This window comes from Cupressus sempervirens, chromosome 5 (genome assembly GCF_028749045.1).
Source record: "Cupressus sempervirens isolate cs-2001-9-10 chromosome 5, ASM2874904v1, whole genome shotgun sequence".
Classification (NCBI taxonomy): Eukaryota; Viridiplantae; Streptophyta; class Pinopsida; order Cupressales; family Cupressaceae; genus Cupressus; species Cupressus sempervirens.
In genome coordinates this window covers 924578126-924722304 of record NC_143122.1, presented here as the reverse complement: position 1 = coordinate 924722304, position 144179 = coordinate 924578126, and the positions used below count along the sequence as shown (strand labels likewise).

The 144179-nt window shown below is 34.1% G+C and overlaps 1 protein-coding gene and 1 long non-coding RNA gene across 3 annotated transcripts; both read right to left on the bottom strand.

The window, feature by feature from the left end:
• Window positions 1-46613: 46613 nt before the first annotated feature.
• LOC149558985 (uncharacterized) lies at window positions 46614-48716 on the bottom strand. Its single transcript, XR_016364321.1, has 2 exons — window positions 48431-48716; window positions 46614-48318 (listed from the first exon to the last, which is right to left on the bottom strand). It is a non-coding gene; the product is annotated as an uncharacterized LOC149558985 (long non-coding RNA).
• A 986-nt stretch (window positions 48717-49702) lies between these two features.
• Window positions 49703-100222, bottom strand: LOC149558984 (translocase of chloroplast 34-like). Of its 2 annotated transcripts, none has more exons than XM_089832931.1 (9): window positions 100137-100222; window positions 99784-99914; window positions 99590-99697; window positions 99304-99428; window positions 98868-99132; window positions 77304-77492; window positions 50581-50640; window positions 50280-50441; window positions 49703-50160 (listed from the first exon to the last, which is right to left on the bottom strand). In XM_089832931.1, the coding sequence occupies exons 3-9, from the start codon at window positions 99668-99670 to the stop codon at window positions 50071-50073; spliced, it is 972 nt and encodes a 323-aa protein (XP_089689057.1). In that variant the 5' UTR covers window positions 99671-99697; window positions 99784-99914; window positions 100137-100222; the 3' UTR covers window positions 49703-50070. The 2 variants fall into 2 exon arrangements, with proteins under 2 accessions (XP_089689057.1, XP_089689056.1); XM_089832930.1 differs by having other exon boundaries at window positions 99792-99914.
• Between the last annotated feature and the right edge of the window lie 43957 nt (window positions 100223-144179).

Here is a 144179-nt window from a genome sequence, read left to right as displayed (position 1 = left end):
TTTTCAAATGGAGATTTCAAAGAGTTTGATGTAGCAATAGTAGACCTAATGGAGAAGAATAGATCTCAAGTAGAATAAATTAGAATACTCAAGCTTGAATAGGAATCACAAGCCATAATGCTTTGTGAAGTGACCCAACAAAAGAAAAGAGTTGTTGAAGACAAGGCTATGCTAGAAGATGACAAGAGAAATCTTACCAATAGAATAGAGGAAAAGACAATTGAATTTGAAAGAATCTCAAACATGCAGCTGGACACCTTAAGTAAGATGATGAATGCACATCATGAACTAAATGTCAAGGATATTGAGATCTCTACACTGAAGATACAGAATGAGAAATTGCAAAATCACCTGAAAAGAGAAAAGGAGATTGTAGAGAGCTTCAACAAACCTAATGAGGTCATCAAGTACTTTAATTAGCTACTAAAATCACCTAGGGTTGGCAATGATACTTTAGGACTTGGTTACACTAGCACTAAACAAGGAGAGTCCTCCAAAACTGCAAAAGAAAGGAGTAACAAAGGTAAGAACACTAAATCTACTTGTCATTTTTGTGGTAAAAAGGGACATGCTTCTAATGTATGCAGGAGCAAGAATGCCCATCAACATGATATGCTGAAGAATGCAAGCTACTATCACAAGTGTAAAAATCAAGGACATCAAGCACATGAATGCAAGATTAGGACTATCAGAACACCAAAATTTGAAGGTCACTACTACAATTGCAAGAAATATGGACATAGAGCATTTGAGTGCAGATCAAAGCCTATGTGGACATCAAATCAGGCAAAAAGAGAAGGTAGCCATGGTCATCACTACAATTGGGACTATAACACCAGGTATAATTGTCATTATTGTCAAGAATATGGACACATTCCTAAAAATTACATAAGGATACATTTCAAAGGGAACTACGGCAGATGGTTAAGTCAAACCACATGTTTCAGTTGCTTGAAGACTACTCATATCAGCGAGAATTGCCCAACAAATTCAAAGGCACCCAAGTTAGAAGTCAACAAAGGAAAAGAGAAGGTAGATGTTGAACACATCAGAGGACAAATGAATAAGACTTGGAAGAAGAAAAATGAGTGCAACTCATCAAATGAAGGGATCACTTCACCTAATAGGTCAAGTGGTCATACTTCATCTAACTAAGAAAAAGAAGGCATGAGGGACTAATTTACAAAGCTTTATCATATATCAATTCCTAAATAAGATAGTACTAAAAAGAAGAGATTAGCATGATTAGAGATGCAAAGTTGAAATTCAAAGTTTTCACCAGTATTACCGAGCTATCCTTGGATGCCGAGAAAATGTCAGTATATGTAGTAGGAGCCAAGTGACTGGTCACAGCCAAGTGGGAAATGGAAGCCAAGTGAAGAATAAATCTAGCTAGAGCTGAGTGATGGAAACTCAATGGAAGCCTAGTTAAACTGAAATCCTTAAGGAGCTGAGCGTACAGCTGTATACGCACTAAGCATTTACTGTTATGTTTTGAAGGGTATAAGGTTGCTTTTTCAATCATTTCTTGTCATTTCAAACACAGAGCAAGAATGAAAAGAGCATAGAAGTGATTGACAAACAACAATTAAAGCTTTTGTATAGATTTCAACAAAGATCAAACATCATTTTCATCGATCAAAGGTATTCTTCAAGTGCTGAGCTGTGCAGTTATAAAATTTGATATCTTTTGAAACCCTAGATTTGCAAAATGGCTTCAAGTTCTAAAAACCCTAAGGAAAAGGAATGTTTTGAGGTTTAATTAGTTAGAAATGAGGTCAAACAACTAGATTTTAGACCAATTCTAGAAGTTGCTTATAAAAATGACCCTATCAACGCATTATCCATGATTCCACCCAAAGTCGTAATGGTGCAAGATGTCAAGAAGTGTTACAATTGTAAGATAGGAGCAATAGGAAACTTGAAGATTTTTCAAGCATATGATAAACTATGTGAAAATTGAGTGCTTAAGGAAGAATTTCAAATAGTTGAGAAGAAGGGCTTGACCCGTGCCCTAGTTTTCCCCACAGTTTCCAAAAAAAATGGGTAAGAATTGTTTTAAGTAGGATACATAATGGTTTTTTATGGCTAGAGAGAGGACCTATCAAGATAACAAAGAGAATCATGCATAGGGTTACAGGTTTTCCAACCCTAGATCGGCACAAGACCTTGCAAAGTGATTCAAAAGAAGCTATTGAAAAGAACACCGAGGCAAAATGGAATAAAAGGGGCATGACTATTGATACAATCACAAATCCCCTTCTAGACTTTGCAATAAGAATCATATCTCACAAGTTCTATCAATCAATCTGATTAAATAGTGTTCCATGCATTGTTGTGGATGTGGCCTATAAAATTGTTAAGAAAGATCATTCATATGATCTAGCAGAACTGTTATTACAATAGATCATGGAGAATCTGGGAGCAATTAGAAGGTCAAAAGGTGCTTAGTGTAAGTTTGGATCAGTCCTGATTTGTATAATTTTCTATGTTCTAGAAGAATTTCCCTCTTTTGGCAAGGTAAATTGCAAATCAGATAGGTCAGCTATTACTCAAATCAATGAGTACATTAACAAAATGGGAGACAACTTTGACTCTCTAATGACCAATTACCTCAAAGATTTCAAGAAATCCATGAAGAAAAGACTGAGGAAACTAGTTTCCCTAGTAGAACAGCACATCAATGATATTTTCTTCTTAGTTGATATTGATTATACTTATATCCAAGTAGCAATTGCAAGGACTAGGTGGCTAAGACCTCTAGGATACGAGTTGAACATTGATGAAGCATCAACAACAATCATAGAATTGCTTGCAAAGGAGATTGATAAGGAGGCACCACACTTTGGAACATATGATGTGGTATGATCCAAGGTAGATATGGAGCTGAAAATTGCTTCCACCTTAAAGAAGAAAGATAAGCTTGTGAAAAGCTTAAGGAAAAGTTTGGAGAAGGCACTGCAGGTGAAGTAGAAGGTGAAGGTGTTGAAGTTGAGGAAGAGGAAGATGATGATGATGAGGAACATCAACCTCTTGAATTGGCACAAGGCTTAGGTGAGGATGAAGAAAGCAAAGAAGGTGCCAAGGAAGAAGAAGTCGAGGAAGCACCAGCTCAAGCTGAGCCCAAGAAGAGAAAGGCCAAAGCTCAGCCTATAGCCCAGCCCAAAGCAAAGAAGGGTGCAAAACCAAGCCAAGCCAAGCCAACAACACCAGTGACAAGAGCCACCATAAGAGCCTCAACTCAAAAGGCAAAGGAACAAGTCAAAGAGAAGAAGAAGGCTATTGAGAAAACTAGTGTAATGTAGAAGAAACCAAGGAGAAAATATGTTGCACAACCAAAATCTAATGATGAGGAAAGAACACAATTAGAAGACATCAGCCAATTTAGAGTGGTAAGTCATGTTCCTAAGTCTAATATTGATAAAATATGTGATAATGTTAGGAAGAATGCAAATTTTTCTAGTTTGAAAAACATTGATTTCAAGAAATTAAGTAGAGAAGATCAAAATAAAGTAGAAGAATCAGTATATGCCATGATGGAAGAATTCAAGAACACCCCTCTTGAATTGGAAAATAAAATGCCCAAGGAATTATATGAGATTGTTGAAAATAAGTGGCATTATTATTTAAAGATGGAAAAGGAAATAAGAGAATCCACATTGGCACAAGTGATGCCAAAATTAAGTAAAGGACAAATCACTAAGGTAAACAAGAAACATGGGAGCAAGTTTGCACCAAAGTATAGAGCCTTTAGCAACTTGTAGAATAAAGTTAAAGAAGTTGTCCAAAAATCAACTAGAATGTGGAAGTTGATATATGGCTTGACTACTATCAAGGATGGAGAAGAAGATCCCTTTAAGGGACAAAGCACTAAAAAAGAAAAAGATGTAAATAAGGTTGACGCCAGTAAAGAAGAAGAAGAGAGAGAACAAGAAAAAGTTGAAGGAGAAAAAGAGGCAGAAAAAGAAATAGTGGAGGAGGTAATAGAAAAAGAAAATGAAATGGTAACAGCTGAAGAGGAGCAGCAAACTGAACAAGATGTACAAGATACACAATTACCACCTCCTAGCCCTCCACACACAGCACCTACAATTACAGTCACTATAAAGGATGTTCCTGACACTTTTGCTTAGAACATCAACCCTTTAACTATAGAGGATCTCAAGAAGATCCTTCACCAATCAACACTACAAGCACAACTATGCACAAATCCAGTATTGGTGAGTGTTGATGAGCTGCAAAAAGTTGTAGCAGCAATAACAAGGGAGAAGGAAACTACTCAAGAACAATTAACACAACCTCCCATAGATCAATCTAAAGAGCAATAAGTACAAGAAAAAATTGCTAAGGTTGACTCTACAACAAGGATGACAACTACTGTCGAGGAGCCTACAAAAGAACCAATAGGGAAACATGTTCCTGCAGCACAAACTCTAGGTGCACCTCCTCAAATTTTCATAATTGACCAAAGTGGCAGACAAGAGGAGAAAGAAGCAGATAAAACCCCTAAGGAACAAGAGGCAATAAAAACATTAATAAACTTACCTACCTCAGGGACTCCTCAAAAATAGCTGATCACTAATGCAATGCCATTACCAATTTCTAAACTAGGCTCGAGCACTACCAAGATTGCAAGGGTACTTCATTATGGAGACCCTGCTCTTGATGAAGAAATAGTCACACCGAGCTATGACTCAAAAACAATGAACCTACAACAGATATATGAAGTGCAAAAGGCACTAAAAAAGAGGAAAAGACAAGAGATACTCATAAATGAGTATAAGAAAAAGCAAGCATTGGTAGAAATAAAAGAAATATGTCTTGATGCATTCAACTTGCAGACACCTAATAAAACCAAGCCAATATTGGAACAATTGACAGATATTGTAGAACAGGTGACAAATGAAGACCAAGAAACTAATGTAAAACTCATGGAATGATCTGAGAAGAAATTTCAAGGAAAAGTAAATGAGAAAATGTCTAGTGAAATAGCACTATCACAGGTTGAATTGGCAAAGAAAATTGACAAAGTGAAAAAGGTACTTGAGAATGTATTCTCATTGTACAAAAAGTTGTGTGAGTTTTCATACTTCACATAGGAGACAAGCCAAAGAATAATGAGCTTGGAGAGAAATCTAAAGACATCTAGTACTCAATTACCAAATGATCCAGTTTAGAGTGTAGAAGCATTTTTCTCAAACACTTCACACTCGGAAAGAATTAGATGTGTTGACAACAGAGGAGGCCAACATCAAGGCCAAACTGATGCAAATACAATCTTCCATAACCCCACACCTAGAAGTACTCCATAAAGAACAAGCATATGCTGAGAATGTACTAAAGAAATATCCTAATCTTTCTACTTTGGAAGGACTTGTTCATCTTGCAGCACAGACAGCTATCCAACATAAATCATTGGAAATTGCTTTGGAAAATTGGGATACTTCTCTCAAGATGATTATGGAAGTTAATAAAACATTTTGGGCAAAATATGATTTTACTCCTTAGAACCCTTTGACATAAGTATCAAAAAAGGGCAAATACAGTTAAGGGGGGGATATAGTAAAGGGGGAGATATAATTTTTTGAGGGAGTTGTAAATAAGAATGGAAGAAAACATAGATACAAAGTATAGGGGTAGCACAAGAATTTTGGTTACAGTTACACAAATACATCAGCTCAGGGGGAGTTATTTTTGAGGTATATATATATATATCTATATATATATATATATATATATATATATATATATATATATATATATATATATATATATATATATATATATATATATATATATATATATATATATATATATATATATATATATATATATATATATATATATAGTTTTTACAAAATTTTGAGAAGTTTTGAAGTTTTGTATATATGCCAAACAGTATGCATATTTTACTCAAGGAGATTAGACTTTGATATATTGTTAAGTGTTTTTGACACTCATGTCAAAGGGGGAGATTTTTGAAACTAAGACTAGGTTTTGACTATTTCATGTCAACACACTTAAGATGTTTACTAAGTTCATGTCGAGCCATTAATAGATGTCGAGTAAAATATGTATAGATTCCATGTAAATAGTTGATGTCGAGCTACAATGTATGCCGAGCCAGACAGAACTACAACAGGTGCCAAGTGATCTTCATGTACCGAGCAATCTTCAAGTGCCAAGTGAAGATCAAGTGCTAAGAAAAGTATAGGTGTCGAGTCACTATAGATGCCTAGTGGAACAAAATTGCTATAGATGTCGAGTGATCCAATTTTTCTATATGAGCCAAGCATCAGAGGTAACAAGTGCCGAGTAACATAGATTGGACATAGTTGTTTATAATTGCACAAACACCTATGTAAACCATTTTCTGAGTTGACGTAGAAGAATCTTGAAGGATATTAAGGATAAGAATGAATCTTTTACATTTTCTATGCAATCAACATGCAACCAATAAGAAAAATGGAGACAGCATGCAACCAATAAGAAAAGTGCAAGGAATGAGTGGGAAACAAAGATTTAATATGGATCGTAGATTCATACCTAACTCTAAGTTTTTGAAATTCTTAAAATGAGGATGAAACCCCATTGTATGTGTGGGTGAGAGTAGTTTATGGGTAAACTATAGCAAAATTCAAAGAGAAGTGTGAAAAAATTTAGTGAATGGATCAGCATTACATATTCAGTTGATCAAGACAGAACAAGGGCATCAAACAAATATTAGATCTCAGAGGATCAAGATTAGAGAGAGCAGATCAAGTGCCTAAATTCAGCAATCAAGGATTGTAAGCTATCAGGTTTATTAATCTAATACTCTCTAGCAATTGTATTAGAAAGAAAATCCTATGTTGGTAGGTTAGCTTAACAGCTAGGTTGTAGAGCCTTTGACAAGGTGATAAAATCCTTTAATAGGGTGACACTTCATGTAAAGTGTTTGTAAAATAATTTAAACAGATCACTATTGATACAGTGTAAAGCCTTTAATAGGGTAGGCCTTTAACAGGGTAGACTATCAGAAGTGGTCAAACATTATTGCTGCAGTGATATTTTGTGGGTATCATCCCCACCCTAGTTTTACCTTCTCATTTTGGAGGGTTTCTAGGTTAACAAATTTGGTGTTATGTGTTTTGATGCATGTGTTTACTTTATGCTTAACTGATATGTTTACATGCATGCAATTTATTTTCAATTAAAATTTTTTAAGGTTAAAGTGTGATACTTCTGATTCACCCCCCACCCCCCCTCTCAGAAGTATTCTTCCCATTTGATTATTCCAACAAGTCATCACCTCTTCTATATGTTGCAAAATATGATTCTTTATAAATTCTTACCCTTTCTTTAGTGTTAGAGTTGTTTTCCTCATTCCAAAGATTTCTTTCCCTCTTCCTTGAAGGGGGGCTGATGATTGAATCTTTGTTCCTATTTTATTTTAAAGATGATATTTTATCTAAAAGCACTCCTCTATGGTGGGGGTCTTATTGATAAGATCTCTTTCTTTGAGGATTCTTTTTCCATAAGTGATGTATCCTTTTCATGATTATTTAAGTTCTTTGATGTAGGGGTCAAAAACCTTCATTAAGAACATTGTGTACATTGTTGTTAATAGAATATCTCCTTACATTGTGAAGTAGGTATCATCTTCCTCTTCCTTATCATGTCTAGTAGATAGCCACAATAAGGAGGGGACATATATGGGGTCTCCCTTGTACTATAGTTTTTTTTTTTTTTTTAATATGCTAAATCTTGGAAGGTAATGCACATAAGTTGCTAAATCCTAAAGAAACACACAGTTTTCTAATTTTGTATATATACTAAATCCTCTAAAGGTAATGCACATAAGTAGATAAATCCTGAAGGGACATGCATTACTAAATCCTCTAAGGGTAATGCACATAAGTTGCTAAATCCTAAAGAGATATGCACCTTTTCAAATTTTCAATATGTTAAATATTTCAAAGGTAATATAGATAAGTTACTAAATCTTGAGAAGACATGCATTTTCATATCCATAGTGATACAAGAAGGTGGATCTATCAATATTCCAAAAACCATTAGAAGACACATTTACAATTGCAAGCACATTATATGGATGAACTATCAGGTTTGGCCACCTATTTGGCTCTCCCTCTCCTTTGGTGATTCATGGTAAGGTGGGCATCTTACTGGGTGAGGTAATCACTTCTTCCTTTCTATCTTTTTTTCTTTCATGCTAGTAGGATTAGATCATGAAGCTATGTTATTTATAGTGTTTCTCTCGTATTTCTTATGTAATCACTTATGTTTTTATGATAGCTTTCCAAATATGATATTAGTGTGAGAAATATTTATTAGCAAGGTTTCTTGCACTAGTTGATTTGGGTTTGTTTGTAATAACCCTTTTACATTGTTGTTTTGTTTGTTTCTGAATTTTTGTGCATGTATGCTGAGTTAGAATCCTTAGCCTGGGGGCTTATGTCCTTAATTAAGTGTTATTTTATCTCATTATGAATCCATGTGGATATTTTCTTTCTTCTCTTCCTTTACCAAGAGTTTGCATAGAGTCCATACTCTTGCTAAAGTGGGGACTTAATGTATCATCTTAAAATAGAAGCACTTCCATGTTAAGAGCATTTAACCCTTTGAGTAAGTGGTATGGGGTCATGTCAAGCATGTTGAATGGGTTTTTGCATGGATCTAGATTTTTTCCCCTATTCTACTTCTCTCTCTCTATTTCCATCCTATTTCTAACAAACTGATCTATGAAACTAGGCACTTTGGCCTCTAGATCAAGGATGGCCTTCTGGGTCAAGGTCGACCTTGAACCTAACTTAGGTCAAGGACAACCTCAACCCTAACCTAGGGTAGGGTTGACCTCATCCCTAACCCCAGGTCCCATTTTTAATTTCTAGGAGTTTCGAGATCTTGAGCTTCTTAATGTTTCTTTTGCCACTTCCAGGTTGTTTGTTTTGGGTTTCAAAATGTAGAATCTTAAATTACATTTAATCTAGGTCTATTCCTAGGAGTTAAGGTTAATGGTATTTAATGCTTTGATATCAGCCTTCTCTAGGATTATGTGCCTTAGATCTCTATATAAAGAAGCCTTTTTCCCTTATTTTGATATCTATCTACAATCTATCTATTACCCACACATATCTACAAGTCATCCACATATTTCATAAGAGCACCCATGATCTATGAGAGACTGCCTACTATTCATAAGGAGATATTATCAAGCATTCTATCAAGCATTCAAGTTTTTCATTGAAGATCAAGGATTGAAGCATTCAAGCCTTTGAAGGGATTTGGTTCAAGAATTCAAGATTCATCATTCAAAACCCTAGATCTAGCCATCATGGTGGTGTGATCTTAATTCAAGATCCTTTGTTCATCTTCAAGATATATTCATACTTCTTTCAATGTGGATTCTATTCATACAATCATAGAGGTTTTGATTGATATTTTCAATGTTTTAGATTAAGGTAAAAATAGGTTTTGAAGGGTACTCGAAACCCTTAACAGAAAAGCAAAAGATAAACCAAAAAACACAACTAGGTTTTATAAGGACCTCAAACTTGCAATTTAAAAGATACAAAATCAAGTTTTACAAGGACCTGAAACCAAAAAATAAGACCTATAACAAAACCAAGTTTTACAAGGACTTGGAACCTATTTTTTAAAATAAAAGAACAAAAACCAGTTAAAAAACCTAGACCAGTGACCAATTACCGAGACCACTACCAAAATAGAGACCAGATACTAGGAACACTACTAGCTCCTACTACAGCTCTTTGATCATTTTCACTACCTCTTTCCTGCCTCCGTAGTGCTTTGAATGGTATTAGTAGTAGATCCCCCAATTACCTTGGCTACCTTTTTTCTTGAGCTCTGCCTAGTTCTTTTACTTGGACCACCTAGAGACATGATTTCTTCATTAATTCTCTTCCCTAAGCTTGTAGCATCTACACAAATGTTGGAGGCAACCTACTCCATCTTATTACCACTCTCTTTGATCAATAGATGAAGTTTTTGTTCATATTCCTTTATATTATGAACTTGAACTTCCATCTGAATGATCTTTGCACAGTCAACTGCCTAGTCCTACTACATCTTACCCACTTTTCTTTACAAATTCATTAACTCATTATACATCCAGCAGTCAACTTGAAGATAGGAATCGGCCTTAAGCTTTGCAGTATGCAAGAAAGAAAGCATAGTGTCCTTACCAATAGATTCATTCTTCTCCTTCCCCATTTCTTCCTTACCAGTAGGCTTGTCCTTCTCTTTCCTTGTGTTATGTTCAAGCTTTCATATCAATATACTTGTTTACATTTCAAATACAATTGTATATCTATTAAATATCATAGCTTTGTTGTTAGATTTACTTCTACTACTTGTTAGCATTCTCTATTTTAATTCAATTATTAAGGTTGATTCCAAATTGGGGTTTGACCAAGGCAAACCCCTCATCAAAACAAAAAAACTATTTTTCTTGCAGCTACAGATGTGGAATAGCAAATTGGAGAGAAGATGCAGATACCCTTTTTGTTGAACTTGCGAGATCCGTGAACAAAAAATTTGTCAGAGCAATGTAGGTCAAGGTCGACTTTCTCAGGTACAATTGTGCCACAAGGTAAAATTACGCCCCGCCAATAGGGTCCAAGTCAGCCTCCCTTCAAAAAGACAAAAGATTTTTGGGTTTTCTCAATCTCGACATTTCCAATCTAGAACAAGTTGCAAATTTTCTAGAGACTACATAAAAACATCAAATGATAAAATTTTACATATTTAAGTCAAGTATTTGACTTTTATCTATTTTAGAATTTTTGGCACATACTCCCCCATAATAGAAAGATCATATAACCCCCTTTCTCCCTTGTTTCCATCACTTGATCCATTTTTGCATTGATCATTCTCTTGTGCTTAATCAATTTGGATCATTCCTTTTGGAAATTAGGGTTGGAAGAGGATTTACATTTTCTTCCTATTTAGTTATCAATATGTTCTTTAGTATTCACATATTCTAGCTTCACTTCTTTTTCTTGAACTAATCCCCTCAAGTAGTGATACTTGATAGCAATGTGCTTTGTCGTAGTGTGCATCACTAGATTCTTTGAAATGTTGATAGCACTTGTGTTATCACAGTAGATAACCATTGGATCTATAATTTCTTCTTTCATACCTTTCAGCAATCTTTCGATCCATATAATAATTTAGCATTTTACTACAGCTACCACATACTCAGCTTTAGCTATTGATTGGGAAATACAATTTTACTTCTTATTTGTCCATGACACCAATCTCTTTCCTAGAAAGAATGCACCTCCACTAGTGTTTTTTTGTCAACAATATTTCCTGCCCAATCTGAGTTAGTAAACACTTTTAGTTCATGCTTATCATTTCTTTTGTAATATAATCCATAGTTTTTTGTACCTTTCAGATATCTCATGATCATTTTCACTGCCATCATGTGATTTTCATTAGGATTTGCTAAAAATCTATCAACTATCCCAACTACTAAAAAGAATATCTGGTCTACTGTAAAAAACATATTGTAGTTTTCCAATCATGGATCTATATAGGGTATGGTTCACATTAGTAGAATCACCAGTCTTAGATAGCTTATGTCCTGTAGACATAGGTATACTTACTTGCCTAGAATCTTCCATACTAAAAGTCTTTAGTATCTCTTTGATATACTTGGATTGTGTAATGAAAATGCCAAACTTCATTTGACATACTTGTAATCCAACAAAGAGTTTTATTTCACCAAACATAGAAATTTCAAATTCCTTCTTCATTTCATCAGTAAATGATTTGCATAATGCTTCTCTTCCTCCAAATATGATATCATCAACAAGTATTTTAGATAACAATACTTCATTTTTTTTTACCATTCTTCAAATATAAATTATTGTTATCATTTGTCGTTTCAAAACCAATCTTCACCAAATAGTTATGTAATATTTCATACCATGCTCTTGGGGCTTGCTTCAATCCATAAAGGCCTCTATTCAATTTACATACCCCGTCCTTCTTGTTTGGATCTACAAATCCTTCATGTTGTTAAATGTATACTTCTTCCTCCAGTATACCATTTAAAATGCAAATTTGACATCCATTTGATGTACCTTGAAATTCTTGTAGGTTCAATATGCAAGCAGAGTTCTGACTCCTTCAAGTCTTTCCATAGGAGAAAAAGTTTCTCCATAATCAACTCCTTCTTATTGAGAATAACCCTTGCATACTAATCTTTCCTTGTTTCTTGTTAGTTCTTCATTCTCATTGAATTTGTTCTTAAAACCCCACTTTGTCCCAATGACATTTTTGCCTTTAGGTCTTGGCACTAAGGTCCAAGTATTGTTCTTCTCAATCTAGTCAATTTCTTCATTCATTTCTTGAATCCAATCTTCATTGTCTAAAGAATTCTTTATTTTTTTGGGCTCAAATTTATGAAGTAAGCATGTATCATGTTTTATCATTTGTCTATTCATAACACTTGATTTAGCATCACTAATGATTTGTTTAGGTTTATGATGTCTTCTCACATATTATACTAGCACACGTGGTTTCCTTTTCTATTCTTCTACGGGTTCATCTTGAAAATTAATGTCAAGCTCATTTTATCTTTCTTGTTTAGGTTCTGGTTCATGTTTTACATGCTTGACATTTTCTATTTGATGGTCAACATTTCCTGTCTATGACTCAGCATCTTCATTTTGTTTCTCGGCACCCACTCTCTGCTACCCAAAAATTTAAATTTGTGTTTCATCATTTCTTATCTGTTGAAAGTCAATAGCTTGATTTTCAAGATTATTGGAGCATCATCATCCACATAGATGAATGTACTATAGTATTCAGGTTCTTCTTTACATGCAGTGTCACTTCTTTCTACAAACTCATCAACTTTCATATTTGCACTTTCCACAATTTTGTTGGTGTTAGAATTTAAACAATTATAGCCTTTGCTCTTGGTGGAATAACCTTGATATATACCTTCATCACTTTTTGCATCAAGTTTTCCATTCCTATTATCTTTAAGTATACAGAATTTACTTCCAAAGATTTTGAAATACTTCACATTAGGAGCATAATCATACCATAGTTCAAAATATGTAGTATTTGTACCTTTCTTGGCTTTTACTCTATTGAAGGTATAAAGAGCATTACTAACTACTTCTCTCTAATACTTCTTTGATACACTCTTCTCCATCATTAATGCTCTTGCATAGTCCATTATTGATTTGTTTCTTCTTTCACATATCCCCTTCTAAGGATTGGTCCTTGATGCTGACATCTATCTTTTAATTCCTCTATCATTGCATAATATATTGAACTCATTTGAAATGAATTCCCCACCTCTATCATATCTCAAGCACTTCAGACTCTTCCCTATTTCTTTCCCAACTCTAGCTAAATACCACTTGAATAACTGAAAAGCATCATATTTAGCTTTAAAAAACATCACAATCATCATCCTCGAGTAGTCATCAATAAATAGAATGAAATACTTATCTCCACATTATCTTTGAACATCAATGGGTCCACATAAGTTATTATGAACCAATTCCAAAATATTACTAGAAGTGTATGTTTTTCTCTTGAAACTAGACTTGGTCATCTTTCCCAATTGACATTGTTTACGTAGCATTGTGAGGCTTCATTAGTCTAGGAAACCCTCTTACTTTCCTCATCTAACTAATATTCACCAAATTTTCAAAGTTCACATGACACAATATCTTATGTCTTAACCAAACATCTTCTTGTTGTGCAAACAAATAAGTCTCACTTGATAGATCTAGATATAACAAATTAACTCTTGTTTGATCACCATTTCCAACTAGCTTACCATAAACATCATGTATCTTGGCCTTCCTATTGTGAAATTCAGCTCTGTAACCTGATTTTTTTAGTTGTGAAACACTTAATAGATTATAGTTGTTCAGTTGCAAAACACTTAATAGATTATAGTTAAGTCCTTCAACCCAATAAACATTGTCACATGTTATATTGTCAATCAGTTGAATAGTTCATTTTCCTTTCACAACACATGGAATATTATTACCAAATTTAACACATCCACGTTTGTATGGACCAATATCTTCAAATTCCTCTTTATCACTAGTCATATGATTGGAGCATCCACTATCAATCATCCATCTGTCACTTTTTTTTACATATGAAATTAATGCAGTTTGCTCATCTTCATTAGAATTTTATTTTATAGCAACATAAACAACTTCATCATCATTACTCTCAGATTCATTTTCAATTTCTTCTTCAGAATATAATGAGATTACTTACCTTTATCATCATTGCTTCTCTTGTAGTCTTTGTCATCTCTTCGTTTGTACTTGTGTTCCTTCCTTTCATCCTTGTCCTCTCTATTTGGACACCAAGCAACAATATGACCAAATTTGTTGCATGATAAATAAATGATAGGTAATTTACCTTTTTATTTACCTCTTCCTCTTCCCAATATTTTTGCAATAATGACTTCAATTTCATCAATGTCAACATTAGAACTATCACTATCACTCTTCACATGTTTATTTTTTCTTTTGTTGAGAACTAGTTATGACTTGAAAGCAGATTCAATAGTGGCAGGTGTGTAGTTATCAAAGTTAGACATCTCAAAAGTAGTAAGTCTACCAATTACACCTTCTAAGGTCAAAGTTTTACCTAGTGTGCATCTTAGTTCTTGGATTGTAGAGACTCTAATGGCATAGAAAGGGAGTAGAGTACTCAATACCTAACTTAACATTGTTTCATCTTTGATTTCTCCATTTGCACCACAAATAGAATTAACAACCTCTTAAATGTTGTGTAGTATTATACTATGTTCTCATCTTCCATCAATCTCATGTCATCAAATTTTCCTATCAGACTTTCTGATTTAGCTCTTAGGGCATTGTCATGACCTCCATATATGGTCTTCAATTTGTCCCACAGTGTCTTTGCACTGTCACTTTCTTTTAGTTCATCAAACTTGGCATAACTTAGGGGTGACACAATCTCTAAAATTGTTTGATTGTGTTCTTGTTTCTTCTTCAATCGTTCAACTATCAAAGGAGCAGTGGTCATTTTTACATATTCATTGTCCACAAAATTAATAGTAGTGTCCCTGATATTGGATATGTGCAACCTTATCAAGGTCTGCCATGGAGGAAACTTCTCCTTGTTTAGCTTGGGTACATCACTCTTATGATTTTTCATTTTAAGTACCTTCAAACTTTTCTCTGTAAGCACTAAGCTCTGATACCAATTGTTAGAAATGTTTAGAATAACTAAGAGGGGGCTGAATTAGTTACTCATGGTCCTAATGTACCATTTGAACAACAAAACAAGCACTCACTATTCTATTTATCCTATTGTTTCTCAGTCTCTACTGAAAAGTAATGTCTTAAACATAAATTGATTTACATAATGAAAACATTATCAAATGTAAAAAATATAAAGCATTCATCACAGATTTTATGCTAGAATTTTTATGTGGAAACCCAATTTGGGAAAAACCACCAGCAATATGTCACTCTTTTTCACTCTTTCAAAGTGAGCTCTGTTAAGATCTAACCTAAAGGTTAAAAAACACATTGTTAAATGTGACCTTGTTAAAGGATTTAATCACCATATTTGAAGTGGTCTTGTCATAGGACTTTGATCATTCCATTTAGAATGTCACCTAGTTAAAGGATTTCCATAGACTATTAAGTATTCCAAATGATTATTAGGTCAACCTCTGTTAAAAGGATTTTAATACAAATTGTCTACAATGACTAGAAAGAAAATAGTATGTTTTGATATGTGTGATTACAACTCACTTTTGCAGGCTTAGATATATGTTCAATTCTTGTGTTGACTAACAAATAAGCCTTCCATTGTCATCTCTAATCTTGATTCACTTGGAAACTCTTCAAGCAATCAGTCCACTCTTCTTAAGAACACTTAAGCCTTATGTTTAGATTTACTTATCAACATCATCTCTGCAAGCTTTCTCCTTTAGCTTCAAATTCACTCACACTTGTGTGTTTATGATCCACCTTGCTTTGTATGCTTATCTTTAAATACACACTTGGACATACACACATAGCACCATTTGTTTGACTCTCTATCTCTTTAAATAGGCAATTCTTGCTTTGTTGTTTCCTATAACCACTGTAGACCTTAGGGTTTACAATCATGTTCAAATCGATTCATTGTATCTATCCATCTTCTTGATCTTCTTCTAGAAACTTCTCTAGAATTTGTTCGTTAAGTCTTCTCCTAATCCATTCCTTGACTTTAATGATCCAACTCATCAATCTTATCTTTAATGTGGTTTACATCTCCCAAGATATCAACTGTATTGGCTTGATCTTATGATTTCCTTGAATTCATTCTCATACTATCACTCAACAATCTCTAAATTCTAACACTTTGTCATCACTAAATTACTCACTTGCTATAAAGCTTTCTGGTTCAGCATCAACTATCTCAATCAGTCAATGCTAATGCTCGGTCAACACTAGATTTTATCGGCACTAACTGTAACTCTGTTGGCATTAGCATTATTTGGGATCCTTTATCATTTTACTCTATTTCTTGGCTTGGCTTATCTTTCTTGGCATAAACAATAACTTTGTTTTATCAAAGTCTATCTAATCAAATGTCCATTGTAGCTCCCTTTTCATAACTCAACCTTTCCTCTAGGTTCTATTGTTATGAGAAACTTCTCAAATCCTCTTCATCAATGAAATAGATATGACATTTAGATAAGGTAGAAATATGTCTTATCAATAGATTTGACATCAATGACAAAATAGCAATTGTTTCAATTGTAAGTTTCTCAATATTGAAACTTAGGCTTTGATACTAGATGTAACGCCCCACTAGGGAACCCAAAAGAAATTAACCTATTATGTCACTAAGTTTACTAAATATTTTTTTTAAATATTAAACAACAAGAGATAACATAGCAAAAGCAACAACTCACAAACATACATATGTAATACAATAACACTTACATCTCTCAAGGGTTCCATGACATTGGATCACATACATAAATTTTATTAAGATTAAATCTGATACATAACAAAGTCCACATCATAGGATAACCATAAGTACAAAATCAAATGAAATAATATATAAATGCATAAGGTGCCACATGGAATAATCCAACATGCATAATCATCCTTTGTACAAGTCATGGGGTATGAAATGCTAAAAGAATATACATCAAGATAAGATACAACATCTCACAGGATCTCAAGATCAAAGTACACTAGATCAACATATAACCATAGTACAAAATCACAAGACCAGGAGAATGAAATAGATGCATAAGTATATCCAACAATGACATCTGGCTATCAAATCTCAATGGTATAAGAAACACTACCACTTAACCTCTTAGAACTTAAATAGCCCACTCCTACCATGTTGAAGAGATAATCTCAAGTCACAAATGGATAACAATCAAAAAGTCGAACAAGATTCTAGGTCAAGGAATCCTAATAGCAATCTACCTCAAAGGTACCAAGTACACAAGTAACATCTAATCCTAGAAGCAACAAAGATACGTAGGAAACCTAGTATACATATGGGCAAGTGTCATGACATGAGCCAACTCTAAGGTTACCCTAGTAACCTCTTTGGACTCTGGCCCCCTAGTGACAAGGCATAAATATCATTAAAAAAAGGGGTTTTTTTTTTTACTTTTTTTTTTTATTAATAAATAAATCTGAAAACTATTTTATATTTTACAAAATAAAAATAAATATACAATTAGGATTTTGCATGCATTTGATCTCTCAAATCATGCAATCGTAATATACTTAGTTTTCTATATTTAGTATATTTGTTTTCACATGCATGTATAAGTTTAGCTACAACATATTTTTCTCTTAATTAATTATTTGCTTTTCCAATAAATTTTGCAGTTAAATTATTTTAGATATATAAAGAATATTTATCTTTATGTAAAAAATTCATGATAATTACATGACAAATTTAAAGTTCAAATCCTAGCTATTCAATTTGTTGTTTTCTTCCAATTTTCAATAATCAAATTAGAAAGGGTTTTAAAAGAATATAGTCATAATAATTTTTAATATTTTTCTATAGTTTTCCTCAGTCGCATTTTTTATTAATAAGTTTTCCTTTTCAAAATCTACAACATAATTCTTTATTCAAAGATTAATACAATAAATTAATAAGCATTATGAAAACACCCATGAAGACATGAAGTAGATAGATCTTTCAATAAAATTCTACAATGAGTTTTCAAACCCTACCTCAAAACAACAGCTAAAATCTGAGACATGTGAATGCATGCAAATTTAAATCCTCTAAAACTTTCAACAATTCTTTTGTTCAAATTCTAAATTTTGCACTCCTATTAGGGTTTCAGTTTTATGAACATGTAAAAGCCTTTATTTTTATTATGTTAATTAATTTAATTCTTTGCGCATAATTTTTTCTTTTTAATTAGAATAAAAAAAAATTAGATTATTCTCACTTTATTTTTATTAAATAATAAGACGTAATTAGAAAGTAGATTTATTAATTTGACTAATAATAATATTTAGAGTTTATTTTTAAAATAAAACTTCTAAATCAATTATTATTAAATTAAATAAAAATAATTATGTCAAATTTGGACTTTTAAATAAATCTTTAAAAATTTTCCCTCTAGTAAATAAATTTCTCAATTAATTTTATTTTATTTTATTTTTATTTTTGTTTATACATTTTTTTCGTTAAATTAAATCATTTAATAATATCTTTATTTGATTTAATTATAACTGAAAATCACTGCAAACCCACAAACTAAATAAGAAAACTCATCTAAAAGACAATGTACGAAATCAAACTCAAAGGGTCAAAATCTCAAATTTATATCACTTGACGAATTTGGAAGGGTGCATAACTTAGAAACCTTTCTTATATTCTAGGATAATTAGCTCAGGGTTAGGATTTGGACTTAAGAACTATCTCCCCTCTTTATAATTGAGATACTACAATAGGCAATGCTCATCCTGGCAATTCAGGCAAGTCAATGCTCGATACGTATAATTTACATAAAAATCAAACTTGTACATATGCATATAAATCTAAAATAAATAGGCAATGGCAGGGAGTGGTACATCGTGTAGATCCTGACTAGCAAGTGACTACGAATACCTCCCTCAACCACATCAAAAATATCAAAAATAAAGTAAAACATATATGTACACCATACACATGAAAGTATGGGGTAAGTAACCATAAAGCCACATATACATCATCCATATAATTGTCATCATGAAAGTAATTGAAACCACGATAGAAGTATTCATCATCAAAAAATAACCATGAACACTTAAATATCCAAGTATAAAGTATCTCATCGAATATATAATCCAAACATGTACATAGTATCAACAAAATTAGGTAACCAAGTACCACTAAATCGTAACACATAACCATAAAAGCTGGCCTAAAAGAATTCAATAGTATTACAAAAGAGAAAAAACTAGGGGTGGGCAGTTCAAAGTAAAACTAATTGAAGTAACAAAATTGTGTAATAAAAAATACACTTTTATGCAATTTAAGATTCAAAACATTCCTTTTCTAGTAGTATGGAACATCACAAGTTCTCAACTTCAAATTGATAATATCAATAAATCATAAAGTGTCATGAGTGCATATGTCCTTTAAATAACTTGTAAATAAAATATGAAAGAAAACATTTCCTAAGTAGGAATATTCATTACTTAACAAGAAATTCATCAATTTACATCATTTATAGATGTGTTGACAATAGAGTTGGGTCCATGCATTCTCTTGAATAATCAAAACATAATATTTGCATATAGGTTGGGTAACATTCCTCAATTATAAGTAAAAAGTATATCACAAAACACACATAAACAATACAAGCATCCAACTATGTAATATAACCTCCTTATGAAATACCGTTATGTTTACCAAAAGGGATTTAATTATAGAATTTCCATGAATTACTCAATCTTTCATTATATGAGTTTGTTCCAAGAATGTTACCACTAATCTAGTGGAGTAATTAGAATAACTACAATATTTAAATGTTAATACATTCTCAGTATTAAACACATAACTAGATATTATAAGATATTGTTCATTTTCATCATGAATATCAAAATATCTATTAAGAAACATGATTGAAGTTTTAAAGACATGACTAAGAAATATATTATATCTCACTATAAATTTGGTGTAATCATCTAGTATTCAAGTTCAGCAATAAGTTACCAAGTAGATTAAACACCTCGGTGTTGCATAACATATCAAATGTTGCAGTTAAAATGGTCACCTATAAAACTACCAAATAGAGATATGGAAGCTTTATCAACATATATAATTCTAGAAGTTTAATATATCTGACCAAGATATTTCAATTGCAAGTCGACCAATTCCATGCCATGTTACTCAATGTCTATTATTTGATAGATAATTTCTCAACAATATTTAAACAATAGCTAACACATTCATAAGTTTTACAAAATTCTTTTTGTAGTACACAATCCATTCTACAACAAATTAGCATTGTTATTTTTCTTTCCTAGCTATCAGGTATAGTACACCGAGAATCTATGGACCAATAAAAACAAAATAGCTTTGTTTTCCTTTTCTTCTATGTTAAACAAGAGTTGTAGGGCAGCCAAGTTTCTACCAAAATTGGAAGAACTATTTTGATTTTGGACCAAAAAGATAATGAACCAATTTGAGCACAAAGAGAATTTGGATAGGGAAGGTACACTATTTTATTTCACCATAAGTTAAGGCAATCATCCAAATTTTTTGATGAGTGGAAGATCAGTAAGTCAGTTCATAGTATTGAAGTGGCAGTTTTAGGAGGGAAGCCTTGGAAGTGTATACTAAACTGAATGGAAAGACCTTCTATCTTGCCAGATGTCATGCCAACTATCTATACCCAAAAGACGATTGATAGACCCATTAGAATTGGGACTCACACAAAATCTGTGAGAGGTTACACTTTTCTTGGATCTATGATAATCAAATAAATAGGCAAAAATAATTGACAACCATAACTTATTATCTTAATTAGACCAACTGGCTTTCAAATCAAAACAAAGAAACTCTATAAAAGAGACTCTTTGTCCCTAGTTTTAGACAATTTGATTTCAACAAGATATATGTTTATACTATTATCAAAACTGAAGGCACAATGTTTATAATATTGGCTTGGTCACGGCCTCTCCTTCTCCCACTTATGTTCATGTATAGAGTTTTTTCTTTTAACCCCCGTCATTTATTCATTCTTATAATCCTCATCATCCTTTCCTCATGTCACTGGTTATGCCTTTATATCATATTTCTACTATATTATATGTTTATATAAATTATTAAAAAAATCATTTGTATCAAATTATATGTTTATATTAATACAAAAATATATAACTCACTATATCTGGGTTCACTGTGATTAATTTTTTATCAAAGTTTTAGATCATGCTCAATGTTGTCCTAGAAATTATCATAGATCATGGACCTTTGATCTTAAACATTGGTAAAAAAATTACATTCAAATCCAAAAACCATAGATATATGTGTCTATCAAGCTCTCAATTTAGCGTTGTCAAGCCATAATCAAGTATTTTCCTTTGGATACTTGCAATCAATGCTCCTTTTTAGTTTCATTCTTATATTCATTGATGCATGATAATGGTCATATTGGAGGTTTTATATCTATCCTTACAGTTATACCTTTGACTTGGGATATTCTATAAGCTCACCCTACCTATCTATCCATTTTATGGTGTATGGTAAGGTTGGTGAAATGTTATGAGGGTAGGGGGTATGATTGTCAAAGATGCTTGGGCATTCTTACCAGAATTCAAAAAGATCAAAAACCTGATATGTGAATTAAATGTTTAATATTACGTTATGTAAATGATCTGATTTAGGGTTTATTCAAAAGAACAATTGAAAATCAATGTACTGAGAACAAGCAACTCATGAACTAAAGAAAAAATTGTTTTTCCTCAACAACATCAAGTGCTCTCCTGTTAAGACATGTCTTAAGATGAATTTTATCTTACTATAAACTTTTTTTTACTTTGGATATCTAAAGTTCACTATAGATATAGCAATGAATGAATAATTAAATTTTCCTTATTTGACTTTTCCTTGTGCAAATTGCCAGCATTAACGAAGTTTGAATTGCATTAAGTTTATTTCTTATATAATTCTCTTATGTACCTTTTTTATTTTTACCTCTAAATTTAGTCTAAGATTTAAGATTTCAGACTTGAGACATTTGGACCAAACTTACACTTTTCATAGAATTAAAATTGAGTCCTTGATATATGTTGAACTTCATTTATCTATGGAAGTAGACAAAACCTAGGCTTTGATATATATTGGGACTAATTTGAGCTTTTGATATATACTAGACTTTATGTCAATGAACAAACAAGGATGCTATTGATTAGTGTTATTTTTGTTCACCTGAAGCAAGGAGAAATTTTAGAATATACTAGAAATATGATTCTAGCAAGTTGAGCAATTTTATTATCTGGCTCTACATGTGAGTAATGTTAATACTTTAGCAATTTGTGTGGGTGGAAGCTTTATTGCTAAATAATTTTTGTGAACCATCTTGTTTTTTGGTGTAGTATTTGTTCATTAAACGAGTGTTTGAATACTTAGTTTTTGTTTATTTATTTTTTGATGAATAGTCCTTTTCTATTAATAAATAATATACTAATTACAATTCACAAAAAAGGGTTGGGTGATACAAGATCACCCCACAAGAGTTCACACGACCGAAACCAGAATCAAGAACTATTCATTAATAAAAAACATCGAGTCATCCCACGGGCTACCAAAGTAGTGCCAATTGAGGGGGGTGGTTCATCGCGATCATGGAAACCCCACTCATCCTTGGGATTAGTAGGCAGGCTGGGAATAGTCCAGCCATCAGTAGCATCATTAAGGGCTTAATCTTCATCATTTGTATCGACTTACAAGGGTGAAATAGCCAAGTTCGGGAAAACAAGCTATTTGCTAGAAACCACATGAGGAGCAGCAGGAGGGGGAGCCACTAGACCTAGGGACAAACCTGAGTCATGGCAAGGTAGAGAAGTCGAGCGGCAATGCTAACCACCACCACTAGGAGAGCAGTGGTGGGAAGCCTATAAGCATGGCATGTGAGAGTAGGGGACAAAAGAGTTGCACCCTCGATGGCGGCCCTTGGGCAGAGCATGATCTATCGAGGCATTAGGAGGCACTCTAAAAACTATACATAGAGCATTACCCCAATGATTGAGTAGCTCCTGAAGGTTGGTAGAGCCACCATATTGGCTTGGACTTGAATCTGCATTATTACATTGTTACTTCTTTAGTGTACATAGCAACATTTATGTCAAGAAAATTGTGAGTGAAAAGAAAGCATTCCTATCTTTCCACAAAGTAAATAAAATCTCCATCCTAAAGCTATGCTAGATCTAGATAAATTACCTAGGGAACCTGGGGAAGTCACCCAATAGAACCACATGCTAGGAAAAAGGTTTTGGCAAAAATGACTTAAAGAAATCATGAATCCAATGACAATAGTTTTGGGCATGTCTACAAAACCAAAAAGTATGCAAAAAAGACTCTGGCTGCCCATAAAATGAACACCGAGGATTCGAAACCCCAATATGCTTGAGCCAAGGTGTAGTGTACACTCATAGTTTATTTTTCTATTATATTTATTAAACTCTTTTATACCTATTTCATGGATGTGTTAGTTTCAAGGGTATTGGATTTATAATTATGACATTATTTCATGACTTGGATTACATGTATAGCAACAAAGAATTACTTAGTTTATTATATTTCACATGTTAATTGTTGATTACGATTACTAGTGCATTAGTAATGCTTTAATGGTTCTTAGTTGATAAATGTGGTTGCTTTCAGGATTATGTCAAATGATAATTTTTCAGTTTGAATATGTGATGATTTATACCCAATATTTATTATAGTACTTACCCCATATTTGTATATGTATGGTGTACGTGTTTGTTTTACTTTTCTATTTGTCATGTTTGATGTCGTTTAAGGGAGGGAGTCGTAGTCACCTACTACTTGGGACTTACACGATGTACCACTCCTTGTCATTGCTTGTTTAGTTTAGATATATTTATATACATGTATGTGCTCGTCTTTTACGTAGAATGTAGGTACCGAGCATCAACTTCCCTAAATTGCTCGAATGAACATGCCCTATGACTATAACTCAATGGTAAGAATGGGAAGATAATGTTAAGGTCCAATCCCAGCCATAGCCTGCTTACTTGCCCTGAGAAAGAGGACATGTATTTGACTTTCCACCCTTTTTAAACCCATGAGTTTATCTTTGTCTGTGTTGTTTGATTTTGAGTTTTTGTCTATTTTGGGAATGATGCTTTTATGTGGATTTCACTATGTGATTTATTTGGTAAATGATTTAATTATAATATTTGGGTTAATCATATAATTAAATATTATTTGATTAAAAAGAAAATATTAAAGTATGAGATTATTTAATTAATTAAAAAACTAACTAAATATGTGTTTTAATTTAATAGTCTTAATTTAGAAGTCTAAATTTAGAAAATTGGTTAAAGAGAAATTAGAATATGATGATATTTAATTAATTAAATATGTACATAAATTTAAAAGATTTAATTTAAAAGTCTAATTTAAGAAGTTGGACAAAAAGAGAATTAAAATATTAAAATATTAAAGATTTAATATTATTTTATTATAATTATTATGTATTTAATAATAATTAAACTAGAGTTGCATTTAAACAATGAGCTTTGATCATTATTATTAATTTAAATAATAAACTATGCTTTAATTAGTGCTTGCACTAATTAATAAATTGTAGGACAATAAAATATAAAAGAATGAAATTTAAAAATAAAGTTATATTTCTAATTGTAGTGTAGTTATATTTATTTAATTTAATGATAATTATTCAGAGTTTTATTTTAATAATAAACTCTAAATAATGTTATCAATTAAATTAATAAATATATTATTAAAAACACTTCAAAAATTAATTAAAGAGAGAAAGTTAATTATATAAATTAAGATATTTTGTAATTAAATATCTAAAAGAGTTGTGCATGAAAAGGTAAAAGGTAATAAAGTAATAAACAATAATTGATCAATGAGTTACCTCTCGTGATTGCATAATCAGAGCCCCAATTTAGGGGAGAACTCTTTATCAGAGATCTAGAGCTCATTTTGTAATTACACAGCTTTTTGGGGATCAAAAGAATTGTTGAAAGTTTCAAAGGGTTTGGATTTGCATGCATTCACAGATTGTCTCAGATTTTAGCTGTGGTTTTGAGGTAGGGTTTGAAAATCTATTGTAAAAATTTATTGAAAAATCTATCTACTTCATGTCTTCCTCGATGTTTTCATATTGCTTATTAATTTATTGTATTGATTGTTGAATAATGAATTATTTTGTAGATTTTGGAAAGGAAAACTTATTAATCAAAATAACTTGACTGCGAAAAAACTATAGAAAATTATTATGACTGAATTCTTTTTAAACCCATTTTTAATATAGAGAAAATTCAATTTTAGAAAATTGGAAGAAAATAATAAATTGAACAGTTAGTTTTTCAACTTTAAATTTGTCATTAAGATCTTGTGATTACCATAAATTTTCTAAATATAGATAATTACTATTCTTATATCTAAAATAATTTAATTAGAAAAATTATTGGAAAAAGGAAAAAGATTAATTGAGAGGAAAGCATGATTTAACTAAACTTATGTATGCATGTGAAAACAAATATGCTAAAAAAATAGAACGTTAAGTATAGTGTGGTTACATGCATGTGAAAACAAATATGCTAAAAATAGAAAGCTAAATATAGTAAGGTTACATGCATGTGAAAACAAATTGGTAAAAATAGAAAGCTAAGTATAGTATGGTTACATGCATGTGAAAACAAATATGTTAAAAATAGAAAACTAAGTATATTGTGCTTGTATGATTTGAGAGATCAAAGATATGCGAAAATACCAATTGCATGTTTATTTTTATTTTATAAAAATATAATTTAATTTTTATTTAAAAATACTAATAATAATAATTTATTAATTTATAAATGAAATAAATATTATTCATTTAGTTATAAAGCGAAGGTTAGTATTAGTGATTATTTAAGTTTAATTAAATTCTTAGTTGCATATAAATGATTTTATAAATATTAATGCAAGAGAGAAGTTAATAAACAAATATTTAGAATTTTATTATATTTTAAAAGAAGTTGTGGTAGAGTCTTGTAATCATTTAGTTAATAACTATTTGACTTTATGAGAGAAATTATAAATAATTAAATTAAATTTATAATTTTATCTCTAGTTGCATTATGAATTAAAGGAAAAGTAAATATTAATATTAGACTTTAATAGAAGTCAAATTAGTATTTTAGAAATAAAATTGATATTAGTATTTAATCTAATAATATACATTTATTTTATTAATTAAATCATTTATGATTTAAGATTATTTAAATTAATAATATCATAATACTGCATGATATTTTATATGCACAAAAAGATTGGATAATAAAATACTTATTATTTTTAATAAGTATATTAGCATATCAATTTATATTAACATGTATATTCTTACTTTATTTCTAAACACATCCTTATGGCCCAAATTAAACAAGAAAATTTGGTGAATTTAAATCATGTGGCTAAAAATTATGCTTTTTCTAATATTCTATTTGTAATCTTTCGATGTTTATTTTCTTGATAGTTTTTCTTTGTGGGTTGTTTAATTGGCCAATTTAGGATGTGCACTAGAGGTGTTGTTTTTGAGATTTCTTTTATGATTATTTGACTAGATGTCATGATGAACTTTATGATTTGAATTGAAATTTATGTTTTATGAGCTTTATGATATTGAGCATTTATGAGAACTTGAGTTTTGAAAACCAATATTATTTTTGGGTTGGCTGTTAAGAAACCAAATTCGATCAATATTACTTTTTGTGTTATGGGGCACTATTGTGGTTTGCAATTTTTGAGAAGGTGGTTTAGGTGCATGACTATGGGAGTGGCCTGCAATGGAGGTCAGGGTCCAAAATGGTTGCTAGGGTAACACATTGTAAGTTGTGTAACAAGTGATAACATAGTAATTAAAATATCTTACCTAGCCATTTTTCCTTGAGATATATTAAAAAAATAAGTTAGAGATTTTTCCTCGTCCATGCCGTGAGTGCTTGTATAGACTAAGGATGAGATGGAGCTGATACCTTGAGAGGTATGACTAGTTTTCTCATCTTCATGAGAGGGTATTATGATTAGCATAGAGTCACTAGGGGGTTGGGGTCCTGAGAGACTGCTAGAGTAACCTTAGAGTTGACTCGTGTGATGACACCCCATAGTATGTAGCCTGAGTCTCCTTCATAGTTTTCTTTTTATATTTACCTCTAGTTGTGTACTTGTTGGATATTACTTTTGATGGTGCATTTATTGTGAGTTGTTACTCATTGATTGGATCATATTTATTGTTGACAATTGACTTTTATTAATGAATGATCAGTTATTCATTGGTAGTGTTTTTATTGTTGAAGTTAGTGATTGCTAGTTTACTTTTATTGATGACAGTTGTTATTTGTTGGTCATTGTGTTTGTGACACTTGACATTGATTTCAAGGTGGTTGTATATTTTTGGTCTTGGTATTTTTATGTTGACTTGGTATGAGATGTTAGTATTGGAATGAGTTTCCTTTTGATTTTGATTATCTCTTCTTCTTGAGTAGTTTGTGTTACCCTTGAGGTAGTTTTGACTATCAGGATTCCTTGCCTAAGATTATTTTATGATTTGATTATCCATGTGTGGATCGTACATTATCTCTCTTGCACGGTGGGAGTGGGAGCCTGATTAGGTGACCATACGATCGGGAGGTAGTGTATTCTTACCATTTGGATCCACTTAGATTGACAGATGTTGGATGCCCCTTGATACAATGGTACCATTATCATTATTCCTCTTATCTTGAAGACTTCTATTCATTTGATATATCTATGTATCATGTGTTTTGAGATCCTGCAGGATATTGTATTGTATATTGATGTACTTGTATCTATTTTCACATACCCTATGACATGTGTAGTGGATGTTATTCATTAGATGTGCTTTCATATTATTAGTTATACTTATGCGTTTGCTTATATGATTATGTATGTGTTTATTCATTTAATGATTATGGACATTGTAATTGAGACTTAAACTTATTAATAAATTTTTCTTAAATGTGACTCAATGTGAAGGAACTCTTGAGGACTTGAAACTATATTTGTAATTACTTATGTGTATTTGATGTGTATGTATATATTGCTTCCGCATTATTGTTACTTTGATGTTGTTTAAATTTTTTTTTTAAATAGTTCAGTAAACTTTGTAGCATATTAGATTTATTTCTTTTGGGTTCCCAAGGGTGTTACACAAGGCCCAAGGGGAAGACCTTGAAACACCAGGCACCAAGAAAAATAGACAATCTTGGACTCGGTAATGGCACTCCATATAGTGTCAAAACGTTTTCTCCACTGAGAAAGGGAAGACTGTAGATGCCAGCATTGGTTGAGGGTATCCACCATCAGCAAATGGGGAGAAAGCCATTGATACCCCAAACTTGATTTGTAACTAGTGAAGGGAGTGGCAGGATACCACTTCCAGTCTGTCAATGAAGGTTGAACAAATTGAATACCCACCTTGTGAACTAAGTGATCTAGAATTGTAGAAAGCAATAGATCAAAATTTTGCCGATCTGAACAGGCAAGATGGAACTGGACTTGCATATCTTCCCAAGATCTAAGACTCATATAGACCCTGGAAAAGAATTCCTTAGGTGTCTTGATGCCACGTTTGAAAAATTGCAGAGCACTGGCACCTTGAGTCTTGGCCAAAGGAACACCTTGGGTGGAAAATAGAGGAAACTACCAAATGTTCTATTGATTCAAAGAGATCCCATCACAGAACCCATCACCAAACCAGTGAAGCCAAGGCTTAATAGCTTCCCTAGATTTCCATATACTTTTGATAATAAAATAGCCTTATATGTGTGCACAAGTTCCTGCATGATGAGAAGGGTTTGAAAGTCAATCCCCTTCCATGTAGGCCTATTAACAGGAAACCCAGAAGAAATGCAATGTTGAACCAAAACTTTCCAAGTTTCATCTCCAATAATGGCATGTATAATCCACTAGGCACAAAGCGTGACTCCTTGCCTCTATGTGGAAAGAAGGCCAAGGCCTCCAGACTCTTTGGGGAGACAACAAAAATTCCAAGTCACTCTGTGAAAACCATGATGGTCAGACGTAGAAGCCCAAAGAAAGTCATGAAGCAAAGGCTCTAATTTCAGATAAGAGGCTTTGGAAGGAGCCCAACAGGAAGAATAATAAACATGCATAGCCACCATGACCTTTGAACAAATCTGAAATTTCCCCACAAGAGAAAGGGATTTAGTAAGCCAATAGTCAAGCTTCTTTTCAATTTTAACAAGCATAGCATTACATAAATCAACTAGCGAAGGTTGAAAGGCAAAGGAAATGCCCAAAACGAAAAAGATCTCCCCATGAATGACCCATTTCCATTCGAACTGGTCAAGCCATGGCAGAGCTGGAAGAAAAGATTGCCTATAGAAGAGCATTTTGTGCCATTGAATAGCATAACCAAAGGCTTGAAAAAAGGTGTTCAGGCATTGCAAGGCATTAGTGATGTTCTCCTCATCCTCCAAAAGAGTGAGAATGAAATCATTAGCAAAGTGCCCATTGACCAACTGAGCAGAGGAATCTGGCAAGGAGATGCCACAAACCAAACCAGAAGAAATGGAGTGGGCTAACAAGTAACCAAAACCTTCAGCTACAAAAATATATAAAATTGGAGCTAGAGGAAAACCCTGTCGGATGGAGCGAAAGAGCCCAAAGGCTTTTGATTAAGAGCTATTGATAGAAGTACAAGCATTAGCATCTCCACTAAGCATCAGATTGTGCTTAGTTCTTTTCGAACTTATCAACTTGTATAATCATTTTTTCTACAATAACCCTCTCGTTTGGTTTCTGATGCTCAGTTCTTTTCGAACTTATCAACTTGTATAATCAATTTTTTTACAATAACCCTCTCGTTTGGTTAATTGCCTTAGCAAACCATATGATAATTTAGGATAGATCTTTAGTGTTTCTAGCCTCCCTAATGCAATGAAATTGCAAATGACTAGTTATCCAAATAATTAAATGAGAATAATGTGTGTCCTTAAAACTACAATGTACGTATAAGACATAATTCACAGTAGCATTCCTTCTGAAATACAAGGGAGATGATCAACCTTAAATAGGAATGATAAATTTTTAAACAATAAACAAATAAAGACCTCAATTATAGAAGGCCACAACAGGTCACTCCCAAAAGATCACACCAGACTACTAGCAATTGCAAAAATTGACAAAACAATGAACCCATAAATTTATTGTTTAACTAATACTACAACTTACTAGGCACAGTAGGTTATTTGTCTACATGGATGTGTCCTCTAATTTAGCCGAGAGGGCATAAAAAACAACACCTCCAGCACCATTTTCAGCTTCCTTCAAAGTTGTAAGTGTCCAAGACTATGGAAGGTGAGCCAACAGAAACTAAATGACGCAAGGAGTTGAGGTACCATAGAAATGGAAATTAATCATTTCAAGAACAACAAAATTCCCTACTATGTAAAATAAATACATTGAACATTAATTGAAACTATCTACATGATTCCCAAGGGAAAATGTGACCGAGGCCTTAAAATCTTCAAGTTGAATTAGCTGCGAAGATTTCACCATTGAAATAGTATTTTTTTAGCGGTCGTTTCAGTCCAGTTACTAAACTTCGGTAGTTCCTAAAAAATTCCAAATGAGAGCCCTAGATTAACAGAGATTCTCAGATAGCAAACCATTTTATGAACATAACATATCATCGTCTAATTTTGTTTTGAATCAGCGTGGAGTTTAAGAAGGCATTTGTTTCCATACCTGGCAGATGCGTAGAGGATACCCTAATTCTTTTGAGGTGCAGTCTCAATAACCTACTCAGCTTCCTGTTTTTTAAAACATTGAAACTGTGACCTCTGTAATCTGTCGAACACATTCCTAAGGGAGAAAATCAATCATTATAATATTTCAGCCCAATATATTATTTTATTTTGGTTGAACGCCTTACCATCTAAATCAATGAGCAGCGCCTATAGAGCTTAGCACATGGCTCACCTGCAGGGAAAACATGCAAGAAGCCACCTGCTAATACCAGTATACTAGGTGCGATAAGGAGAGCCTAGCCATTCTCAGGGGAAAGTATGTTTAAAAACTAGATGTTATCTCATCAGCCAATTGGGTACTCCCAATGTAGCCATTTTGACAATCTCATCAGCTAAATTGGTATTCCCAATGCAGCCATTTTGACATTCGTATCTTTTTGTGCATAGAAATCTACACAAGCGTACAAAGCTTGCTATGGAAATCTGCCATAGATGAAAGTAGTCAGGGAGCCGGTAAAAGTTGAGCAACATCTCATTTGGGAGATTGTTTAATTAAATAGTTGTGACAATAATAAGAAAATATTATTGGTTGTTTAGAGAAGTTTAATAATTGTTTATGTGGTCGCCTTGGCAATAGTTTTGACATGCATGGCAAGAACTAATAATGGGATAATCCAATATGATGGTAGAAACTAATACATGCGAGCCAAAATACTAAAATAAGAGAGAGAAATGTATACCATCATTTGGAAAACACTAATGGTCCCATAAAGAAGTTGGAAGAGACATGATAGAGAAAGATATTAATATCTTGAAAAGAAAGTGGCAACACTATATTAGAAAACACCCAAAAAAATGACTATTATTAGCATGAAAATAAGTAATTCTAGTAAAATGAAAGTCATAGATACCTTTAGTGGTGTCTGGAATAGGAAAATGAATGATAGCCAAAAAAATATTGAATGATGAGGAAAGTCGTAAATATGACAACACCACCTCGAGAAGCCACATGAGAAAGTGGGTATGCCTATCATGAAAAATGTACTCCAAAATGCTCGAGGAAAACTTAAACACTAAAACTAATGTAGAAGGGATGGCTAGGACAAAGTCACTTTTAGTTATATTGGAATGTCGCTATGCAGGGTTTATATCAGTTCATCTCTAATGGTGTACCTTTAAATGGAAACAAACGAATTGGAAAAGTTGCAACTGCATTCTCTCAAACTTATGCAACTCAAAAATCCCTATCCATTTAGATCATAAATAATATTTTAGGAAGAATTATTGAAATTTGACATCTATTATTATAGCATATGAGGTTGTATTGTCTTAATATAGAAGCACTCGTCATTAAGATATTTTATCTACCACTCTACGATGATCTTATAGACCATAGGTGGATTCATTCTCAATCATCTCTTTCTCCTATTTTATCTTGCTTCTTGCAATTTCATCTACACAATTTTTGAGACCTCGAGGTTGGCTCCTTTTGGGCTAACCCTAGAATAGGTTGACGGATTCTAGAATAGTTGATCCAAGTCAACCTATTCTAGAATAAGGCAACCCAGGTCAATCTATTCCCTGGGGAATTTAGGTCTCGTGGTCAATTCAATTTTGGGGTTGTAAATTTGAAATTTTGATGACCCCATTGGATTGCTTTATTCTCGCACCAAAAAACTAGTATAAAAAGAAGTCTGGGTACTTCATTTTTGCAACCAAGGAAATTCACTAGACATCTAATCATATCAAGGCGTTCACAAAGCTAGTAGATTTCCTAAGGCATTTCAAACATTCATCAAGCATTCAGCACATTCAAGATTCAAGGATCCTTTATGAGAATTTCTTCTTCAAGATCTAGTATTTTGCTGGCCATAAAGGGAGAAGATATATATCATGGAATTCATCATCTTGATTGATTCACATTTAAATATGTGGATCCATAATATTTTTTATTAGATCCATTGCATTTGTGGATATTTCTTACCTCTTTCATTGCAAATTCAACATTAACAACACAAAAGCATTGCAAAATCCTTATTGCTAAGGGTTTCATCAATAGAGGTAAATATTTACATTTTTCTTGCTTTATTTCATGTTTAACATCTTAATTACGAGGTTGATTTCTTAATATAGGTCTTGACGAAGGAAAGCCCTCATCAAATCAAAACAAAAACCAAGTTTTACTTTGTGTAGGAGCAAGATATCTAAATTATGATTACATATTTAAAAAACTACTTATTGAGGCATTTATGGAGAAGTTGGGTCAAAATTGTTATAGTATTCTAGGAATAAGTCCATCTTTCTATGAAGTTTCTAAATACTTTACCACCAATTTAACCTATTTATGGGGGTTAGAGAAAATAGGGTTTTCTAACACTCATTGGATCTGGGTGATTCTCATAGAGTGCAAAGTGTTCCATTTATTCTCATGAGAGATGGGTTCAATGAGCCACTACTCAGGAAACATGAGTCAATGAGTTTGACTCAAAAAACTACATAGTTGATTCATGATAGAAATATCACAATTTGACTGGTGTGGAAAATATCTTCTACTTATCGATATGTGCATAATTTGAACTTTAAAAGTAGTATATTAAAATATACGTGAATACATTGAGTGATTTTATGTCAAAACTTAAATTGAAATATGCAAGACAAGACTTAGATATACAAGGGAATGATTATAAAGTATTAATAATAGATTACACATTTAAAACCTAAAAAATGATAGTTGAAATGTTAAAAAGTGATATAGCTTAAATGTTAAAAAATGAGATAATAATAAAATAAAATTAATTAGAGTGAATGTTTCCTAAGACATAAGTTAATGTAAATCTGGATACATTAATATGAAAATGAAAGAAAACTTTAAATGTATTTTTATTTTAAATGATGTAAAAAATAAAATTTTCAAATAAATTTATCAAGGTGTGCATGAAAATGGATTGAAATAGTAGCACATTTTCACAATCAATTCAAAAAATGAAGATTTGCACATGCATTGTTAAGTAAGTAAATGAAAGGAGAATTAGATGGAATAAAATTTCAACATTAAATAGAGATAAGCCATGTAGAAATATAGACATCTCAAATGAATAAGTTGGATAAGAAATATCAAAAGCGTAATTTTGAATATAGACCTTTTATGTGACAAAAATAATGCTAGTGATTGCACCTTAATGAAGTGCAATGGTTATGTTGATAGGAAAATATATCTAGGTAATATATTGAAGGGTAAGGAGAAACTTTTGAGTAATTTTAGTCGAATGTAAGATGAAAATTAACTTAAATCTTATGAGACACATTTATCATTAGTGATACACTAGTGAGCCCCCTCAAGGATAATCATAAGTTTGGCCCCGAAGCTAAATAAGAGGTCAAGTTTGGAAAAACCTCTGATGAGGAGAAAATCCCCACTATTGTTTCCTTTGAATAAAATTTGTTGGATGCTACCTCGGAAAAATAGAAATCCCCTACTAAAAAATTTGGCTCTACTAAAGTTAGGAAAATAAATCACCGAGTGAAGACTTTTATTGAGATTAATAAGGAAGACTTTGGGGAAGAGACTCAATATGATGATGGTAAGAGATTTGAAACCTCTAGTGAAAAGGAATAGGAAATTGGTTTGGGAGAAAAGAGATATGCTAGACTAAGAAACAAACGAAAAAACAAAGAAAAAATCTATAGAAGAAAGTTTGTTGGAAACAAACCAGGAATTTGTTCTTGAAGATAGTGGGGAGATTGAGAATACTAAGGATGGGAACTATGAAAAAGAGGAGGTTGAAGACATAGACGAGGAGAAGTCTACTGATATTATGGTGAACCTCAGTAATATTCAAGATATGACGAACTCCAACCACACCTCTCTTGTTTCTAAGGAGGAAGTCATTAAGAAAGAGAGCCCGAGTGCATGAAAAGGATAAGGAAGGAAACTTAATGGGCTATACTCAATCTCTTCAAAATGAGGTTATTGCGTTGGAAAGTGTTATTCCTCAAATGTGATGCTAGAAGATTTCAACACGAGTTTTACCTCTCTTCATAGGTTACATTATGATCTTATGCAAAAAGTGGTTTTGGGAGTGGTTTCTAGGAAAAGAAGGTATAGGTATAATTTGAAAAAGCACAGACAAGGTGATTGTGACAAGGTTGAACCTGCGGATGAAGAAGTACATGAGTGGACAAAAGATCTCAAGCACCACTCTTGGAAAAGAGAGGCTATAAATAGCTCCAAACGATTTTACATTATGCTCAGTTCTATTGATTTTTGTTCTTGCTCCTATGTTAAACTCTATGTTTTTATTGTCATTATGTTAAAGATAGTTATGGACATCAATTGTACTATCAACAGAAAAAATATTTTACCTATTAATTTCATTAGTTTACTTCTACTAATAAATAGTAGTATCATTAATTTCTATAGTGATAGAATTATTAAGTGTCTTAGTTTTAAAAACTTTGACAAAAGTTTTTGATAATTTTGCTTAGTGGTTGTGGTTTCTGCTTCAAGTTCTAATGGCCTGAAGTTGTGCTATGGTTTGATGTTGTAATGTGATCTCTTGTCTTTGGGTTCAAGGTCTTCTAATCAAAAGCATTGTTGATGTTTTGAAAGACTTCATGAACGTTTGAAAGAGCCCAACATAATGCCTTTTATTAGTGTGAGAAAGGTTTATTCGCCATTCAAACTTATCACCAACCTTTACCCGTAAACAAACTCTTCCCAAAATATCAAAGGTTTTTCACAAATTCAACAACTTTGTCCTATCACCAATGGCTTATTTGTATTCCTTCTAGATTTTTAGTCATTTGTTACATGTCATTTTATACATATTGATCTGCCTTTAAAAGAAACTTTTTGAAAACTTTATTGAATGATCATCTTAAATGGAATCATTTTAAAGTTTCTAAAGCTTTTCCAATCAACGTCTTTCAGGTCGAAATTGTAACCATTGAGTTCATTCCTTGAGATGTCATCTCTCTGATGTTCTTAATGTCCACCAATTCAGATGCCTTATATATGATGTCTCGTAGTTTTCTTACAAATTTTAAAAGTTGTTTAACGAGTTTCACTTTTTGCAATATGAGAAAGTTGTATTTAGTGAGGCATCATCTTCATGGAGGTTTCTAAAGTTTTTAAACCAATCCATTTTCTAAAAATATTAGAATTACTGCATTTCATGAGATGACTTTTCTGTGAGTCACCCTTAAACATTACATACTAAAGGGAAAAAGTAAGTCAACTTTGACTATCTAACAATTTTAGCCTTCAAATCAAGCCTTTGTGTGTGATGCTTAAGTCATCCCCTCTATAAGACTGTCTTTCAATTGATTCTCATATTTCCTCATTTTGCATGAATGTTTGTAATGTTGGTAAATGTTGTAAAAAACTACTTTGCACATTGTCTTGTGTTTCTACAATTCTTTTGTTACACTCCAATCCTCAAGATGCCATCTCTTTGAGGTGTTCAATCAAACAAACTTGTTTTATCATCTTTCATATACAATTTTCTCAACGCCATGTTTTGAATATATATCTATGATATCATTTCCACTTATAAAATTTGACAAACACTCTCAATATGAATGCTTAGATGGATGTCCACAAACTTTTTTGAAGTTCTCCTAGTTTTTTGCTTCACATAATTGCAAGTTCAATTGGTCCCTCAAATTATAATTGGAGCTTTGGAAAACTTAGATAACTTTAACAAATCTCCAAAACCACTTATAAAAATAAAAAAATTACTTTATAATTAATTACATTCATATCTCGCAATTGTTGAATTTCTTGAAATGTCATTTCCATGAGATGATCTAGCAAATGGATCTCGCACATTGCTTGCACTGCCACCTTTTCATGTATTTATGCCATAGCATTTCTGTGAGGATGTGCTTTAAGGCATTTTGATAATGATTAGGTTACCTTGTTCATGTACTTTGAGCTTGGTGCTAGCTTGTGACTTGTATTAGCTTTATTAAGATATTCTCACAATTTTTCAACAAACTCACACTATGCATATGAAGTCTGTGAAAATCACATAGATGAATGTGATCTACATGCAAATTGGAAGCATCAATCTTGGTGCTATAGTGTGGATATGCATCAAAGCATATGGATAGAGAAGCTCTTATAAGTATAGAAGTCATCTTTCCACACCCTTGTTTTTGCACCAAAATGAGAAACTTGGAACAAGTCACAAGATTCATTTATAAAATGTTGTGCTAAATATGTGTATGTCTTAAGCATCACACACTAAGACTTCATTCCTAGGTAAAAGTATTAAATAGTCAAAAGTGTAGAGAGATTAATTGCTGAACATAATGAACACATCTAAGTTCATTGTTTATTATTGTTAGAATTTGTTTAGGTTGCAAGTTTCCCTTTTAAATGCACTTCATGTTGAACCTGTCATAACGTATCATGTAAATTATGTCAATTCCCTTTGTATTTTGGAACATGAGTAAATAATTATATATTACTTTTTTATTTCCAAGGTATTAGGTAGGGTTACTTTTATGGCCAATTGATTTTTTACTCTATGGAAAAATAGTAGAAATCACAAAGGATATGTAAAAGAGAAATACTCTTATCAATAGTCCACAACTAGAATTTGCACCCCTTATTAGTATTTGGCACCCTCACTATTGTATGAAAGAAAATACCTAGTCTTCATTATGCACGTGAATTATCCTCTACTTAGCATGCAAATGTGTAATTATTGTTAGAGTATGCAACTTATGCAATGTGCCACAACTGAATCTAAGGATGTTTTGTACATACACAAAAAATGTCGTTGACTTTCAATAAGCAGATGCCATTTGGTATTACACATGCATGTGTATGTCTTTACATATATATACACACTATACATCACATCTATATACACATGCATTTGTGTTTTTATCAGTGAAAGCCAAGTAACCCAAATAAAATAAAATAATCAAAGTACCATCCTGAGATATTTTGTATTAAGTACTTCGAAGTACCTAAGTAGCCCCACCTCTTCCACTTTGCAACCACGCCACTACGAAGATGAGTATTTGAATTTTGACTTTCAAATGTTACCATTGATTATGTATTATGTTACTATATTGGATGTTCATTGAATCTAATCCAGTTGCAGTTTTAGTAGGATCAAGTTTTTCAATTTGATATATTAACCTATACATCATTTCATAACTAGCATTTCAAATTCTATGTTAACGGTATACACGACCCCCACCTGCCCCAAAAAAATTGTCCCAAAATACCCCAACATAATGTTACACTAATTTTCTTTTGTAGCTCTATGCAAATCCCAAAAATAAATTACTACAGATAAAGTAACTGCAACTCTAGTACTCTTTGGCACCTCAACAAATTAAAAAATTAAAAATGATGTGATTAAATTATTCAGTGAATTGAAAATAAAAGTAAAACTCAGGTGTTGATTAAAATAGAAAACTCCACTATTCCACCCCAAATCGGCTCTCAAACTTCCAAATATATATTTCTAATTAAGTCATAACCCGCAAATGACCTAAAGAGATAGGTTTGCATGATGTAACAACTCCAACAATTATGAATTATTTGACCCCAAAAAACACAAAAAGTCAAATCTTACGAAAATAACTAAAATCAAACCTTATATTCCTTCCAACTCAAATACTTGAATCGATTTCAGAAGTGACAACTTAAGAACACATCGCAACAATACTCATACCCTTTGCCTCTCAGACTCTCTTTAACAAATGATTATACTAACACTAGCACCAATAGGAGGTGCAAGGATGCGTTGATAGGAATGTAATTAAATAGTGTATTGCAAACTTTAAAAAAGAAAGGTAGGTTAAGAAATGTAGATAGGAACACAAAGCAATGAAGGAAATTTTTCTTTTTTTAGCTAAATAGAATTTTCAATATAACTGTAAAATGTCATTACAAGCATGCATAATGTTTTATAGAAGCAATGTAAGTAAAAATAAGTGTGTCAAATTGATAGTACAATGTTGTTGTATGGGTAAAACTTGTAGGATTTCCTATAAAATTTGTGCAATGCAATTATTTGGAGTTCTTTAATTGACGAAAGTAGAATACTTATTTCAAAAATATTACTCGATAATCTATGATCTGGTCGTGAAGCGGATGATGTGCCATGACCTAAAAAATAGTTGAAATGTTAAATATACAATGTAATACGAACTGTACATTATTTTGGGTTTATGGAGTGTAGTGGACATTACAAAAATCCCATCCCCAAGCCATAAGTGGGACAAAATTTATAAGAATGAAGGTCATTTTTAAATAGCCTTGGCCCAAGAGTCTAGCTAGCAGACTTGAGTATAGAGACATAAAAAGGAATTCAATAAAAATACAATTTCATAGTAATAAAGTTTGTTTTAAAAAAAAATAGCAATATAAAAAAATAATCAAGAGCACTAAATGCTACACATTTAGGTCGTCCAACAAATGACACAATACTATTCTGAAATGGTAAGACCATGAAAATGAAGAGCACAATAATGACTAATTTTAAACAAATTTAGTAGAATTGCTCCCAATTACAAACTTTTATGTCCAAGGAGGAAACAAATCAAAATGTTCTCTATTAACACAAAGGATAAACCTCAAAGGTTTCACATCAACAGAAATCACAACTCCTAGCGAGTGCATCTTACAAATGAAGTCACAGGTACACTCTTAACTCTAGACTTTACACTTGAGATGTTTACAATCAATTTTAAAAAACACCCAATTTCACGAGTTTTCACCAAAAAAGAACAAAACATATGAAATCCTAACAATGTAACAAACAAAAAAATTGATATTACTGCTAAAGACAAGCAGAAACGTTCGGACTACAGAAATCATGGAAGATAAAATATACGTTATTAAAAGGATTTCTTTAGCCACTATCCATTGTCGACGGAATTAGAATCAATTAGACAAAATGAAATGAGAGAAAAGTTCTGCATAGAGCAATCAAAGGTAGCTCAACAGAATTTTACTAATGTTAAAAATAAAAAAATTACTTTGAATACAAAAATGATTCCAGTATATCAACTGCCTAACAAAGGCCCCAATGTCATATCAGTAAAACAACTTCCTATTGCAAACAAAAGTTAAATCGTTACACGACAGGAGATTTTTAACATAGCAAAACGTTTTTAAATCAATTGAATCCCTAGATAAGAATATTGCAACTTAGCACAGTGTGAACTGTCCTCAGTCCTACTTGTAAGATGTCAAATATCAATAAAATCTTGATAGCATGCATATTAAAAGTTCCCTTCAAAAGAGCCTCCCAAAGTCTAAATTTTTCCCAACTTTACATCCCTGCAATCTAAATTGAAATTCCCTACTAAAGTCTTGATCCCCTAATAGCATTCAAATAGCCCTGGGGTATTCAAAATTCCAATTGAAACCCCCTAAAATTGTAACAAAATATATTCAACATGCAAGATTATAAATGGTGAAAGAAAACTTAAAGTGCAAGAGTACAAAAAACAAATAAGCTGAAAAGAAATTAAATTGTGAAAAAGTTGGAGGAAATAAAGCAATGAATATAGATATGAATTGAATACCCGGGAAGGTAGAGGTATTGGGAGTTGTCTTTGAACTTCTATTCAAGTAGCCTGATATACAAAAACCTACATCTCTGGCCCTTTTATTCTGTTGCTTCACAGACTTACCTTGTTGACAAATCAAATGTCCTTTAATATTTGAATGCAAACTGCAGTAGAATGAGATTTGCAGCGTACAGTGATGACACACAAAAACAAATCGAAGTTTTAATAGCAAAATTTAGATGGTGGGTTACTATACATTAAAATAGAATTTGGATTGTGAATACAAAGGACAACTGAAATCTGGCAAAGATATTTACGATTGAGATGTTAACAATAAAACACTGCCAATGTGGAGAATTAAAAAAAGCAACAAACTGTCCAGGGGACCTCAATTGGTATTTAATTTCAAAAAAATGAAACATCTGCCATTATTTGCAATCATACAAGGCAGCAATATAGCTGCAGCAACCACTTAGGCCATTATAGAACTTACTATCTATTCTTGAACTTTCATCTAACTAATGTTCAAGCTTTACTTCATGGATTCCGTCTGGTGTTCCACCATCAGATCTCTACTTACGGATTGATTCAATGTCTAAAAAATAAATATGATAGTTGACTTCTTCCACCACAGGTCATCCAAATGCAATGATTTCTCGCAGACTTAAACAACTATTTGTAAATGGTAGGGGAATGCGATGGTGAGGGGAAATGTGGTGACATAAACAAACACATCCTAATTTTTGCATGAGACAGCTGACTGTGCATTGAGGCAATAAATGCATCTAATTTGGAGCGTTTGCTCCATACGAGAGGCCTATCAACTTAATTATAAACTCAAATGCCCACTACTTTACAGAATTCCAGGCCTTGCAAGGATGAAAGATTGGGCATATACATGAACAATTAGAGATTGCAAAGAAACTGTATGTATATCCTTGTTAAAACTTGAAATCTCTGTTGCTTCAATGGCTAGAACAAAAATGAATTTCCTGCAAAAAAAACTATATATATATACTCGTAAAAACTTGAAAGCTCTATTGCTTTGATGGCTTAACAGTAATCAATTTCTTGCAAAGAAACTGTATATATATATATCCTTGTTAAACCTTCGACTGTTATGAATTTCGCCAGGTGCACTTGCCTTTATTTATCAATTGTCAATTCTTCCCGCATTTCTTGGCACATAGGTTGTAAAGTTCTGCAGATTCTGATAACAGGATCAGACTTCAAATGCAAAGACTAGATAGGCATAGGAATAACCTTGGCAATAAAACTTATATTCAAGTTTTAATATGCAAATGAGATAACTTTAGATCCTGATATATGTATGAACTGGAGTACTGAAATATTGCAAATAACCCGTGAGGCTATGAAGACTTGGAGATCAAACTGTAGGTGCGTTGTGTGTCTCCATATTGTCTTCACAACCCGCCTATATATCCATTTCAGAGGGTATGTCCCTTAAGGGACATAACCCTCAGCATTTAACTAGTAATTAGTTTACCCTAAGTCGGCGACTACATAACGGTTATTAGTTTGTTCCAACTTAAGTTAGTTAAGACACAAAACTAAAAGCTATTACACCCATATCACCTACACCCATAGGGCTAGTATAAATAATTACAAAATGTCATTTCTCAATGGAGTATATAGCAAGGAGAGTAAAGCACGATCTGCACCCATAGACCTGTGGATTATCCAAGTTAATTTCTTAACACTCCCTCTTAACCTGATAATCCTACAGAGAAATATTATATCTAACAACATCAATATAGATGTTAAACAAGAATTAATACTCTATATTTGTCTATCTCTTCTTAATACATAGTATCATAAAACATATGATACAAAGTTATATTACTAACCCTGTGATATGACAAATCACTGCTACTAGTGATAAAGCACATGTTGTGACTCATAGAAGCTGGTACCTCTAAATCACAACTAGATCCTGAATTTAAGATCTACCAAAATACAAGATAAACCTGAAGAATTTCTAGAATTCTTTCTTTATCCAATTTGTGACCCATGAACATGTCAATGTCACAAGATGATCTAAAATTCACCTGGATCTTACAGTAAAATCTACTATTAGGACATTATCTAAGAGATCATCACCTCTCATAATGTCTATTGCACAAATATTCATTATTTCAGATATTGTCACCTCTTAAATAATGATTACATATGGTGGAGCCCAGAACAGTGAATAGCCTGACAAAATAAAATTTATCATTTTATTAATAAGCAAATAGTACAAAAATGAATTACAACTCAACCATACTAAGTCTCTTTCTGAAATGTTCTATCTTTACTCTAGATAGAGGTTTGGTGAGTATATATGTTGCCTGATCTGCAGTACAAATGTATTCCAATTTCACAGAATTCATGTCTACCATATCTCTTACATAATGGTAAGAAATTTCAATATGCTTGGATCTATCATGGAAAATTGGATTCACTAAGAGCTTGATGGAACTCTGATTATCACAATGAATGATCGTAGGATTCATGGCTTGCCCAAATGATCCCACAAGCAACTTCCTCAACCATACTGCTTCTCAAAAGGCCATTGTTGTAGCAATGTATTCAGCTTTTGTGGAGCTCTGAGCTACTGAAGACTGTTTTCTGCATATCAATGAAATCATAGTTGATCCTAAACTGAAACAGCATCCTAAAGTATTTTTCCTATCATTAACACTTCCACCCCAATCTGAATCGATGAATCCATGTAAATCTAAAGCAACTCTCTCATATTTGAGTCCATAATTAAGAGTACCTTGTAGGTATCTCATAATGTGTTTAACAGCAACTAAGTGAATCTCCTTAGGTTCACACATAAACTGACTTAAAGCATGAACTACATAGCGAATATCAGGTCTTGTATTTACTAGGTACATCAGAGACCCAATTATCTGCCTGTAGAGAGTACAATCTATTGGAGGTGATTATGCAACTGCTTCTTTAAGTTTATTGGAGAAGACATGGACTTGCAGTTCCACATTTCGAATTTCTTCAAGATATTTGAAGTGTACTTCATTTGATTCAATATGATACTATCAGCATTCTATCGCACTTCCAATCCTAAGAAGTAATGGAGAAGACCCAAGTCTTTCATTTTGAATTTTTTGATAAGATCTTTCTTGCATTGATCTATAAGATGATCATCACCTATGATTAATAAATCATCAACATACAATATCAATATTACCATACCATCTTTATCTCTTTTACAATACAAGTTCAAATCGACTTCATACTTAGAAAATCCTAAGCTAGTGAGATATTTATCAATCCTTTCATACCAAGTCCTGGGAGCTTGTTTAAGCCTATAAAGAGCTTTCTTGAGTCAGCAAACAAAGACATTTGGATCATGGGTTTCGAATCCTTCTGGCTGCTCTATATAGACTTTTTCAGAAATCTTCCAATTGAGAAATGTTGTCTTTACTCCGTCTAATGTACCTTCCATCCCTTAGAGGCGGCAATTGTTAAGACAACTCTACGATAGTATATCTAATGGAAGAGTTCTAAAGAAATAGTATACCAATTACTTTAGCTTTCTCGATGGAAGAGTTCTTAGCCCAAGTTAATACTTTGCCATCCATGAATGCAACATTGTGTCCATCATCTTCTAACGTTGTAATTGATATTAGGTTCCTTTTTATCCCTGGTACATATAGTACATCTTTCAGAAGAAGAGTGTTTCCTATTTTTAGCTTCAAAGTACAACTACCAATTCCTTTAACTAAATGTGTTGAGTTATCACCAATAGTAACTTCACCATTAACTTTCTCGGGCAAGAAATCTAAAGTTTCTCGTATCTCGTTATATGCCTAGAGGATCCACTATCTATTACCCATGCCTTATTTGAGATTTCATTTGATAAGGAGGAATACAAAACATGATTCTCTGGATCATAAGTTTCTTCTTCTCTAACAACATTTGTGCACTTGCTTGTTGTTTGGAGTTTCCTGGATAATTAGATCTAAAGTGTCCAAATTTTTTACATTTGAAACATTTTATTTTTGATAGGTCTTTCTTGGACTTTCCATTCTTCTGATTTCCTTTATTTTTCTTGAAATGCTTTTTTTTTTCCTTTATAAGAGTTGGCATTAAGAACGTGAAGTTCTTAATCTTCCACTTTAGGTTTTCCTCCTTTCTTTAGTTTTTTTTATTCTTCCTGAAGACCATCATTCTTTAGTCTGTTAAAATTTGAAAGCTGATCTCTAGCACTTATTCCTTGTGCAAATGTTTCTCATGATTCTGGCAGTCCATCCAAGGCCATAAGCGTTAGTTCGGTGTCATTTATGATGGTTCCTATGCTTGCCAATTCATCTCTAATACCAGCAACTCTTAGATAATAAGAGTTTATTGATTCTCCTTTCTTTATTTGGATGTGATTTAGTTGTCTCTTTAGTGCAAGGATCCTTGTTGCATTATTTACTTCAAATGCATTTCGTAATGCATTCATCATATCATAGGCAGTTAGGTGTTTTGTAAGCATAGGTATGATGTCATTCTTAACTCGATCCAAGATGATTTGAATGGCTTTCCTATTTCCATTGGACCATATGGATTTGTGAGGTTCAACAAGTGGCTGTTTGGATGCTCCATCAACAAAATGTCTAACATTATTTTCTTCGAGAATCATCAGGATTCTGAATTTCCATGCTTTAAAATGTTCCTTTCCATCGAATCTGTCCTCAAACCTGATTGTATATGCCATTGGAAATGAAGGATAACTACTGGATATAAACAGGTTTGATAATTAAAAATCTACAGAGCCCTAGATCTGATAACAGGGCTCTGATACCATGTAAAGTTCTGCAGATTCTTCAACTGCAAAGACTAGATAGGCACAGGAATAACTTTGGCAATAAAACTTATATTCAGGTTTTAATATGCAGATGAGATAACTTTAGATCCTGATATATGTACAAACTGGAGTACTGAAATATTACAGATAACCCATGAGGCTATGAAGACTTGAAGATCAGACTGTAGGTGTGTTGTGTGTCTCCATACTGTCTTCACAGCCTGCCTATATATCCATTTCAGAGGGTATGTCCCTTAAGGGACATAACCCTCAGCATTTAACTAGTAATTAGTTTACCCTAAGTCGGCGACTACATAACAGTTATTAGTCTACTCTAACTAAAGTCAGTTAAGACACAAAACTAAAAGCTATTATACCCAGATCGCCGGCACCCAAAGGGCTAGTATAAATAATTACAAAATGCCATTTCTCAATGGAGTATATAGCAAGGAGAGTAAGGCACAATCTGCACCCATAGACCTGTGGATTATCCAGGATAATTTCTTAACATAGGTTGGGAACATGTTCATAGAAATCCCAAGTTGCGGGTCAATCTTTCAGTCTTGGTGCACAGGAGCTTGAAATATTTGGGGTAAAATGATAAAAAGCTACAGAGAAATCTGAGATTGAAGCTTCTTTCCAGCAACATAAAAATGTCTTTCTATGTCAGAGTGGATATTACTTTGTTCAGTTTTCTTGTCCAATCAGTTAATCAAACCAAACAAGAAAGGCCCTAAGTTATTATCATTCAATTCAACCGCATCCCCCTTTAAATAAACAGCTGCCTCTCCTCAAATAACTCGACAAGAAAAGTACAACAAAAATAGTCATAAGTGAGGTTTGCAACATGTAGAGAACCATAAACCAGCCGATCAAGGGTGACTCTACTGATATGATTCCAAAAGAGAGCCACAGTCTTGTCACATCTCATATCACAATCTCATGTGATGCTACCGATTATCACGTCATTATATATCACATGCATCATTAAATCTTCTCCCTTAACACACACTTAGATACACATAACTAATTCCCTATACTGGGATCTAAATCTGGTCAGGAAGCATTCTATAATATTATGTGACACGTGCATAAACTGTACATTACAAACCTGTGACAGCTTTATTGGTGGAGTCTGAAACCAAAGGAAAAAATTAGCAGTCAAATAACAAATGCATACATGGTACTCCATGTAATTGATGGAGTATGAGATCATGGAAAATTTGAAAGTAATATGACAGTAAATCAGATGTTGGTAAAGATGCATTGCTGTTGTTTGATCGGATACATTGCCTTACATTTTGAGGATATAAAATATGCATATAGATACATTCCTAGGATCAGATTCTGCTGTCTACCAAGTCAGGGATAAGCAATACAAAGATCATCATTGGTAAGCAAAAAATCTTATTGAACCGAGGAAGAAGATGGGATTGTAGTTGGATTGAGAATTACTAACAAACAGAACTTGGTGTAGGATGGTCACTATGAAACAATATCTTCACCGGCAGTGTACTTTGGTTTCTTAATTGATGGAAAATAGCATTGTTCAACTGGACAACATTAAAATCAAACAAAATTGAAAGGCCTCAGAATTCTACAAAATGAACTAATTTGGAGTATTCCATTCATGTGGCATGAAACACAGCTTCTCCAGTATAGTACTTCAACCCAAGACATTTTTCAACCTGTTAAGTAAGATCTTTTTGGGGCATTGTTGGAATGCTCCAGCCCAAGATATTGGTCCCAAGCTCCACAACAATCACCCAGACTTTGAAAACAACTCCAAACAATATTTGTTTCCCAAAGATAATCAGGCTGCCCCAAGGAAAGGAATGAAAATTTCCACTAGGCAAATTCATCATCGAACACCTGCATCTTCTTTGGATCCCATGCTTAACCTCTGCTAGAGTCGCACCTTCATGGATAAGCAGAAAGGAAGGATTTCCAAAATTTTGGACCACGTGATTCTGGGATACATCTTTTGTGAAATGACAAAAATTATTAAAGAGCTACTAGGACCCAGGTTCTTCTCTTCTGGAACCTCCTCCGCCCGTAAAATTCAAGACTGACCATTTCAACTTTTAATATTTTTCATTAAGCAAAAAATCTGTCAAATTTTGTGGTTGAAAGCCTCAAAGCAGTCAAATCTCTACATCAGGATTAATAAATCCGGAGACCTTTGTCCTGAGGTCATTACTGACATCTACAAATTTTGTCATTGAAAGCCTCAAAGCAGTCAAATCTCTACATCAGGATTAATAAAGCCGGAGACCTTTGTCGTGAGGTCATTACTGACATCTACAAAAGTACTTTGTTTTGTCAATCTTATAGTCTGAACAAAAACTTCATCTTTTGTTGAATGATGAAAAAACACTTTCTAAGGCTATTAGCCCTTGCAACTCTGAGTGGAATATATCCAGAAATTCTTAGTATATGATATCACAAACCTTGTTGTGATGAATCAGCATATCAGATAAGTGATCCCTGCGAGATACTTGAAAGGTTGGAGCTTTGGTTGCTGAGAATAACAATTATGCCCCATGAGTCTGATTTAGTCATCTTCCTTTGGCTTATCCATGCTTCGAAAATAAACAATCAGATGTCCAGCTTTAAACTGATCCCACGTCCTCACAAACTTCTGCTTGCTGACATGCCTGAGGAATTCATGCCATTTCTCCACTCAATTCACACTGGGGAGCCCTTTTCTTTTTCACTTGGCAATGCACAAATTCTTGGTTGTTTTCTTACTTCTTGCAAGATCTAACAAATAATTGATAGAAAGGCTAACAATTACCTATATTAGATTAGACTCGATAATGATTGCATGTCATCATCCTGAGCAAGCTTAGAAACTAAGCCGTCCCAACAGGGTTTGTCTCTTGGAGTACAACTAATGGCAAAACTCAATTATATCCAAATCTTTTTCTACTCCCTTTTCTGCCATATTACCATACAACAGTGGAAATAAGTAGTATTTAGAGTGTGTTTCAAAAGGAGGATATTGTTCTTTCTGCCTCTTAAAAACAAGAGAAAGGAGAAGAATCTGAACCAGAATATTAGTTGCTCGATATTTGTGTGATCAATGGAAGTTTAGGGGTCAGGCTGATGATTTATGTGATACTGCTGACTAGCTCAATCATTCAAAAAAAAATCCTCCAGACGGAAAGCATAGAATATTTTAGTAATAGGATGTCACCGCCTGCAATTTTTGACACCCACATTATACGTTTACATAAAAAACTATATCATAATTTTCCAATACACAAACATAAATTGAAAAAACATCAGGAGCAAAAGTATATCAGCTAAGGAATAAGAAAACACAGATATGGCAACACAATAGATAATTTCTATCAACTATGCAAATATGTTTTTAAACAAAAACTCACAATCTGTCCTACCTATTTTCTCCAACTTCTCACGAATCTCCAATTTAATATCTTTCTTTGCTCACAAAGTCACTACCGATAGAATACTCACTCTATTTTTAGTAATGATGTAACAATGTTTTCCAACTATTTGGGCCATTATTGAAAGTTTCTAAACATGTAAAATACTGTTAAATTCATTTCCTAAATCTGGGGGTCAGTTTGATAGGGCCTCCTGAATCACAGCAGTCAGTTTGCATCATGTAATAGGTGGACCACAAAAAACAATTCTGGTCAGAGAGTTACATAATCACAATTGGTTAACAGTCGAAATGTTTAACTTCATTATTCTCTGGAGTTTCTGGCAGTTGAGCAAATTTTGGGATGATCTAAAATTGTTTAATGTAACTTAAAACCTTGACTGAGGTAGGGGGGAAACTGTTTGAGGGCATGAATGATGAGACAGGTTTTCCATTCAATTGTGGAACTGGAAAGGCAAGTCCATAATAAAAGCCTATCCGCTAATTATCTCTACACTAACCATCACCACTACCAAACGTAGGAAAACCAGTTTAATTCCATTAGAGAAATTTGAAACTCTCTCAAGGGAAAAAGAACTGTTGATTCTAAAAGGTAAAATTAAATTAAAATTGTTCTATCATTTTCTTTGTTGTAATCATCCAACATATTAAAAATTGTCCTCTAATTGAACAATAAACATACAGCCAAGATCATAAATTAAGGTATGTATTATAAGATTATGCTCCAACCAGTAACCATTTGAATTGCATATAAAAACCTACCCATGTCAAATCACAATATATTGCTACTACATTCAACTAGGCTAAAATTGGCAGCAACCATAAAACTGATCTTTAAAAAACTGAAAGATGAGCATTTTCATAATTTGAACCACTGACAGGGCTTGTAAATTGTACAACAGACAAACAGAATTCCAAAAGAGTGAAATTTTGAGTAGTCATTGTCAAAATACAAACATGACACCAAGTATTCTGTATGGCTTGCATAACGACCTATGAGTTGAATGTTAACCCTTAACCCTTCCAATAAAAATTAACCAAATCTCAAAATTTCTCACCACTTCGTACAGCTAGCCGCACAGCTTCAGCTGACTGACTTCAGAAAAAGCATAATATATTACATTGACAATGACAACCTAAGAATTTAAAGGAAAAATGTCTTTTAACTGCCCACATAAACCTATGCATTCAATAAGAAGACATCAAATGTGGCTCCATTGTTCAGAAACTCCAGCTAATGTTTACATCATCAACTGTATCTCCAATCCCTTTTCATGGCATTAATATTGAATCACATAATCATTTCCCCTATATTCAGTAAATTTATCATCCTCTATGGCAAGTAGCATATGCTTCCTCACAAAAAAGTACTGCACACAATACTCATGAATTAGATAATTTAATTAGGGAAGAACAAACAACCATTGACTCTCATACAGAGGAAACATTCATGAAACGCTGGTACAAACATGTAACCAAAGAACCATACCTGGAACAACAACATAAGAGGAATCCAACGTTTGCCTCGTTGATTAGCATCAGGACCATCAATCAGTTTTTTGTCAATCACAATTGACTTGGCGTCATTTGTTGCCACCTCAACAATATTCTTTACCAAATTAGGAAGCCAAACAGTATTATCTGGAAGAATCTGTTAATGACAGACGAGCTGAGAATAAGGAAAGGGAAAAGAAGAAAATTGGAAAATTTTGAAAACAGAAGGTCAACCGATTATACCAACAAACAAAGACTACAAAAGATATACAAATGTCAAGTAAAGTTTAGAATACCTTTTCCCCACCATCATTTGTGTTGCACCGTCCACTGTTCTCCACCAATACTACTGGAATCTGCAAAATCAATAGTAATACAACAATTAGCAACATGCGGATTAACTCCAGAGCTGCATCAGGAAATGTCTGTCATCCTCATTTGATTCTTTTATCCTCATAAATTACAGGCAACAAAATCTTTTCAAATAATCCCATAGAATAGCGAGTAAACAGGAAGAAGTTCATATCTAGAAAACTAAACCTATTTGATTGGATCTATTGGATGCCTTCAACAGTGACAAAATTTGACCTTGAACTTGGATCGGGATCTTCATCTTCAACAGTGACATCAAGTTTGACCTTCAACAGTGACAAACAGGGGTAACAAAAAGCCACCACCGGGACAAAATGGCAAGCCAGATCAGGGGCTTTCTACAACAACACTCAATATGAAAGTGGTCAGCCTTCCACAACAAAGATTTGGTGATGGCCATCAAAGGAATCTGAGCCCACCACTCTGTCCAAAAAATGATCAATCCTGCTTTGTACACAGCTTGTTTGACCATTGGGCTTGCAAATGTCCAAAGAGAACGCACTTATAGTTGGCAGTATTACCAGCTATAAGTGCCAATAACCACAAGATTGAAACAAAGCAGTTGATGAAAAGGTATCTTTGTTAATCAGACTCACCATATGGGGCCTAAATGTTGTTTCAACAGAAAAATGGATCATTCACTTCAGCTTTGAGTGGACTATTGAGCACTCAATAAGGCAACCATCAAGCACAAATCCTTGCCACTGATAACAGATTATTTTGATTGACTACCACAGGCAAGGTGTTTCTTCAGGTTTGATTGCAAGTCTGTTACAAAGAGGGTAATTGTTGGGGGTGATGAGAAAATGGAGTGCAAGAAGATAAGGATAGAATCGTGTATGAGTTAATGACTTCTTTGGTCTATATGATATAACACTAATATTTTGCACCCTATAAATGTATTCTGACTGTTGCTGGACACATCAATTATATATTTGGATGACATCTTGGTTCATAGTACAAACATGAAAGAACACTGTGTTCACCTAGCAAAGGTCTTTGATTTGCTCTCTGTTGCACCAAGTTCGAAACTTGCTGATTTTTTAGATTTCAAAAATACCTCATTTATTAAAAGCTAACCCGTGAATCCTAAATTCCTATGTTAACTCAGGTTATTGGACATTCTCGAAAGTCCAGAAATGTGAAAATCTTTGATCCTGTTCCATGGTTCCTATGTTAGGCGACCCCCAAATCCAACACACCATCGAACATTTTATGACTCCAAAGTTTTGAACTGAGTTCCAAATTTCTAGTCTCCCACAATCAACCAACACTGAAGGTGCTGTATTGGGATGTCAGGTGTAAAATATGAATTTTCATATCATATTTTAATCTCAGATATATCTAATTTTACATATAACTGATTCCATTTCACATGACAATGATTTATACTAACTGATTATAACTGAAAGAAACTCTAACTATATTTCATATTCAACTGATTTCACGAGAACAAAAAGAAGGATTTATGCATTGCTACAGTTTATCTACTTCTAACTTATTCAACTGAAAATAAAGTAACAGCTAATTATATCCACTGAAATGCTTATTCAACATAAAGTAAATGTTTTCTCCATCTAGAAATTAAAATATCTATTTATTCATCTAAGGATTAAGGTAAAAGAAACATACAGAAAATATGAAAGAGTCCATTCATTTCGTTGTCCAAGCCTCGGCATTGGTGAGAGGAGAAGCATTGACATAGGCTTATCCTCCCAACCGCGGGCCATTACTTATCCCCACTCATCCTAAATTAATAGAATGGCCCTCCCTACCTCAAGGTCGGGCTTGGGATGTTCATAAGCCTAGCCATCTAAGTGATCAAGTGGGTTGAGTGTCCCAACAGTTATTCTCCAAAATAATTGAAGCGTCTAAACAAACAACAAAAATCACATGTTCAGCACATCTGCCTAATTTTTACCCTGGCCAAAGATTTCAAGTTGGGTCTACAAACCCAATCTCCACCACTCGACTTGAGAACATATTACATAATTGGCACATGCATGAGCTATTATAGTTTTTAGCATATTATTTATTGATCTAATTCCATTCTTATTTGTGCAAACTCTCTACACCTCCTCACCATATCAGGCTACCATGTCGGTGATTCCTAGGTGCTCGCGAGTTTATATCCATTGCTTTTGCTTGACATCTCTTCACCATATAATGGCAACATTGCCGGTGAATTCCTCAATGTTCAAATTACATGATATTGTTTTCATCTCTATGTGATATAAATGGGTGTATGAAATTCTGAGCTGAGATAATTGTTTACACATGATTGTTACACTATCATGATTAAGTAACATCAATGACATAAATTGACAAATTTCATTTTCTAAAATCTATATGATATCCCCTTGAATTCGGCCTGAAATAAATAGACATCAGCATTATGGATTCTATGCAACAAGGACACAAAGGATACACGACCAGTGCGATAATATGGAAAGAATACAGACAAGTTTCAGCTGTAAATGAATTTGATTTTCGTGTTCTACATGAAACCTGACAAACTTAGCATTATGAAGGAATACGAAAGGAAAAACATGGTTCGACAGTATTCTTACTTGACACTTTCGTTATATTTTGGAATGCTCTGAGGTCAGAAGAATGGACTCCTCTACTTGTTCTGATTTCTACAGACAAGGAACATGAAGGAGAAGAGCGGAAGAGAAATTTCAGTCGGAATTAATCTCAGTCACTTAGAGAGCCACCATTAGCAAAGAGGAATAATGAAGAGAGTGTGTCGTGATACGATTATGAGACTATAAAAACAAGAAAAGCTTGACTCTACGGCTTCCTTCAGTTACAAGAATCTATTTGAATGCTATTCAAAACGATTAAAGAGAAGGAGAGAAAGAAAAGAAAGAAAATAAGAATTTAAAGAGTTATTATTATTATTTTGTTATTATTACGCATCCTTATCTACGTTCATGTGTATATATTGATAAGGTGGCATCATTAGATTATAATTTATAATGTATTGGTGTCACCTTATTTTTATATAATTTTTATATACATATGTTCGTATTTGAGAGTGTATAATAATGATTAAATAATAAATTTATTGATAATTCTTTAAAGATATGAATTATGTTTAATTTATATTATTTATTATAATGTTCCTTTTATAGCCCATGTGGTTCCACCATGTATCATGTTGTCAAATTCTAATAACCTTGCCAGGGTAGTTTTAAGTCAAACCTGTCGAATCTGACGACTAGACCATTCGACCATCCCCTTCCGATGACCCCATTTAGCAATAATTCCCCTCTCTTTAGTCTTCTTCCTGCAATCACTCAACAACATTCTTGCCAAAACATTAATTCAAGATATGTTAATTGTTAATTCAAAACCATTGTTGATCATCTAGTGACCGATAGAGATTTCATCGACATCTAAATAACTAACTCATTTTACATGGTCATGAAAATATCTCATTATCAGTTGATACAACATATATAATTCACTAACTCATTTCACATGATTTGGAAGAAATAAATTGATACAATGGTTATAATTAACTAACTCATTTCACATGATCAGGAAGAAATAAATTGATACAACGGCTATAATTAACTAACTCACTTCACATGATCAGGAAGAAATAAATTGATAAAACCGCTATAATTAACTAACTCACTTCACATGATCAGGAAGAAATAAATTGATACAACGGCTATAATTTACTCTCTTCACATGATAATAGTTCGTTAATCCAACGGCTATGATCAAAATAAAAATTTAGGGCAAAAATTTGGGATGTAACATACGCACCCCCTTAGATTTTTCATCATCCTCGATGAAAATAATAGCAAATTTTATTACTTATTCAGTTATATGAAAAGAAAAGAAATATTCAGTTTTCAATCTCAAAGAAAAGGTAGGGATATCTTTGAGAAATATCATGATAATCCTCCCAGGTGGCATTATCTTTAGCATACTGGTCCCACTGGACCTTGCATTGTGTTACTTCTTGATTTCGTAAGCGTAGCTTACATACTTTGAGTATTCTGAGCGGTCTTACTTCTAGCTCTTGCACTTGCAATAATTTCCAATCAATCATAGCTCATGGTGGGTAATATATTTTTTAAGATATGACACATGGAAGACATCATGCATCCTGGCATGGGCTGGTGGTAAAGCAATCCCGTAAGCCACTAGGTTTACAACTTCTAGAACTTTAAAGAGTCTTATGTATCTCAGGGCTAACTTAGCATTCTAGCCAAACTTGATGGTGCTTTTCTGAAGTTTAACCCTTAGTAACACCTTGTCCCCTACTAAGAATTCTTTGGGTGTTCTTTTGGCATCAACATAACTCTTTTGCCTATTGTTTGCTACCTTTAACCTCTGACGTATCTAGAGAACCTGTTCCTCCATTTCATAAAGCATTTCAGGCCTGATAATGATTCTATCTTCCAATCGATTCCAACTCACTGGAATTCTGCACTTACGACCATACAAAGCCTCAAAGGGAGCCATTCTTATGGCGGACTGATAAGAGTTATTATATGCAAATTCTACCAAGGGTAAGTATGTTTCCCATTGGTACTGTCGGTCCATACAGTATAATCTTAGGAGATCTTCTAATACTTGATTTACTCATTTTGTTTGACCATCAGTCTCAAGATGATAGGCTGAACTAATATTCAATTTGGTACCCAATGCTGTAAATAATGTTTGCCAGAATCTGGAAGTTATCCTAGCATCCCTATCTAAAATAATTTTCTCCGGAATTTCGTGCAACCTGAAGATCTCTTTTATGAACTTATGGGCAATTTCGGGTGCTCCATCAGATAAATTCCCTAGTATGAAATGAGCAACCTTAGTCAATTTGTCAACCACGACCAAAATGGTGTTGTGTCGATTTTGGGTCATAGATATTACCTACCATTTCCACTCGGGTACTTCATTTGGGTGTAACAGACCTGCTAGGTACCGATGTTCTGCCTTTACTCTCTCGCATTCCAAACACCCTGCTACAAACTCGATTATCTCCCTTTTCATCCCCTTCCAAAAATATAAAGGTTTTATATCAGATAACATTTTTGTTATTCCCAGATGTCCTGAATATGGAGCTGAGTGAAATTCTTCTAAAATTTGTCTTCGGAGTTCAGGGTCGTTGGGTACATAGATTCTGTGGTGGTATCTTAATAATCCATCCTATAGGCTAAACTTTGAATACTGAGGATCTTGCAGATCTCTAATAAGAGCCAAGCTGATTTCCATATAAAACTCATCATGCTTCTAATGTCATAAGATTTGGTCCCTCAACTTGAAGGTTATAGTAGTCATCACCGAGATGTGTCTTCTCCGGCTTAGGGCATAATTTTGTTCATAATTTTTCAACTTTCTAGACTCATAAGCAATGACTTGTTCATCCTGCATTAACACACCCCCTAATCCTTCTCTGGATGCATATGTTATAACTACTAACTGTTTTTGTGGATCATGTACCCTCAGAATAGGCGCAGTAGTCAATTTTTTTTTCAGAAACTCTAAGGCTGACTGACACTTCTGTCCAAATGAATTTCTTTCCCTTTCTCTGAAGTGAAGTGATTGGATAGGCTATCCTTGAAAAATTACTGACAAACTTTCTATAGAACCCAGCTAATCCCATAAAGCTCCTAACTTCGGATACATTTCTAGGTATGGGCCATTCCTTAGTCGCTTTAATCTTAGATGGATCCACTGCTATACCCTAACCTGATATAATGTGCCCTAGATACTAAATTTTCTTTTGGTAAAAAGTACACTTAGTTTCCCATATAGCTTGTGTTCTCTTAGTCTTTGCAGAACTATTTTTAAGTGCCTCTAATGTTCTTCTTCATTCTTAGAGTATATTAAAATGTCATCTATAAACACTAATACAAACTTGTCCAGACAATCTTGAAATATATTGTTCATTAAATTCATGAAAGTTGTTGGGGCATTGGTTAACCCAAACGAAGTATTGTAAACTCATAATGTCCATACTTGGTTCTAAATGTAGTTTTAAGTATATCCTCATCTTTAATTCATAGTTGATGATATCCTGACCTTTATTCAATTTTTGAAAATACAGTCGCACCCTTCATTTGGTCAAAAAGATCATCTATCCTCGGCAATGGGTACCGATTTTTGATGGTGACTTTATTGAGCATTCTATAATCTATACACAATCTCATGGTTCCATCCTTCTTCCTTACAAAAAGCACTGGGGCTCCCCATGGTAAGACACTAGGCCGAATGATCTTCTTATCTAGCATATCCTGCAATTGGATCTGTAACTCCATTAACTCTGCAGTTGTCATTCTATATGGAGCTTGGGATATGGGTTGTGCTCCTGGTATCAAGTCTATGGTAAAATCAAATGCTCGAGAAGGGGGTAATCAAGGAAGTTCCTCAGGAAACACATCTTGGTAATTTTTCAAATAGGAGTATTTTTCTTCAAAGGATTCTTTTAACTTTTGCCTGATTTCCCCATCTTCATAAATGTAGTCATCCCCATATGTGGTTGTTTTAGATTCCCTTGTATCCTCAATCTTAACTGCAAAAATCTCATAGCCTTTCCTCCCATATCTTATAAGTTGCATTGCAGAAATCTATTTTGATCTAATTTTGTGTTTAATCCCTGAAATGCTTGTGGGTCTACCTTGATCATGAACACAATTTACAGTTTTTGCAAGACAATCTACTTTGGCCTTATGTTCACTCAGCCAATTAATTCTTATGATAATGTCGTATGACCCCAGCAATGCTATATATAAGTTCAATTCCGTTGAGAAATTTGAAAAGTCAACCTGAGCTTCAAACAAGCATTGCTCCACCTTAGCCCTTGACTAGTTAGCATACTCGACTGTCCATGGTTTTGCCATAAAACTAGATCTTTTCGAGAATCTACCTAATAGCCTAGGTGATATAAAACATTCAAATGCTCCAGTATCAATTAATATGGACACAGGGTTCCCGTAAATCTTACCCAGAGTTTCAATGGGGCCTATTTGCTACTCTGCTTGCCTATTATCCAGGGTTTCATGAATCCTTTGCTAAAAGGCTTGTTGTTGCTGCGACAAAGGCAGTCACTGTGGCTGACTGATGTTGGGTTTAATGGGGCACTGTTTCATAAAATGATCCCCTCCAAAGTTAAAACATCCTCTTGATGGTCCCTTCTTCTCATTATTCCTATTGTTCTTATTCGTATAAAAATTGATTTTGACATCCCTTGCTCCACCACTTTTTCATTTAGGTTTATTATTCTTATAATCCTTAAACAGCCTTTTCTAGGGTCCAAAGTCAACACCATCCAAATTCCAGGTAGTTTTCCTTTTGTTGTCTCAAATGGAGTCATCCTTTTTTATCTTGTGTTCTTGCTTAACAGCCTTCTCTACGGCCTCTTCTATGGTTCAAGGAGCAAGAACATCAATAGCTCATCCTATCCTATTGTTCAACCCCATGATAAATTTTCCCACCTTCAGGTTAGTGTCTTGCTGATAAGGGGGTACGTATTTAAGCCATCGTGTGAACCTCTCCCAGTACTTATGTACTGACATGTCTCCTTGCTTTAAGTTCTAGAAATCTAGAAGCTTCTGATCATAAAAGGTTTGAGGCAGCCAACATTTCTGGAATATGTTCACAAATTTTTCCTAGGTGATTTCAATGGTTCTAATGTTTAACTCAACCTTGGTATTTCCCCACCAAGTTGCAGCTTCTGCGGTGAAATGATATATTCTCCAAACTGCCTTTGAGGTCTCAAAGAAATTCCTAATCTGAAAGATATTGTTCCATCTCAATTAACCATGTTTCTGCTTCCTCCCCGCACTCGAAACCGGAAAACTTAGGTGGTTTTATTTTCTTTATGTCTGCTGATAAATCAGCCACTATCTCTTTCTTCTTTTGTTTTTCTAATTGCTTGGGGGAGGGGGTTTTGTCACGTTCTGAAACTTTTGTCTCTACTCTAAAAGTGGGTGTGGTTTGCACTTCCTCACGATTCTACCCTATTTAGGCTATCATTTCACTCATCATTTTTTCCATGGTTTCTAACTTTAATTGAGTTTCTTGCAAGATTTGGAGTAGCAATTCATTAGATGATTGAGGGTTCTCGCGGATTATTTCTTGATTTACCATGTTCTCATTGCTGTTCATTTTTATGTTAAAGATTCCCACCTGCTAATTTGCAATTGTGTTAATTATGCGAAAAGAAGGAATCTAATAGAGAAAAAGTCTTACAACACATGTTTTCAAATAACTTAATTTTAATTTCATTGCTCCACTAAGCAATCTTATTTACAAAAATTTCCTCTATTAAAGAAGTCTACATTCACATAGCATTTAATCTTGCTTTGCAACATTACATTTTGGTTCAAACTGGTACATATCTCATACCATCCAAGATCTATGAAACTATAAAAGAGGGTTTCTCTGCTCAACATTCTAGCTTTGTATCAGCTTATTTCTATATGTTGCTTTGTTAGCAGGAGTCCACCTGACTCTTCTCTTCTTCATCTGCTGAATTCCCTGATTCAGAGTTTCATTATCTCAGAGTACATAACAAGTGTAGACATATTTAGTCATGTTTCTAATGAGACAGAGAAAGATGGGATGCCAAGTTTTCTTGCAGGGTGTTTTACGTACTAACATCCTGTAGTCAATTCAAATTTCTATCAGGTTTCAAGAAGGTAGGGTGCCCTAGGTTTAGTGTCGAACCCAGCGCTCTAATAACCATATGTAACATACAAATTTTCATATCATATTTTAATCTCAGATATATCTAATTTTACATATCACTGATTCCATTTCACATGACAATGATTTATACTAACTGATTATAACTGAAAGAAACTCTAACTATATTTCATATTCAACTGATTTCGCGAGAACAAAAAGAAGTACTTATGCATTGCTACAGTTTATCTACTTCTAACATATTCAACTAAAAATAAAGTAACGGCTAATTATATCCACTAAAATGCTTATTCAACATAAAGTAAATGTTTTTTCCCTCTAGAAATTAAAATATCTATTTATTCATCTAACGATTAAGGTAAAAGAAACATACAACAAATCTGAAAGAGTCCATTCATTTTGTTGTCCAAGCCTCGGCATTGGTAAGAGGAGAAGCATTGACATAGGCTTAACCTCCCAACTACGGACCATTACTTATCCCACTCATCCTAAATTAATAGAATGGCCCTCCCTACCTTGGGGTCAGGCTTGGAATGTTTATAAGCTTGGCTATCTGAGTAATCAGGTGGGTTGAGTGTCCCAATAGTTATTCTCCAAAATAACTGAAGCGTCTAGACAAACAACAAAGATCACATGTTCGACACATCTGCCTAATTTCTACCCTGGCCAAGGATTTCAAGTTGGGTCTGCAAACCCGATCTCCACCACTCGACTTGACAACATATTACATAACTGGAACATGCATGAGCTATTATAGTTTTTAGCATATTATTTATTGATCTAATTCCATTCTTTTTTGTGCAGACTCTCTACACCTCCTCACCATATCAAGCTACCATGTAGGTGATTCCTAGGTGCTCGCGAGTTTATATCCATTGCTTTTTCTTTACACCTCTTCACCATATAATGGCAACATTGCCAGTGAATTCCTTGGTGTTCGGATTACATGATATCATTTTCAACTCTGTGTGATATACACATGATATCATTTTCAACTCTGTGTGATATAAATGGGTGTATGAAATTCTGAGCTAAGATAATTGTTTACACGACTGTTACACTATCATGATTAAGTAACATCAATGATATAAATTGACAGATTCCATATTCTAAAAATCTATATGATATCCCCTTGAATTCGGCCTGAAATAAATGGACATCAGCATTATGGATTCTATGCAACAAGGACACAAAGGATACAAGACTAGTGCGATAATATGGAAAGAATACAGACAAGTTTTGGCGGTAAAAGAATTTGATTTTTGTGTTCTACATGAAACCCAACAGACTCAGCATTATGAAGGAATACGAAAGGAAAAGCGTGGTTTGGCAGTATTCTTACTTTACACTTATGTTATTTTGGAATGCTCTGAGGTCGGAAGAATGGACTCCACTACTTGTTCTGATTTCCGCGAACAAGGAATGTGAAGGAGAAGAATGGAAGAGCAGTAATTTTAGTTGGAATTAATCTCAGTAACTTAGAGAGCCACCATTAGCAAAGAGGAAGAATGAAGAGAGTGTGTCATGGTACGATTATGAGACTATAAAAACAAGAAAAGCTTGACTCTACAGTTTCCTTCAGTTACAAGAATCCATTCGAATGCTATTCAAAATGATTAAAGAGAAGGAGAGAAGGAAAAGAAAGAAAATAAGAAGTTAAAATAGTTATTATTATTATTTTATTATTATTATCATCCTTATCTACGTTCATGTGTATGTATTGATAAGGTGGCATCATTAGATTATAATTCATATTGTATTGGTTTCACCTTATTTTTATATACAAATGTTCGTATTTGAGTGTATAAATGATTAAATAATAAATTTATTGATAATTCTTTAAAGGTATGAATTATGTTTAATTTATATTATTTATTATAATGTTCCTTTTATAGCTCATGCGGTTTCACCATGTATCATGTTGTCAAATCCTAATAACCTTGCCAGGGTAGTTTTAGGTCAAACCTGTTGAATCTGATGACTGGACCATTTGACCATCCCCTTCTGATGACCCCATTTAGCAATGCTTCCCCTCTCTTTACTCTTCTTCCTACAATCACTCAACAACATTCTTGCCAAGACATTAATTCAAGATATGTTAATTGTTAATTCAAAACCATTGCCGATCATCTAGTGACCATTAGAGATTTCATCATCTAAATAACTAACTCATTTCACATGGTCATGAAAATATCTCATTATCAGTTGATACAACATATATAATTTAATAACTCATTTCACATGATTTGGAAGAAATAAATTGATACAACGGTTATAATTAACTAACTCATTTCACATGATCAGAAAGAAATAAATTGATACAATGGCTGTAATTAACTAACTCACTTCACATGATCAAGAAGAAATAAATTGATACAACGGTTATAATTAACTAACTCACTTCACATGATCAAGAAGAAATAAATTGATACAACGGTTATAATTAACTAACTCTCTTCACATGATAATTGTTAGAAAGGTTAATCTTTCCTTGGATGTATTAATTGGGATATTCCAAAGGTCCCTAAATGTAGTTTGTCCTCTTGTACACATGTGAAGAACATGTCATTGTTTGTCCTTTATTCCACATGTAAGGACAACTCTTGTTTATTTCTTTATTTAGTTTATCCTCCTTAAGAGGATTGTGACACTTTGCACACACCTATTATGAATGTGGCATTCATAGAAATGGGAGTTACAAATGCAACTCCTTTCTCATCTCTATATAAGAGATGCTCCTCCTTCTTTCTTCTTCACTCTTATCACTTTGATGTTATTGTATTGAGCTATTTTGCTCCAACACTCTCTCTCTCTTCTCTAGGCATTTGCCTTCATTCATAATACTCACAAGGGGTTTTCTTTGCTTTCCCCTTATAAATCCTTGTCTCCATTGTTGAACCATCTTGGTGTATGCTCTTGGATTTTGCTTATCTTATGGTAACAAGTTTCACACTTAACTTACTTGGATTGTTTCTCGTTCCTTGCTCAATATTATCATTTCTTACATGGTATCAGAGCTTGGCTATTTAATCCTTGTTTTAAGTTTTGTGTTGAAGGTTGCCATTCATTGGAGCACACCTTATTTGGAAACGTTATTGAGAGAAGAAGTTTGTGTTGTGGTTTTAGCTCATTTTAACATATCTTGTGTATGCAGGTTTCATATTAATTTTTTTTACTAACCCTCTTTGGAAGGCTTGCCGCCAAAGGGTTTTCTTATAAAATTTCAAATTTTTTTTCTTGTTTTGGAAGGCATGCCGCCAAAACAAGAAGTATTACATGGGTTAAGTTTTCAATAAGTATATAATTTTCTTACTCTTTTAAAAAAAAAAAAAAAAAATTTTACTATATTGCTTTTTTTTCATACTACAATCTATATTGGTATGTTCAATTTTTTTTTTTTTAAATATTTTTTATCCATATATAAAAACTTAAAATCATTTAACTCTATAATCATTTAAATGTCTTAATCGCGCGTAGCGCGAGTCTTTTAATTCAATTTTTTTTTGGGCGGACGCGCCACCCGCGTGCCTTCTCGACCCGCGCGCCATCAGCACCACCCGCGCCCAGCCCCTGCACCCACTGCCGCGCACGAGAAACTCAAGTCCGCTTTTTTGAAAAACTTGCAACTGATTTCGAGCTATTCACTACCACCGCGCAGACCCACCGCTCCCGCCGCTTCAAACATCTGAAAACCCATTCAAACTAACCCTACCACCCGTCACTTCGAACCTCGGGTCGTTAGCAGCCTGCACGGCCCGACCTAATCCCTTCGGCGCGGCCTGCGTTCAGGCCACGCGTCACCCGCCTGCGCAGCCACGCCATCCGCTCCGCTCCCCCCTTATCCTTATCCTCTTAGACAGCACGTCTGTTTCAAAAATTTTCGCGCTGTCTGTCTGCCCGCCCTTCCACCGACGTCTTCTTTTAAACTCTTGTTTCATTTTTTTTTAGAAGTTTCTTTAAAGGAACTTTAAAAAGATTATTTAAAATACATGGTATTTAAAAAGATTATTTAACAAGTTTATTTAAAAAAAGAGTTGTTCATTCATTTTTTTTTTAAAAAACAAAACAAACTTTTTCATTTTATAAAATTTTTTTTACTCTAATTTTTTTTTTTTTAAATATATTATTAATTTTATATATAAAAGACAAGATTTTTTTTCAATTAATTTGATTTTCAAATTAAGGAATTTTTTTTTCTAATCATGTCAACCTTAATTCCAGAAATAAAACTTAATTATTCTAATTATCATTCTTGGAAAACTCATATCTCATTTATTTTTCGTTTTAAACACCTCTTCGAAATAGCCACTGATCCTTCTCTTGAACCTGGTTCAGCGGCTACTCAAGACGAGAAAGATACTTGAAAATCTAAAAATGAAGAAGCTTTAGGGTTAATTGGTATTTCCATTATTCCAGATTTATATGTGTTAATTGCTCACTGTTCTAAAGCTCATGATGCATGGTCCATCTTGCAAACCAAGTATGACAGTGGAGATGAATACCGCAAAATACAGTTGCAGGATCAACTTGAAGATCTCAGGTATGCAGATTTTAAAAGTATGGATGAATTTCTCTTAAAATTTGATTCTCTTAAAAGCCAAATTATTGCCTTAGGTGTTCAATTAGAGGACATTCGTTTAATTCATCTTATTCTTAAAAAGTGTCTTCCTAGAGAGTTTCAACAGTTTATAACTAATATTCATGCACATCTTGCTATTCCTACTTTAACTTCTCAGTTAACTTATGTTATTTTTCAAACTTTATTAAGACAGGAAGAAGCTAAGCTAATTCAGTTTGGTACCCTTAAATCAACTGAACATGCATTTGTGTCTAGAAATTCAAATAATAATTTTCGTTCCAATAACAATAATAATAACAACAAACAATATAATACTAATTCAAATAATTCCAACAATAAATTTCATGCGAAATATAACAATAATAACAATCGTAATACTAATAATCAAAGGAATCATTCCAATTCCAAACCTCATTGTTCTTATTGTGGCAAAGATGGTCATATTGTCAATAACTGTTTTAAAAAGCAAAATGATCAAAAACCTATGAATAATAGTAACAATAATCAAAACTCAAATCATAAAAAAGGTAACTCTACTGGTTTTAATTCTCATCATGCTTTTACTTGCAGCTTTAATCTTTGTAGACCTTTAGAATGGATTGTTGACAGTGGTGCATCACAACATGTAATTTCTCATAAAGAAATTTTTGATTCTTTACAACCTGATATTGCTAACATTCCTATTCAGTTAGCTAACAATCAGACTTGTAAAGTTGAAGGATTAGGTGATGTTACTATTCCTACTGGTACATTGCATGATGTATTATATGTACCTGACTTGAAAACTAATCTGCTTTCTGTTTCACAATTATGTCAGGACTATAAAGTTGAATTCTACAAAGATACATGTTATGTCATAGATCCTCGAACTCAAAAAGAGATTGCTCATGCTAAAATGGATAATGACAATTTGTTTAAATTCCATGAATTTGCTAGTTCACGATATTCATACATACTTCTATTGATTTCAATATATGGCATGAAAGACTTGGCCATTTAAATTCCGATTATATTACTTTCATGCAAAAGCATAATATGGTTGATGGCTTGCCTCACATTATTCCTTCCAAGATTGCCTGTACAGGTTGTATGAGTGGTAAGATGCATAGGGAGCCCCTTTCCAAGTGGAAAATCATGGCGGGCAACTCATAAGTTGCATCTTGTCCATAGTGACCTATTGGGCCCCATGGAGAATAACTCCATCCAAGGTTCTTGGTATGCACTTACCTTTGTTGATGATTTTTCTAGACGAACTTGGATCTATTTTTTGCATAGCAAGGATCAAGTTCTTGATATATTTATTGAATTTCAGTTATATGTTGAAAGGCAATCTGGTTTTAAACTTAAAATTCTTAGAACTGATAATGGAAAGGAATATGTGAATAATGCTTTTCATTCTTATTTGAAATCATGTCGAATTAAACACGAGCTTACTATTCCTTATACACCACAACAAAATGGTGTGGCGGAAAGAAAGCATCGAACCATTGTTGAAATGGCTAGAAGCATGTTGCATGCTAAGAATCTGCATTATAAATTTTGGGCTGAAGCCATGTTTTGTGCAACTTATATTCTTAATCGGACTCCTAACAAAGCTCTCAAGGTTATCACTCCAGAAGAGGCTTGGTCTAGTAGGAAACCTAATTTACATCATTTACGGATTTTTGGCTCTATTGCTTATGTTCATACTCCTAAACAGAACAGGCATAAATTAGATGCTAAGTCATCTCCTTATATGTTTGTTGGTTATGATGAAAACACTAAAGGTTATCGTGTTTATGATTCCACTACTAACAAAGTTCAAGTTGCTAGAGATGTTTGTATTGCAGAAAATGGAGTCCATGATTGCTCTACTACACATGATGCAGAATTCAGTGGCACTAAAATTGTGCTGGTGGAGGACCAACCTCCTTCTCTTCACCCTACTCTTCCTCTTAACCCTTCAACTCAAGTACCACCTATTATTTCTGCTCCTACAACTCATGATATTCAAGTAGATACTAATGATGCTTTTATTGCTAATGATTCTTCCTCTAGTGATAATTCCATTACAACTAAACGTAAACCTAAATGGGCTCAAAACTTAATCAATGAAGGTGATGATTACATTTCTAGATTTGGTGGAATTAAACATAGAAGGATTAATTATTGTAACTATGCTTTGATGACTACTATTATGAATTCTAACGATCCTAAGTCTTTTGATCAAGCTAACTCTCAACCTCATTGGCAGAAAGCCATGCAAGAGGAATATGATTCTTTAATAGCTAATCAAACTTGGGACTTAGTCAAATTACCTCATGGCAAGAATATAGTTTCATGTAAATGGTTATACAAAACAAAATTGAATACTAATAATGAAATTAGTAAATTTAAGGCTAGACTAGTTGCTAGAGGTTTTTCACAAATTGAAGGATTAGACTATAATGAAACTTTTGCTCCTGTTGCTAAAATGCCTACTATCAAATTAGTTCTTGCTTTAGCATCTAAAATGAATTGGCCCATTCATCAAATGGATGTTAAAAGTGCCTTCTTAAATGGTGATTTACATGAAGAAATCTATATGGATCAACCTCCCGGATTTGTTAAGAAAGGGAGTGAAAATCTGGTTTGCAAATTGAACAAATCTATTTATGGTCTTAAACAATCACCTAGAGAATGGTATTCTAAAATTAATTCTTTCTTTATTTCTCAAGGTTTTGCTAGAAGTCAGAATGATCCTAATTTGTATATTAAACATACTAACGATGACATTATTATTGTTATTGTTTATGTAGATGATCTAATACTCACTTCTAGTTCACACGCTTTGATTTCTGATATCAAGTTTCAACTAAAACAAAAATTTCAAATGACTGATTTAGGTATCTTACATTACTTCTTAGGTATGCAAATTTGCCAAACTCCTAAGGGTATCTTTCTTTCTCAAAGCAAGTATGTTTATGATCTTTTAGAAAAATTTAAGATGAATGATTCTAACCATGTTTCAATTCCATGTGAATTAGGCACCAAATTAATGAATGATATGAATACTCCTTTTGTTGATGAAACTTTGTATAGACAGTTGGTAGCAAGTTTAAATTATTTAACTCTTACTAGACCTGATATTGCTTATAGTGTTGGTTTAGTTTCTCGATTTATGTCTAAACCTCAACAAACTCATTTTAAAGTTGCTAAACGCATCTTAAGGTACATTAAAGGAACTATTAATATGGGATTATTTTATGATACAAATTCTGAATTTATTTTACATGGCTATACTGATTCCGATCTAGGTGGAGATCCCAATGATGGGAAATCCACTTGTGGTTATTGTTTCTTTGTTGGCTCAGGTGCAATTTCTTGAAAAAGCAAAAAAGAACACTCTATTTCCCTTTGCTCAACTGAAGCTGAATACAAAGGTTGTACCAATGTAGCTAAGGAAGCTTTGTGGATTAGAAGACTTCTTGATGATTTGGGTCTACCTCAACAATCACCTACACCTATACATTGTGACAATCAAAGTGCTATTACCTTGGCAAAGAATCCAGTTTATCATGCACGAACCAAACATATTTCACTTCAACATCACTTCATTCGAGAACAAGTTGAAGACAAGCAAATTATTCTTCTTTATTGTAAAGGAGAAGATCAAGTGGCTGATATTTTAACCAAACCACTTTCTAAAGAGAGATTTCAGTTCCATTGTAAAAATTTGGGTTTACAACCCGTTGATGTAAACTCCCCAAGTAAAGATTAAGGGGGGGGTGTTAGAAAGGTTAATCTTTCCTTGGATGTATTAATTGGGATATTCCAAGGGTCCCTAAATGTAGTTTGTCCTCTTGTACACATGTGGAGGACATGTCATTGTTTGTCCTTTATTCCACATGTAAGGACAACTCTTGTTTATTTCTTTATTTAGTTTATCCTCCTTAAGAGGATTGTGACACTTTGCACACACCTATTATGAATGTGGCATTCATAGAAATGGGAGTTACAAATGCAACTCCTTTCTCATCTCTATATAAGAGATGCTCCTCCTTCTTTCTTCTTCACTCTTATCACTTTGATGTTATTGTATTGAGCTATTTTGCTCCAACACTCTCTCTCTCTCTTCTCTAGGCATTTGCCTTAATTCATAATACTCACAAGGGGTTTTCTTTGCTTTCCCCTTATAAATCCTTGTCTCCATTGTTGAACCATCTTGGTGTATGCTCTTGGATTTTGCTTATCTTATGGTAACATTGTTTCACACTTAACTTACTTGGATTGTTTCTCGTTCCTTGCTCAATATTATCATTTCTTACAATAATAGTTCGTTAATCCAACGGCTATGATCAAAATAAAAATTTAGGGCAAAAATTTGGGATGTAACATCAAGCCTTATCCCAGTCACCAAAGGTGTAACACTTTCAAAGTTCAAAGATCACCTGATCCTTTGATAGTTGAAGGGCTTTCAAAGTTCAAAGATCACCTGATCCTTTCATAGTTGAAGGGCTTTCAAAGTTCAAAGATCACCTAATCCTTTGATATGTTGAAGGGCAATAATTCCATTTTTTACCACGTTGCAAAACTCAGCTTCCCATGCAAATCCCCTTGTATTTATGTACAATTTCTTGAAGGCTAGAGTGTAAGGAACAGATTTACTAAGGTGGTGACACATTTTTCCAAATGAGAATTATCATCATCCATAGTAAGAATTAAATGGGTTTTAGAGATTGTTTATCAAGGAGGATGGTGGTATTTTTGAGTTAATTCTTCTATGCAAAAATGATCAACCAACTCTCCCCAAAATAGTGCTTCCAACTACTACAGAATGGAATGAGTTGTTGGTTCCAAAAACCGCAGATTGGAAATCCAAGAGCCTGCCACTTCTCCGATAGGACTTCTCAATCAGTTCTGGCCAACGAACGAGAATCACCTTGATTCCCCTGCACTTCAGGCTCCGCTACACCTAGGTAGGTAGACCTACTCCTTGAACCTGATCACTTGGTTCAAAGCTTTTCTAAAGCAAATTTATGCTTTGAAGTTCTCCGGTTGGCAAGGTCCTTGAACTCAATGAAACTGAAACTGAATGTTGAGTGTTTGAATTGAATGGTTTCTAAAATATTTGTAAATAAGTGATTTGATACTTGTAGGAAGTAAGTTATAGATTTTCTGACTTCAATAATAGAAAGACTAGTGCCTCTGCTCATCTAGGCAATCGAGTCAACTTCAACAAATTTTCACGTACAACTTTATAAAGTTCTTATGCACTTATACTGCCAACAATTTAATAATCAAGATGCAACAAACCAAATATTACATAATCTTAAATTAGTAGGGAGACAAACTGGACACATACGGAAACAATTTAATATTTCACAATATCTGTGATGATCGAATTTAAAATGCTAAATGACCATGTCCACTTATCCGATATTTAAATTGTATACAGAATTCTAAAATAATTACAAAGGACGATTCATCTGTAATTTAAATCTCTAAGCCATTTAAAAATAAACAAAAGACATTCTATTTTATTATAAAAATAAAATAGAATTTATATTACAAAGTCATAACATTGCTCCTTATTCCTCCATACAATAATAAATATAAAATACTTTCTCTTGAGAATATGGATGCGAATATCAGAATTTCTTTTTTTTTGCGTCTTTTGTAAATGATGGTCTATTTATATCTTGAAAACTAAAGAAGTGCGATCTCTAGATTAAATGTCATCTCTTCAAAAGTAAATCACGTCTCCTTAATCACACCACTTAAATAATTTCTTTTAGTTAAATGGCACCTCTTCAAACTAAATAATTTATTTTTGTCACCCGTGCTTGGACATATTCTCAATCGCATCCTTGGTAAAAAAATGACTTGTGGAACTTTTATTATCAATATTTGATTTCTCTAATTGTTATTACTATTCCATTTTTATTAGAAATCACTCCATTGATGCTCTTCGTCCACCGTAAACAGTGGTCCTGTGATGAAGGATTTTGGTTTTTCCGCACAATTTCTAACTAGGATCATAGTTCGTTATTCCTTTATTTATTTTATCGGGTCTCCAAAATTACTCATCGCTAGACATCTCCAGGTCATCATTGCTGAAGAATGAATCATTTGTGAAAACCTTATCGCTGCTATTATCTCAAATATTACTCCAGACATCAGCCTTGTATTGATGTGTAGGGAGAATCAATTTATTCTTGACAAAATCTGTGAAGTGCTTTCTTTCATATTGCCACTCTATTTTAATCTCTTCTCCTTCAAACTACTCGTTCCTTTCTATGATATTATTCACCGTTCCTTGCATAGTATATTTTCTTTATTAAACATGCCTTGCCGCTGCACTATCTCCAGACTCAAATAAGTTTCCAAGCAATTAGAGATCGATGTCTTCACAGTTTGATACAATATAGCATGAAACATGATGAATATGTTAATTCTAGGCTTCTTTGTTGATTGTTTACCAATCTGGTTATTTACATTCCATTTGCATTAATTCTGTAGCAAGCAAAAGAACGTAGACATTGATCCTTAGAATACATTCGGATATGTCTTCCATTATAATCTAGAAAAGCTCAACATATCCATGAATTTTCTCATCCCACTGAAAATCTGGAGTGATCGTTAATTCCACCTTCATAGTAGACTGAAGAAAACAAATCTGTGAAGACATAACTTATAACATTAGCTCAAGTCAAAAAATGAGAAAATGCACAAATGGAGGGCTAAAACTTATAGCTCCATCACGAGGCGCCTGCGCCTATGGTTCAACCCGATTTATACTAGCCCGTATCAGACCAAACTAATATCAGCTCAAAATTACATTGTGGCAAGCAGAGTATCACAAAGTAATTTTTTTCTTGGAGGAAGAAGAAGAGAACGCATCGAGATTCACTAGCTCTTCATGGAAACACAATTGAAAATTGAACGAGCTCCCGCACTTTATGACCATTTAATTTTCTTTAGTATGCACAAGATCCTGTAAATTTTTGGGTAGGTAAAATTGTTTCTTTTTAAAAATTCCTTGCTTGATACATGTCACTTAAATGGTTTTTGCTCATTGTATTTATAGTTCTTAGAGAAGCTAAGATAGAGGGGATTCCAACTTTTTGGGAGCAATGTTAGCTGAATTTTTGAGATGTCAGGAAAGAGACCCAGTAGCCACTGGGGGGTCCAATGACCAATATGGTATCATTATGGATTCCCCCTAAGTACCACTTTTTAAAAGCCCCAAAAAATGGTAACACGTGTACTAATAGTTGATCACACATGTACTAATAGTTGATCACTTTTAGCTTTCTTGGTTGCTGATTGGTCCATTTGTGCAAAAATTACTACTTTTATTGGTGAGTGGCTTTGGGTGGTGAACATAAAGAGTTCTGGGTGAACATTTTGAAATGGCACTTTTCAACCACTTCGCACTCTACAACTTCTACAGAGAGCTCCATAAATGCAAAAATGTCTAAACCTTAGCTTTAAGCTCTTCAGTCACCTATGGAGGCTCATCAAAAAATTGACAAATTTCAACATACGGATTAGGAGTTCTAGGTGTGCAAAGTTAGCCTAGGCAGCTACTAGGTCTCTTCCCCTAGCTATTTCTGGTGGTGAAATGAATTGAACTTTGCATCATGATTTCTTTACAATTATCATTGAATGGAAATGTCTGTGCTCAAAGTAAAGTTCCAAGACTAGGACTTGGCTTAGACTCAACAAGAATAACTAGACTCGTGACTCAACAATGACTTGGCAAAATGAAAAAACCCTTGAAATTTAGAGATTTTTAACAAAATAAAAAACTTATTTCATGCACCCATTATTGAATAAAGCTTAAAGACACTATGGCATTATCAAATAGAAGCTAATTTAACCAAATAGAGAAATATACATTGATTACATAAGTACAAATGCAAATTAATAACTTGATGATAATGTATACAATGACAGATAACCGATATCATCAAACACAACATTGGCATTTTATGCTGACTACATCATTCCCCCCCATAAGAAAAAGTTGTTAATTCCATAACTTTATAACATACTGATCTATTCTTGCTTAATCCTTACCAAAGTCTCTATTTATATGGTCTTATCCTCCTAATAGGGATCGGCACCAATCCTTAAGTAACTATTTTATAACTCGCTGATCTCCTTGATTAGTTTGGGAACTAAACTATTCTTCTTGGAAAGTCATCGATCTTTAGGAGAAGATTTTATTTTGACTTTGGAAGGGACATGTCCTTTGTAAGGACATGCCCCTTGGTTGTATACTTATGGAGGGTGTGGTTGAAGGTTAAGGGCACAAAAACAACTAGAAGTCTGCTCCTTGATCAACTCTGCCCTCTAGACAATTTGCAGATACAGAAAATATCTCCAAAATTATAAGTATTGATTTGCAACAAGAGTGAACATTGAAGATTATCTACAGCAAGCATAATAAAGGTACAATCCAAGTCTGATTCAAGTTTAGAATTTGCAAAAACTTTACATGGTATCAGAACTCTGGTAGTCAAACCTAGGCTCTGCAAATTAAATAATCAGACTTGATATATATCTAGCATTGCTCTTCTATCTTCAACGGCATACACAATCAAACCCGAGGACAGGTTTGATGGGAAAGAACATTTTGAGGCTTGGAAATTCAGAATCATGATGATTCTTGAAGAAAATGATATAAAACAAATTTGTTGATTCAGCATCCATACAACCTGCTGCTGAACCTCATAAAATCATCTTAAGTAAAGGGAACAAGAAAGCCATACAAATTATATTAGATGGAGTGAAAAATGAAATAGTACCCATGCTAACGAAACATCAAACAGCATTTGATATGATGAAAGCATTATTAAATGCATACAAGGTTAACAATGCAACTAGAGTTCTCCCACTAAAAAGGCAAATTAGTCATATACAAATAAAGAAGGGAGAATCAATGAATTCTTACTTCTAAGAGTTGTCAGTCTAAGAGACGAACTTGCAAGTATGGGAACCATAATTAATGACACGGAACTGACACTGATGGCTATAGATGGATTACCAGATTCATGGGAAACATTTGCACAATGAGTAATTGCCAGAGACAACCTTCCTGACTCCAATAGACTTAAGGGAGATTGTTAATATTACAGGATACAAAGAAACACTAGACTCTATATCAAAAAAGGTTAATGGCAAAGTCACCATCGGTGATAATTCAACACATTCCGTCAAAGGAATTGGAAATCGCACCTTGAAACTAAAGTCACGTAGTTCTCTTCTTCTCAAAGGAGTACTCTATGTACTAGGAATAAAAAGGAATCTAAACTCGATTACAACACTTGAAGACGATGGACATAATGTTACATTCATGGACGGTAAAGTCATAACCTGAGCTAAGAACTCCTCATTCAAGAAAGCAAAATTGATTGGTTGAAGAAAAGGGTATTTATATGAATTAAATTCAGAACCTAGTCGACTTATTCAAGCTTAATTCATGAAGCTGCTAATATAAACGAAATATGGCACAAAAGGTTAGGACTTCTAAATTTCAAAACCTTATCAACTATGGAGAAGATGGTAATTGGTTTACCTAAACTAAATAAAGATCACTCAAGCATACGCAAAAGATGCGCTTTGGGCAAGAATACCAAAAGTCCATTTCATGATAGCACTAGAAAACTTAACAATGTTTTGGAATTAATCCACTCAAATTTATGTGGACCTATGTTTGTTCTTTCTCTTGGAGGATTATGGTACTAAATACTTTTTATAGATGACTTCTCTAGGAAAACTTGGATTTACTTCTTAAAATGCAAAGAATCAAAAGAAATCTTGAAGAGATTTAAAGAATTTAAAACCTTAATTGAAAACTTGTCAGGACATAAAATTAAAACTCTTAGGACTGATAATGGACGGAAATACACCTCAAATTTGTTTAAAATGTTATGTAAAGAAACAGGAATTAAGAGGGAGTATACTGTCCTTATAACCTGCAACAAAACGGGGTAGCGAAAAGGAAGAATAGAACAATTCTAAAAGCTGCAAGAGCTAAGATATTTGATCAAAATCTAGTATATCATCTTTGGGCAGAAGCCTCTTGTATTGTTGGCTATATTCAAAACAGAAGTCCTCACTCCTACCTTAGAGATAAAACTCCTGAAGAAGTCTTTACTAAGGTTAAACCCAATTTGCCAATATGGCATGTGGTGATGGTTAAGTTGTTGAGTTGTTATCCTAGCCATTAAGGTTCAAATCTAATGGGGATGAGGTCCCCCGTTTGTGGCCTCACTGGTTCATAGCTCCAGGTCAAAGCGTTTACCCCTCTTTAAAAAAAAAAAAAGGTTAAACCCAATAAGTTGGCAAGTTCAAGCTTCATCCTCTTTTGCTATTTCCCATTAAAATATGCATGACCCCCCAACACTTGAAAAAGAGAATCATCAAGTTTCTTTTGTGTGAAAGCTTCTTCTGGAGTATTGTCCTCCAACATCCTATGGGGGCACATGTTCAAAATGTAAACAGCGCAACTACAAGCTTCTAAACAAAGAAACATGAGTAAAATTCAGTCATTGGATTGTGGCGTTTGTTCTCTTTATCCTCTCGGCAGCCATATTTTACTGAGGATTGTAAAACAAAGCTTGTTACTTCTAATTCCTACATCCTTACAAAGGGTGTCAAAGTCTTTAGAGCCATTCTTACCTTCATTGTTAGATATCAAGAGTTCAATCTTCCAACCTCTCTAATACTATGCATGAGCTCTGAAACTTAGAAATTTGGCAAAAACCTACCACTGGGCTTCATGAAATGAATCTAGGTTTTCATGAAGGAATGAAGGAATCATCAATAAATAAAACATGGTAAATGTAATCAGCCAATGAAGTTGCTGATATGGATCCACACATCTTAAAGCATCACATAAAGAACCCCTCTTGATCCACATGCTCACTACTTGTCTGGTGATTCCTGAATCGTGTCCCTTAAGAAAGGCAACCCTCCATTGTGCAAGTGACCAAGTTTCTTGTGCCAAAGCTTGCATGGTTGGTCACTATCATGAACAAGGCATCCATTTGTAAAGCTCGGCAAGCAATCGATATAATGGCCATTCACTCACATAACTTTGGTCAAAAGTCAACCAAGATCCTACCTGCAATCTTTGATAATTAATTGTTGATCATCAAACTCGTCCACACAAACAGTCTATCAAGGTTGACATTGAAACCAAACTCTCCGTTGACTCAAGAACATGTAAGACATCCTGACGCTTAAGCACATCACCTTGAGGAATGCAAAACTAAAGAAATCACATACATGTAATCGCATATGGAGCATCATTACAATACTTTAATCATACATCTTTCTGTTATTGAGTTCTGTTGAAAGCAACCATAAGTCTCAATACTCCACCATCCACAAGCCACTTTACACCAAGAATACTTTATGAAATAAGAAGGCCCGATACCAAAGAGAAAGGTATCTCAAACTTAGATGAAAGCTCTGTCCAAACATAGTTGTCAATCTTGTGGTCATTTGAAATACCTTTGAAAACCTTGATATGGTTCAAGACTTTGTTCTCTTGTTAAGAATAATTGGAATACTTCTTCCACTTTGACCCTCCTAGGTGTAAATCTTAATGGATCTTAGTTGGTGGAGACGTAGCAATTATATTTTAGTCTGATTTAATGATTTAGCAGGCTTCTGTATTCCCTATAGAGTGCTTGACTTCTTAATTATATATATTCTTAATGCAGTAGTATTTTTTGCTCTGATCTGAGATCTGTATGCCACTTTTATTGATATGATCTGCAGATACAAATGAGACTAATATATATACATATTGAAATACAACCAAGTAGGGGTATGACCCTACGTGGTTATGCCCCAACATGTATACATAATAGTGCATGTTCATAACGATATTAATGAGACCCAAAAACTAAACATAATACATACCCAATGCCAAGGGATGTCTCCCGATTGATTAATCAGTGTAACCAAGATAACAGTCATCGGAGGATAGGTATTATATTCGATGACAATTGTAAGTGATATAATATCACTCTATAATTATTGACGGTGAATCACTTATATGAGACAACCGATATCTTCAATATCTGAAACTGTAAGATTAACATTATATTAAAAATGGAAATATACTGCAGTATTAATGTGACAGAATTGTGTGTGTGTGTGTGTGTGTGTGTGTATATATATATCAATTACTAACTTCTGATCACAGATGTTTCAATACACTTAACTGCTAACATTCTTAACACTAGGTTCTTTTTTATCAAATTTCCTCAACTTCCAGTGAGATATAGATTTGACTCTCTTCCACTCTGGCTGACACAATCTCTAGTCTAATCTCTTCAATAAAATCATCCCAAAGCTTCTCAAAAATCACAAACATCTCAAACAAACAAGTTCCAAGATAGCGAGAACCCATTTTTCCTATAGGTACCAACTCATCATCTGCAACATTGATCTGGATAGGAACAAGTTGATCCAATGTACAATGACCTATGTGTGTACTGCTAAGCCCTTCTTTTAGCAACATCTTGCAAGAAATATTCACATTTTAGTAACAGTTTGCACTTCAAGGGATCATGTAGGCTTTAACCAAATCTAAGGCGATTCACTTCAGCTTGGCTGACTTTTTGTTATGCTCAGTCAATTAAATACGGTTTGTTGCAACTAATAACTCCCATTAAAAATTTAGGAAAAAAATTCAATATACATCATTACTAAAATTAGAACATTCAACATGCATGCTTTAGTAAACGAGTGCATAATGAATTTATATAAAAGAAACTAGGTAAGGTGTCAAGCTAATAACCCACTAAAGTGAAATTCAATTTGACAGAATAATTAGCTAGTCTGACTAAGCAATCAACAAAATCAAAAAACTAATAACTCCTAATCGAAGTGAGACTAAGTTACATAAACAAATCACTCAAGTCTCAAAAAGGCAACTAGCTACTAATCTGAACGATGATGCAATACAAAGCCGAGAATCATTCTCCTACATAACTACTTCCTCTCCATACTGTTCTCTCTGATGTGCACAGGTCGGGACCTCCTGCTGTCACAATTGTGCCATGGCCGTGAAACAATTATGGCTGTAGTACATAACATGAGAGACAACTTATCTGACTCATGTAGTGAGTCAATCTGTGTCTTGAAGAATCTAATACTGCAATGTATCCAATTAAATCTCTAATTTCCTATGATATTTTTTTCAAATGACTATGAAACTCATAATCAGAATCTAGGCATTTGTGCTCTGCATTAAGAAATCAAAACTGCATTCTCACTGCTGCAAGGCTAAACAGTGGTGTATGCACTACTGCAATAAATCATTGAAGATGGAGATAAGACCTCCAAATATATGCCCACAATGAATTAGTTTAGTAAATGTGATGTTATATATTAGATAAGAAATCTCCTGCTTACCTTCCCAGACAATGTTACAGTATTTCTCTGAACATTTGATATCACAGGTAGATTTGATACAAACGTTGCACCCTTTCTGCAGGATTCCGATATCAAAGGTATCTTTGATACAAACGTTGCACCCTTTCTGCAGGATTCCGATATCAAAGGTATCTTAGATAACAAAGGCTTCATCTCCATTAGCTTTAACTGCATCACTCAAAAGAATGAGAAAAACTCAGTGCAGAACAGAAAAGAGACAAATTTGTAATTAGACAAAACGTCTAATGTTATAAACCGTATATGAAACAAAATATTTTTAATCTTCCTCAAAACTAGAGTTATTTGTATTTCTGGGGTTTCTAAGCATAATAATAGATTAAAAAAATTTATCTCAATGTCAAAGGTTTAAAATCATAATGAAAGATGTACTTTTTAAGACCCGAGTATCCAAAAGAAAATTTTACGATAGATCTTAAGATTGATGTAGCAGTTAACTCTCTCTAAACAAAAAAAAAAATGAATCTGATTAGATTTCCACAATCCATTAGACTTTTTTATCTTTTGCTTCTGGATTTGATTGTGTTCGTTTTTTTAGCATCTTGTAGCATAGTTCCCTCCCATGAAGGGTATCAATCAATCTGATTAGATTTCCACAATCCATTAGACTTTTTTATCTTTTGCTTCTGGATTTGATTGAGTTCGTTTTTTTAGCATCAAAAAACGAACACAATCAAATCCAGAAGCAAAAGATGAAAAAAAAATGAGTAAATCTAAAAACTAACCAAAAAGAAAGTCATTGTATAAAAAATCTTTCTAAACTAATAAATAGTTTCTTTTTGCACTCCACAAGAATTTAACTTCAAATACACTAAAAAATGCATAATAATGGACTTTCAGAATTATCAAAATGTGATTCTGCATACCTGAAAGATGGTGGCCCTCACATTCTAAACTTCAAAATGCTATGCAAATGGTCCAAAATTGGAATGTTGGTATTGATGATATCAAAAACCTATGAAAATATTTACAGTAATCAAAATACTTTATCTCAAAGTCCTGCAGTCACCGACTGTAGCTGGATATCAGCAGAATGTGATCTCAGTCAGGCACAATGCATCTCCATCTCGCATTTCACTTAATGAACATCTCGAAATGAGCTTGGTATTGGTGGAGGAGATATAAATGAACCCAGCACAATTAACTTCAGAGAATAGAAGAAAAAAAAAGTTCCTATAATCCAATTGTGTCATTTGTAAGAATGCAAACAAGGGATGTATGGTTCCCAAGGTTGGTACCCCTCAAATCATTATCACCCTAAGAGATGCCTCCTATTGCTTCAGTCAACTATACCACACTCAATAAAATGGAACTTGGGTCCCCAAATTTCATGGCAGAGTTAACGGATTTGCCTAGATATTTAATTTGTAATAGACAGTTCCAACCAACCAACCCCATTTCCTGATCAATGAATTTATAATATGCCATAGATAATATAGGCATGTTGGTTCAGGGACTTGGGTGAAGATGATGATGAACTAGTGAAAATGCCAACCAATTTAATCTGGCCATAGATTTTTAACCCTGAGGAAAGACTAGATTTCAGAACTAAATGTCACATCAAATTGTGTTATGATAACCAAAAGGATTGCATGTCTGGACTCTAAGCATCCAATAGTCCCATCTTGTTTGTCCAAGACAATGCAAAATTAGAATATAGTTTCTCTTTCAACACGTCCAAATAACAAGAGCAATATAGGCAAAAACACACTATTTGCAGGATTCAATGTGTCACAGAAGAGATCAAAATCAAAAATCAATTAATACTAGCACTTGCACCAATAAGGTGCAATGGTAATGGCTATGCTGATAGTAAGATATGGTTTGAGTAATAATTTTTATGATTTGAATTTATTTACTAGAGAATCAGGAAAGAAATAAATATAGCCTTTCTTGGAATATTCAGAATAAGTATTTTGAAAAGTCTTTTGGTAATCTACAAATGTTGAAAAAAAAGAAAGAGAATATGAATGAGTGGGCCATTTAATTTAAGTTGTCAAAGCCTTGTAAAAATGATTTCATAGTAGCAAAACTATTAGAAGTGCAGATGAGGTGTCAAAATCTGAGATCAATTATCTAAAGAGAATCAATGACTTCAATGGGGAATTTTATGAAGAGAACGTTAAATAGGTTTAAAAAATGTAATGCCTTAAAATAATGGTTTGTAATATGTATCTTTTTTTATTTAATGAGTAATGTTATCGGTAAAATCTATATTGTAGCCAACGGGTAGAATAGTATCCGAACGGGCGCATGACGCTTGAGTCACCCCTTCGAGAAGTTATATGTACACTGTCTGAGATAGACTTTGGATCATCATTGTAATCACTGTATTTGGATTGTAAACATTGAGTGCATATATGAATAAAGTATCTGTTTTGCGTTGTATTGTGCTATACTACATGTGTTAAGTATCTTTACCCTATACGGTAAACATTTGGCGCCGTTGCCAAACGTACTTGGAACGAAAGAATGTGATGAAGATTAATACCGAATATTCTTAACAAAGATAGGAACAAGGTAAAAAACAACGACGAAATACATACAACACAAGAAGTTTTAATTTTAGCATAGCAAGCAGAGCGCAGGTGGAAGCTTCAGCAAATTGCCGACAGGGACCGAAGGGGTGAAGAGGCATAGACGGAGGGAGTGCACTCACCTAGTAGGCTAAGGAGTGCCGAGGAATTGTTGGAGGAGACTCGACAATAATTAAATTTGGTGGAAGAAATGAAGGAGTTCCTTAACCTATATACGTCGAGGGGAGAGTGTCCGAACGGAAGGGAAGCAACTCGCACAGCTCGAAGTGCCGAGGGAGCACGAACGTGGAGTGAACTCTTTGTCCTTGATACACCGGACGAATGGATATAGGCGGAGAATCGAACAACCTCACTTGAAGAAGACCTTTCACCAAGCAACATGTTTGTTGGAAGCAAGTCTGTTATTCAGAGCAGCGCGGTTGTGCAAAACAGCACGGATACTCAGAACAACGCGGGTTATCAAAACAGCACAAGTGCTCAAAACATCGCAGGTGCTCAACAAGTACCTAAGAATCAAAAGAAAGTAACGATGGTAGGTCCCAAAGAAAAATTACCCAAGTTTAACAGTGATGGTACGACAGACCCAATCCAACATTGCAAAACATGTGAAACCATATGGATGGCAAATGGCATGACGAACGAGGACGATTGGGTCAGACAGTTCCCAACAACCCTAAGGGGTGTGGCAATAGATTGGTTTTCCGGCGCCAACCCTTAGATACTGACTACATGGGCAAACATTAGAAAAGAGTTCATGGCAAAGTTCAGATTGCTTCGGGACAATAATGAAATAGTAGCACAGATATATAGTACTAAGCAAGGGAAGAATGAAACAGTACGGGCCTATGCCAGATGACTAAAAGAGCTGGTTGGGAAGATGGAAAGTCAACCAACAGATGGTTTGAAAAAATGATGGTTTGAAGAGGGGCTATGGCCGGCCCTTAAAAAGAAGATGAAGATTGTACCACCTGCGTCGTACGCCGACGCATATAGTCGTGCAATGGATCTAGAAAGTGAACAGAAGACAAGTAAGAAGAAAAAGCATAAATCCTCGGATTCAAACAATTCATCATCTGAAAGTAGCAGTAGTGTTGAGGAATCAAACAAGAAGGTTAGAGCATTACAGAAAGATATGCTCCAAATGATGAAAGAATTTAAGAATTTGAAAAAGAATCCGAACACAGTAAAGGGAGGAGAACTGTGGTGCACAGATTGTAAAGAGGATGGCCATACAAAGGGCTCATGCCCAAAGAAACAGTTTTGTGACATCTATTAGGTGGCGGGACATTCTCTAAAAGAGTGCCCGTTTAACATGAAATCAAAAGGACACCAGCAGGTGTTACTAACGCAGGAAGTGTCCAACAGCAATAACACAAGCAAAGATGCAACTTGAAATAAATTTATTATGAGATCATAAATTTAATATGAGATTGATTACTATACATTATATTATTAAGATGCTATAAAACTTTCGTATAAATGTTTTTGTTATGATATATCATTAAAGAAATGTTTCCTTCAAAAATCTAAGTCTAACTTGGAACACTTGTTACTCTTGTGATTCAAAAGCTTGATCAATCATTCAAGATAACAAAAGAGGTCATCCAATTTATTAATTGCACTTGATAAGAGTTATTTCTTAAAATTTAATGAGTTCTTGAAAATTAATGCTAAATATTTTTTAAATAAACTGAAAATGAATATATACAGTTTAAGTAAAACTTCGTAGAAAATTCCCCCATAATATGAAACATCTTTACAGTGTATAAAAGTATTGGGACATGTTGTATATAGTTATTGGAGTGCAAAAATGTTACTTCAAAGCTATGCAGGCTTATTTATCCTTTCTCATGTCCTTCAAAATATTTTTGGCTTGTTTGGTTCCAAAAATACAACTAACATACAACTCAGAATATTTAGATTACTACACTAATAAACAAATAAGGTCTAGTAAATTTTAATAATCTTCAAATAAATAAGAACAAATAAATTTTCAAATAAATCTAAATTTGAAAGACGTAGTTTATTTTGATAAAAGAAATTTGATATAAGTAATTAACATATTTATTTTTTGAGAACATGAGCTAAATTAGGTAGCATTAATTACAAATAATTTTATATTTTTTATACAACCAAAACCAAATTATATGATTATAATATTAATGTTACACAAACTATTTTTAAAAATAAATTTATTTTTCTGAAAATTATTCCACTAACAAATCTTGTCATAAATATGGTCCTGGCAAAGAACAAAAGTAAATAGACAACGTATATATGTGCTCAAAATCAAAAATCAATTTAAAAAATTTTAAAACAAACAACATACCCAAATCATGTTTGCTTAAAATATAAATTCAAATCTCAAACGAAAAAACAAAAAGATGAAGGGAAGTCCACTATCATAACACTAACCCATTTAAGTGCAAAATAAGAAAACTCAAAAAGATGTGTTATTTGTCCAATTTAAATTTTATATTATCATTTAATTTAAATACGTAAACTTTTAAATTCAAATATTCGGGCAAAATTTCAGGTTTTTGCAAAAAATTCAGGTCTTGAATTTTTTGTTTGTTCAAATTTAGAGATTGTAAAGCTTACAAGGGCTTATTCAAGCTTTATATTTAATCAACTTAATTCTTGAGAAATATACACGCTCTATCTTTCAGGAGCCTTTGATGTATTATTCCATGGCTGTTTGCTGTATTATAGCAAATGAGAATGAAGAACAATAATTATCCGGTACCAACAGAGATGCACATTCAATTTTCTTCTTGAAATGACAGGCAGTACATTTTTTCTTCATTTCAGATTTTGGAATTTACTTTCATAAAATGATTAAGGGGATTCCATCTATTTGGGCTGGTTTTGGCACTCATTCTTCTGCCACTCCAAGCTCTCAAATCATGGCGCACTGTTGTTAAAATCGGGTAGCATTTAGAAGCCTTGAATTTACAAATCACAATCTAGTCGACCAGCTTACAGATCTGGCTCTCTAGACCAGAGGATTAAGTGTAAATGGGCTGAGAATTTTCCTTTATATTTGAAAATACTAAATATTATTAAGGGTTTGTGATTTTAATCCTTCATTGAAACTGACATATCTGTAGCGCCTGTAAATTTATTTCAATTTAAGATATACAAATTCATGTTTAGTGTGGACATAGATAAGTTTCGGTTCACTTGCATGGAAAAGCTGCAAGATTCTGAGACTCAAATTTTACATAGATGATTGATAAAAATCTTCAAGCATGAAGTTAGATGCCAAGACCTCCCTCCAATTTTGATTTGCAGTGTTCAAAACAGGATCTACATTTGAAGGGGGGGCTTTGGCGATAATTTCTATGGTGGCAAGAGATTTTCTACTGGAACAAAAAATTTCTCTTAGTTCAGCATCATTTTTATGCTATGCGCACCAAGGGAGCAACCGACATCGCCGAAAGGGACATCGGAAAATGTCTTGCAGGCGACCAGAAAATTTTCCCGATGATATCAGAAAAAACCTCTTAGCAACCTGCTTATCTGCTCTAGCACCACAATACTTTGTCACCAACTCTTGCAAATGGTGCTAAATTTGGACAGCCAGCCTACAGTGTTGGTCAACAAACTGAAAGCAGTCTTGTCTTGAAAAATAGGTGCACTTTGTGTGCATCGTGATGGGAGTTATTTGGTGTAAACTTGTGCATTCATTTATTGTTATAGATTATAGTGCACTCTAGATGAATGGATTTTTTATTATTCTTGCTATGTTTTCTTTAGTCTCTAATGAACTATTAGCCGATAGGCTATTTATATTGGAGTAACCCCTGACGGAATTCAATTCCTCACTAGTGTTGACCTTAGAGCTCGAGCTACCACATAAATCGCAATGTTGAATGTAGCATAGAAAAGATCACTTGAAAGAGTTTCAAAGTGTTAGTACAATTATTGTCATTTTATTGAGCAATTATAACTTTTACATTTATGCAGGACCATCCATCTTATAGACTATGTTAAGACTCAAATCTCTAGTGCCATTTTTCGCATGAGACCCATCCCTTCTATGTATCTTGACCCTTTTAAAACCCACCAATGGTAATCTAACTGAGATAGATTCAATGGTCTTCTAGGATTCAAAAATGCCCAGGTGTTGCCCTATGCCATCCCCCATATGCTAACAGTCACAAGAAATCAACTGAAGTTCCAAGTGTTAATCATATTTTTGGTATATCATCCGAGTCTAAGTAGTTATTGAAGTTTTGGACTTCCTCATGCAAGCATCACTTTTTGCCCAACTATCTTTTGTTCTATTGACTTATCAACTTTCATCTCTGAGAGTACCATTCTACCTAGGTTTGATTCTCTTTACTTTTTTGGCCCCTCAAACTTCCCCTTCCCATCATGGCATCTTCTTTGAGTCCAACTCTAACTTTGTTTTTACTGAAGTCAAACTTCCTCCCTCCCAAAACTTGTCATGAGCCATGCCAAATCCCCAACCCTTGATAATCTGAAACTCCCCAATTTTTCACTGTTTGATCTCACCTATCTCCCTGTAAACCTAGAAGACCAACCGAAGTCAAACTTCCTTCCTCCCTAAACTTATCATAAGCCATGCCAAATCCCCAATCCTTGATAGTCTGAAATTTTCACTATTTGAACTCACCTACCTCCCTGTAAACCTGGAAGACCATTTTATGACTAGGATTGATGTCATAACTTTCCAAATTATGTTTTCTCCTGCCCAAAAACCACTACTCATCAAAATGGTCTAATATTACCTGCAACTTACAACGTTGAGACAAAAACAAACCCAAAAATGCAAAAAACAAACCTATGGTGCAAATCAAATCAAATAGTAGTTGTAAATCATTGTTTAATTAAAAAGATCCAGGTTAGAAATAAATAAAAAGCAATAACCAGCCCATATTGCATTTAATATGATGATTCGAGTTTCTAGACCCAGTGGTGTTTCCACCATCCCTTTCCAAAATTTCCAACAGATTTCTCGCCTCAGCCACACCTAACACATCAAATCTAGAGGTGTACTGAACTAATAAGTGGTTGGCAAATTTGTGGTGTGGTCTCTCATGCCTCCAACATAGATTTCATTGTGTTCACAAGCAATTTTGACACAATTTGAAACACAAATTGTGACATGTGGATGACTACAAACAACATACGGAAGATTCCTTGAAATTTTAAATCATGAGCAATTTAAAATCCCAAGGCTCCCACAAGTTGCTGGACTCTATAAAACAAAAGATATTTGTATTCCAATTTGTAGTTCATTTGAAGGGTAGTTCATTCAAAGGGTTGCTTGCAAAGCCAATATCTTAGTCTATAGATGCCTCAAGCTGTTTCTAGAGCATTAAACATTTAAGTTTTAAACTATAAATGAAGGGATAAAAGTTGTTAAACATAGGAAGGATTTGTAATGTGCATTTTTCTTTTGTAACAGATGTCTGTATGGTTGATTATGGTGAATCAAGCAAATATATAATTGCAACTTATATGTTTTCTTTGGTCACATTTGTTGACATGAATGTAATGAAGATTTGGTATGTGTATCACAGCACGTAATATATTACAAATGTTTTGTAATAACTATTTCTTTATTATGGGTTCTTTTAATTCCGATTACATATATTAAGTGTGTTTACTGCAAAAACATCATCTTTAATTTTTATATGACTATTGGCTAGTGCAAATGACATTTTACGTGATGTATTTCCTCCTTTGCTACACATGACTCTGTTGCCAAATGGAGCAGGCGATGGTTCATATCAGTTCAAGATCAAACATTTTTATTTAAACATCTCTGTCTCAATTGGTTGTAGGAGTAGATTAGTCTTAGATTAGATTATGTATGGAGTTCATGATTCAATACTGTTAACTGAGGAATTATTTTCAGTTGTCCTAAATGTTCATATTCAGAGAATCATTCACTATAAACCACCTTGGCACCGTGTCTAAATATCAAAACATTAAAAGAAATAATTGCCCGGGATTATAATAATTAATACAGCTGTCATCTAAAAGTGCATATGTGGTCTCCTTAAACAGCTAATTGATCTCAAGTTAGTGACAGAAATTAAGTGTACAGTTGCATACAGCTGGTGCTTGTTATAGTAGTGTTGCATTATAGCTAATTAAATAAATGTTAAGGTATACCTCTAGAAATACTACCCAGATTGCGCTCTCATTCATAGGCTTTAAACCATCTATAGTTAGTTGATGAATGCCTGTTTTACCTTCTTGACAATATATCCCTAGGCTGAAGGTACAACTACGGAAATTTGGTTCTGGTACAGAAAATATTGCTCATTTATCAAACATGGTCAAGATCAATGATACAAGAGTTGCCTAAATTCCAGCTTATGAAACATTACGAAATATACCAAATGGACACAGAAAGAAAGAGCTAAAGAAACAACAGATGAATTATAGAAAAAGTTATCAATTTCACTTCAAAAAATTAACGGTATGAGCAAAAATTGATTCAGATAACCCCTACTGCTCAACATGAATAGCATACTGTCTTCATCACACTTTGCATTTGTAGAGTTTCTGCAAATTCTATGACTGAATATAGACTAGATTCGACCTTCTTCCTTTCCTTGTGACTTGCTGAAAAAAACTTCAAAGTATTGCCTTCAATTGAATTAGAAATATAATTCAGAATTCTGTCTTTTAATTCTGCAAATCGTATGTGGGCAGCATCGACTAAGGAGCAGACTATTTGTGTTCTTGTGTGCCCTTAGACTTCAACCTTACCCTCTATAAATATTGAAATCAAGGGATATGTCCTTAAAAAGGACATGTCTCTTCCAAAGTTTATTTTGCTTAACCTCTAGAAGTCGGCGACTTTCCATGACTTAAGTAAGTTTAAACACAAACATAAACAAAGGAGTTTAAGTTAGTTTTTAAGTAATACACAAGGATTGGCGCCGATATCTTAAGGAGAACAAAGCAAAGTTTATTTTGCTTAACCTCTAGAAGTCGGCGACTTTCCATGACTTAAGTAAGTTTAAACACAAACATAAACAAAGGAGTTTAAGTTAGTTTTAAAGTAATACACAAGGATTGGCGCCGATATCTTAAGGAGAACAAAGCAACGACTTAATTCAATACTTATCATGCCATATCAAATCAGATTGATCTGTTATCAGATCAGTATGTTTACAAGTTACAGAATTAACACTCCCTCTTAACTTGATAATCATACTGAGAGATATCATATCTAGCAACATCAATAAAGATGAACAAGCAAAAATTGACACTCTATATCTATTTGACTCTTCTTAGCATGTGGTATCATATAACACATGATACAATGTCATATTACTACTAGTGATAACAGTATTGCAAAGAATACAATGTATAGGATAAATCTGAAGAGTAATTTAAGTTCTTCATTTATCCAAGTTGTGATTCATAGATACTGGTATTCCTATATCACAACATGATCCTAAGTTTAAGATCTACCAAAATACAGGTTAAACCCTAGAGAATAATAAAATTCTTCCTTTAACCGAATTCTGACTTATAGACATAGCAATGTCTACATCACTATGAGAAGAGACATGCAAGTTATATATTAACTCAAATTATATATGAAGACATAGCAATTTATTTCTTTAATACTCCTCCGCTTATTCAGAGTAGGATTGCTAGGATTCTTAGATTTCAAATCGGGTCTCTTCCTTTGTTGTACCTTGGAGTCCCTCTGTTCTTGGGTGCTCAGCGAAGGGACTACTGGCAGGGGATGTTGGATGAATCCTGGAGTAAGGTTAGTCACTGGACTTACAGATGGTTGTCTTCTACTGAGAGAGTGGTTCTGCTAATGACGGTGATGCAATCTCTCCCCATTTATAGGTGTTTTGTTCAGGTCCCCCCCTCTAATTTTGTGAGGGATTTCGATGCTCTATCTCAACAATTCCTTTGATCAGGTAGCCTTCTATCCTCGAAGTGGAGCCTAGTCAAGTGGGAATCTGTGTGTAGGCCGAAGCATGCAGGTGGCCTTGGTCTTAGATCGATGGCTCTTGTTGCTACGGCTTTGGCTGCCAAGTTATACTAGCGATGGTGCAATAGTCAGGACCAAGATTGGGCCAAGATTCTTACCCATAAGTATTTTCCTGGTGCTGATTACTTTGATGTGCCACGTCTTCCTTTGGTGGGTAAAGGCTCTAGTATTTGGGATACTCTTAAGAAGGGAGCCCAACTTGTTAAGGGTGGTCTCTTCTAGATTTGTAACAAAGGTTCAAATGCTCTATTTTGGTAGGACTCATGGGATGGCCACCCTCCCATTCTATCAAGCTTTCCCCAACTTCTACCCCTTTGCCATACTTTTACTAATGCAGGATGGTTTAAGGTGGAGCATTTTAAGACTATCAAGCGTCTGGGTCAGGTGAGGGTGACTTGTTGGAAGGATCCTCAAGAGTGGCCTGTTGGTGGCTCTATTGAGGATCGGGCTCTTCTTTCTGAAGTTTTGGAGAATAGGTTTTGTAGCTCCCTTACTAGGAGGGACAGCTTGGCCTAGAGTCCTAGCCCAAAGGGTAAATTCACTGTGGCTCAAGGCTATGCTATACTTGACAGGAATTTACATGGTTCGACAGAGGTGCACTGGAGGAAGAAGGTTTGGAACAACTATTCTTGGCCCAAATGTAATTTTTTCTTATGGTTGTTGGTTCAAAAGAAATGCCTCACTTGGGAGAATCTTCGCAAATGAGGTTTCTAGCAAAGTAACAAGAATCGGAATCGGATCGAAATCGGCAAGGCCGAATCAAATCGTGAATCGGCCATGAATCGGAATCGAATCGGCCATGAATCGGAAAATTAAAAAAACCCTTGAAATTTAGTGAGTAACTTATTTCATAAACCCTTTATCGCTGATTCGATTCACTGATTCACAAAAAATCGTTTGGCTTGAATCGAATCGCCGAATCGCATGAATCGCATGAATCGCCGTGATTCTTGGAACTATGGTTTCTAGGGACCTTCTGCTTCCTTTGTTCGTACAATGAGGACTGTGCCTCCCACTTGTTTTTTCTCTACCCTTTTTCAAAAGAGATATGGCATAGATGGTGGGAGGCTTCGTGTCATGGCTGTATTCATGCTACCTCTCTAATTGATTTTTGGGAAAGTTTGGGCAGACCTCCCACGAAGACTTCTTGCTTGCAAATTGTCTAGGTAGTTGGACCGGTTTTTATTCTCTGGAATCTCTCGCCGGAAAGGAATCGCAGAATTTTTTTTGATTCCAAATTAGGAAGCTTTCAGCTGTGGAAGTTGATTCTTAATAGGCTCCAGGAGACTATTTTTGCTAAGTGTGATAGGTCTATCTCTATAGATCCTAGTGATCAAGTTATTGTGAGGAATCTGAACCTGGAGGATAACAGTCAGGGATGCACTCTTGGAAAAAGACCTCGCCATGTTAAGCAGCGGGTTTGCTGAGATGGGAGGTGGACTCCTCCCCAGGCTGGGACCTTGAAGATTAATACGGATGGTTCTTCTCGGGGGAACCCTGGGCATGCTAGTATTGGGGCTATAGGTAGAGATAATAAGGGTGATGTGGTTTTTCTCTTCTATATTTACAAGGGTCAACATTCTAATAATCTGATGGCGTCAACATTCTAATAATCTGATGGAGGCCCTTGCTATTAAGACTGTTGTTGAGCACGAATGCTCTTTAGGGTGGAGGAAGATCATCTATGAGTCTGATTCTCAAATTGTTGTGGATATCCTGAACAAACAGAATTTAGAGGATGTTAGTTGGCAACTAGCCTCTTTGGCTAGACAAATTCTCAGTCTCTGCAATCTCTTGGACTCTGTCTCCTTTTGCCATATCCCTCGCGAATGGAACAAAGTAGCGGATTGTTTGGCAAAGTGGGCTTCAGAGAATGTGGGTGGATGGGATATTAGTGGTAGTGATGAGTTATCTTCTAAGTATTGTGAGATCATTGATCAGTTATTACTGGAAGACAGGAGCATGTAGTGTTGCTTTGGGCCTTTGGCCTTTGCCATGTAACTTGGATTTGACTGAATAAATTTTGACCCCTCTTTTTTCAATATTATGGAGAAAATAAAATAGTCATAATTGTTTGTGATTACATAAAATAACACATTAAAAAGTCACTAAAATCCAAAAATCCCATTTAGAACCCAACTCACTAAGGGCATCGGTAGGAAAGAGTTGCAATGGAGAAAACCTCCGGTCTCGCCCCAAAGTTCAAGCAATGGTTTCGCTTGACTCGCCTTTCTCCATTGCAACACTGAGTAAATTTTCCTCTGCATTATCTTCAAGGACTTCCATAGGCAATTGATCATTTCCATCATCCATTGAGCCACCATAATCCCACATCCTATGAGGTTCTGATTTGTAATCAGTAGAAGCTTGAGAAAAAAATCAAAGATGGTGATGAACAAAATAAAAATATCTTATTTAGTTTTTAACTACATACATAATAAATAAATAACTAAATGCATAATAAAAATAACTACATGCATAATAAATAAATAAAAATAAAAAATAATAAAAAATAAGTGAATGCATAATCAAAAATAAAAGTTTAATATAAAATATAGAGTGGTATGGAGTGATAAATATAAACCAAAGTTTCCATAAAAACACTCTTATTTTATTAAAATTCAAATTTAATATCTATTAATTTCATAAATAACTAATTGTTTAAATATCAATTTAACTTTCAAATTTAATATCTATCAATTTCATAAATAACTAATTGTTTAACTATCAATTTAACTTTAACTTGCTACTTGACATTAATTATAAACTTTTTTACTAATTTTTAACTTCACTTCAAAAAAAATCTTATCATAAACTCTACATCAAACTATATATTTAATTCATAGAATTCATAGAACTTGAAGTTTCCAAAGTTTGACTGCACAATAAAAAATAAATAAAACTTCACTTATTTTAAATTAAATTTTTTTCATAATTATTTAGTTTTAAAAAACTGACATTGCCCTTAAAGAATTTGCCCTGCTGCTACTATTACGATTAACTTTGATGTTTTAGTCCAGCTCGGTGCACCCTTCATCCTTATTGGGGCTTCAATTTTAAATTATTGTAACTGCATCAACACATTGAACACTGCGCATTCGAAACAGTGGTTTCATGACGGGAAACACATTTCCTGCATTGAAACGTGAAACGAGGCTTCCCCGTCACATTTCTAGCAACTATGGTCCACACACTCACAACTTCATCACAATCTTGCTATAAGTTGCCTCACATTTGGCACTTTGTCCACAGACTTAGGAAAACTCGCCCTTCAGCTGCTCCCCCACTCACTCCTTCGAATGAATGAAGCACTCCATCATTGAATGAATCAAAGACTTCACCACAACCCCTACTTATACCAATCTAAGCCACAAGTCAGCCCAGAATGATAAAAACTGACATTAAATACTTGAAGAGCCACAAGTTAGCCTACATCAACAATTAAATGTCCAGAAATTGATATCTGAGCAAAATCACGATATCTCCTAGCTTTGATTGAATTAGAACTCACACTTCGAACTGTGGGTAGTACTTTAGGTCCTCTACAACCCCTGAAAAGCGCATCCTCTCATTCATTGCGCAAAATTAGTGACATGCTCTGCAACAGGCACCAAAAAACCAGAAAACACAATTCCAGTAGCAAGGTACAAACAGCTCAAACTTCAACTCAATCCGTTCAATCTCTTTGCAATCATCAAGAAAGGTTCTCCAATGTGTCTCCAACACATCCCTAACCATGAAAAGCATAACACCACCAAAATCCAATCTCGATGCTCCTGCATCAATGCCCATGTCATGTCCCCTCTTTAGCTCCTTCTAGCAGTGATATGTGAGTTAGCCTATCAAGGAGTCTCGTAGGCTAACAAGAGTGATTAGAAGCTCAATCAGGGTTACAGTGTTCGGATTTGAAGTTTCTAATAGTGAGGGCACGATCTAGAGGAGTTCCTTAATTAAAGGAGGAGACCCCTACTTTCTAGGAGGTGTCGGTATCATCCAGCATTGAGGTTATAGGAGACCGTCCCCTGGTTTCAATTTCAGGAGATTTGGAGGTCTTCCTACTTTTTAGGGTTACCCCTAGATTTGAGGGATGAGACTATCGATTATTTCTTGATATCCAGCATCAATCACAGGTGGTGGCAAGTTCAGTTTCACCTTCTGATGGTGATCTGGCTATTAGTTGGCTCTTAGGGAAATATTTAAATATATTTAAATATTTCCCTAAGTAATTAAATATTTAAATAAGGCTAATTTATTAGCCACTAGGTTGAAATAAGGAGATTTTTTGGCTCCAGTTGGTCAATTGTGTTGGGGTGTGATAGTCCGTCGGAAAGTGCCAGACCTCTACTATTTGATTTTCAGCTACAGGAGCTTCGATGACGCTTGATACTTTTACCATGATTGAAATAATGTTTTTTCCTCTATGGTGGACGCCAATAATGAAAATAAACATTATAACCCAAAGTTTCCACTTAAGTCATATTAGGTCATTTTTAGGATTTGAATGCCTAGTAGGGAGTTAAAAGGAGAAGCAAAGGAAGGAAAGATTATCTTTTACATTATTCATCCATCATTTTGGGCGCTTGGCTCTAGTAGAGCATTCCTCCAACTAGGACGCCAACCCTAGGTTGAGAGAGTAAACTATTTGGGACGTAACCCTCAAGCAGCTGTGATTCAGCAAGTCTTCAGTACTATTTTCAGGCAGAAAGCAAGCAGTTTCAGCAATGGCAACCCTTCTTATCTGATCTTCAGCAGTAGCCGCCATCTCAAATCTGATCTTCAGCATTGGGCTGCCTTTCCTGCACACCTAGGCGTTGGAATAAGAACAGATTTGCTGCAAACCTGTAGCTGGCCGCCTATCCATATCTGGCATTGACTGTAGCTAAGGTACTAGGTTGCCTTTATTTTTGTAACAGTTATTATTGGGTTCGTTTGGGTATTCCCATCTTTCAAGTGCTGTGGTTTTGGATCATTACTATGCTGTTTAAATATTGCTATTACTAGTAGATATTGTAACACATCTATTTTGAAGAGAAAATATAAAAAATCAAACACCAAATTTCTGCACTTCTGTCTACTCTGTAAGAACACTTAAAAATTGCAAGAGAATTCTATTTATTTAAATAAAATTACAGTAGATTAGTGAATCAGTCTACTAGGGATATTTCAGCCATCATCTTCAAGTGTTGTGATTGAGATTAGATTTCTTTTTATTCCGGGAATGTAGAATACACCTTTGAGAAGAAGAGAATTTCCTAATTTTAGTTTCAAGGTGCAGTTTTCAATTCCTTCGACGAAGTGTGCGGAATTATCACCAATGGTAACTTCATCATTAACCTTTTCTGATATAGAGTCTAATGCTTCTTTGTATCTTGTTATATGTCTAGAAGACCCACTATTAGTTACCCATGCTTTACTTGAGATTTCATTTGATAGCGATGAATACAATACACAATTTTCAGGATCATAAGTATCTTCTTCCCTAGTAACATTTGTACAATTTGCTTGTTGTTTAAAATTCTCAGGACAATTAAATCTGTAGTATCCAAATTTTTCACATTTGAAACACTTTATTTTGGATAGATCTTTCTTGGGTTTGCCATTCTTTTGATTTCTCTTTTTCTTCTTGCCCTTATAGGAGTTTGTATTAAAAACATAAAGTTCTTCATCTTCTATTTTCAGTTTCCCTGCGTTCTTTAATTTTTTGGATTCTTCTTGAAGACAATCCCCCTTAAGTCTGTTAAAGTTAAGAAGTTTATCTCTGGCACTTATTCCTTGTGCAAAAGTTTCCCATGAATCTAGTAATCCATCTACCATTAGTGTTAATTCTGTGTCACTAATAATGGTTCCTATACTTGACAGTTCAACTCTAATGCTGGCAACTCTGAAGAAGTAGGAATTCATTGATTCTCCTTTCTTTATTTGTATGTGATTTAATTTCCTTTTTAGTGCGAGAACTCTAATTGCATTGTTGACCTCATATGCATTTAGTATTACATTCATCATATCAAATATTGTTTGATGTTTTGTGAGCATGGGTATGATATCATTTTTAACTCCATCTAATATGATTTGAATGGCTTTCATATTTCCTTTTGTTGGTGTAAATAATTATTTACTATTTACACTTACTTAAGTTTACTTAGGTTAATGCATCTTTTTATTATTTATTTATTAGTCACCTAGGAGTATGCGTACTCTTGTGAGTTGTCATGTTGACAACACAGGATTTAGCACCTCTTTTATGCACATGGTCTCTACAACACAGGAGTTAGCACACTAATTAAGCACATGGTGTCTACAACATCTCCACTTGAAATACACCTTGTCATTCTTATCCTCTCATCTAGAATGATAGATAAGACGTGTGCTTAGTTGTCATGCTTATCTTATCTCTTGGTTCTTTCTAGAGACATTCTAGGTGCTTCCTGAGAGGCCTCTATATACAGGCACTCCTAGTGTGTACATTCATCACAGCAATGTATGAGGACATACTCTGATATATTGATCAAACTCTTTTTTGGTATATAGTTATGCTTGTGTTCGAGTTCTACGATCTTGGGTGAATCTTTTTGCCCTAAGGCAAATTCTCACAAGGTATCAGAGCTATACCAAATTCTTACACCTTTGCTCCAGATAGATTTATGAGGTTCAACTGGTGATTGTTTGGATGCTTTATCAACAAATTGTTTTACTTCATTTTCTTCAAGAATCATCATGACTCTGAATTTCCAGGCATCAAAGTGTTCTTTCCCATCAAACTTGTCCTTGGATCTGATTGTGTATGCCATTGAAGATAGGAGATAGTTGTTAGATATATATAAAGTCTGATTACTGAATTTTGTAGAGCCTAGGTTCGACTACCAGAGCTTTGATACCATGTAAAGTTTTTGCAAATTCTATGACTGAATATAGACTAGATTCGACCTTCTTCCTCTCCTTGTGACTTGCTGAAAATAACTTCAAAGTATTGCCTTCAATTGAATTAGAAATATAATTCAGAATTCTGTCTTTTAATTCTGCAAATCATATGTGGGCAGTATTGACTAAGGAGCAGACTATTTGTGTTCTTGTGTGCCCTTAGACTTCAACCTTACCCTCTATAAATATTGAAATCAAGGGATAAAAAAGGACATGTCCCTTCCAAAGTATATTTTGCTGAACCTCTAAAAGTCGGCGACTTTCCATGACTTAAGTAAGTTTAAACACAAACATAAACAAAGGAGTTTAAGTTAGTTTTCAACTAATACACAAGGATTGGCACCGATATCTTAAGGAGAACAAAGCAAAGACTTAATTCAATATTTATCATGCCATTTCAGATCAGATCAATCTGTTATCAGATCGGTATGTCTACAAGTTACAGAATTAACAGCATTCAGCTGAACCATTTCTCGAAGAAAATTTTTGACTGGAAGGCTGACTATGCAGAAACAATTTCAAATTGAGATTTTACTTCCATGGGTGTCATGCAATAGGATAATAAACAATTGCTGTACAAAATTAATAGCTGTTCTAGAGTTCAAAACCAGCCTCCAATATAAGTGTTGTCATTCCTAGATTCAATGAATCAGAGAAATCAAGCTATGGCCATGGATCATTGATGTTTTGAACTAAGTTACCGGTTTGGATGCAGTTACGAGAAATTGTTATGTGGATGCATGGACAAATAATTGGGATTTGGATGTGTCTGGTACATGTGTATATATATACAAAAAAATTAAAGAAATAAACAGAGTTGTAACACTAAATAATTTGATAGCATGATACTTCATCATTGATCAATGCCAAATGCCAACAATAAATACTAAACGCCAATTGATAGTTCAAAAATATGCAAATATGAAAAAGGCCATATCCACATACACATTCATATCCAAACAAATCCACATCTGCATAAGACTGCAGGAGGCACATCATGCAACTTAGGTCTTAAACGAGAGAATACTACAAATTATTATTGCACAAAATTTAGGAATTCAAAGCAAAAGATTCAAAAGTTTATGGAAGAGGTTCCCATCACTTATCCCAGGACAACTCTTGGCAATTTCCAACAACTATTGATCAGAGAATTAGAAACATAACTAACATACATCTTTCTGGCACTAGGGCACTATGCCAACGTCAGACAAGTGACTCTCCAACTCAGTTTCTGTAAAAGACTCCTCTTGTCCCATGTACAATTTGGGAAAGACTACCTATTCACGGTAGCAGAAATTGTGCTCATAATTCTCTCCCTTGCAATCACTTCATATTGTAAATATCTGTATGAGTATGTACATCTGACCCAGTTCAGTAAGCCTCACTGACATATGTGGGACTAGAAAAAGTAGATTTCAGTTACTTGGTGCCCCACTGACTGCATGTAAGACTTAGTACGTGGAGCTTTTATGCCCAACTCGGACAACTTGCATGTGATTGACCTTGTTCAGTTAGCACACAACCCCACTCTTGTAATTATGTTGATGAAGACTTGTGAAACCAGATTTAATCATGGATACCAAATATGAAACCAATTTCGTTCAGATCCAGGTGGATCCATATTTTTCAGAATGGCCAAACTTGTCCAAATCATCCCATACTTCTCAATCTCTATAGAAAATTTACCAGATTAATTTGAAAATACCAAATTTGAGAGTGTTTTTATAACCTCCTAAACAAATTCAATTTTTTGAACCTGGTAGCTATGGTTTTAGTTGGTTAAGCAACCACCTCTCTCTCTCTCTTGCTGCTATTTGTTTTTGTTTTATGCTGTTGTCAAGTTATATCACAACTTGATCTGCCTCGTTCTTTATAATCCTGAATGGGTAATGTGTGATTGTCCATTTTTGTGACTTCAAAATAAATTGTGCCACTCAACATTGAGCATGATGCTTCTAGATTTGAAATTTTGAGCAGTTTTAATGCAACAGGATTTATATATCACCTTTTACAGCAGTAAGCTCTGTAAAATAAAGATTTTACCTATTAACAATTAAGGGCATGCTAGCAGCAATGCATGGACCGAGTTCAATAACTATATGGAAGTATATGGCAATTGGACTGACCATTTCAGTTTAACCATGAATGACAGCTTAAATGGATGGAAAACTCGGAAGTACACGCCTCCCACTTCAACTTTACAAAAGTGACAAGACAAGTAGTAATTAATAGTTGGTGTCTTAACCATAATTTTGAGTCTCTCTCAGCAAAAATTATGCCAAGTTAAAACATGATATTGAGGCAACATATAATAGGGACGATGAGTGGCATGTGCTGTCAGAGGATCATTTGCATCCCTGCCCCAAGGGCAACAATTATTCCTTTCATCACCACCTACTGTTGTCAAATAATCCATTTCAAAATTATGATCTACGTAGTTTTTTTAAGCACTTCACCTTCAGCCAGACAGAGTTCTTCAAAACTTTCCTCAAATTACGATAACTAATCAAAGATAACGTTTGAAGGGTGCCTTCCATGATTTCATGTCAAAAAGTAAAGTTGGAAATTTCAAAAGATAATTTAACTTCAGAAATTGACATTCCTAGTGTACAATAGGAATTATCACGACCAAATTCATCACATATTTTCCTTAAGTGGCTTATAAAGATTGCATCATTGTGCTTGCTGGCAAAATAACCAGAAATGTTTAAGTTACTAATACTCATCCATGTCACTTATAAGGTTCAGAAACTTGCAGTCAAATTTACCCTAAACCAGTTGTATTATGGAACTCACAAAACTTAAAAGGCCTACCCAAAACAAGTGCAACAAATTCGGACTATACTAGTAGATATTTTAAAGATCTTTTTGACTTGACCCAAACCACTTTGTCACTCAGTAAAAGTTCCCATTTTAAAGCCTAATGAAAAACTGGGAATTTGAAATTATGGAAAAGACCTCGTAAGGTTGTTCACTGAAGATATTCTGTGCTAATTTAACATTAAACCATAATTTGTAAGGAATCAACTATCAAGTTAACCAGTCTGAGCCCAAGCATAACTACAGGTACATTATCTATAGCATCCATATTGATAATGGTATAGTGATGCATATTTCAGACTTTACATCATGACAATTGCATATCTTATTATTTTAAATCTACTATGGTATTTGCTATGAGTTGTCAACTGAAATATATTCCATGTTAGAAACTAGGATTGAAGATGAATACTATCCAGTATCTATCATTATTTTGCAAGTTGAGACTTTGAGTTTAATGTAGCTAATTTTTTAATAGTATTTAGCCTAGAGGATATGTATATTAAAATTAGATACACTCCGTTTTTCATTTATTTTAGCTTGAGTTTTTGTTTTAACTATTTATGTGTCCAATGAAGATGGAGTAAGAATGCTGATAAGACTGAAAGAAGCTGGAAACAGTTCAAAATGTTCTCCCATGCAGGAAACTCCAGTTGCCCCTTCCAGTTGGGTACCAAAGCATTTGCAGTTCTAGACATGAGCCTGAACCTTTACAATATATTTTTAAATGCCCAATACATCAGGTTGTCCTCATCTTCATCATGTGCCCTTCTGAAAGCATCATGACATTTCCAGCCCATTCTTAGGGCAACACCATGCAATTATCATTTTAAAAACTATCAAAGCATACAAGAAAAATTATCATCTCCATCATGTACCTTTCTGAAAGCATCATGACATTTCCAGCCCATTCTTAGGGCAACACCATGCAATTATCATTTAAAAAATTATCAAAGCATACAAGAAAAATGAAGGCAGCTATCACATTGTGTACTGGCATTATATACCAATATTACACTTAAATTATTAAAGTAAACCATCTCCAAAGACCATAGCATTTGCCCAGCTTAATACTAAACATACATCAGAATCTTTGACATTGCCAATTGCCGGATATATTCAAAAGGAAAATAGAAATTTCTTGGGAATGTTGATATCAAGCAAATTGATTGTAGCATTGTTAAATTTCATCCATTAGAATTCAAATGGCATAAATATATTAGTATCCACAGTATGATTGCAAGTTACCTGGATATCAGACTTCTTGAAGCCAGCTGCTTCAATAATTGCATCATGCAATGCAGCTGATCTCCTTTCAACAAAGTCAGTATAACTTAAGCCATCTGGAGGAGAGAGCTGAGCATGCGTAAAGACCACCAGGCTTCTCTGCCATATTTGTTTTCCAAAAGTGTCAGAAATGGCCTTGATGATTTGTTTATCCAAGTTGTCAACTCGATAACTATCCAACCGATCCACATAAAGCAGGACATCAATAATCTTGTTTGTCAGAAACCTGCCACGATAATCTCAATAGTTGTTAACACAAGTAATTGAGACTAAGGAATACTTTGAAAAACATTTTCCAATATCAACCGTGCAACCTATGAATCAGATGTTCATGAGCTTGAGAGTAACAAGTAGGCTTTATGGAACGACACTAGTACTAAAATCCAATCATCACTACCTTTTTATTAGGTCAAGTGCATGATCGTTTACAAAACCACCTTCTATTAATCCCGGTGTGTCAATTATATTTAGTGTAAAGCCTGCTCTTGACCTTGAACATAATATAGGTCGCATTGCCTCAGCCTGCAAGTTCAAAATAAAAAATGTGATCGGAAATATTAATGACATACAAATTCATTGGGCTCAATACAACATCTCAGAACAGACAATACTGTTCAACTCATGAGATTAATTCTTTATTTAGGGCCCCTGTAACTAAGTGTTCTCCAAACATATTTTGATACCTGGAAGGCACTCACAACAGCTACTCTTTCCCCAACAAGAGAATTAACTGTTGAAGACTTCCCCACGCCACCTTTCCCCATTACAAGAATGGTAAGAGAGTTCACATTCTGCATGCAGTCCATGCTTGTATAAGGCATGTCTAGATTAACACAAAAAAATAGAATACATGAAAGTGCGAAGTAACAGTATTTACTCAGCAACCTCTTGCTTCAATTTACTCAGTAACCCGTACAGTGCATTCTGGGTAGCTACTGGAAATTGCTGAATACCCATCCACTCACGGACATGTTGTGATGCCATGGAAACTGCTTACTAAAGGTAGGCCTGCAAAACCAATTGAATTTTAAAACATGTATAACGAACGAAATATAACACAAAATCTTTCGAATTACTAGTGTGAAACATTTATCATACTATTTTACGAGATACTTAGGGCCCAAGAACAAAAATCGCCAGTTCCTCAGCTGCCTAGACAAATTTCAATAAAAGAAACAAATAGCGACATTGCAAAAAATTCAGATAATCTGAGCAGCTATGCTTGCTTACCTCTGCTTTTGAAAGAGATCCACCACTTTCGATGTAAGAAACCTCTGCAAAAACCCCTACAACTCAACGACCTTATCTGCAATATTGGGGATAAATATATAATGCCCGCTTTAAATAATCAATGATAATTGGTATCGTATAATTAAGACCTTGGTCGGTGGAATTGGAAAGAGGAAGTCCAAAGCCTGATTAAAAAACTCAAGGTTGTCGAGGAAGTGGGGGGACACAATTTGTAGATTTTGCAACAAGGGTTTGGTGGAAACACGAGGACATTCACAACCAGCACAAAGAAACTTTAAACGTGAACAGCATAAAAGACCTTTTCGAAAGATCAAGACTCCTCAAAGGAGTCATTTTGCTTATGCAAATTCACAACAAAAAGGACAGCTCGGAGAAATCACATCACACTAACTAGGAGTTTTATGTGGGTCTCGTGGACGTCATAAAAAATCTTTTATTTCATTTCATTATACATATGACTCCTCTAGATTGACAAACTCACATGCCTAGTTAAATGGGTATGGGCACAAACCCTTGCCTTTATGATTGTTTCCATCTCATAGACTATTTGTGGTAAACTTTGTTCTTGAAAATTGTAAATCTTTCGCGTTAATTATTTTCTGGCCAATTTTTTCCTCACTCCACTTTTAACTCTTATTTTGATATTTATTAGTTGTTATCTCCACCTTTAACTTTTTTTTCTTTTTTTTTTTTAAATAATTACTTATGACCTCACATAAACTATTCTGTTCACATAAGATTTTTATTTTTTTTATAATTTTATTATCAAGCACCTATCCACTTACCGTTGTAAGCACAAAAGCGTGCAACTGCTAGTTAGGCACTACCATTTGCACTATAGGAAGTAAAAGGGAAAAGCTTGTAGGGGAAGAGACAAGTTAGGGAATAGACGCAATTAAATTTTGAAATTTTGTGGTTAAACAAATTTAAAAATTCATATATGAGCTTATATGTCATAATAACAATAATTAATATTTATTAAGTTTTAAATTTAATATTAATGTTATGTTGAGGTCCTAATGATTTATAATATGAGAATATCTTATTTGAATGTTTATTTTGTTTGTTATTGCATACATGCTAGATTATTTTTTCACTAGAGTTATTTATTAGCATATCAACAAGTATCTCTACTTGCTGAATATAGCTTCTAATGAAACTGTATTTTTTTTAGGCATGTGTCAAATAGATTAAGTTATTGATTAACATTTCTTATATGTTTTATCACGTCTATATGCCATGAAGCCTTACTTTTCTATATAATGTTTCTTGACTTGTTTATAAATTTTAGCTATCATTTTCATCCTTATTGAAAGTTCACTTAAAGATTTTCTCTTTTTTTCCCCTCATTTCTTTAGTAATAGTTGGACTATTTTTTGTTTGATGATATTTATCTTTTACCAAAAATAATCTTCTATCTTATCTATATAACAAGGTCGTCATCAAGAATAATTCATATTGCAATTATAATATAGATATTATTTCTAATAAAGGTGGCTAACAACCCCTCAATGGGCCTTCGAGGGGTAATCCTCGTCACAAGAAGGAAAGGTGTGTTTGGCAACCACCAAAGGAAGGATGGATCAAAATTAATTTTGATGGGATTGCCTGAAGAAATCCAAGTATTTCTAGCTGTGGATGTATAGCACAGGATCATGAAGGCAACTCAGTAACTCTTGCTGCTAAAAGACTTAAGGATGGAAACAACAATGTGGTAGAATGTGAAGCTACAAAAGAGGCTCTAATGTTAAGAGTCAAGTTGGGTATTACGCGAGTGCATATGGAAGGAGACTCAAAGACTATCATTAACAGGATCAAGAAAGGCAAATTGGAGTCATGGCATCTCGACAAGCACATTAATCAGATAAAATGCCTCTTGATGAAGTTTTTTACTTCAAGATATCTCATGTTTGCAGGGAGGCAAACAAGGTGGCGGATAAATTGGCCAACCTAGGAGCAAATGCCCTCTTTGGGAACCAGAACAACATAGTTGAAGACTTTGGGCTTCTTAAATTTGACTAAGGCTGGTGTATCATTAGTGGCATTATGTCCACTCACCTCCTTTAGAAGGAGTGCTTTACAATCATTTAACCCCGCAACTAAGGACACTCTTGAACAAGTAATCCTCTACATGTGACAAAGGATCTGCATTCATTGCATTTTTTTAATGTGGGCTTCCAGATCATTCGTGGGAGTGTTTTTAAGCTGGGTGGAGTCTCTTTTCTCGTAAGCATTTGAGCGAAGAGTTCAAAAATGAAGGCCAACTTTGTATTGGAGTCAGATTACCAAACATAGGCTTATGAAGGGAAAATCTCAGTGAGGTGATTGAAGAACATTTTTCTCATTAAAGACCAGGATTTCATGAGTGTTGTGATGGAGATTTTTGGCTCAAAATATATGGACTTCTACTGGAGAAGGAGGACCAATCTGGACATTGTTTCCCTCTTTGTAGCTTTGGCACTACTCGTCGAAGAAATAAAAGAGGAAATTTGAAGGGTCGTTATTGTGTGTATTGACCCACGGTGGCTTTTGGGTGCTGATGAGGTCATTGACAAGGTCGAGCTAGGAGAATGACTGAAAATGGGATAGGAACTATGGAAACAGATCGAAGGTGGTGATTCATCATTACAACCTCTGATTGTGTGGTTTTCTTCAGCTCCCCATGAGGTACACATGCCTAAAGTTGTCGAAGGATGGAGGAAAGTGGTCAAATTCTCGTAGGATAAGGTATGGGTGTAGGAGGAGGGGAACAAGGGTTTCATGAAGACAACTTCAAGGAAGAGTGTGTGTCCACATGGGGAACCATTAAGGTCCATGCAAGTAGGGATGTGGGTTAACATGTCTCTAACAGGGGAGGAGGATACGAGAGGCTTTGGAAGGCAGCAACACTCTTTGGAGGATGATCGATCCATCCCGAATTTCACAAGGGAGGAAGTTGCATCCTGGTTCAAGGTCTGAGATGACAGGTTCTGAACTTCTGGTGGCTCTACCAGTTTTTGTTTTTCCTGTATGTAATGGGTCAGGTGTATGTAATAGGTTGGGAGTAGTATGAAGGTGTTAATGCCTTTTGGTATTAGGGTGCATGAACTTTTTTGTAAATGGTGGTTATTTGAGGATTGTTATAGTGTCCTCTTCGTACTATGACACACAATTGTAAGAAACACCTTTTTAATTAACATAAATAAATGTTACCTATCAAAAACAAATAAAGATGTCTAACAAATTTTGAATTGACTTTGAAACCATGTGTAAGAAAATGTTGTAGTTGGATAGTTGTCGATGTAGATCATAAGAAAAGTAGGAAAAAATAACTCTAAAAAGACAAATGAATATTTTGAAAATTCATTTTTTTGTAATATCATACAGACTGGAAACTTCATTATCGAAAGCATAGAAGCATGTATGTAGATGTTGATAGTTATGGTTTCGTCAAAAGAGGTTGTAAAATGCAAACTTATGTTTTGATTCATTGTCAATGATGTAAAACTATTCATAAGCTAACTCTTACTACTCTTTAATAACATTTAATGTTAATGGAATGGAGTAGGTATGAACTATGAATGTAAGATCTAGACTAAGATGCAAGATGCAACTACCAAATCCAAGAGAGTAAATGCAACTAGGAATCTTGATATCCAATGCAACTAATCTACCTAGACAAGGTTAGTAGTAATAAATCTCTAACATTTTTGCATGTCTAAAATCTTTGGCAACAAACTAACATAATAACTCTAATGCAAAATAGGAGATGAATTTTGCTTAAGATAAGGGCTACGTCTATATATTTTTGGGGATGCTTGAGGAGGTGGCATCAATGTGATGTTCACATAGGTGCTACAAAGGAGACACACAAGTAGTCAAAGGTTTTCTCACACATGTTTGAAAAACTTAGGATGTGATGGGTCAAGTGTACTATAAGTACACGTGTAAGTGTGTGTAAGAAGAGGTCAACTTTCACATTTTTAGGATGTGTAAGAGGGTGCAAGAGTCTCTTGTTTAGAGGAAATAAGATAAGTAATGAAAAAGGTCATTTTTTAATTACGTGTTCACATGTTGGAACAAATAATCATGATTCATTGTCGTAGGAAGATGAAAAATAGTCTAATTAACCTTAATTGATTAATGAGTAGGGTTACTAGATAGAAAGAGATGTTAGGAAGAATTAATTCATTGAAGGGAAATAAATAAATTAAATTTATTTCAAAGGGAATTTATAAAGCAACATGTATTAAATTAAATTAAATACATTAGGGGATAGTGTTTGAATAACTTAGGAAATGAATAGGTTTAAACAAATAAATTTAATTAAATGGATTGTTGAATATAAAAAATGTAATTAATTATTAAAGAATCAACTATAGTGTCACATGATATATTAAAAATATTAATATTGTGTTGGGGATGATTTTAAGAGCCTATATTTTGCCCCTCTTTGATACAATGTCAAAACTAGCATTGTGTTGAAGGAAAAAAAAATGATTTCTTTGAGGGGGGAGAAGAACCTAGCTTTGTCATGATGTAGCGATAATAGTGGAGAAGGGTGCCCCTTGAGAAAACAAGACAAAACTTGCAATTTTGTACAACTTTCTCAAAAATAGCACCAGTAAGAAATTTAGTAGAAAAGATAAAATTTTGAAAATTTGCATGACTTATGGAGTGAATCAATATCGACTTCAAAACTAGATATCCTTTTAACCATTTCAAATACATTGAAGATCAAGCGCTTAAACACTAGCACAACTATAAGTGCAGTAAAATAGAAGCATGTAAACTCACACATAAAAACACTCATCAATGGACACATAGATTTATACGTGGAAACCCTCAATGAAAGGATGAAAAGCATGGTGGGGATAATATACCCACTAGCCTTTTACTACGGATAAAAGGTTGCCCAATTAAGAGCTACAACTTGTTAGGATTACAATCAGCATGTCAAGACTACCTTGTTATAGGATTTTAACACTCCTTCTAAGAGGTACCTTGTTAGAGGATTTATCATATCCTTTCTATTGAAACATAGTCGATTAAGAACTTAAAAAATGACTACAATGGTTAGATAGCAATAAAATATGATCTAGAATATGTAGCACACCTTGTCTAATAGATCTCCAGTATATTCTTTTAGAAGATAACTTTATCTCCTCTTATTGCGTGGACGATCACGGTGATAGTCTCTATATCACTCATCTTCTATTTATCCATCTTCCCTTCTCTAAAATGCTTAAAGTTATTTTTGGGTTGATATAGCCTTTCCTCTTATTTCACAATTATTCTTCGTTCTCTCCTCACTTCAAATTGGTTTTGTGTATCAACTTTTGCTTCTCATTTGTCTTCATACTTTCTCATGTGTGTACTTGCACATGTTAACTTTTGCACACACATAAAATTTTTTAGATGTGCAATATCTTTTATTTATGGGTTTTGAAACCCTAGAAAAGTATCCTTCATTTATATATTTTTCATGGCACAATGATGATTCTTTATGTTGTCTATAATAGTCTTTATCTTGTCTTCAACTCCTACACTGACTAGTGTAGACATCTACTAGTACTCATGAGATGGTATAATCCTCTTGATTGGTTGCCAATCAATGACAACACTTTAGTATATAAAGTGTTTACAACACTAGCTACCCTTGGTAATGGTAATGAGATCGGTGGGGTCAATAACAAGAATAATTCTTTGAGGGTTAAGCCTGACACAATTAATATATCGTTGTTCTTTACCATTTCAATGGCTTTTTCAATGCAAGATATGTCATCAAGATGTAGCTCATCAATCATTTATTGTATAATGGATGCATGTTTTGACTTATCAACACCTTCTAGCCTCTTCTTTTTCCTTTCATCAAAATCTTTCATTTAGTACTTGATCTAGGAATCCTTAAATTCCTAAGACTTTGTGAAATCCTCTTGTTCTATGAATCTCAATAAGGTAACCTCTATTCCAACTACCTTATCTCCTTCTATTGCTTGAGCATTATAACCATTAATATTTTTTGCATAAGCTGGTGGTGGAGATGTTGTCCAATCCTTTGTACTTTCCTTCAAACTACTCAATCTGTCAACCACCTCCTTAGAGCCACCCTCATCACGATATTCTTTATGAGGGATCAATGGGACATCAAATTGCCTAGGAGTATCTTCTTGTGGTTCAAGAGTGGGAGGAATCTAAATTAGATTCAATCAATATCAATTTTCTTGTCTTCTTTTGTGGTGGTGGTTGAGGTCATCGTACAACTCATAAAAATCCATAATATGCTTATCAATTTTGATCACTTCCAACTCCTCCTCATCACAGAAGTGAGGTAGTTCTTTACTTAATCTCATGTTCTCTATTTTTAATAAAACTCCCTACTTCTTTATCTTCTAGACAATCACTAAAGCCTCCTTATTGCTTCTCATAATGTCCTCGTCTTATTGATCTAATGTACGCATTTTGCAACAAAAGATTTAGTATGTCCTTCAAGATCATACATTCTTGCCAAAACTCTTTGGAACTGAAATTGTTCTTAATGTACTCTCAAACTTCTTTTAGCATGGAGTAGCCAACATTTTAATGCCCCACTCTCAAACCCAAAAGTGATGATAAAGGAGAGAGGGATTAATTAAAGTTTTAAAATAAATGAGTAGTCTACCCTCCCCTTTTGTTTTATTCAGTTGATGTATATATGTGATCATGTATCTTGTATTTTGATGTACTTGTATATATTCTTGCATACCTTGTGAAATGTGCAGTGGATTTTATTCATTACATATATTTCATTGTATTAGTTGTATTTATGCATTTCTTATGAGATGATGTATATGTTATTTCCTTGTGATTATGGACATTGTAATTAAGAATTAAAATTATTAATAAAACTTTTTAAAACATGACTTGAAACATGAAGGAGCCCTTTAGGAATGAAATATGTATTGTAATTGCATTTGTGTAAATGTTGTGTTTGTGTATATTGCTTCTACATGTTTATTTTGATGTTTTTTAAACTTTAAAAAAAAAAATAGTTCATTAAATTTTGTAACATACTAGATTTATTTCTTTTGGGTTCTCGAGTGGGGGATTACATAACCATAAAACCATCATATTTGATAAAATGTGGCATCATATTACTCTTCTTCATAGGATATATTACTTCCTTCTCAACCCACGATAATTACCAAATGAACACAAGGAAACCTACCCTTTCTAAAACAAAATATGGAAGGTTGTGGGGTGGTTGCCTACAACCATATAGCCTGATTAAAATGTAATTAGCCTTGCAAGCCCAATCACCAAAGTTATGTTCATATTTCTTATGTGAAAGAAATTCATTTGATCTCAACATTGTCCTAATCTAAGCGGGGATCCTTTTTACTTGTCTTCCCAGTAACCTCATGATCTTAAAATATTTGTAGTCACAATCCATGCTCTGCATATCACATTTTCCACACCACAATTGAACATGCAATTTCCTCCCTGCTTCAATACAAGTGGTTAACTTCATGGAATCTCTGAAGTTTTAAGCATTTTAAAATAGAATAAGGTGGAAGAGTAGTGAATAGTTTTTGAATGTCTTTGAAGTTTTCCAATTGTCGAATTACATATGGAGTGACCACTCAATTTCACTTCCAAAATTAAACTACAAGTATGAGGTTTTTGAATTCTCACGCTAATATACATGTAATCAAGTGGAATCTTGGGTTCAACATCCTCCTAGTTGTGTCCATGTATAATTAGTATTCTTAAATAAATTCATAAAGTTGGTAATTAGATGAGGACCCATATGTTTTGCTACATCAATCTGTTATTTTGTCCCCTAGCCATAAAAAGGGAAATATCTTTGTGCCCAACAACTTTTATTAGTCTCTCCCATTCCACTTTGAATTGTGCCCTATTGAATTTTGTGAGAGCATGCGTACTTAGATTAAATCACTCTTCAATGTAGGATTTGGTGATAACTAGCATGAGCATCCCATCTGCTTTCCTTAATGTTGTGGTTTTTGATTCGTAATGTCTCACTAATATAATCATAATGTCAATATCTACAAATATATTTGGAGCCACTATTCTTCTAGGTCAAGCTCCCATGGGTTATTCATAGGTTCCTTCTCATCCTTATTAGCACATAAAGACCAGAAGAGTGATATGCCAAAGAAAGGAATAATGAAATCTCTACACCCTCTCGAGTCATCAATAGACACCCTTTTTGTTCCAGTAGTTGAAGATTCAAAAAATATTTCCACGAGCATTCTTTGAAAAAAAATTTAAAAAATTTCCTCTCTCTCTTTCTTACTATCCTTCTTAGCACTAACTTCTTTCTTAACAAGTATTTTGAATTCAAGCAAAGAAGTTATCACCAGGGTAAGGAGAATTTAACTTACTAATTTGTTGAATTCTTCTTCGAGCTACAATGCTTTATTTCCTTGCTTCTCACCATCTTAAAATGCCACTTTAAAAGAAATGAATTTTCCTATTTAATATTTGACTACATTTATTCTCATTTAATTTCTGATAAGAAATTTGAACATTTTACACATAGGTCGAGTTTATAATGCCTCTTGGACTTTTACTTCAAACATTCCCTCTCATATATGTTTGTACTTTTGAGTATTTTAAGTGATTTATTTCATCTCACTTTATTTTGTGCATGAAACACTCTTTTCTGCAATTTCACAAGTCACCCTTGCGACTACTCCCAAAACATAGATAAATCACAATTTTGCACCCTTCATAATAATTGTCTTTAATTTGGCAAAAAAATCACAATTTCATGGCATCTTCATTTCATCTCTACGATATAGAAGACTTTTACTATCTCGCAAGAAACTATTTCTCTTTTTGTGAAATAGTGAAAAAGCATGATTTCTTCACTTTTAAAGGCAATTTTACCAACTATCTCTACAAGGAATTTTGAGGGTCCTCAAGACCGTCACCTCATACTTTATGAGGATAATAGAATTAAAAAACCAACTCTCAAAAATTGGTCACATCTATGATAGTAAGGAGTTGACTATGATAACTTTAAAATGGACTCCATGTCTCATGGGAAAATTTTAGACGAGGAATAAGTGCTTGTTCTAAAGTTCCCATGTTTGATCGACTAAAAGTTGACTACATTCAAGAAGAGTGTAATCTAATATCTAGAGGAATTAGTGTGGAATCCAAAAATGAAGATGTTCAAATTATCGCCACTAATTTGAAAAGGAAAAAGGGCAAGGATTCAAATGGTAAAAAGATATTCAAGAAATAGAAAGTCTACTCTAAAATGCAATGCTATAGATGCGACAACTATGATCACGCTACATAAAAATGTCCTTCCAGACTCAAACATCAAGCTTCCTTCACTAAAGTCAATACTTCAAACTCGGATTTTTCTCATTCTGGCCTAAACAAAATCATTGCATCTTATTCACCTTGAATTAATTTCAAATTTATGGTGCTCCTTGTTCAATAGACTATTGTCCTCCAAGTTAAGTGAATAGATTTTACTATTTTGTAACTCTATATATTGGTTATTTAAACATATTTCATTAAAATTGTGCAGTTTTAGAAGCATCTCATGCCATTCCAACTATTGTTGTGCTTTTACAAATTCGAATGAGATTATTTTTGTAGTTTTTGCATGCAACTATTTAGTTATGAAATGTTTTATTCAACAAAGTTTTTTCCTCCTCATTTCAGTTTTTTAAAATTCAATTTGTTTATTATCCATGCTAACTATTCTTCCTTGTCTTCACCATTTTTATGCATTCCACAAAGCATATCACTCCTATTGGCTTATCATTGCACATGCAAAAATGTGCAACTACTTGTTTTATTTTGTGGCTTCTTAATATTTTTTTATAGTTGTGTAATAACTTGGTTCAAAAAAATATATTTACATGTAGACCCCCTATTATATTTTTGCAGATAAAATAATAAATACTACTAAGATCATACAATAATCAATGACACATATATTTACTAGATCTCACAAGTGGTACCACAAATCAACTATTAGCTCAAAGTCTACCACCGCTCTTTGCGTTGTTTGCTTACCAATGAGAGAATTATGTATAAAATCAAGGAAAGGTACCAAGTTTCTAAAAATATAAGGTGAAATAAAGTGTCCCAAGCGACACCTAACATCATCTCCCTAAGCACAATTACATGATAGTGCCACCTAAGCACAACCACTGACTTGTCGCCACACTGCCATGTGATACATATAGAAGAACTCACACAACATGAGATCACAGGCCATGAAGAAACATTATATATGTATTGTACAATGCACATATCAATGATCCAAGAAAAATATGAATATTACATATTATATCTACTCAACTAAATGTACAACATAGTCATCTCCCCATGTAATATGGTGTCACTTTTTATGCAATTAAATTTGACATCCATATAGACTTCAAATCTGGGTATTTTGTTATGTTGTGACAATAATTTAACCATCAAATTTAAGATCTTTATTTCATTGTAACAATAATTTGATCATGAAATTTAACCTAATAGTTATCGACATCAACTTTTTTGAAACATTTGGACTCCTTATCATTTCCATTATTTGTGCTCTGAGTTTGTAATACCTTGATTATACAAACTCTTTTTTAATTTTGGGTAAAATTTCATTAATTTCCAATGGTTGTGGTTGCTTTATTTAGTGGATATAATTTTAACAAATATGATCTTTTTTAATGTCTATACCTATCTAATTCTCAAATATTCAATTTTTGATGCTCCTTCAGGCTCATATTACTTTTGGATCTAGGTCTTTTTTGGCCATTTATGATCATTAGAATACTAACATTTTAGTTTGATCCTTAGTAATACTAATTTGAGTCTAACTTGTCCTCATAAAGGAAGTTGAAAAAAATTAAATTAAAGATTAACTTGGCTAGTGGAATTTGTAGATGCACCATATATAAAATGCCCAAATCATTTTTTTTTGGAGGTGTGGGGAGGGTTTCTTTAATTAATTATATTGTAGGCATTGTAATGACTTGTTGATCTTAATTTGTAGCCATTTATGTAATCATGGATACCTCAACTTATATTTTTGTAATAACTTTTCCTTGAGGTGATTATTTATTACAAACCAAAGGAATCATCATGCATTGTAGATGGCTTAATCTATTGCCTCATCTCTATGAAATTGTTCCTAAGCCAAAGTTATGATGGAATCAAGGTATCTAGTCAAATTAGAATGATCATAACGTATGTTTGATTTGTGAAATCATCAATTTATTTCTCTTCTATGAAATTTATTCAAGTTTAGTTTTATTAAGTGACCACACATAATTTGGATGATTATTTAAGAAATTTTTGAATATCTTCATGCTCCTCCATTTCTATATGACCGTGTACCATCTTAAATTGGAAGGACTCTATGTTACTGATGATTTAGCACCCATTTAATGTGAGGTTGTCATTCATTTGCACATTTTCCTTCATTCTTCCCTCTTATGTCATTTATCCTAGGTAGAATTGGGGTAAAACCTAATAGATCCTCTTTAAAGCTCATATTTTCATGATGTTAAAGTCAAGGTAGGATCTATCCTCCCAGTTCCTCCCTTCCCTTCATCTATTCACTTAGAATATTCTCTCCACACCAAAATAACTATATCACAGACTATGTGACTAATTTCTGGGACATAAGGCCTATTTTGGGATCTCGAAGGTTTTTGGACCTAGTTATCAAGGTTGTATTGTACACCTGATCAATCAGGGCCATAGTATGCTAATCAAGGCCACAATGTACCCCTTATAGGTCCCTATTTTGGGTCCTTTATTTGGGCCTCGTATCTAGATACTTTCAATGTGTTATTGTTTGTCCCAACCAGTATTGAGAGGGGTGGGTCAATCAATACCGTTCGCAAAATCAATTGATATTTTTACTCTTTCAAGTATTCTTATTGCAAACCACCTCATGCTTAGAAATAAGATAAATATTGTAAGACAAGAGCATGTAAACTCACACACAAAAGCACTCATCAATGAACACACATATTTTATACGTAGAAACACTTGATGAGAGGATGAAAACCATAGTGGGGATAATGTACCCATTATCCTTTTACTGTAGATAAAAGGTTGCCTAGTTAAGAGCTACAACTTATTCCTTTTGGGAATACATCATGTTAAGAACGTTTGTAACCTATTAGGACTACAATCAGATGTGGTCTATATTGATTAGCACTTATTTACTTCCTGGATCTCCAATAAATACCTTGGAGATATCTTGATCTCCCTTCATTTTACCTTCAAACTTTGTTATCTCCCTTGTATCACTTTGCCTTTCACTTCTCAGCTTCTTAGCTTGCCCTTGTAGTAAACTCTACTCCCTCAAATTCAAAGTGTCTCTTTTCTTTTTAGCCTTTTTTTTAGCAACTCTTGTCTTCAAGTCAATCTCTTTCTTGCTCTCCTTTTTTGTATATTCTTTTGTCTTTTGTTCTTTAGTTCTCTTAAGCCCCACTCTACCATCTTTATCTTACTTTTTTTTTTTCATCAGCATCTACATACACTTCAAAAATTAGTGAGGTCGCCTCTTTTCTATAGTCATGGAGACCCTTAGTGTAGTGCCTACCCCTAGTTTACATTTAGTTATTATTGCCGAACTCTTTTAGGCCAATTTATGTTTATGCTTGATGATTAGTAGCATCATTTTCTAGATTATTGGATATTGTTTTCATACTTAGTTGATTTTATGATGAGACTACTTTGGTACTAGTTATTTCATGTATGCATGATTATACCTTGATGATGATTATTTATAGTGATTTTAGTTATTTAATGATGTTAACTAGATGGATTATTTGTATGTATTTTCTATGGATACTTACCCCATACTTGCATGTGTATGGTGTGCATGTATTTTTTTCTTTATGTATGATGTTTTTGATGTGGTTAAGGAAGGGAGTCATGGTCACCTACTAATCAGGTCTACACGATGTACCACATCCTATTATTACATGTTTAGTTTAGAATATATGTGTTTGTACATGCATGGATTTTATGTAGATTGTAGGTACCAAGTATCGACTTCCTTGAATTGCCACGATGAGTGTACCCTATTACAATATCTCAATGGTAAGAGAGGGGAGATAAATTCTTGAGTCCAAATCCTAACTTTTAAACTAATTGTCTTAGAAAATTAGGACAAGTATCTGAGATGAGTACCCTTCTGAATTTGTCGTATGATTTAAATTTGTGATTATAACCCTTGAGTTTGATCTTGTATGTGGTATTTTATAATGAGTTTTTATATTTCGTCTTTAGATATTTTGTGAATTTTCTATTAATTGAGTCAAATTAAAAGATTAATTAATGATTTAATTTACTGGAAAATTATTAAGATAATTTAAATATTTAATCAACTAAATAAAAAAAATTAAATTTAAAGAGAAAATTATAGTTCTAATTTGAGAGCACAATAATATTAATTTAATTTAATAACAATATATTTAGGAGATCATTTTTAAATAAATGCTAAATATTATTATTACTTAAGTTAATAAATGTTATATTAGAAAAAAACACTTCAAAAATAAATTAAAAAGTGAAAAAGAAATTAATTTATTAAAGATATTTTAATTTGCATAAAGTGTGCATGAACATTTGAAAAAAGTAAATAAAGAGTTAAAAAGTTGTGATCAAGGAGTTCCCCCAAATGATTGCACAATCAGTGCCCCAAATTCAGGAGAGAACTCTTTATCAGCAATTGAGGGTCCATTTTCTAGGGGCTGAGAATTTTGGAGAAGGGAATTTTCAGAGAGAAGGTTTTGGGAGAAGAGATTTCTCTCACAATCTTTGGGTGTTTGTGAATTAGCATCAGAACTAGGCAAATCCTTGTGTTTTGTTCACCTAGCTATTCTTGTCTTCATCGTGGCTGTGAATTGTTTATCTGAATTTGATTGCAAAAAATATTTCAATATTTTATTTTGAAATTACTATTATGCATGTGGATTTCTTTTGTATACATGAGGATTAAAAATATCAGTAAAACCCTTGTTCTATAGATTAAAAGTTGCAAATTAAACTGGGAAAGGTTTTGAAAGAAATATAAATTAAAAATTAAAAATTTGATTGGTTCACTATATTTTTCCTATCAGAGTATTGATAGAAATTCTGTATGTATATATATATATATATATATATATATATATATATATATATATATATATATATATATATATATATATATATATATATATATATATATATATATATATAACATATTAGAATTGGGAGGGGAATTATTTTATTTATTAAAAAAAAATTACAAACAAAAATAAATAAATAAAAAAGGGAGGAGAGGCAGGTTTTACCCCACCTCCCCCCTTATCCTCACCTCGGTGGCATAAACATTATTGCTTACAAGGTATTGCAATAGCAACAGTACTCTGTACTGTTGCGGTCGCAAGCCCTTGCAGTAGTAGGGCGGCCGCACAACTTTTAAAGGCCGGTGGGCCCTAAATGCAATGTGTTCATGCATTTCAAATTTTATTTTAAAATTGTTTTTATTTAATTTTTATTATATTTAAATTTGTATTTAATTTAAATTATTATTTATTACTATTTAATAATTTAATAAATAATTAATGAATATTAATATAGTTTTTTATTCCATAGTTATTAATTAATTAAATTAAATTTAGTTTAATTAAGTTTGATTAATGATGAATATCATTTAATGAAGTTTTAAATTTATATTATTATAATTTTTAATGATATTGATTTTAATAAAATTGTAATTATTTTATTTGAAAATCAATAATTATTATTTTAATAATTTAATAGATAATTACCTTTGAATTATTTTAGAATATTTAACTTATATTGAATAAGGTTAATTGTGCATTTTGTTCAAGTACAAGAAATGGGTTAAATAGTAAGGGTTAAAGTGTAAATCTTATGTATTTGAAAAATTGCATTGAAACAAAACTTAAACCTTACTGTTACTCAAACTATGTGTTTTCAAAATCAAACCAAACTATGAAACTACACTGTTAACTGTATGTTGTCTTATGTTTTTGGTTTGGGTTGACTAGAGTGTTGACTAGTCTTAGAATTTTACCACAGGCTCGGGAGTTTTGTTTCTGTAATATTATGATAATTTGATCTTGATCTTTTTAAACTCAACCATGGTAATGTGTTTGATATGCTCTATGATGAGTTTTCATCTATTGTTCATTATTGCTTTCAGTGTTCTTGTGTGAAACTGAGATGAATGGCATGACATATTTGACTTAACCTTTGAGTCATCAATCAATTTTTTTTGGGATGCTTTCCAGTTGCTTGTGAAGGACTAAGGTGTTATTGTGAATTATCTTTGATTTTTTCTAGTCACTTGTAGAGGACTAAGGTGAAAATTGTGATTCTTTGATTTGTACTTTTATGAGCCTAGGGTAGGTAATATGTATGTTAAGTTGGGAAGTGGCTTGCGATGGAGGTTGGGGCCCAAAGCGGCTGCCAAGATAACCCATTGTAAGTATTTAATAAGTGAAAACACTACACTAAATGAGAGTAAAATGAGCCTAATAAGAGTCTTGTCTTTCCTCGCCCATGCCTCGAGTGCTAGTACAGACTAGGATGGGAGTAGAGAGGACGTGTGGTTGCGACCATACATCGTTATTATGCCTTGTTAGTATGAAAGGATACTAGTGCCGCATAGAATCACTAGGGGGTCGAAGGATTAAAATACTAGTCAGGTAACCCTAGAGTTGGTTCATGCAATGACACTTGCCCACTAGCAGTATAGATTTCCTATGCGTCTTGTTTGCCTCTGGGTTTAGATGTTGATTTATCTTGGAACCTTTGAGTTAGATTACTTTTAGGGATTTTATTGACTTAGATATTACTTTTGATTTTTGGGATTGATATCTTGTTTGGGACTTGAGACTATCTCCTTAGTGTAGTGGGAGTGGATCTTTTTGGGTTATCACGAGGTTGGGTGGTAGTGCTTTTTGCTTTTATCATTGAGATCCATCCGTTGATGTCATGGCTGGAGTTCCTTCTTCTGCATTTCCTTTCATTCTATCTTTGTCTATTATGATGGATGGTTATATCTTTATGAAGGATGATTTTTCTTAGTGTAATGTATCTTGTTTCATGGATCCTAAAGGGATAATCTGATCTATTTTATAAATGTATATTCTTCTAGCTTTTCATACCCTATGACATGTACAATGGATGATTGTGCATTCTGAATTTTATTGCCAAGTGGCATTCAGAACAAATGTATATTATTTAAATAGACTTAGACTTTGTAGTTATTCTTTCATGTAGATGTGTTATTTATTGGAATTAGTATTATTTAAATTTAAATGTGATTTTATGTCGTGGGATCCTTAAGGAATGCAATCTATTATGTTTGCTTATGTATGATTGTATGTTATTGCTTCCGCTAATTTATGATTGTTGTACATTTTATTCCTTTTTTTTTTTTAAAGTTTGGCAACTTAGTATTCTTTTGGATCCCTTGGCAGGGCGTTACACTTAGAGAATATCCAGCTCAAATTAGTGAATTCAAATTTTGAACTCGAACAATTGAGTAGATCACAAGTGACCCATGACACCTATGTTGTAGAGTTTAGGTTGGTAGCACTGTCAATCTAGCATGGGTCTCATCTTGATTCATCTGCCTTCTCTGTATTTCATTGTTCTTGTCATAATACAAACTAAATTTGAATTATCCTTGTACCTGATCTTCCATGTCACTATAATGACTCCTCATGCTGAATAGATAGACTTAGCTTATTTACATTCTTCCTCAGACCGGGGAAGACATCTATCAATACGTAAGAGATGTATATCTGTTGACTAGTTGCCAATTAATAACAACATACTTATTCCAACCATCCTTATGTTAATGTGACTAGTTGAGTCAACAATCTCCTCCTTTGGCAAAGATGGAAAAACATAATCTTTGATTGGGTTAGATGCTAGTAGAATCTTTACATGTGGTAACACTTAGCAACATTTTGTGTGCCTTCTTGTCATTCCCTTTGTAATCCCTTTTTGGTATATCTATGACTTTGGATTTCTTTTCTGATGAGTATTCATTCATCTCATTTATTCCTCTTTTATTTATCATAACCATTCATCTCCCCTTGTTATGTTAAGCATCTCCCTTTCTTATGTGTCATCTCCCCCTTACCCTATACTATTCATCAAGTAACTCCCTCTTTGTATTGTCACCCCCCCTTTTATCTTTAACATCACGACCCCCACCCCCCCCCCCCCCCCCCCCCCCCCCATATCTTTATCTCCCTTTTTTTTCATCAATGACAAAGGGTATGTATCTTGTGCAGTTTTCAACTATGTTTTCCAAATGTCTGGAAGTCTGTGGAGTGCACAAACTAGGATGATAATATTCGATAAGCACTAGTCTTTTTCTTCAATCATTCCTTTAGTAACTGATGATAATAATCCATTTACCTCCTTGATATGTTCTTGAATTATACCTATAATGGGAAATGTGAAACATTAAACTCCAAAGAGAGTGGAGTTCCTTTGGTGTTGAACTGTAGTGACCTTATTGATTAGATGATGTTTTTCTTGAATTTGACTGGTGTACATTTTTTTGATCTAGTCAATACATCGAATGATGTTTGAGTGACATGTAGTGTCTGATGAGCCGCTCTTAGTAAGTCATTCAAATCTATCACAATGTTTATGAGTCTAAGATTTATTAAAGTATTGGAGTGATGTCTTTCAATAGTTCAACTGTAGTGTTCCTGGTTTCTGTAAGTTGATGTAAGTGATGCTCAATTAATTGCTTTAACTTCTCTTACTCCTTTATTTTACTAAGAGGACTTGTTCCATTATTAATGTTTGTGTGCTTCAAAGTGTACCTTAGCTTATCGATATTAGTATCCATTTTCACATCACCAAGCATTCGTGTGATCAATTTTTGTTTTGACTAGAGTATGTGGCCTTTCCTGTCATAGACTTTCTTTCTTGATCTTAGTGAGATTTTGCAACAAACTGTTGTGATGATTTAATTCTTCACCACTTAATTCCTACTGAAGCAATTTGAATTATCTTCAAATTGTCGACTTTCTGAGTTAGCCTTTCCAACAGTTCTCCTTCATCTTCAGTGCTTGAAGAGGAAGATGATGTGGATAGTGTCTTTCTCTTCTTTGTTAGGATTTAACCACAGACAAAAATAATAGTTACATGCAAATATAACTAATATCAAAAAATAATATATTGCAGAGAAGAGAACACAAGATACAAGGATTTAATGTGGTTCACCCAATCACTAGGCTATGTCCACCAACAACAAGTCCAATATTATTATTATCCAAAGATTACACTTTGCAATCCTTTACACCTCAATACCACCGTAATAAGATACAATATCATCATACATTGTGAAATCTCTAACCCTAACCCATTTTATATAAGCTTCTACCACTTACAAAATTGGGGATAGAAAAAATCATCTAATAGAAAAATAGTAGTTGATGTCTTTTACAATAGTGGGGTTATTTTTGGCTTTAGGGGTGCTACACTTGAAAATCATGCCCCCCTCAACCCCACCATGTACTGCAAACATGGAGTGCACCTGAGGTGTTTCCCCTTGACCCCATCTTGGGGTTGTGATCTAGGTGGATCTTGAAGACCTTAAAAATTCAGCCCACTTAGAATCTCCCAAAATTGGCATCAATTCATAGAGCATGGAAAAATATTCATGATGCAACTTGAAGCGTGTCAAAAGGGGTTCATTTTCTTGAGATATGCTTGGTCAAAGAGTAGCAAAGGTTGACCAAAAAGGTGAAATTTGACCATCTCCAAAGTGGTCAACAATGAGTTTCAAATTAAAGAGCTCATTGAGAGCTTTCCAATGGCATTCATTTTGTTGAAAGCAAAGTTCATATGTGAAAGTTACAATCATTTGAAATTGGAGGAAAAATGCAAATTTTGATGACATCATCATGATATCATCATCCTCATTTTATTCTCTTAATAATATAACAAGTTTTAAAATAACATATATGTGTGTGTGTGTGTGTGTGTGTGTGTGTGTGTGTGTGTGGTTAATATGAACCATATATTATTATGATTATTATTTTATTAAAAAAGGGGGATATATATTGTTATTTGTTAAGGGGTTGGTTTATTTTGTACAGCTTAAAATTATAAAAGCCAAAAAAGGAGGTTATTTACTTGGATATGATTTTGGATGGGTTATTATATTTTGGATATTATAATGTAAGTCCAAAATTATAAGGGCCATTCTTTTCAAGGATAGTAGTAAAATTGGGAGATTTGGGTTATTTGGTTATTTTAAATAAGGAAAATAGTAATTATATTGGTCATATGGTTTTAAGCCAAATATAGCCAATATCAAGTATAAAAGGGGAATTATTTTCCTTTGAAAGACAAGCCTAAAGAGGAGAAAACTCTAAGGAGAAAATTCTTGTAAGAAGAGGGAGTATTCTTATTTCTTAAATTCTTGAAGAGTTATTTTACTCTCGGTAAAGAGTTTTGGGGAAGTGAGAGTTTTTCTTGTAAGTAAGTTAAGTGGTCTCTTGAGAGATAAAAACTTGGTGAGTTCCTTGAGAGAGTTTTCATGACTTTTAAAGTCATTTTTGTAAAGGCTTAATGCCTATTGAGAGAGAGTTGTAGTTTTATTGCTTAGCAAAGGAGCTATGTATGAACATGTTGCTAGCAAGTTCTTATCATTGCAGTGTGGAAGCGAGAAGTAGATTGTAACTCTATGGAAGACCATGGTGATGTATGAGTTTTGCATCATAATAATGGCATCAATCTTGCGAGTTTGTAGATCTAGAGACGTAGCCAAAGTCTGGTGAACTCCAAAATCAAATATTTTGTCTCTTGTTCTTTCTAATGCATGTTTTGTCTACTTAGTTGTTTTTCACATTTCTAAGTATTATTTGCTTAGTTCACAAGAAACATTAGTTATGATCTTTCTATTATATCTGTATCCTAGTGAATCTTGAAATTCTAAGTGATTCGTAACAAGGAGTTTACAGATCAAGTTTGGTGTCAGAGCTAGTCTGACAAGCTACAGGTTGTGAGATACTTGGAGCAGATTCTAATAGAGTGAGGCAAGATGGCTTCACATAGGGAAAATCATTTTCCTTTTGTCTTTGATGTAGAATTTTATGAGGCCTTCATGATGATGAAATCCAAGGTTGATGAGATGAATGAAGAATGAAAGTCTGAAAAAAAAGGCTTCTCTAATGAAGCTAAGGATGCAGACTTAGTGAGATCTCCTCATTCTTGTTATTCTCTTCCTTGTTTTCTTGGTGATTCTTATTTAAAGTGTTGGATTGAGGTTGTTAACCAAGATTAACAACAAAGGAAAGGGCCTCAGAGTTCATGAACAAAGTATTGTTGAACCTGTGAAGGTGAATGCTAGATCTCACTATGCAAGATTGGGGTATGGTGAAAGAGAATGCTCCCATTTAGTGGATGCAAATAATTCTCTTAAGGAAGAACCATCTCAAGAACAATCTATGAGAGACAATGAAGTATCAACTTCAAGTAGTGGTGACACATGCAAGATATCCAAGAGAAGAGCAAACACATATTCTTCTCGGCATGCATGCACTAAGGGTGACCATGAAAGGTATAGAAAGCCAGGTAAATCTAATATTTCTTTTGATTATAATAAAATTGGAAATGTAGAAATTTTATGGTTTAGAAAACCATGCACATTTTGTGGGTTGAATAACCATAGTGTTGCCAAGTGTTGGAAAAGAATGGCTTTGTACAGGAAGGTCAAGTTAGCTAGTAAACGAATAATGCATCAAGACCCATCTCCAAATCAAAAGAAAGAGATGGGCAAGAAAGGTTGGATGTTGAAAAAACCTTGCTCTTATTGCAACAAAGGTGGACATCAAAAATCTCATTGTTGGAAGCTTTGTCCAAAGAAGGACAAGAAGAAGATTGCAGTTGATTCTCCATTGGTGAACACTAGGCATATGAAGAGGCTCATTTATGTGAGAGAAACTTCTTCGCTTATGTCTATGAAGGTGGGAAAGCAAGGTGATTCAAAGCATGAAAATGATGTAGTTGCTTGTATGCCTAACCATCATGTGCCTTAGGGATCATCAATGCCACAACATGATGACTTGTCATGGAAACCTATTACAAGGATTAAGGGTATTGTTAGCTCATTTTCATTATCATCTTTGTATTTTTAAGTGCTGCTAATGTGTTGTACATGGATAGTAGCTAGGGTATGAATATAGAAAGATGTGGGAAAATGCAAATGGGTAGTAACATGATTGCAGTTTTCATAATTATTATACAACTTTTTGGTGAATAGGTGCACAAATAAGGTGGATAGATACTGGACAAGTGGGAAAGTGTTTCTCTCACTTATTGTCTGATTAAGAACCTTTTGGAGGTCCAAAAGTTCCTTTAGTGGGGAGGAATGATCTAGGTGGATCTTGAAGACCTTAAAAATTCAGCCCACTTAGAATCTCCCAAAATTGGTATCAATGCATAGAGCATGGAAAAATATTCAACTTGAAGCGTGTCAAAAGGGGTTCATTTTCTTGAGATATGCTTGATCAAATAGGAGTAGTAGAGGTTGACCAAAAAGGTGAAATTTGACCATCTCCAAAGTGGTCAACAATGGGTTTTAAATTAAAGAGCTCATTGAAAGCTTTCTAATGGCGTTCATTTTGTCAAAAGCAGAGTTCATATGTGAAAGTTATGGTCATTTGAAATTGGAGGAAAAATGAAATTTTGATGATGTCATCATGATATCATCATCCTCATTTTATTCTCTTAATAATATAACAAGTTTTAAAATAACATATTAATATAATATGTGGTTAATATGAACCATATATTATTATGATTATTATTTTATAAAAAAAAGGGGATGTATATTGTTATTTGTTAAGGGGTTGGTTTATTTTTTATGGCTAAAAATTATAAAAGCCAAAAAAGGGAGGTTATTTACATGGATATGATTTTGGATGGGTTATTATATTTTGGATATTATAATGTAAGTCCAAAATTATAAGGGCCATTCTTTTCAAGGATAGTAGTAAAATTGGGAGATTTGAGTTATTTGGTTATTTTAAATAAGGAAAATAGTAATTATATTGGTTATATGGTTTTAAGCCAAATATAACCAATATCAAGTATAAAAGGGGAATTATTTTCCTTTGAAAGACAAGCCTAAAGAGGAGAAATTTCTTGTAAGAAGAGAGAGTATTCTTATTTCTTAAATTCTTGGAGAGTTATTTTACTCTCTATAAAGAGTTTTGGGGAAGTGAGAGTTTTTCTTGTAAGTAAGCTAAGTGGTCTCTTGAGAGATAAAAACTTGGCGAGTTCCTTGAGAGAGTTTTCATGACTTTTAAAGTCATTTTTGTAAAGGCTTAATGCCCATTGAGAGAGAGTTGTTGTTTTATTGCTTAGCATTGTAAAAAGTGGCAAAGGATCTATGCATGAACATGTTGCTAATAAGTTCCTGTCATCGCACTGTGGAAGTGAGAAGCAAATTGTAACTCCATGGAAGATCATGGTGATGCATGAGTTTTGCATCATAATAATTGCATTGATCTTGCAAGTTTGCAGATTCGGAGACGTAGCCAGAGTCTGGTGAACTCTGAAATCAAATCTTTTGTCTCTTGTTCTTTCTGATGCATGTTTTGTTGACTTAGTTATTTTCTGCATTGCATTTCTAATTATTATTTGCTTAGTTCACAAGCAACGTCAGTTACGATCTTTCTATTATATCTGTATCCTAGTAAATCTTGAAATTCTAAGTGATTCATAACAAGGAGTTTATAGATTAAGGTTCTGCCCCCAAACCCCTGTAGAAACAAACCCCAATAGAAATAAACTAGGGGGAAACTGCACTAAATAAACCTTCAAGTTTGATTAGGCTTTGTTGAGCTATTGTTTTGCATCATGCTGAACGATAGGAATCCTTTCAAATTCCTCTCTTGAAAAGCTAATCGAGGATCAACTCCAAGGTTCTGAGTGATCTTGCGACCTACCAAAATCCACTCAATTGAAGATAAACATGTATGTCCACAGGGATGCCTTTGCTAGTTTGTACCAATTTTAGATAATTTGTTTTATCTATTGTTGTTTTGAAAAATTAATCACAAAAGAGATATATTTTTGGTACTTTATGTTTTATGATGAATGGAAATTATCAATGCAACTATATGAATTCCTATTTTAACCAAGTGTTAGAAAATAAAATAACAAAGATAAGGTAACAAGAGATTAAAGCAAATAACTTAGAAGGGAAATTCTTAGCAGACATAAACAATGGTAACAACACATCTGTGAGTTAAATCGTTGAAGAGATCAGATAGAAAACTAATAAAAATAGGAGCAATGCTTCCTCAATTCCACTTATGCAATCATTAATTTGAATGAATTATATTAATTGAAAGATGTTTCATGTCTCATCAAATTGCAAGGCCACAAAAAAAGTGCTCAAACAAGAAAATACACTGTGCAAGAACAAAGATGACCCTCTCTCTAATTTGTTACATTAGTACAATTCATCAACACATGGTAAACACCATAACTAAAAAGGTTGCACAATCAAATCAACACAATAAAACCATTGGCTCCATTGTCATTCATGAACATACATTCACAAAAATAACACACTCTGGCAAGAATAACTACACTCAAAATGAGGGCACCAATAACATATATTATTGCATCAAGGTAACAACCCGGAGCACATATTACATCCTAGTATTTATAAGAAATCATCTCCTCTTTTTGTGTTGAGAGCAAGAGATCTTAAAATGCAAACACATGTTAAAAGCTAATAATTTTTTTTTAAAAATTATATACAAATTGAATCTCTAAATGGTGCTAAGTAGGTTTCCATCCCTGTTTATATTCATTAATGTTGGTCTCAGAATGTTATTGACAATTGAGTGTCAACACACTTGACCAATTTTCATATAGAAGTTGAGTACAATATATATGCCAAGCCATAGTATGTGCCAAGTTAGAATTTCTATAGGTGTCGAGTGACTTTAGGTGCCAAGTGAATCATATGAGCTGAGTGATCTTCAAGTGCCAAGCATGATACAGGTGTCGAGTGATATGTAGGTATCGAGTCACAATTGATGTTGAGCAAGCCAGAATGCAATAGGTGCCGAGCAAACCATAATCATACATATGCCGAGCACGAGCAATCCAATATGTGCCAAGTAACACAGAATCAACATATGAGTTTGTGCCTTCAGAAACTCAGATGTAAACTATTTTTTGAGCTGACATAGAAGAATCTCGAAGGGATTAAAAGATAAGATCGAATCTTTTATATTTCCTCTACAATCAACATGCAATCGATAATAAAAATGGAGAAGGCATGCAACCAATAAGAAAAGTGCAAGGAACGAGCAGGAATTAAAGATTCAATATGGATCATAGATCCATACCTAACCCTAAGTATTTGATATCTTTAAAAGGACAAAAACCCATTGTATGTATGGATGAGTGCAGTGTATGTGAAAACTATAGCAAAATTTAGAGAGAATTGTGAAGAGACTTAGAGGAACAGAGCACCGTAGCAGTATTTAGTTGATCAGAACAAAGCAAGAGCATCAAACATATATTAGATCTCAGAGGATCAAGATCAGAATGAGCAGATCAAGTGCCTGAATTCAGCAATCAAGGATTGCAAGCTATTAGGTTTATTAGTCTAATACTCTTTAGCAATTGTATTAGAAGGAAAATCCTATGTTGATAGGTTAGCTTAAAAGCTAGGTTGTAGATCCTTTGAAGAGGTGATAAAATACTTTAACAAGCTAACACTTCATGTAAAGTGTTTGTAAATCCTTTAAATAGGTCACTATTGATACAGTGTAAAGCCTTTAATAAGGCAGGCCTTGTTGGATACAATTGTTCAATTGTGTGTTTTCTTTGATGTTACACAAATGTCATATCAGTCATTAGATAGAGTCTACAAAGCTTAGTTGGTCAGCAAGGCAAAAGACAGAGTCTACTGAGCTCAAAAGGTTAGCAAAGAAGGTTTACAGTGTTTATCGAGGATTCTCAGACTTTACCTTGTGTAGATAGTTGTTACCGAGCTTTCAAGGTTAATCAAGGAAACTTAGCTGTTGCCGAGCTCACTTGGTCATCAAAGGAAAATATGGAAAAGACAGTTCTTACCGAGCTCTCATGGTCAACGAAGAAAATTTAGTTCTTATCGAGTTCACTCAGCAACCAAAGGATTTTGCAGATTTTGTAGCATTAACCAAGTTGAGACGGTTAACTTAGGAAATTGTTTCTGGAAGCAATGCTTACCAAGTAGGGTCGACCAATGAAGGATTTCATTGTTTTGAGTTTATTTGTTTAATATAATATTTGTAGCTGATTGATGTATGGTTTATTAGTAAATGTAACTTGTGAATGAGCCAACTTGATAATTTAAATTGTATATATAAGAGGTCAAGTTGTGAATTCTAAATGTGTGTGATGGGCTTGATTTGATTCGAATATGAAGGAGGATTGATTATTATGAAAGTGAATTTTGAAGGATGATCAGAGATCATTGAAAAGCAACAAAGCTATATTTGATCAAGGAGGATCTAATGGTGCAGAATAGAGATCTGTAATTAGCAAATTCAGTTGCATCATATTTAGGTCAATTCATTGTTACTTTCTAACCATTGTAGCAATGATTTCAAAATTTCTTAACAGAGTTGGTTTAACAGCCATTTTGTAAATCCTCTAACAAGGTGACAGTTTAGTTGAATTGTTCTAAAGACCTCTAGCAATGCCACTCCTTACAAGGTGATTAAATCCTCTAACAAGGTCACACCTAATAGTGTGTATTGTAACCTTTAACAGGGTTGGCTCCTAACAGGGCTCACTTTAGAAGAGTGAAAATTGGTAGCTAGTTACTTGGTGGTTTTTCTCATATTGGGTTTCCATGTTAAATCTGGTGTCTCTTATGTTCATGTTATTTACTTTTGCATGCTTGTTAATAATTATGAATGCTTCAAGATTAGGAACAAGTTAATCTACTGAGTTACAACATTTTGTGAATGTTTACCAAGTAACAACAGTAACTTGTTTGACATCTCAGGGATCTATGGATTTATTTTTGTGGTAACTGATTCACCCCCCCCGCAACCCCCCCCCCCCCCCCCCCCCCCCACTTAGTTACTTCTATAATTTTAACAGGCCTTTCATAGGGAAGACCATCAGAAGTGGTCGAACATTATTGCTACAGTGATTTTGTGGGTATCATCCCTACCCCAATTTTACCTTCTCATTTTGGAGGGTTTTTGGGTTACCAAATTTGGTGTTATGTGTTGTGATGCATTGACATTTTTACATACATGAAGTTTATTTTTAGTTAAAAGTTTTTAAGGTTAAAAGTGTGATACTTCTAATTCACCCCCCCTATTAGAAGTATTCTTCTCATTTGATTATTCCAACAATTGGTATCAGAGCTAAGTTATCATAAGGAGAAGCCTAACAACTTAGAGAAAAGATTTGAAGATGCAAGTCTTCAAACTTGGGAAGATTATAAAGAATCAAGTGATTGATGTGCACCTCGCCCTACACAACTTGGAGGAAGCCAGAGAAGAATTGAGAAAATCCTTGAAAATAAGGCATGATATAGCCATAGCTAAAAATGACATAAACTACAAGGAGATTGATACCACAAAAGTATTTGCTAATGGAGACTCCAAAAAATTTGATGTAGCAATAGTAGAATTAATAAGAAGAATAGAGCTCAAGTTGAAGAAATCATAACAATCAAGCTTGAACAAGAATCACAAGCCATAATGCTTTGTGAAGTAATGATCAGAAGAAAAGAGCCATTGAAGACAAGGTCATGATAGAAGATGAAAAGAGAAACCTTACCAATAGACTGGAGGAAAAGATAATTGAGTTTGAAAGAATCTCAAACATGCAGCTAGACACCTTAAGCCAAATGATGAATGCACATCATGAGCTGAATATGAAGGACATTGAGATCTCTACACCGAAGATACAAAATGAACAATTGCAAAATGACCTGAAAAGAGAGAAGGAAGTTGCAGAAAGCTTCAACAAACCTAATGAGGCCATCAAGTACTTTGAGCAGTTACTGAAATCACCAAGGGCTAGCAATGATACTTCAGGACTTGGTTACACCAGCACTAAACAAGGAGAATCATCCAAGACTGCAGAAGAAAGGGGTAACAAAAGTAAGAACACTAAACCTACTTGTCACTTCTATGGTAAAAAGGAACATGCTACTAATGTATGTAGGAGCAAGAAGACCAATCAATATGATAAGCCTAAGAATGCAAGCTACTATTACAAGTGCAAGAAGCAAGGACATCAAACACATGAATGCAAGACTAAGACTATCAAGACACCAAAATTTGAAGGTCACTACTACAATTGCAAGAAATATGGACATAGAGCTTTTGAATGCAAATCAAAGCCTATGTGGACACCTAACCAGCCTGCAAGGAGAAACAATCATGGACACCACTACAACTGGGATTACAATACTAGGCAGAGCTGTCATTATTGTCAGGAATATGGACACATTCTTGAAAATTGCATAACACATTTTAGAGGGAATTATAGCAAATGGTTAAGTCAAACTACATGTTTCAGTTGCTTGAAGACTGGTCACATTAGCAAAAATTTCTCAAAAAAGTTAAAGGCACCCAAGTCAGAAGTCAACAAAGGAAAAGAGCAGGTAGATGTTGAACACATTAGAGGACAAATGAATAAGAGTTGGAAGAAGAAAGATGAATGTAGCTCATCAAATGAAGGGATCACTTCACCTAAGAGGTCCAATGGTCACACTTCATCTAACTAAGCAAAAGAAGACATGATGGGACTAATATACAAAGCTATATCAAACATCAGTCCCAAGATAAACAAGCACTATAGAGAAGAAAATAGCATGAGAAAAGATGCCAAGTCAAAATTTGAAGTTTTTGCAAACACTTTCAAGTTGTCCTCAGATGTCGAGTTGCCAGTAGTGACTGAGTTGATAGTTAGTGTCGAGTTGAGAAATGACAATGGAAGCTGAGTGAAGTGGAAATCTAGTTAGTGCTGAGTAATGGAAAAGCAATAGAAGTAGAGTCATGTTGAAATCTTCAAAAGTTGAGTGTATATCTATATATACACTAAGCATTTAATGCTAGGTTCAGAAAGGGTATAAGGTCAAAATCTTGATCATTTCATGCCATTTAAACATAGAGCAAAGATGAGAAGAGTGCAGAAGAGATCAAAGAACAACATTGAAGCCATTTGCATGGATTTCAACTGCGATCAAGCACAAATTTCGTCAATCTAAGGTATTCTTCAAGTGCCAAGTTGCGTAATGTTAAAGTTTAAATCTTTTAAAACACTAGATCAGTGAAATGGCTTCTAGTTCTAAGAACCCAAAGGATAAGGAAGGTCACAAGGTCCAATTGGTTAGTAATGAGGTCAAACAACTTGAGTTTAGGCCAATCTCAGAAGTAGCCTATAAAAATGACCCTGCCGATGTACTCTCCATTATTCCACCCAAAGTCATGATGGTGTAGGATGTGAGGAAGTGCTACAACTATAAGATAGGTGCAATAGGATACCTAGAGATATTTCAAGCATATGATAAATTGTGTGATAACAAAATATTGAAGGATGAATTTTAGATAGTTAAGAATAAGGTTTTAACCCATGCCCTAGTTTACCCCATAGGTTTCAAAATTGAATGGATCATAATTGTTCTTAGCAGAATACATAATGGATGTTTGTGGTTAGAAGGAGGACCCGTAAAGATAACAAAGAAAATAGTGCATAGGGTTACATGTTTTCCAACCCTAGATCAGCCCAAGACCCTACGTAGTGATTCTAAAGAAGCTATTGAAAAGAATACTGGGGCTAAATGAAATAAAAGGGGGACGACCATTGATACAATCACAAATCTCCTTCTAGATTTTGTAGTGAGAGTGATTTCTCACAAGTTCTATCAATTTAGCAAATTGAATAGTGTGCCATGTATTGTTGTGGATGTGGCATATAAACTAGTCAAGAAAGATCATACATATGATCTATCAGAATTGATATTGCAGCAAATCATGGAGAACCTAGGAGCAATCAGAAGATCCAAAGGTGCTCAATGCAGGTATGGTTCAGTTCTTGTCTGCATGTTTTTCTATGTTTTGGAAGAATTTCCTTCTTTTGGTAAAGTTGACTAGAGATTAGACAAGTCAACCATTACTCAAATCAATGAGTATATTGAGCAAATGGGAGACAACTTTGACTCTCTTATGACAAGTTACTATGAGGATTTTAAGAAATCCATGAAACAAAGACTTAGGATACCAGTTTCCCTAGTGGAACAACACATCAATGATATCTACTTCTTAGTTGACATTGATTATACTTATATCCAAGTAGTAGTTCCAAGGGTGAGATGGCTAAGGCCATTGGGTTGTGAAATAAATATTGATGAAGCCTCGACAACAATCACAACATTTCTTATAGAACAGATTGATAAGGAGGCACCTCACTTTGGAACATATGATGTTGTGTGTTCCAAGGTAGATATGGAATTAAAAACAACATCCACCTTAAAGAAGAAGGATAAACTGGTGAGGAAATCGAAGAAGAAATTTGGTGAAGGCATTGAAGGAGCAATTGAGGAAGAAGGTGTAGAAGAAGAAGATGATGATGAAGAAGATGAACAGGGGCAAGGCCCATTAGAATTAACTCAAGGCTTAGCTGAGGACAAGGAAGAAGGTGCAGAGGAAGAAGAATTCGAGGAAGCACCATCACAAGCTGAGTCTAAGAAAAGAAAGGCTAAAGCTCTGCCTACAGCCCAACCCAAAGCCAAGAAGGTTGTCAAGACCACTCAAGCCAAACCAACACCAATAACAAGAGCTACCACAAGGGCCTCTACTCAAAAGGCCAAGGAGCAAGTGAAAGAAAAGAAGGCCACCAAGTAGACTGGTGAAGTGCAAAAGAAAAGGAGAAAGTATGTAGCATAGCCAGAGTCTAATGAAGAGGAAAGAACACAATTAGAGGATATTAGCCAATTTAGAGTGGTAAGTCATCCTCCTAAGTCACATATAGATAAAATCTATGATAATTTTAAGAATGCAGATTTTTTTGATTTGAAAAATATTGATTTCAATAAGTTAAGTATAGAGGATCAAAACAAGATAGAAGAGTCAGTGTATGCCATGATGGTAGAATTTAAGAATACACCTCTTGAGTTAGACAATACTATGCCTAGGGAGTTATATGAGATTATTGAAAATAAATGGCATTATTGCTTAAAAATGGAGAAGGAAATAAGAGAATCAACACTGGCACAAGTGATGCCTAATTTGACTAGAGGTCAAATAACCAAGGCTAACAAGAAACATAGTGGCAAATTTTCACCAAAGTATAGAGCCTTTAGCATCCTACAAAAAAAAATTGAAGAAGTTGTTGAGAAATCAAAATAAGATTATGGAAATCAATATATAACATAACAGATGACAAGGATGGACAAGAAGAGAAGGATGCATAAATAAATAAGGCTAAGGCCAGTGAGAAGGAGAAAGAAGACAAAACAGAAGTAGAAGAAACTAGAAAAGGAGAAGAAGAGAAGAGAGAAGAAAAGAAAGAAGAAGAGAAGAAAGATGAAGAGGAGAAAGAAAAAGGTGAGGAGGAGGAGATACAAAAAGGAGATCAAATGGCAACAGTTGAGCAGGAGCAATAATAAGATCAGAGTGTGCAAGACACACAATTGCCACCTACTAGCCCTCCTCATGTAACCATCACACCTGCAAACACTATAATTGTAAAGGATGTTATTGACAAATCTTGTCAGAACATCAATCCACTAACTGTAAAGGATCTCAAGAAGATCCTTTAGCAATCAACGATACAAGCACAATTGTGCACAAATCCTATATTGGTGAGTGAGGATGAGTTGAAAAAGGTTGTAACAGAACCAATTAGAGACAAGGTGAAACCACAAGAACCACCTTCTAACATCTCTACAACTAATAGTACTCAAATTTTAATGCTTCCACCACCAATTGCAATAGTTGATACATCTGTAGTAGTTGATACCATAGTGTAGAAGCCGAGTGTAGAGGCAGTGAAACACACAGAGAAAACAAGACAGATTGGTACATCTGATCCTATAATACAATCAACAAGTACACCTTAGATTACTGTGATTGATTAGGGGAGAAAAGATGAGGAAAAGGAGGACAAATCAAAAGAAGAGGAGCAAGCCGCAATACAAACATTGGTAGAGTTACCTAAAACAAGCACTCCTACAAAAACTCTTCAGAAGTCAAGCACTAATGTCATACCTTTGCAAATCTCTACACTAGGCTTGAGCTCAAGCAAAGTGACCAGGGTACTTCACTATGGAGACCCTGAGTTAGATGAAGAAATTATCATACCTACCTATGACTCCGAGACAATCAACATTGAACAGATCATAGAGATGCATGATGCATTGAATAGGAGAAAGAAGCAAGAAATACTCAAGGAGTATAAACATAAGTAAGCATTGCATGAGATTAAGGAAATATTTATGGATGCCTTCAGCTTGGAATCACTAGATGAGACAAAGAATATAATGGAACAATTGTCAAATATTGTTGACCAGGTGACAAGTGAAGACTAGGAGACAAGTGTGAAACTCATGGAATGGTCTGAAAGGAAGTTTCAAGGAAAAGTAAATGAGAAAATATCCAATGCCATAGCACTTCAACAAGTTGAATTGGCCAAGAAGATTGAAAAGGTCAAAATTGTACTTGAGAATATCTTCTCATTATACAAAAAGCTGTGTGACTTTTCATACTTCACATAGGAGACAAGTTAGAGAATCTTGAGCTTGGAGAGAAACTTAAAGATTTCTAGCACTCAACTCCCAAAGGATCTAGCTTAGAGTGAGAAGCATTTTACCCAATTGCTTCACACCCAAAAGGAATTAGTTGCACTCACAAGTGAAGAGGCTAATATAAAAGCCAAATTAATTTAGATTCAATCTTCCATAACCCCACATTTGGATGTACTCCATAAAGAGCAAGTCTATGCTAAAACTATTTTAAAGAAAGATCCTAATCTTTCTATAATGGAAGGGCTTGTACATCTTGCTACAGAGACTGCCATCTAGCACAAGTCATTGGAAATTACTTTGACAAATTGGGATGTAGCTCTTAAAATGATAATGGAGCTAAATAGTACATTTTTTGCAAAGTATGGTCTTAACCCTTAGCACCCTTTGACATCAGTGTCAAAAAAGGGGGAGATATAATAAAGGGGGAGATAATCAATAACTAAGGGGGAGAATACTAACTAATTACATTCTTTCATTCTTTTGGAGAATAAAGGGGGAAAGATTGTACATATCCCATGGTAGCAAAAAGGGGGAGACATTAATAAAATTTGCAAGTGCAGAATAGGTGAAAATAGAATAGACAAAACAGGTCAGCAAGTAGGCACAGGAAATAGGAACAGGACAGAGGAAAAAAGTATCAGACAAATTCAACACTGAATTATGGTTATAGGAATAGAAACGACACATAAACTCAAGGGGAGTTATAAGAATTTTGAGGTATATTGTTCCTTACAAAATTTTGAACAATTTTTGTATATATGCCGAATAGATTGGATAATGTACTCATAAGATCAAGCATAATGCTTAGTTAAGTGTTTTTGACACTCATGTCAAAGGGGGAGATTGCTAGTCTCGTAATGGTATTGATAATTGAGTGTCAACACACTTAACCAATTTTCACATAGAAGTCGAGTACATTGTATATGCTGAGCCATAGTATGTACTAAGTCAAAATTTCTATGGGTGTCAAGTGACTTCAGGTATCGAGTGAATCATATGAGTCGAGTGATCTTCAAGTGCCGAGTGAAGATCAAGTGTTGAACATGATACAGGTGCTGAGTGATATGTAGGTGTTGAGTCACAGTTGATGCCAAGCAAGCTAGAATGCAATAGGTTCTGAGCAAATTGAAATCATACATATGCCAAGCACCAGCAATCTAATATGTGCCAAGTAACACATAATCAACATATGAGTTTGTGCCTTCACAAACTCGGATGTAAACCATTTTCTAAGCTAACATAGAAGAATCTCGAAGGGATTAAAAGATAAGATCGAATCTTTTATATTTCCTATGCAATCAACATGCAAACAATAAGAAAAATGGAGAAGGCATGCAACCAATAAGAAAAGTGCAAGGAATGAGTGGGAATTAAAGATTCAATATGGATGGTAGATCCATACCTAATCCTAAGTCTTTGATATCTTTAAAAGGACGACAAAAACCCATTGTATGCATGGATGAGTGCAGTGTATGGGAAAATTATAGCAAAATTCAAGGAGAAGTGTGAAGAGACTTAGAGGAATAGAGCAACATAGTAGTATTCAGTTGATCAGAATAGAGCAAGAGCATCAAACAGATATCAGATCTCAGAGGATCAAGATCAAAATGAGCAGATCAAGTGCCTGAATTTAGCAATCAAGGATTGTAAGCTATTAGGTTTATTAGTCTAATACTCTCTAGCAATTGTATTAGAAGGAAAATCCTATGTTGATAGGTTAGCTTAACAACTAGGTTGTAGATCCTTTGAAGAAGTGATAAAATCCTTTAATAGGGTGACACTTCATGTAAAGTGTTTGTAAATCCTTTTAATAGGTCAGTATTGATATAGTGTAAAACCTTTAACAGGGCAGGCCTTTCATAGGGCAGACCATCAAAAGTGGCCAAACATTATTGTTGTAGTGATTTTGTGGGTATCATCCCCACCCCAGTTTTACCTTTTCATTTTGGAGGGTTTTTAGGTTACCAAATTTGGTGTTATGTGTTGTGATGCATGTGTTTACTTTATGATTGTTTGATATGTTTACATGCATGAAGTTTATTTTTAGTTAAAAGTTTTTAAGGTTAAAAGTGTGGTACTTTTGATTCACCCTCGCCCTCTCAAAAGTATTCTTCCCATTTGATTATTCCAACAATTAATGGGTGCATGAGCCTTTACATGATGCAAAAGAATAAAAGAATGAGAAGATAAGAAGAATGCAAATGCAAGATGATCTAGGAGTCTTTGGAAGCTCTAAAATGCTCAACCTTCTATTGGCATTTCTGGGAGTTGAACTACCATCAAAATGTGTTTCCAATGTATGGAATGTTCTAAATTAGGAATTGATAGTTAACTGTCGATGCACTATTTCTTCTTCAAAACTGTCAGCACACCTATGCACCTTGATGGCAAGTTCCAAAAATCCAAAATTTTCTTAAGTGTCAAAACTACATTTCTAGCATTTGGGTTTTCTTCCTTTAAACCAAAATTATGTCTAGATGTTTTCTCTTGAATTTATCTATTATCTCCGTTACTTGGGCAACTTTTGGAAAATCCAAAGCTCTATATTTATCCTTTACTATTTGTTAATAGTTACTTACTTTAATTTGAGTATCCACAAAATCTTCAAGCTTTGTATCTAGCTCCAACAATACCTCTTCATTTTTGAATGCTTGTCATATGTATTAATTTGACAAAGCATTCTCGAGTATTCCTCAAAAATTTTGGACTGCTACTTGTGCCGCAATGAGCTTGGATTTGGACTTATCTTCAAAGATCTTAAGGCAAGTGACGTTGTAATACCTTTCTGCTTTCAAAATTTTCTGTTGAGTTTGGTCCCTTATCTTCTATATTTCCACATGTAGTCCCTCCACGACTTTGTTGCCAACTAATATCTTTTTAATCCAATCATCAAGTTTATCCAACTCCTAAATTGTATATACTTCCATGAGCATACAACACCCTTGACCTTTTGTTGATGTCAAGGCCTGTAGGTCTTTTTCCTCGATATGTACCTCATCCATTAATCCAAAATCTTGGTTTATTATATATACCAACTTATCCGCACTCGACTAAATATGGTGCAGTAGGTTCAAGTTCCCCTGTAATATCTGTACACCTTTCTCTTCTAAATTATCATGCCATTGCTGACATGCCTCCAAAAATGGGTCCAACTATGTCATTCCTATTCCTTTCCTCTCCAATGTCACAACAAGAGTAACACAATTTCATGAAGATAGCCTCTTAATATCTCATTTTTCTTCCTGACTACTATCAACTTAGACTCATCTCAGTCCATGTATCAAAATAAATCCTTCATGTTCATAGTGATCATTACTTTTGAGGTGTCTACCGTGGGCCTTCCCAACATGATCTCCTTGATCTAGTAATCCTTAGGAGTCAATTCCTCAATGTCAGCATGTGGAGGAATGGGTATGTGTGCAAGTAAGTTTTGATCTTGGTTTTTCATTATGAAGACTAGTGTTCGTGCATCACCAATAGGTGCCTTAGATTTCTTAAGTGCTTTCACTAATTCCTTCATTCCCTCCTCAATTGTCAGGTTCAACTACCTTTTTTGGTAGAACATGACTTCTCTCTTCAACCATGCCAATGTGGTAATCATGGGATACATGTATTTAGCTGAAGAAGTTGTTTCCACTATAGGTCCCTTCCCCTTATCAGTCCTCTTTGGAATTTTTTCTTGTTGAGAAAAATCTATAGTTTGAGTCCATGTATTTGATTGGGCTAAGGTCCTAGCCACTATATCTTGAGGAGTTTGTTGAGGCTCTTCAGGTATTTGCCCTATATCTGATACTTCATCGACATACAGTTGTTGGGTCTCTCTTTCCTCTATGGACTATTCTTCTATTTCTATGGCCTAAGGAAGTGGAGTCACTAAGCCTTTATCTAGAAATTTTAAGTCTTAAGATGGTGGTGGTGGGATGCCTAGAGGTTCTTGAGGTAAAGACGATATTTGATTCAAATCCTCTCCTAAGGGTTTACTCGTGGGAGTATTTCTTATTTTCTCTCCCACCATCTCAGTGCCTACTAGCATGAAGTCAAAGTCAGAGAGGTAGAAGATATCAATTTCTTGACCCTCCATATCGCCTATCCATTTTTGTTGTTCATCCTCTGATGTAGATACATGAATAGGTTCTTTAGGAGCAGATGGAGTGTCACTATTGAACTTCTTCTTCTCTCCTCCTTTGCTGCCCTAGCTACATGAGTCCTTTGGCTCAATGGGACACATTCAATGCGTTCCCCTTCTTCTTTTTCTTCTTCATCTGCTTCCAAGATTGTTTCAAGGACTTGAGGAGATGGAGCTATTTTCTTATTTAACTTTCTCCTCCTTGTTCTTGCAACTGATGATTCAATTATTTCCCTTTTGGGAGCAAGGGGGAGGATTTTTTCTCTTGTATAGCCATTGGTGACACCCTTTATTCTACTTCTTGCTCTTATTCTGGCTATTCCGTTGTTGCTTCTAGTTGCAATGGCACTTGTGGCTCTTGACTAGGCTCTTATGCTTTAGCTCAACTTGTGGCTCATCTTGTTCAGGCTACACCTATTCTTGTTCAAGAATTTCTTCTTGAGCCGTCTGCTTCTTCACCTTTGCAGGTGCTCTTTTTATCTTATTCATGCCCTTATCCACCTTGAAGTACTCAATCTCCCTCTCATGTTGATTTACTATTTCTGGCCTCACTAGGGATTGAGCAAGAAATGTTGGCACTATAACTAATGTGTCTTTCCCTTTGATTGGTCATGTTGTGGCTTGTAGGGAGATAGCCTGAGGAACTAAATCCATTCTAAATGGCTTCTTGATCCATTCCTTTGTTAACTAGACTATATGTCTAGCTCGATGATTGATGTTAGCATTTTCATATGTTCTAATCTCCGAATTCATTATAGGCTTGTCATAGATCTTGTCCCTATTGGATAGAGGATCCAATATATCTTTTGTATCCTTCCCCATAACCTTTAGTGGGATCTTTATTTTTAGCACCTTCTTTGCTAGATATAGATTCATCCTACAATAATCCCTTATTCGGATATCATAGTCGTCTACTGCATTCATCTAATGGTCCTCTAATACATCCTCATGTACAATCTTCTTCCCTTCAAAATGTTGTACCATCCCTATGTTATCAAAATAGGGGCAAGGGGAGTTGTACTCTTCTAAGGGATATTGATCCCACTCAGAATAAAAAGTCATAATGTCTTGCTTTTGCTTGACTTCAAAAGCACCGATCCCCATAGGCTATACCCATGTCTTTTTGTGTTGTCTTCTCACTCTATCATATGCAGATGTGAGTTAGTGTGTAATCTCTATCAAGATAAGTCTATTTGATGGATATCTCAGGAGCTTCTTTAGGTTTTCCAATGTGTCAGCTACCCTTAGGTAGGTGAATGTTTTGAACTGGATGTAGTATGTGTCGATCTCTATGATCCTAGCTGCTACTTCTAGACCAATATCCTTTTTTTACATAATCACCTTTTATAAATCTGATGATTGCAAAGATGAAACTATCATTCACCACCCTTTGTTTTATACTTTGCTATGAGAGTTTCTTCTTCACTAGTTGTGGATAGAACACATAGGGCCAAGCATTAGCATCCTGCATGTGCCCCTTTCTATAAAAACCTGAGTAGTCCATGGTTCTTACAACTAGTAAGTACACCATGTATGATGTCATATAGAATCTTGGATGGACTCTCATGACTATGAGTTGCTCATGCAAATTATCACTAAGGATAGTAGCCCAATCTTTTGGCATATTTTTCGTCCTAATGGTATCAATAAAATGGACCATCTAGGTGTGAAGGTGTCATGTTGTAGAAAGTCACATGACTCTCCTCAAAAGTACAATTGCATATCCAACATCATCCTTCATATAGCCCTTGGTCATGTCTACTTTGTCAACTTTGTGACCCACTAGTGCTCTATCTATTAGGAAGGAGGATTGAATTGTTTCTTTAGCTTCCTTTTCATTCTCTCAATATCATCTCTCTACTTTATCATAGGTAATCTTCAAATATTGGTCTGCCCTAGGAAGATAGAATACCTTCTCGATGGTTCTTGGTCTGAGGTCCTGGACTATCTCTCTTATAACACTCTTAACAACCTTCTCTTTGGTCACGTAGTTCTTTGCAAGAGTCATAAGTTTTGAGGATTGGACGGATGTCAAATATGATGTTGTGTTAACTAGGCTAGACCAAATAAGTGTTGACACCATTGCTGATCATTCCTTTGGTTTTTTAATGATCATGAGGAAGATGTTCCTATCTATATGCCCAAGTTTTGTGTCTCTGATTTGAGCATGCAAGTCTTGAAACATGGATTTATTTAGTACACCTTAGCACTTGAATACAATGAGTTTTAGAGCTATCTTTTCAGCCATTGAAGAGGATGATGATGTCATTTTATCTACACAATAAAAGCAAAATTAGTTTGGAAATCTAAGATTTGACCTAAAACAAACTCTAATTGACCCTAAACATATCAAAACCTAGTCAAAATGTATCCAAAGTAGTCAAATTTCCCCTAAAATTCTTCCTTTGCATTTTAGCACACCTAGTGCACCTTTACAAATGTGCTAGTCCACTAATTTGGCCCCTAATATGTAGTTGTGCATGTGTGCACCTTGGTTAGGTGTGCATTTGTGCACATGCAAAGTGCATGTGCATTTGGTGGAAGGGGGGCAACTAGGTTTTTCTACTTTTAAACTTAGATTTTGAAGGCATAAAAGTGTGCACATGTGCACCTTGAGGAGGTGTGCATGTGTGCACCTTTGCATTACCTTAGGTTTTAATTTGTTTAGTTTTTAAGGTTTGTGCTTGTTAGGGAAGGTGCACATGTGCACACCTTCATAGTTTCTGTGTTTTATGTTGAGTTTTTATGTTTTTGGTTTTGGAAGGTGTACACATGCACACCTTGAGGAGGTGTGCATGTGTGTGCCTTCGTGGTGCTAGCCTTAGTGTGTTGTGTGAAGCAGGTTGGGAGTGATGGAGACTATAAGCGCACGTTGGAGGGTTTGGTGGTGTGATAAGTTGAGGAGCAGAGAGAAAAGTGGAATGAAGAAGAAGGGTTTGGGGTCTTATATAGACCTTGGGCCTTAGTGTGCACCCTCTGAAGGTGTATACATGTGCAAGTGCACATCTCCAGAAGGAGATAAAGTGTGCACTTGTGTTGTCCACCCACATGTGCATGTGCATTGGTGCACACTTCAACCCATGAAAGCTAAAAAACTTCATTTTTCAATATTATGGGTCTCTAGGCTTCCCCAGTTAGAGACTAGGGATTGACCTAGACTCTTGGGGGAGTCCAAAAGTGACCTAGACTCTAGTCTAAGAGTTTGGTAGGCAAATATTTACTAAGGGGTCCCCATTTCTAGAAGAAATGGAGCATGCATTGTGAGACCGCAACAAATAGCCCCAAAAAAAGGGAAGAAATGACAAAGACATTCCTTCATCAACAAGCATTCTTCTAACATGTGTCAAATGATCACTAAATTATGAAAATTTCAAGCAGCTTTCGAGTCCCTTAATAGTCAAAACTTCAAAATCTTGAATCTTCAAGCTCAATGTGTGCTCACTATGTTCATTTCTTTTGATGTTTTGAAGTGTAATCTATAACGAGTATTAGCAACTTGGAGGCAATCTTTTGTTGTACTAGTCCGTTCATCAGGAATCCTCATCTTCCTTTTTATCAATCACTGTCTAACCAGTTGAGAGAATCCATTCTGAGGGCTCTTAATGATTTATCAATTTTCCATTTTAGGTCTTTAGTAATCTCTTTTGATTTGCATCGCATAGCTTGCATGTTTCCATTTGATTCTTCCTTGTAGCATTTGCATAGATAAGGGATAGTCATTCTGGAGTGCATATCCTTATTAGTCTAATTACTTTTTAGGATCTTCTAGAATATTTTGATTTAACACAATATTTAATTCTTTTCTTTCTTTTGTACCCTGACCATGCTTAGACTTTGTGGCCAAGGAATTGGTGTTGTTTTCTAGTTTCTTTCTTTCATTTGATAACCCTTGCATTCCTCTTTTATTGAACTTTTAGGAAACTCTCATACCAAACAATAATCTTAGTAGTTCATTGAAGCAACCTTTTTTCTAAACCAGTTAGTTTGGATAACCCCTTACTACCATCAACCTAAATTTAAAAATCACCAAGATAGTCAATCCTTAAGTTTATAGAAGTGTTGAGAGCTATCAATCTAGAGCTCTAATTTGAAGACTGAAAGTCCTTTAAAACTATAGGTCATATCCATCCATAGTTGGTACAAGAAACAAAATCATCAGAATGCTTTGATAAAGAAATACCTCTTCCCTAAAGTCAAACCCAAAAAGTAGTGATCTATGAGATGCATCAAGAAAGAGTCTTGATTGTACCTAACTCCAGGGTTGATACAACTTTTAAAGTAAACACACAACTTGAAAGAAACACACAACTGAAAGAAAAAAACCTTGTAGAAAAAATACACTTGCAAATTTAAACATTTAAAAAAAAACTATTTTATGCTTTTAGGCCTCAGTATAGTGTTTTAGGAACTGGCCATTGACTAGCAATGGGAACAAATTTCCTTATAGAGAACTCAGCCAAAAATAATTATCTCCCAAAATTTCTGTGATTTGATATGGGCCAATCCATAAGTGTTGGAACTTAGTATGACTACTTGGCTTTCACCTTGTCTCATAGGAGAACAAGGTCGGATATCCTGAAAGATTTGATTACGGCCTGCTTGTTGAAGCACCTTTTGATGACAACCTAATGTTTTTCCATATGCTCTAAAGTTGTCCTTCTTTTCACATCCAATTCTAAAATATTCATTAATCTTTTTTGAACTCTGTCAATGTCCTCAACGTATCTCCTCACAAATTTCAACACTGGAATTGTGAGGTTAAGTGGGAACACTGGTTCTTTTTCATAGACAAGTAAATATGGAGATATCCCCAAAGAATTTTTAATCCTAACTCTATCCGTCCATAATGCATATTTCAGCTGAGTGTGCCAATCTTTTGGGTTTTCCTTCAAAAATTTATTTATCACTGTAATCAAGTTCTTATTGGTGGACTTAGCCTCACCATTCCCTTGGGAATAATAATTAGATGAGAACTCGATTATAACCTGATTGTCTAATGCACATTAATTAAGGAAGATTAATGTGAAGGATGAACCATTATTGAATAGAAGGAAGAATGGCATCCCAAACCTAGTAACAATATGCTCATCCAAGAAATATGTAACCACTTTTGTTCTACAATTTCAAAAAGTTTTGATTATTATCCAGTGGGTACAATAATCTATAGCTATGAGAATGTACACGTGTCTAATTTATGATGGTGGGTTTACTAGACCAATAAAGTCTAGCCCCCACTTAGCAAAAGGGCGTACCTCAAACACTAGTTGTAGTGGCATAGTTGGATGTCTCTCTCTATTACCACTTGTCTAACAAATGTGGCAAGAATTTACATGTTCAAATGTATCCTTGAAGATAGTTGGCGAAAAGTATCCTAATCTCAAAATCACGTGAATTGTAGCCTCTGTGAAACCATGCCCCATGCTGTACTTATCATGAAACTATTCCAAAACTTCTTTCACTTCTTTATGTCCCAATCACTTCAAACAAATTCCCTCATAGTTTCTTTTATAAAGTTTTCTATCTCAAAGCATATAGGATTCACATTTCATCTTGAGTCCTCTACACTGGGAACTATTCATCCAATTAGGGTATTGATTCTATAGAAGATAATAGACAATATCTTGGTACCATACATCTATAATTATTCCTTGATCAATATCCACTTAATATACTATGATCTTTTGTTGATTGTCAGTGTTGATTTTGTCATCAAATTTTATTTCATTGCCATTACTAATCTCATTATCAACTATCATCTTAGTTAATCCTTGTCCTCTCATCAAATTCATTGGTTGAATCTCTAAACCAAACTCTTATAATATAGCCATTCATGTTCCTCATCTTTCACCTAGTTCATTTTGCATTAGTAATGTTTTGATAACAGGATCTGGCACAATTTCTTATACCTTGCTCTTGAGTATATAATGACAAAATTTCTTGGCTTCCTTTATTAGGGTAAAATATTGTTTGTTGAGATTGGAGTAATTCAATTCAACACTCTTAAATGGACAACTCATGAATGTGATAGGTCTCTCATCTTCTTTGTCTTTCTTTTGATTGAGAATCTTGATACATGATTGTTCTGAAGCAAATGAATAGATTTTGAATGGTAAATCATAATCTAGACTTATAAGAACTAGAGTCATAGAGATGGCTACTTTGATGTCTTCAAAAGATTTATTTATTTTAGGAACTCATTTAGTCTTTGCTCCTTTCTTGAGCAAGTCATTGAGGGGACATACTATCTTATCGAATCCACTAATGAACTTACGCACAAAATTGTTTTTGTTGAAGAAAGATTTCAACTCTTTACAACTATGAGGAGTGTTAGATTGTGGTGACTATTCAGGGAAGTACTATACATACTCCATAATTTTTTTGGGCCCTATTTTATCAAGATTTTTGGTCGACATGTGACTATTAATTATAACCCTAAAGCAGTAAAACTACTTGTATAAAAGGGCTTAGGGTTAGGGATTGTTTCACTGTTGTAATGTGAAATTTGGTTCTTGCAGTGGTATTGAGCTGTAAAGGGTTATAGATTGTAATAAGGTTGTAATCACTGGATCATAATAATATTGGACATGCTATTTGGTGGACGTAGCCCAAGGATTGGGTGAACTACATTAAATCTTGGTGTCTTGTGTTCTTTTTTGTGTGATCTATTATTTTTTGATATTATTTATATTTGCATGTAATTGTTATTTATGTCCATGGTTTAATCCTAACAAGTGGTAGTAGAGAGAGGTTGTTTTTCAGTTATTCTCTATAGGAAAGTCTCACAGTTGAGTGAGAGCAATGTCAGATGAAGGTAAGTTGAGGGTTGACATGTTTAATGGGTAGAACTTTCAATTATGGAAGATGTAAATGGAGGATTATCTTTATCAGAAGGATTTATAGAAGTTGTTGGAAGGCAAAACCAAGAATCAAAGATCTATGTCAAATGACAGTTGGGATCTTTTGGATAGAAAGGCACTTAGAAGCATTTGATTATGCCTAGCACCATCGGTGGCATTTAATATTACAAAAGTAAAGGCAACAAAAGAGTTGATGCAAACCCTAGAAAAACTAAATGAAAAGCCCTCACTTTAAACAAGGTATTTCTCATGAAAAATTTATTTAATATGAAAATAATAGAAGGTGGATATGTTTCAAATCATTTAAATGAGTTTAATATTATTACTAGTCAGTTATCTTCTGTGGGTATCAATTTTAATGAAGAAATTAGGGCTCTCTTGATTTTGTGTTCTTTGCCTGAAAGCTGGAATGGCTATGAGTAATTCTGTTCTTGGATCTAGTACCTTAAAATATGATAATGTGATCGGTGTTATTTTGAGCGAGGAAACTCATAGGGAAACCTCATGCGGATCTACGTTAGGAAGTTCTTTGAACACACAAAGTTGAGGTAGAATGATTGAGAGAGGAAGTAATTCTAGAAATCATGGGAAATCAAGAGGAAAGTCAAAGGGGAGGAGGTCTCAATCGAGAGGACCAAAAGACTACTGGTATTGTGGGAAACCAGGGCATAAAAAGAAAGATTGTTGGACTCGAAAGAAAAATGAAGGAGATAAACTAGATGGAGACAAGGAGGCAAATGTGGTAACAAATCTGAAGAGGATGCTTTGCTTCTTTCTTTAGAAAGTGTTGACGATTCATGGGTTTTAGATTCTAGTGCATCATTTCATGCTATATCTCATAGAGGTTATTTCATTGATTATGTCCAAGGAGATTTTGGACTTTTTTTATTTTGGGGATAGTGAACCTTGATAGATTGTTGGAAAGGGAAAAGTTAAGATTAAGTTGTAGAATGAGAATCATTGGCTACTACATGAGGTAAGACATGTGCTAAGGCTGAGCAGGAATTTAATTTCAGTAGGGCAACTTAGTGATGAGGGTTGTGTAGTTACTTTTAATAATAAAAATTAGAAGGTTTCAAAAGGTTCTTTTGTAGTAGCAAAAGGTGTGAAAGTAGGCACCTTATATTTTTGTACAGGTCATATTGTTCCTTCTACTTTAATTGATTCAGAGAAAAATGAATGTTCAGGAACAATTTTTGCAGTTGAGCAGGGAGAACAAATAGCTGCTATAG

Coding starts and splice junctions, on each gene's coding strand:
- LOC149558984 (XM_089832930.1), bottom strand. CDS start 99,890: ATGGCATCACAACATGTCCGTGAGTGGATGGGTATTCAGCAATTTCCA. Junction 99,698..99,791: donor TGAGTAAATTGAAGCAAGAG/GTTGCTGAGTAA, acceptor GACTGCATGCAG/AATGTGAACTCTCTTACCAT. Junction 77,493..98,867: donor TCAAGAAGTCTGATATCCAG/GTAACTTGCAAT, acceptor TGAGTGATGCAG/TTAAAGCTAATGGAGATGAA.